At 42.1% G+C, this 136,589-nt stretch overlaps 2 protein-coding genes across 8 annotated transcripts; one reads left to right on the top strand and one right to left on the bottom strand.

The window, feature by feature from the left end:
* The first annotated feature begins 25,330 nt into the window (after window positions 1-25,330).
* Window positions 25,331-113,517, top strand: MCUB (mitochondrial calcium uniporter dominant negative subunit beta). Of its 6 annotated transcripts, none has more exons than XM_050946751.1 (9): window positions 25,331-25,402; window positions 96,861-96,936; window positions 97,404-97,574; window positions 98,820-98,873; window positions 105,838-105,942; window positions 106,426-106,586; window positions 108,480-108,683; window positions 109,993-110,109; window positions 113,265-113,517. In XM_050946751.1, exons 1-9 carry the CDS (start codon window positions 25,346-25,348, stop codon window positions 113,340-113,342), a joined length of 1,023 nt encoding a protein of 340 aa, XP_050802708.1. In that variant the 5' UTR covers window positions 25,331-25,345; the 3' UTR covers window positions 113,343-113,517. The 6 variants fall into 6 exon arrangements, with proteins under 6 accessions (XP_050802708.1, XP_050802707.1, XP_050802709.1 ...); XM_050946750.1 differs by lacking the exon at window positions 25,331-25,402 and adding an exon at window positions 26,421-26,608; XM_050946756.1 differs by lacking the exon at window positions 25,331-25,402 and adding an exon at window positions 26,937-26,980.
* Window positions 113,518-114,821: 1,304 nt separating this feature from the next.
* CASP6 (caspase 6) lies at window positions 114,822-136,254 on the bottom strand. 2 transcript variants are annotated; one of them, XM_050946762.1, is made up of 8 exons: window positions 136,125-136,254; window positions 129,094-129,132; window positions 127,832-127,874; window positions 124,105-124,251; window positions 120,598-120,674; window positions 119,934-120,109; window positions 117,375-117,534; window positions 114,822-115,997 (listed from the first exon to the last, which is right to left on the bottom strand). In XM_050946762.1, exons 1-8 carry the CDS (start codon window positions 136,162-136,164, stop codon window positions 115,759-115,761), a joined length of 921 nt encoding a protein of 306 aa, XP_050802719.1. In that variant the 5' UTR covers window positions 136,165-136,254; the 3' UTR covers window positions 114,822-115,758. The 2 variants fall into 2 exon arrangements, with proteins under 2 accessions (XP_050802719.1, XP_050802721.1); XM_050946764.1 differs by lacking the exon at window positions 127,832-127,874 and having other exon boundaries at window positions 136,125-136,174.
* Between the last annotated feature and the right edge of the window lie 335 nt (window positions 136,255-136,589).

Here is a 136,589-nt window from a genome sequence, read left to right as displayed (position 1 = left end):
TGCTACTGGCTTCTTTATAACCTCATTTCTGCTAATAAATGTGACTAAATGGCTGGGTTTGTGAACACAGATTAAGCTCCGAAGTTAAAATCTGGTATTGGTGGTCAGGTGAAGGGGGAGGAACTGTGTTTGGCCATCTGCTGCAATTGCTGATTTAGACTTGGTCAGTCATATGACCCAGTCTGAACTTTTGTCACTTGTTTGCTTTAATTAAACATGTGTGTGTTCAGGTAATTGAACTAGGAAGTGCTAAATAATTAAATGGTGGTAATGTTAGCACATTTTCTTTTAAAACAGTCCAGAAAATCATTTTTTAAAAGCATTCAAGAAGTTGAATATTAATGACCCTACCCCCCGGAAAGATGGACTCAAATTGAATCTGTACCTACTGTACAGTATTCAGTTGAAACATTTAATAGCTAGATATTGCAACTGTTTTATGATTAATTCCTGAAAGCATGTTATCCTGACTGTTTGGACCATATCACGGTTTTGGAGATACCTTATTTAAATTTGTGTATCTTTCCCTAATTAAAGATACTCAAGTACACCAAGGATAGCACATAAGTAAATCTGTGTTATTCATCTTTATGGTCAGTTACTAAGGGCTTGTACACGCTACCACTTACGTTGGTATAACTTTTGTCACTCAGGAGCGTGAACAAGCCACCCCCCGTGACTGACATACAGTACAGCAACCTAAGCGCTGGTATGGACAGCGCTGTGTAACTCTCCTACTGACATAGCTTCACCTCTCGAGGAGGTGGTTTTATTATGCTGACAGGAGAGCTCTCTCTCATCACAATAGAGCATCTTCACCAGCTGCATAGGTGCAGCTGCGTTGCTGTAGCACTTCTGGTGTAGACTAAGCCTAAATGTCTGCAGAAATACAGGCTAGTGTCCCTAAATCAAGACAACACGATGCAAGTAACTACATATATTTTGTTCTATTTACACTACACATTTTGAATTAAGGGTAAGAGCTACTGAAGAATAAGACAGGTGAAAAGATGTCAAAAGGGGATATTAGCATAATCTTAACAGTTCTTCAGAATATACAGACTTTTAACTTGACATTGAATATCCAGGAACATTCAAAACAATGATTATGGTGACCCAGTGTGTAAAACTGCTACTTAAAGCTTTATTCTTCTATGTATTTTGTATATAAAAAATTGTTATGAAAAATACATGAGAACTATTTGATTTATTTAGTAAAAGCAATTTACAGTATAGAAAAGCTGGTAGTTTTTGGCTCCTTTTATATGACAATAGGTTAATATCAGATGTCTCTCTTCCAACTACCATAAAGGAATTAGGTGCAACCCATAAGATATGTGCTCCCACCAAGAAGTGTGTGCAACCATCTTGAAGAAGCATGAAGACCCTCTCATCAGTAGCATTCTAAGGTGGGGGATGTGCTTTTATGATTAACTTTAAAAATTAACAAAGGTTTTTGGCCACATTAAATCTGCATATGAAGCAAGGATCGTTGTTTTCAAAAAAAAAGAAAAAAAAGTGTGCCATAGAAACAAAAATAGAAGACATCCAGCCTCCTAGCCATTGAAAGTAGCTGACTCCAGAAACTCTTAGAATGCTGAAAGACAGTAGAAAGCAGATGGTTCAAGGCACTAGTATTAAGATGACTTCTTAATCGGTTATTTGAATTCAGCCAAGGTGCATAGTAATGGAAGCTGTCAGGTGGCTGTTCTGGTAGTTTTGTCCAGTGGTCCATCTAGCCCAGTATCCTGTCTTCTGACCATGTTTTGTGCCACTTGCTTCAGAGGGAGTGAACAGAAGTGGGCAATTTGAGTGATCCATCCCGTCGTCCAGTCCCAGCTTCTAGTAGTCAGAGGTTTAGGGACACCCAGAGCATGGGGTTGCGTCCCTGACCATCTTGGCTAATAGCCTTTGATGGGCTTATCTTCCATAAACTTACCTAATTTTTTTTTAATCCAGTTATACTTTTTGTCTTCACAACACCTTCTGGTAAAGAGTTCTGTAGATTGACTGCATTGTGTGAAGAACTACTTCCTTATGTTTTAAATTTGTCTATTAATTTAATTGGGTGACCCCTGCTTCATGTGCTATCTGAAGGAAAAATAACACTTCTTTTATCCACACCATTCGTGATTTATAGACCTTTATCATATCCCCCCTTAGTTGTCTCTTTTCCAAGCTGAACAGTCCCAATCTTTTTAATCTCTCCTCGAATAGAAGCTGTTCCATATCCCTAATCATTTTTGTTGCCCTTCTCTGTGCTTTTTTCAATTCTAATATGTCTTTTTTGAGATGGACAAAGGTGGGTGAGGTAATATCTTCTATTGAACCCACTTCTAATGGTGAGAGAGAAAAGCTTTCAAGCTACACAGAGCTCTTCAAGTCTGGGAAAGGAACTCCCAGCATCACGCAAAATGGAAGGTGGAATAGATTGTGTAGCATAAGTAGCACATATTATTAAGGGACTATTCAAGATAGAGTAGCCCATTAACATTTCTGTAATCAAAGGACAAAAAGAGGGGGGTTAGTGGGTTACAGATTGTTGTAATAAGCTATAAATCCAGTGTCTCCAGTCCACAATTTTTAGTGGCTAGCGGAGTAATGATTTTTAGCTCTCAGACTCATCTTTAGAAAGTGTTGTGCAGGTTTCCTTTGAGGATGGATAGGTCAGCTATCAATAAGGTGTCCAGAACTGCACACACAATTCAAGATGTGGGTGTACAATAGATTTATATAGTGGCATGATATTTTCTGGTTTACTATCTAACCCTTTCCTAATGGTTCCTAACATTGTTAGCTTTTTTGTTAATGGCTGCTGCACATTGGTTGTTTTCAGAGAACTATCCACAGTGGCTCCAAGATCTTTTTGAGTGCTAACAGGTAATAAATATATTGTATGTATAGTTGAGATTGTTTTCCAGTGTGCATTACTTTGCATTTATCAACATTGAATTTCATCTGCCGTTTTGTTGCCCAGTCACCCAGTTTTGTGAGATCCCTTTGTGACTCTTCACAGTCTGCTTTGGACTTAACTATCTTGTGTAAGTTTGTATCATCTGCAAATTTTGCCACCTCACTGTTTACCCCCTTTTCCAGATCATGTATGGATATGTTGAAGAGTCCTGGTCCCAATACAGGTCCTGGGGGCACCCAGCTATTTACCTCTCTCCACTGTGAAAACTGACCATTTATTCCTATCCTTTGTTTCCTGTCTTTTAACCAGTTGCTCTTCAATGAGGGCCTTCTGTCTTATCACAACTCCGAACTTCACTTAAGAGCCTTTGGTGAGGGACCTTGTTAAAGGCTTTCTAAGGTCCAAGTACACCACATCCACTCAATCACCTTCATCTACATGCTTGTTGACTCTCTCAAAGAATTCTGATTGATTAGTGAGGCATGATTTCCCTTTAAGAAAGCTGTGTTGACTCTTCCCCAACATATAATGTTCTCTGTGTGCCTGTTGATTCTGTTCTTTACTGTAGTTTCAACTAATTTTCCCTGTACTGAAATTAGTTTTACCAGTCTGTAATTGCCAGAATTGCCTCTGGAGCCTTTTTAAAAAATCGGTGTTACATTAAGCTATCCTCCAGTCATGTGATACAAAGACTGATTTAAGAGATAAATTAAACCGCAGTTAGTAGTTCATCTTTGAGTTCTTTCAGAACTCATCGGTGAGTACCATCTGATCCTGGTGACTTACTACTTTTTAACAATTTGTTCCAAAACATTCTCTATTGACATCTCAATCTGAGGTTCCTCAGATTTGTCACCTAAAAAGAATGGCTCAGGTATGGAAATCTCCTGTGCATCCTCTGCAGTGTACACCAATGCAAAGAATTCAGTTTGCTCCTCTGCAACAGCCTTGTCTTCCTTGAGTAATCCTTTAGAACCTTGATCGTCCAGTGACCCCACTGACTGTTTGGAAGACTTCCTGCTTCTAATATACTTCTAAAAAACAAATTCTGTTAGTTTGTGTGTCTTGCCTAATTCTACTTTTATACTTGGCTTGCCAGAGCTTATGCTTCTTTCTATTTTCCTCAGTAGAATTTGACTTCCAATTTTTTAAGTGTGCCTTTTTGTCTCTAACCACCTGTTTTACTCTGTTTAATGGCATTTTTTGGTCCTCTTACTGGGTTTTTTTTTGTGGAGAGAGGGAGGGGATAATACCGATAATCTGAGCCTTTTATTATGGTGCTTTTAAAACGTTTCCATGCAGCCTGCAGGCATTTCACTCTTGTGACTGTTCCTTTCAGTTCCTGTTTAGCTTCATTTTCTGTAGTTCCCCTTTTTTAATTTAAATGTTACTATGGTATGCTTCTTTGGTATTTTCCCTGCTACCAGGATGTCAAATGTTAATTATATTATGGGTGCTATTACCGAGTGGTTCAGCTATAATGACCTCTTGGACCAGATCCTGTGCACCATTTAGGACTAAATCAAGAATTGCCTCTCCCCTTGTGGATTCCAGGACTAACTGCTCCTGGAAGCAGACATTAATGGTGACTAGAAGCTTTATCTCTGCATCCCATCCTGAAGTGACAATTTCCAGTCAATATGGGGATAGTTGAATGCCCCCATTATTATTAGGCCTTCTTTTTTGTAGCATCTCTAGTCTCCCTGAGCATTTCAGTCATCGTCACCATCCTGGTCACGTGATCGATCATATATTTGTACTATTATACTCATTCAATCATGAAATTTCTATCCATAGGGATTCTGTGGAACAGTTTGATTCATTTAGGATTGTTACTGTATTTGGTTATGTGCCTTCTTTCACATATAATGCCACTCCCCCACCAGTGCGACCTGCTCTGTCATTCCTATATATTATGTACCTTGTTATTACCGTGTCCCATTGATTGTCATTGTTCCAAGTTTTTGATGCATATTATTTGACTAGCCTAATTTAATACCAGGCAGTCAAGTTCACACATATTAGTATTTAGACACCTTGTGTTTGTATACAAGCACTTATAAAATTTGTCAATATTTTGTTGTCTGCCTTCATGTGATGTAATTTGTATGGGACTCTGCTTCATTTGACTGGTTTTGTTCTATTCTGTATTTTATCAACTTTCGTTATCTCCCCTTAATTAGGATATAGAGTATCCCCTTTAATAAATCTTCCCCTAAAGGATGTCTCTCCGAACTGTGTGCTCCTCTGCACCTGTTGACTTTCCCCTAATCCTTAGTTTAAAAACTTCTCTACAGCCTTTTTAATTTTACATTCCAGCAATCTTGTTCTGTTTTGGTCTAGATGGAGCCCATCCTTCCTGTATAAGCTCCTTCTTTCCCAAAAGGTTCCCAGTTCCCAATAAACCTAAATCCCTTTTCCTCACACCATCATCTCATTGATGCATTGAGCACATGCAATTCTGCCTGTGTAACTGGCCCTGCACTTGTAACTGGAAGCATTTCAGAGCATGCTACCAATGGAGGTCCTGGACAGCTATCTCTTGCCCAGCAGCCTACCTATCCCTGTGTCATTGATACTTACATGAACCATGACCACAGCTCCTCCCCAGTGCTGCACATAAGTCTGTCTAGATGTCTCGAGGTCCACAGCTTTGCACCCAGCAGGCAATTCATCATCAGTTCTGCTGGTCCTCACAAACCCAAATATCTATTTCTAATAATCGAATCCCCCATTACTATTACCTGTCTCTTTCTAATAACTGGGTACCTAATACCCAGGGAGATATCCTCAGTGCAAGAGGATATCATGACATCATCTGGAAGGAGAATCCCAACTAGGGGATTATTTTCCTTCACTCCAGCTTGATGTTCTCCTTCCCCCAAGACTTTCATCCTCCTCAACAGCATAGAAACTGTCAGACTGGGAGTTGGGACTACTTTACTGTGTCCCAGAAAGTCTCATCTGTTTACCTCCCTGTCTCCTTTAGGTGCTCCAGTTCACCAACTCTAATCTCAAGAACGCTTACTCTGTGCAAGCCATGACTTGCTTGCACTGAATGCGCACATCACTTGCCCGTGAGGCAGTGCAATGAACTGGATAGCACACAGTCTGCTCCTGGACTTCTGTCTGTATTATTTTTACTATTGTAGGGATCTCACAATAGAGATACCATTACTAATAGCCCTAGCAGAAGAACCTGAGAGTTAAATGGGCCTGGGTACTGAACTCCACACACAATTTTGTATATCATCCCTCCAGATTAGTTGTCATTTACGTTAGCAGGACAAAGCATCCTGTGGCACCTTATAGACTAACAGACGTTTTGGAGCATGAGCTTTCATGGGTGAACACCCACTTCGTCAGATGCATGTGATGCATCTGACGAAGTGGGTATTCACCCATGAAAGCTCATGCTCCAAAACGTCTGTTAGTCTATAAGGTGCCACAGGATTCTTTGCTGCTTTTACAGATCCAGACTAACACGGCTACCCCTCTGATAGTTAGCAGGACAGTTTTTGATGCCGGGTGTTGTGAGTTCCTAGTGTGCATTAGTCTGGTACCATCTACAAATAGTAAACTAAATAAAAGTACAAAACTCTGGAAAGTAATGAAAATTGTTTTTTTCCTCAATGTGGTCAGCTGTCAGCATTCACTTTTCCTCGTCAGACACCAATGGCACCATACTTTCTGGGCATACTGTGTTGAATATGTGCAAGCAACCTTCTAGCTAGGTGCATATAAAGAAAAGCATAATATTTTGCTTTGTGGCAGGAAGCAGTTGTGGCAAAGTTGAGAATATTTACACCAGATAAATGATTTAGGAAAAACATTTGGCTGCAGCACTATGTTTGGGTTACAGATCAGGTTACCCTACATGGTGTGGCTGAAACCCAGTTAAAATAGGACCTCTGTCTGAATGGAGACATTCTTTGGGGTACTACGGTACTGCAAAAGAGATTAGTTAAAATTGTGAGGCTGCTGCATTCAGAAGACTGGCATACAGTTCAGACAGATCATTTAGGGTTGGAGTTTAAATTGTAGGATGAAAGTGATCTGTCTTTCAGCTGCAAAGCAGTACAGAGATACAAATACTTCTGTGGAGTGTGCTCAGTATTTTTTCTTTGAGAGAACTTTTAATATTTTATTACAAGATTTTTTTATTCAGGAATGCTTTTTACGAAGGAGAAAAACATCCACCTTTCCAGATAAAGGGAGTCATAGACTTGAATAGAAGGACAACCAGACTTACGGAACAATGTGTATTGAAGCTGCTGTTTAGGACTCTGAAGGAGATAGAGAAACAAAAAAGTGATAACGAGGGTGACTCCTTACTACCAGTTTGAAATACATTGTGTTGCTGTGCTGGATGGAACTAGTGTCTTTCAGCTGAGGAATGAATAACAGCCATGTCTTCATTTAGTAAGGGAGTGTCTTCATGGCCACTGGCAAAGCAGTAATTAAAGGGGGCAGAGTTAGAAGAAATAGTTTTTAGTAAAAACCTACAAGATCTGCTAATCTGCAGTAGCTCCATCCAGTATAAATAATTGCTCTTTTTTGGCAACTGAACAGTAACATATTTGGAGGTGGAGTAAAAATGTTCATTTGCAGCAAAAGGAGATGGGAAAGAATTCAGGTTTAATTGCCAATAACTTCTTTTTTTCTGAAGCAGAGGCCTGTTGCTGCAGCAGCTCCATTGTAGCACAGGAAGGAAAGTTCATTTTTATAAATTGAACTTTTTGCCTCATAGCAAAGGAACCATGTACCTGCCACTAAGGGAATATGTGAGCATAGCCTGCAGGAATGAATCATTGTTAACAGTGGTGGTAAATTCATTATATGGTATGTCTGTTTCAACAAAATTATAAAGCAAGTCTGTATTGTAGTTCCATTTTCTCCACTCCTTTGTCTATTATGTGCTCAGTTAACTGAAATTTTCTTATTCTAGAATAAAAATGACTGTTGAATACCTCTTTTTGAGGGCAGTGGCAAAAACAAAGACTTCTGATTTTTTATAAAAATCTGCCCTTCCTTCCTTTTCAATTGTCAAGTTCCAGTTTCTCCGTGAAGTGTTTCTCTAAGTTGCATTTCATTAATGATGCACCAAGTTTGGGTGCATCCAGGCTTATCTCACCACACACACCTGCTTTTCCCTAGTTCTATAATGCCCTTCAGTACTGCTTTTAGAATAGCTGCATTGTACTTGTAGTTTAGGTACTTACCTTCTGATAATACAATGGCTCCACAAAGCATTGAGACGTATTAGAATATGTTTTAATGTTGCTGTAAATATTAAAACGATATTCTTGTTCTATGCTTACTGTTTGCTGGCCACAGTATATAGAAAGGGAGGCTACATGTTCTCTTGTTTGTGATATTTTCTGTGTATTCCTTTCATTTGCACTTCGTTTTAAGTGTATTTTGAAGCTGAAATCTGAAAGATTTTTAAAACACAGATTTGCATTCAATATTGCCTCCTCCAAAATGTAACTAATCCATGCACAAACAGCTTAGAAAACAGAGAAAGAACTCTACTCCTGCAGGAGGCTAGCACAACCATAATGTAATTATATGGTTGAAGTAAAGGAAACTGAAGTTAAGAAAGAAAAGAGTGGTATGGAATAGGCAAAACAAAGGTTAAGTATACATGAGAAAGAAAACACATCCTTCCTTCTCTATATTTTTGACTCAGTATTTTAGAAAAAAAATCATTGCTTTTATTAGACGTCCAAGAAAAGTCTCTTATAAGTTCATTTTAGAGGGCTGTGTCTACTCTCGTATAGTAACTAGAGATATATTTCCAATGTCTAGTATCTTCTTAGCAATGAATAAACCTGAGCATTTTAAATCTCCCTTTGAGTTGTGTGGGAGGGGCTCAATACACAAGGTAATATTGCCAGGTTACCTTTTAAAAATGAGGTGTTTAAGCAAATATAGTTTCCCAATATGCTTTCACCTGTGCACAGTCCCAAAACATGCATATGTTCCTGTAGATTTCAAGCACTGCCAGGAATAATTTGTGTCCTTCAGACTCAACTGATAAAGACATTTGTGGGCTCCAGTCAAATTTTGTTCAGAATTTTAAAATATTAATTGAAGGTTGTCGTCCTTTACAGTTTTCTAGTTGGAGGAACAGATAATACTGCAAACTCTTTTCTTTATAGCACAGTATGTGGTATCTTAATCTTGCTCATAACAATATTGTATTATGAGCAGTTGTGTCAAGGTCCGATTATCAGACTTCTGAGGTAAGATACTGAATGTGTTTTTGAAGGATTATTTTTAAATCCAATTTGACATTGGATTCTTTGAGATGTTAGAAATGAGCTCACTAATCCTAGCAAACAGCTTTAATTGCATCTGGTCCTCTCTTCTGCATACAGATTGTTTTTATTTTGCAGCTGCTGAAAAAAAAACCAAAATTTGTTACAGGCATAAATCAAATGTTTAGTATCCTTTAGCTCTTCCAATAGTTCTAGAACAATTTTTCACTATTTTTCTTTTTGTAATTTCAGATTTTCAGATGTAAACTTTTATGTGGATCATTTTTGTGAAGCTTATTCCAAATTTCCAGAGTATGAGAGAGTACTGGATTTTGTGGAGCAGATGATTATCTCAAACTAGTGTAAATACATCAGTTTAAGCAGAGTTGCTTCTTATTTACGGAAGCATAAATGAGATCGGAATTAGTTCCTTCATTTTCAAGTCAATGTTAGAGTATATTTTGTCTAAGTGCCATTCACCTTTATTCAATTAGGCAGCAATTCTGCAAACACTTAAGTATGAGCTTCATTTCACTAGCCTGAATAATTCTGTTTGAAATCAATGGGATAATTCATGCTAATAAAGTTAAGTATGTGCGTGTTGCAGGACAGGAGCTTTAATAGTTATTCCATCTACATCTAGGACACAAGATCCTGCCTTATTTGGTGGATTCTTCAACTCTGTGGTAGATAAAATTATATCCTCTTTCAATATGTCAGTTGGCAATTTGTAACCCCTATTTTGTAAACAAAGGGGAAAATTTAAGTTTCATATAAAAACAAGGGATAATTTGGGATACAGTAGACTTTTTAATTGTTTGATTTATGCAACATCTGGAGCAGGAAGTGAAGGGGTGGAGTATTGCTAATTTCAATATTATTTACATATATCCCTGAGACTGAGATTAAGTGGATCCTAGTGGCAGAGTATCTCCCTTTATATCTTGTATGACTATACCAAAAATTTGCTTGATCACAATTTTCAGAATTCAACTTGATCCATAAATACATTTTTTTAATTAAATTTGATTTCCAGGTGTTAAATAATGTAGGCGGTAGTTTGAAATAGGAAAGAACAATTTATCATATATCCTAAGCACATATCAAGAGTTACTTGAATGAAAAATGTACTGCTTTGTTTAATATATGAAGCAACCAGTTTTGCTGGTTTAAAAATGTATTTTCAAGCTTTCACATAGTACTTCCCTATCTACCACTAATTCCTCAAAGGAGGAACACAGATTACTTACATATATTATTTACCTGTTTTTCATAACTAAAGCAAAAAGTAACCAATGTATATTTCAATTTCAGCATCACACCAGTGGAATCCCTGAATAGACAGAGGTTATGTCACAACCTGTTTTAGCTCAAATAGGTTAAATCTCAATTGATACATATGGCTTTTGTGATAAAAGCATATAAAGATCAAACTGCTTAGAACAAAAATGTCCAGCCATAATTTTAGGTTATTAAATCTCTACTTGCACCCATCTTTGGCAGTCCCTATAATTTTGAAGAATAGATAGATGCCCAGTATCTCTTTTTGCCTTTCTAATTGTACTTGCACTGTTTCGTTGGTGGAGAAGAATCTGGATAATGTGGTCAGGAATATTAGGATTACCTGAAAATTTAAATAAACCTTTTGGACTGTTTAAGCATATTTTTGATACTTTTTACAATGTATTGATGATTTTCCCTATCCTACATATATTTAAAAAAAACCCTCAGATTCACTGTGGCTAGGGAGTTCTCACATATGATTAGTGATGTGTAAACTCCACAAACAGCATGAACATCCAGATAACAAAGCTGTAGGTGCTTCTCAAACTCAGAAATCTTGAAAGGCTTTGGTTCCATTTTTCACCTCCAGGTCCTTTTTACCCCTTTCTCCCCTTGGATAATTAATAGCAATGGCCAACATTTCTGGATGCCTCTTTGTTAGTTGTGTCACCGAATACTTGAGTACTCTGGGACCTTTAAGGATATGGATGTAGGAGTGGGAAGAATGTCTCCCGACTGCTCAGAAACTAAGCAATGTTTATTTTACCCTTTTAAAATATCTGTTCCACGTTTTATCTTGAGTTCACATTGCTTCGTTTGCAGATTAATGTACTGCCCTAGTTTATCATGTTAGGTGACCACTGTCCTACAGACACCACTGCATACAAAACTTGAATTGCATATTTAAGCTAATCATTCTCCCATTCAAATAAATGTGATAGAAGAATTCAAGAGAGCAGGAAGTGTATGCAATTACAGCAGGGGATTGAATGTCTCGATTCCATTTCTTCCTCTGGCATTGAGTTGATATGTGAGAATTGAGAAGTCATCTAATCGCTCTGGTTTAACTTTACAACAGTAGAATGTCTCCTTACCGAAGAGATGGAGTCACCCAAACATCAAAAGAACTGCTGTAGTACCACACTGGTGAACAAGAACCCAAATACAGTTTCCTTTAGGCGTTCCAGCCCTTGGCTCCTATCTAGGCAAAAAGGTCTAATACGGTGAGAGATTTCTCGAAAACCCAAATCACCATATGTGAGGTTCTACTAATCCCAAAGAATCAGACACTTTCTCCCATGTCACTGTGTGTCTCGGATCTTAGACAAACACACACTGTCAGCCAATCCTTAGTAAATTAACTAAAGATTTATTAATAAAAGAAGAGAGTTATTGAATGGTTACAAGATTATATACATTACAAATGCTTGCTAGGTCCCTCTATCAGATTTGTAGCAGTGATGGATGAGTCTGCTGACTTACAAAAGTCTCTGAATCATCCCAAAAGGTTAGAATTCAAATGCAGCTTAGATGTAAAGTCTGTTGGAGTCTTTCCATGCTTTTCCAAATAACTACTTGGAAGATCTCAGTCCCACAGCTTAAACTTTCCCTGTTTAAAGATTACAGACTAGAGATGCAGGATCAGGCCTGATGTTTCACTTTTATAGCTGGAGCAGGCCCTCAAGTGTTTTGAGTACAGCATGATTCTTCTTTGAGCACACACTAACCCACCACTTGGGTTTGAAGTTAACATTCAATTTCCTATCCATACACAGGAAATCTAGTTACACTTATTTGCATAAGGCAATTAGGCATAACAGATAAGCTGAAGACAATATAGATAATAGTTTCCTACAGAATCTCACCTCTTTGATCTTAAGGTTAACTGAACACAATTAAGACATGAAATGGATTTAGCATCTAAAAGCTAATTTGGTTACACTGGTAAACTTCTAACAGCATACAGGTAATCACAGACAAATACACTTAGTAACTATTCTTTGATTCTTATCAATACAAAGTGAATTGCTAGCTTACTTAACGTTTCCTTGATACCCATACATACCTGGATTGTCTTGATTACAATTGCAACGCCTCTTGTTAAGTTGTTCTGGTCATCCACAAGTTACCGGGTTTACCAGCACCACAGTAATATTTAGCAGAAGAGAGAGATGGCCAGTGTGGAGAGGATCTGGCATGGACATGATTAACCCTTTTTATAGAGCAATAATTTACAGTATGATAGATGACAATTTCATTCTGCTCTACAGATGGTGGGAAAAGCATAATAAAAATTCACCTGTCTTCATTTTGCCTCAAAATTTTGTTGAAAAACCTCATTGAAAAATAAAATTTTGAAAAATGTTGGTAGCTCTAATAACTTATTTTTAAATTAATTTTCTGCAGCCATGTAAAGAACACTGAACCTCAGTGAGGACTATCTTCATGACAAGTTGAAAACACACTTCCTTTTGGAGCCCTACAAGCTTTAATCTTCCACTGAAGAACATGTACTAAAATAAATATTGTCAAAGCAAGCAAAGCAAAGCCAAGTCTTCAAATATAGTGGAACAAAATGTGTATTAAACAGCTATTTTTGATGCATTCTATTGCCTGTATACCTTGTCTATATAGTGAGTATTTAAGGCCTGATCCTGCCATCACTATCAGGTGTCATGGTTACTACTGACTCTTCACAAATGTAAGCACTGTATCCACTAGTACGTTTGCCATATGACTTTGACGGGCCTATTTTCAATGCATAAAGTTAAGCATGTTCATAAAGGTAATGTTTTTGGAAAGTTTAAGTGCCCTTAAATAGATTTGGAATGAAAGTCTGAACTGTCATAACTGTAGCATCTCCAACACACAGTTACGATAGATTGGCTCTATGTGAGGAACATCTATGATTGTGTGAGGCACAGAGAAAAATAACAGCACTGAATATGGATTCTTCAGGTTCCATTTTCAGACCACACCCAAATCACCCAATAGTATTGCAGGACCATATGAATTGCCAATCTGGATTTAAACCCTAGGTCCATCTAGCCCAGTGATCTGTCTCTGACAGTGGCCTGTACCAGATACTTCAGAGAAAGGTATAGTAGTCACTTAAACCCTGAAGCATGAGCTTTCATAGCACTTCCACAATGTTTGTTGTTAATTATAACAATTCTGGATATACTTGTTATCCAAATAAATGTCCAATCCCTTACTGAACCCTGCTAAATTCTTGATTTTAATGATTTCCTGTGGTAATGATTTCCACATTATAGTTGTATGCTGTATGCAAAAGAATTGGGTTTTGTTGGTTTTCAATTTCATTGAATGCCCCCTTCTTCTTTTGTATGATGCAGGAAGGGCAGGAGTTCCCAATCTACCCTCTCTAAACAGTTCATTATTTGATATTTTTATCATGTCCCCTCTTTTCATCACGTTTCTAAGATGATCGTCCAAATTTTTCAGTTTCTCTTCAGATGTGTTTTCAATACGTTTGATCATTTTCATCACCTTTGAGCCTCCTCTAGTTCTGCAATGTCCTTTTTCAGATGGGATACCAGTATTTCACACGGGATTTCAGATGAGGTCATGCCACTGATTTCTATAAAGATGTTACCTCTGTATTATTTGCCAGTCTATTCCTTATGCATTCTAACATATGAATATTTTGTTTGCTTGGTTGACCACAGCTGCATATCTAATAGGGGTCTTCACTGAGCTGTCTACAGTGATACCCCAATGCCTTTGAGTATATCTTTGCAGGGAGAAAGTGTTTGAACATGAGTGTTTTCCCGGTGGAGCTGGTAACTATCCTAGCAAAACAAACTGCTAAAAGCCATTTACAGAAGTTGTTCTTGTCCTTGTTGAGACAAATGGTTAAGAACCTCAAGACTTGCCATGAGAAATAACCCAAAGTTAGATGTAGCTCTTGAACTGTTTGCCCCTAAGGAACAGAAAGGGAAAAAAAACAGCAGAAGGGTGACTTGGTGTTATCAAACATACTTTGTGCCAGTTGCAGACCATGCTGTCTGCCAAAGATAAGCCTACTTTACTGATGCCTCTCAATAACAGAAATTCGCCAAGATTTTCACAGTGGCTTTCTTCCTTCCTTTCACAAATATTGTGCAAAATACAACACACAGTTTTAGTCTTAGGCATGTTCTTTTTCCTACAGGTTACAACCTATTCCACAAACATTTTACTGTTCTTTAAAATTGCTGGATATACAACACCCCTGTCGTGTAGATATGGCTACAAGTACAATAAAACAAAACATGCTTGCTAATGCCTAAAACTTAACTTTGGCAGGTTACAATCTTTATCTAAGGAGGTTTCTCACCTATAGTAATTTCCAGCTACTATTTGTTTTCAAGTCAAGATGTTCCACTCTGCATGAGCTCATAGGGTTCTGCTCCCCCTTTGTCCCCTAACTGATAGATGCCAAAATGGCTTTCCATTTCACCTTATATTTTCCAAAGTGTATCTGTTTTAAGAGCCAGGAAGGCTTCCTGGGCGGGCAGGCTCCATCCCCATTTGTGATGGTTAAGTGGTCTTTCTCCCTCTTACTCTGCTTGTTTATCTTGATGGCTTTGTTTACCTTCCATGCAGATGTACTTTTCATTGTCCTCTGAGATATTACCTAATTCAGTTTACATTGGAGACACAGGAAAACAAGCACACTAGCATTCCTTTGTCTAGGACAGTTTGGGATTATGCATTGTTTTCAAAACGCCTTTTAAGAATGTATTTCGAGCAGACACCTATAATTCTTTATACACTGCCTGTACATATATCAGACAATATTAATGACCAGCACGTTACCAGTTTGCATATGATACCTTACATCACACCTTTTAGCTCTTAAGTGCAGATTATGACAACAGTGGGGCTATGCGTGCATCAGGCCTGATGTGAGGGAGTGTATGGTGGGGAGTGCCCTCTGCCAGTTGGCAGTCAGCGACTCCTTAGGTCATAATCATTGTACTATTGGGCATAATAATCACACTACAGCGGGGAAAAGGTGGGAAAGAAAGAAAGAAAGAAAGCAGCTCCCATCTCTGGGATGGAATCTTTGTGTTGCCGAGTCAGTGGCAATCTGGCATTGCATAGTGCCCAATTAAAAGATTTGATGGGCTGTTGATTTTAACATCCTGCCAATAGCTGCAAGAGAAGGAGAGGGGGATGTGCCCGCATGAGGTGGTGATGCTTTTCTACACAAGTGCTTCCAGGTCAGCATTCACCCTAAGAAAACAGTTGGCCGGGTGATAAGGACTTGTTTTCATTTTTAGTTTGGATGGAGCTGAATAGCTGCTCTTTTCAAGTGCCACTTCTTCCTTTCTGGTGATCTCTTCATTTACTGAAAATGTATTGTGGCAGATCCACCCAACTGGAGCCCACACCTGCCATATATCAACCTTTTCCTGAACTACATCCTCAAACAAACCCCGAAAGAAATTGCCCTGCTGTTAATCTAACAATGTCATTTAGCCCCTCCTCCTTGCCAGTGCTCCCTTCTCTTCCCCCCACACGGAGGTGGACTGTTCAGGGTGACAATAGCAGGGGGAGAGGGGCTCTGAAAGTCAGGAAGGGGTCTCCTGAGGCACGCACAACTTGTGCCTCGACGAGGATGCTGAGAAATATGCAGACCCTGGCCGGTGAGTGCTGGGTGCGGGCAGGGCAGGGCTGGCCTCTGCAGGCAGGCTGCGCAGCCTCTGCCCCGAGGGCTCCTACAGCCTGCTCCCCCAGTTCTCAGCATTTCTTAAATGCAGCTATAGACCTAGGTGGTGACTGAGGGAGGAGGAGAAGTATTGTTGGGGATGCACTTGGTATAACCCAGGTAATTTGGGAGAATGGAAGGCCATGAGAGCCAATGATGTCCTCTTGTTCTGAGCCATAGTGTACCAGCTCCTCCATTTTGAGTTTTATTCCTCCATGTTTGACCTCAGGTTGCCCTTGTTGGGAGGGGCCACTCCTACTCTCTCAGTTGCTGGGCAGATTTAACCTTTGGGCGGGAAACTGAACTGTTACTAGGCGGACTTAGCCTTGGGTGGGGACAGTGTGAGTGACAGATACTGTTGTAATGTGTATCAGTTTTGGTTCCAGTATAAATAGTTACCTAAGCTGTTTGTTTCGTGCACTTGATCTGAGTCCTGCGTGGCTCTAGGCATCTTATTTGAGCTCAAATAAAGTTTGGTTACTTCTCCACCCTGGTGTGTTTAATTGGTTGCGAAGCACACTGGGCAACGGACCCAACCGTTGCCACCCTCGGGCACTTTGTGCCGGCAACAGTTTTTGGCACCCAACGTGGGGCTCGAGGCAAAATTGTGCCTTTCTCGGACTCCTCCGGCGGCCGGCGGTCGCAGCCGACACCCAGCGTGCACCGGTGAGTTTACTGGGGGCCTTGACAGAGACGTGTCAGACCGACCTCAGAGGACACAACAGTGCAACGCGATCGTACAGTGGAGAAGTAGAGAGGGAGTAATGGTAGATTGGTTCCCTTATGGAAGGTAGACATCAGTAGAGAACCGGTCCTTCCAGGTTGTGGGGTGTACAGCGAGATAGAGCTGGTCCCCCTTGGACAAGGTAAGACCAGTCTGGTTAATTCCTGATTCTTTTACCTTCTGGTGTCCTAGGCTATCTGGAGTGGTTGCCCGAGGCTGGGGACGCCCAGTCGTCGTAATTCCCATTAGACGATAGAGCGTCATATAATGGGTCAAGAGCATGGTATGGGGCGGCAGGAATGGTGTACGCAGCTAGAATGCATTCTAAGGTATTAGAAGGTTTTTGGGTCAGACCCACTCAGGAAACAGCAATTAAAAAGGTACTGTACAGTTGACTGGCCTCAATATCGGCTAGAGGATCAGGAGAGGTGGCCACCAGAAGGATCACTTAAGTATAACACAATCCTTCAGTTGCTTTTATTTTGTGAGAAAACTGGCAAGTGGATGGAACATATGTATGCGCAGTTGTTTATTTGCTGAGAAGCAGGTCGGATATACTGCTTGTTTGTAATTTGTTGCATGATTGTGATTTGGATCCAACTGGATCATCGGCTGAGGTTTCCGCGGTTACTGAGAAACCCCTTCAAAACTTTAATGTCAGAACCGGTGTCCTTTTCGGCTACTGCACCCCCACCATCTTATGAGTTGATGCGGAATAGGAATATGTCGGTTACTGCGGCTACGGGCCTGTATCCCCTTATTACTGAGACCGCGATTGCCCGACAGGGAGCTGAGAGGCAACAAGCCACTACCATGCAACTCTACACTCATGTACCCTTTAACCCTGTGGACTTGGCTGCATTTAAAGCACAAGCTGGGGAGTTTTCTACGAACCACAGTCATTTCATTTCAGTCTTTGAAGGATGTTTGGCTAGTCATAAACCGGATTGGGATGACTGTAATATCCTACTGAGAACTTTGTTATCGGAGGTTGAACGCAATCAGGTGGTGTCAAAGGCTAGGGAGGAGGCACAGCGTAGGCATGAGAGGGATCCACGACATGTCCCCAATCCTGAGGAAGCGGTCCCTAGGGGAGACCCTCATTGGAACCCTAATAACCCTTTGGATTATACTTGTTTGACTGTTTATAAGGAATTACTCCTATATGGTCTCCAACATTCTGCGGTTAGGCATAACAATTGGGCCAAGCCTTATGAGGTATTACAGGAGCCAAAGGAGAGCCTGGTTGCCTTTTTACAGCGTATTCAGGATACCATCAGGCAAAATACTAATGCAAATCCTGATGACCAGGCTACCGAAGCAATAATAAAAGGCATTTTCACCAGCCGTGCAGCCCCTGACATTAAAAGAAAGCTGCAGAAAAAGGAGGACTTAATGGGTATGTCTATGGCTCAAATCTTGGAGATTGCAAATGAGGCATATACTCTAAGTGATGGAGAAAAGGCGAAAAGGCAGGTCAAATTGATGGTTGCAGCAGTGCAGGCAAATACTGAGGAAAGGCCACAAGGAGGGAGAAGAGGTCAAGGTATGAGAGGCCATGGGCAAGGGCGTCCAGGCCTACAGAAGAGGCGCTTAGGCCGAAACCAATGTGCCTTATGTCGCAAGGAGGGACATTGGAAGAGCGAGTGTCCCACCAGGAGACCCATCCCTTTGATGGAAATGGAGGATAAGGACTAGGGGTGTCAGAGGAGATGGACTACCCCACCCTTGGAACCCCGAGTAAAAATGCGGGTGGGAAAGCTGGAGATGGACTTATTGGTAGACTCAGGAGCAGCGAGGACAGCTGTCAACCAACCCCTCAAGCTGCCTGTTGACGTAATAGGCGCCACTGGGAAGGGAACAAAGTGCTCGGTGTATGCCCCTGCTGAATGTGCCTTGGGAGATAGAAATATTTCTCATCGATTGGTCTACCTCCCTGATTGTCAAACCCCTTTACTGGGATGAGATTTGCTTTGCCGGTTGGGAGCCACTATGCACTTCACCCCAAATGAAATAACCCTCACCCTGCCTCCTGAGAATGCTTGGATGATGACCCTTAAGCTTGAACCTCCAGCTATGCAAGCCCCTGAGTGGAGGCAATGGATAGATCAAGTATACCCACTGGTATGGGCATTGGGGATCCCAGGGAAGGCTATCCATGTAAGTCCTGTTACTGTCCAACTCCTGCCAGGAAAAAGCCCCATGTGAATTCGGCAATACCCGATCAATAGGGAAGCAAAAAGGCGGCTACAGGATATTATAGATAAGTTTTTGAAGTACGGTATACTCAGAGAATGCCAGTCAGCCTGGAACATTCTCATTCTGCCAGTAAAGAAGCCCAATGGTACATATCGGTTGGTACAGGACTTAAGAGCAGTCAATGAGTGTGTCAAGACTTTATACCCTCTTGTTCCTAACCCCTATACTTTGTTGGCCTCTATAGGAACGCAATATACCCATTTCTCGGTCCTTGATTTAAAAGATGCCTTTTTCACCATTCCTGTTGACACCTCCTCCCAAGAAATCTTTTCATTTGAGTGAGAGGGTAGTAACAGAGTAAAGAAGCAGTTTTGCTGGACAGTTTTGCCAAAAGGGTTTAAAAATTCACCCACCCTTTTCGGCCAAGCCCTGGCCAATGATCTAGAGGAGTGGAGTAATAAAGAAGTCCTCCTTCTTCTTCAATATGTAGATGATCTGTTAATTTCTGCCATAGGAGTAACCCAGTGTCTCAAAGCTACTGTGAGCCTTCTAAATTTTGTTGGACTCCGAGGGTACTGGGTAGCTCAGAGTAAAGCTCAAATAGCACTCCCAGAGGTTCGATACCTAGGTTTCCATATAAGACAAAGGGAGAGGCAGCTCTCAAATGAGAGGAAAGAAGCCATCTGTCAGATTCCTCCACCGACCAACCGCAAGCAGCTTAGAGCATTCCTTGGTATGGCGGGTTTTTGTAGAATATGGATCCCAGAATTCAGACTGTGGGCTAAGCCACTATATGAAGGTCTTAAGGGTACAGAGCAAGATCCTTTCCACTGGTCTGCAGAGAAGGACAAGGCATTCAAAGTCTTAAAGAGAAAGTTAATGGAGGCTCCGGCCCTGGGCCTACCAGATCTCCTTAAGCCTTTTCAGCTTTATGTACATGAACGAAAGGGAGTAGCTTTAGGGGTATTGACCCAACTATTTGGCACCTGGAAGCATCCTGTAGCTTATTTCTCTAAGCAACTTGACCAGGTAGCAAAAGGATGGCCAGCATGTCTACGAGCAGTAGCAGCAACAGCCATAATGCTCGAAGAGGCTGAGAAGTTAACTCTAGGGGGAATGGTGCAGGTATATACTCCTCACATGGTGCAGGCCCTTTTAGATACCAAAGGAGGCCTCTGGCTTACTCAAGCTAGGGTAGCTCGGTACCAAGCCAAGCTCCTGGAAAATCCTGAAGTCACCATACAGACCTGCTCTTCCCTTAACCCAGCCACCCTTCTACCTGGAACATAAGAACAGGAACATGATTGTCTTGAAACTATAGATGCTCAGTATTCCAGCCATCTTGATCTTAAAGACCAGCCCATCCAGAATGCGGATTGTGAACGGTATACAGATGGAAGTAGCACAGTTGTTAATGGACAAAGGAGGGCAGGATACGAGGTTGTAACCCTTCATGATACCGTGGAGGCAGATTCATTGCCCACTGGAACATCAGCCCAACTTGCAGAATTGGTAGCTCTGACCCGTGCACTCGAGCTGTCACAAGGAAAACGAATCAACATTTTCACTGACTCCAAATATGCTTTTGGAGTGTTGCATGCTCATGCAGGATTGTGGAAACAGAGGGGGATGCTAACAGCTCAGGGCTCCCAAGTTAAACATGGCCCTCAGATTCTCCAACCCTTGGCTGCAGTACAACTTCCCTCAGAGGTGGCTGTAATACACTGCAAGGCTCATCAAAAGGAAGACCAAGATGTGGCAAAAGGGAACACTCGAGCAGATAGAGAAGCCAAACGAGCTGCCACCTTAGAGCCGCCGCAACTATGGAAGTCTCCATGCAAACCTTCATCCCAGCAGTAGAAGACCTCCCAACCCCTCAGTATACGCAGGAAGAACACAGGTTAGCTAATAATCTGGACTTGAAGCAGAAAGATGGATGGTTTTACACCACTAATAACAAGGTGCTCCTTCCAAAGTCCCTCACCTGGCAGGTGTTAAAAACCCTGTACCAATCCACTCATGCAGGAAGAGAGGCTTTAGTCCAGTTAGCAGAAAAGTATTTCCTAGCCAATGGACTTCGACCTTTGGTATCCCAAATACAAGCAGATTGTCTGGTGTGCCAGAACAACCACCCTAGATCTGGACGTCAAGAACAACCAGCCACCTTGCCACCCACCCCAGGTCCAGGCTTGGTGTGGCAAGTAGACTTTACCGAACTGCCCCGTACCCAAGGATTCTGGTACCTGCTTGTCTTAGTGGACCATTTTTCGGGATGGCCAGAGGCATTTCCATGTTGCAACTGTACTGCCAAGACGGTAGCCCTCAAGTTTGTTAAGCAAATTATTCCTCGCTTTGGATTACCCCAGTGGATGGAATCAGACAATGGGCCCCATTTTGTTTCACAAGTTGTCCAGCATGTGGCTACCGCCCTCTGCATCTCCTGGAAACTCCACACCCCATGGCGACCCCAAGCCAGTGGAGTTGTGGAACGAGCAAACCAAACTCTCAAGAGACATCTTTCAAAAATCTGCCAAGAAGCCAGCTTAAAGTGGACTGAGGCACTACCTCTCTCTTTGCTTCGTCTTCGTGCTCTTCCTCGGGGTAGGCTAGAGTTGTCCCTTTGAAATTTTGTTTGGGCGACCATGGCCAATGAATGGAATACCAGTACTGGCAGGAGAGTGGGTGGTAGGGGTGTGACGTTACTGAATGCGGTTCTGGCGGGACCCAACTGAGAGTGCCAATTCAGGACCAATTGCTCAAACAGGGCAGTCACAGCCCAAGGCTGGGGTTTTTCCACCTCTAAGGCAAACCAAACCAGCCAGACAAAAAGGACTTTGGTTTTACCCCACTGGCTAACCACAAGTCACACAAGCAATTTCCTTAGACACTCCAGTCTCCCAGTATCACCACCAGTGCCACTCGTCCTGGGGATGAATGGTTATGAAAACCAACGCCCCAGTAAAAGAAAAAGGTTCTCTCGATCCCAAAGGACCAAGCCCCAGACCCAGGTCAATATGCACATCAGATCTTACCCACAAATCACGCTGTTGCCAATCCTTTAGAATCTAAAATCTAAAGGTTTATTCATAAAAGGAAAAAGATAGAGATGAGAGCTAGAATTGGTTAAATGGAATCAATTACATACAGTAATGGCAAAGTTCTTAGTTCAGGCTTGTAGCAGTGATGGAGCAAACTGCAGGTTCAAATCAAGTCTCTAGAGAACATCCCCAGCTGGGATGGGTCATTCAGTCCTTTGTGCAGAGCTTCTGTTTGTAGCAAAGTCCCTCCAGAAGCAGGATTGAAGACAAGATGGAGATGAGGCATCAGCCTTATATAGGCACTTCCAGGTGTAAGAACACTTCTTTGTTCTTACTGTGGAAAATTACAGCAAAATGGAGTTTGGAGTCACATGGGCAAGTCCCTGCATACTTTGCTGAGTCACAAGGCGTATCTGCCTTCTCTCAATGGGTCAATTGTGTAGCTGATGGTCCTTAATGGGCCATCAAGCAGGCTAAGCAGAGCTAACACCCACTTGTCTGGGATCTTTCCCAGTAACACAGCACAAGTTTGAAACATAGACAGTATACAGCCAATATTCATAACTTCAACTACAAAATGATACAGACATACAGACAGCCTAATCATAATCAGTAACTCTTAACTTGGTCTTAGACACCTTATATGACCCCCTTTACATAAGATCTGGTGCCACTACAGGACCTTGGTTGTAACCCATGTTCTATATGGTCCCAGTTTATATCAATAACGTCACAAGGGGATAAAATGTTATCTCAGTATCTGTGCTCGTTGTCTGCTGTTCTTCTCTCTCTTCACAGGTTCACTAAGGATTCGCAACCCCTCCTGCTAGACGTGCCTGTCCATTCCCTACAGCCTGGCGACTCGGTCCTCGTTCGCACCTGGAAGGACGAACCCCTACAAGAACGGTAGAAGGGACCACATACTGTCCTGCTGATATCCCATACGGCAGCTAAGGTTGAGGGACATAAGAACTGGATACACCACTCCCGGCTCAAGACAGTGAAGGATTCCCCGTCATTGGATCAGTGGACTGTCCAGCCTACTGGTAATTCGGACAATACTGACCTTGGACTTAGATTGCTGTTTAAACGACACAGAGGTCGGAAAGAGGATAGTGCACCTATCTGAAGTGTGGTAAATTGCACTAATTTTACTGGTTGTATCTTTGAATTCTAAGTCCACAGTATTTCGTTCCCTACCCTTCACCTTAGGGAAACGCCATGAGTTCAAGCCCTCAGTATGTTTTGGTATTATTTTCCCTTGGTAGGGCATTTTTCATGCTTTTGGTTACGGTTTCCCTGATTAGAGCCCAGATGCATGCTGGTTGGGGTCCTAACACTCCTGATTTAGCAACCAACACCTTTGAGGCTCTAAAAGTTTCCTTTGCCTGAGAGTTTAATCTATCCAACTGCTGGATATGTTCTCAAATCCCTTATCATGCGGCAGGGTTGCCCTGGAGAGCCATTCCACAGAATTGGTCTGACTTTTGTCAGCGCTGGCTTGCTATCTATGAAGCAGGTTCACCTCTCTCCCTGTTTTGAGTATCTATCCCTGGAATCGCCCCAGGATGGCCAATCCTATTCCAAAATTGCACCCAAGAACAACAGTATGCTTTAAGTAATGTTTCTTGGTATCCTTTTGGTAATACTTCATATTTTCCACAGCCTATTAGGTTGCATTTTGTTCCTTCAGGGCTCCTCTGTTATCAGCAAGCTGCAACAGCAAATCACACCTGGTTTGCTGGTAACAGTACCTGTCAATTTTATCTGTCTCCTAAAGCTAATGTCTCCATTCCCCTTCTTGATAGTTCAGGTCATGACACTGGTGAAGGTCTTCAGTATTTTCGACCTTATACTGCCCTCTCTGACCTTGCTGGCCTAAATGGTATGGCAGCTACAGGTCAGAGAGGTCATTTTATATTTGCGGTAGATCTGCCTATAAGTGGCTACCCCATCGCTGGTACGGAAGCTGCTACCTAGGTTTCCTTGCACCTCCCCTTCGTGTCTCAGACCAACCTCCACCTGGTCGCCCCAGACAGCGTAGATCTCTGCGAGCTACCCCAGAGCCCATTAAAGAAGGAGACAGGCTAGGTATGATCCTCCTTCCAGCCTATGGGGTAGGACGAATGGCCCAACTCTACTGCAGACTCTCAGTATTCTTAACCCGGTTTGCTAATGAGACCTTGGCCATAGAAGAAAGCCTCAGCTCTGAACTCTGCCAACGTAGACTTTTAGCTCTGCAGAATCGACAGGCTCTAGACTATGTCTTAGCCTCTCAAGGTGGAGTTTGTGCCCTTATTGGGAATGAATGTTGTACCTATGTCCCAGACAACTCAGCGGACATTAATAAGCACACACTATCTGCCGAACAACCTTTTAGTCAGTGGAAGGCTCAAGAACAAGCTCCTTCTCTTTTTGACTCTCTCTTTGATTGGTTACCTAACCTTGGTGGAGTAGGTTCAGAATTGATTTGCTTTTTGGTAATAGGGGTAGTGTTATGCTTACTTGTTCTACTGTTACTTACCTGTTGTAAGGTTATCATGGGAAAGATTTGTTCTACAACCTCTGTCACACCTATGCTGATGGCTGGCCACCCTCAGCATTCCCCAGACCCAGATTTAAACCAAGCGCTGTCATCATATTATGAGAAGACTCAAGCAGGAGCTTTTTGAGTATTCTCAAAGGAGGGATTGTTGGGGACGCACTTGGTATAACCCAGGTAATTTGGGAGAATGGAAGGCCATGAAAGCCAATGAAGTCCTCTTGTTCTGAGCCATAGTGTACCAGCTCCTCCATTTTGAGTTTTACTCCTCCATGTTTGACCTCAGGTTGCCCTTGTTGGGAGGGGCCACTCCTACTCTCTCAGTTGCTGGGCAGATTTAACCTTTGGGCGGGAAACTGAACAGTTACTAGGCAGACTTAGCCTTGGGTGGGGACAGTGTGAGTGACAGATACCGTTGTAATGTGCATCAGTTTTGGTTCCAGTATAAATGGTTACCTAAGTTGTTTGTTTTGCGCGCTTGATCTGAGTCCTGCGTGGCTCCAGGTGTCTTATTTGAGCTCAAATAAAGTTTGGTTACTTCTCCACCCTGGTGTGTTTAATTGGTTGTGAAGCACACAAGGCAACGGACCCAACCGTTGCCATCCTCGGGCACTTTGTGCTGGCAACAGTATCAGCCCCTCTCTCTCCCTTCCTCTTACTCAGGGATGCGCCACCCTGCACTGTGTCTGGAGACAGTTGGGGCACAATGCTCAAGGAGCAAAGTGAGTTCTCGACCTATTGGGGGGGGGGAGCCCAATGGGGCCTGGCTCAAGCTTCCACCCTAGGGTTGTTGGGCAGTGGGCTCAGGTGGTGGGACTCTGGAGCTGCACAGACCAGGCCTCCAGCCATGGGGTATTGTGCACCAACACTCCGACTCCAGCCATGATTTTTTCAGGTACTGACCCCCAGCTCCGGCCATGCAACCTCAGCCTGCGGCCAGGCCCACGGGGCTTCAGGCTCCAACTCCTGGCCACATGGCAGCAGGCTCCAATCTCTGGCTCTCACCGTGTGGTGCCAACTCCTGGCCACAGATTCCAACCCCCAGGTGCTGGCCCCCCCAACCCCAGCCTTGGGTGCTGACCCGGGCTCCAGCGGGTGCTGGCCCTGGGCACTGAGTCACGGCCCCTGGGTGTGCAGCTCCTGCCCCAGGGCTCTGGCTGCTGGCACTGACACCCAGCCACACAGCTGCTGACCCCTGGCTCTGGTCACAGGACTCACTACCCACCCCCATCGCTCTTGGTCCCCACTACCTCCCCTAGCCCGTTGATTCCCCCTACTCCCCAAGCAGCACCACTCCAGGGCTTAATTTGTCCTGGGGCTTGCTGCAAAATGTTATATTAATAAAAATGCAAATATTGCTTTTCACAGCATTATTTTTATTATTGATTCTGCAACCCCCCCAGCTCCATACCTAACTGACAGGGATGTGGATGTGGATAAGGACATTTTTATTTATTTTTCCTAAAGTTAATCAAGAATTTTAGGAAAAAACTGTCAGTGCGGCCACCAGCCAGTTAGTAACCGCACTCGGAGGCCACCAAAACACATGTTGGGAGACCCCCTTTAGGCTGCCTGTGCGGAGGGAGAGTTTTGCACCGGGACTCGATCCCGGGGGCCGCCCGCGGCCGCTCCCCTTGCCCCACCTCTCCCGCCGCTCAGGGACTTGCTTTTTGTCGGCCGAACGAAAACCCGGGATCCGGAGGCACCGCCCTCGCCTTTAACTCGCCGCTCCTTCAGCGGCTGGAGCCGCCGAGTCTCCGCGGCGGGGCCGAGCTACGGGACGCTGCCGGGTGCAGCCGCCGCGCCTCATGAGCCTGCCCTAGGGCGGCGGGCGGAGGATGCTGCCGCGGGCAGGGCAGCTGCTCCGGAGCGCCAGGGGGACATGGCAGCAGCCTGGGGGACATGGTCGCTCCCTGCCGGCTCCCCAGGTGAGGCGCGGCGCGGCGCGGGGAAAGTTTGCAGGGGGCAACTGCAGCGCTCGGGCGGCGCCTCCCTCCCCTGCCCGCTGCCGCCTCCGGCCGGCCGGGCTCCCCCGGCTCTTCGTGCCGCTCGCAGCGCTGCTGGGCCGGGGCAGGGCGCGCGGGAGCAGCACTTTGGGGGGAGCGGAGCGTACGGGGCGGGGCTGTGATCCCCTGCACCCCCCGGCGCGGACACCAGCCCCCGGACACACGGGGGGCAGAAAGTTCCCCGCCGCCAGCTCCAGATGCAGCCCCGGAGCTTGGGGAGGGAGTTCAGCTCCGGTTTGTGTGGGGCGCTGCTGGGGCTGCGGGCGGGGAGAGGCCAGCGCAACACATGGGGCTGTAAGTGACTCATCGAGCGGAGAGCATCTGCTTTTAACGTGAACCCGGCGCGGGGCGGCGCACCTGGAGCAAAGGCATTTGGCAGCATCCCTTGCTTTGCTAAGGGGAAGGCCGCCTTCCTGGGAGCGCGCTGCTTTTGGTTGGAGGGGAACTCGAACAGGATCAAGCGAAGGGGATTGTGCTCCGAGTCTGCCAGAGGAGGAAATCTGTCTTGTTTTAAAAGCTCAAGTCAGGAACCTGCCCATCAGCGCTGTTTTCATAATTTTTCCACTTCCTCCAGCGTTGTTGACCTGCTCCCTGATAGGTTGATGATGAATCATCAGGGCAAACTGTATGAGTAACAGTTGATTTAGCACAACTGTGTTATATGTCTGTTGATAAATATCTTTGGAGAGAGGGGTGTGGTAAGGAGAATGCTGAAGAAGGGGAAAGTCTGAACTTAAACAAGAAATCCTGTAATTCCAGTTTTATAAATCAGTAAATGCCAAGAAATCTTAAGGTTAAAATGACCTGACCATGGTTCTTAAAAGGATATTGGCAGGTTTAGCATTTTAAGGTGGTGTTTTTTTGTTATTGTAATTATTAGTAACAACCCAGTAGATTACTGAAACTGAAGTTTATTACCATCATATTTAATTCTCACCATTTATGTTTACTATTTCAGCCTAAAGCTAGCGTGGACAATAAAACTACATTGTGGAAATTGCAGTCACTTTTTCAGTTTCTGTTCATAATCCTTACCAATTTCTGGCTCAAACTCCAAGATAATTCAGAAATAACTGCACTTTCAGCGCTGCAGGGGGAGCGTTAATAATATTGTAAAATCTTGAAGGTATTTCTCAATATTGGGCTTTAAAATATTTTTTTCCTTTTTTTACACAAAAAATATACAAGTCAGCCATGCTGACAATGCAGCTTTAACTCAAATATTGTCTTTTGTATTTTCTGTATTCAAATTAGACTTGTATTGTTTTGAAGATGGACTGAGAACTACTAAAAGATTGAGCAGGGTGACCTGGTAGGTCAGGCTGCAGCATTCAAACCTAGACTATTTATCGATGCAAGGATCCTGCTGTGAGGATCTGACTGCAGCATCTGGAATGTCAGCATTCCCGCCCTGCTTGCTTTGTCTTGGGAAGCAGGCTATTTCTCTGTGATGTGCAGGTTGAAAGAGGAGCTTTTTGGATCAGTAGTGATGAGGCAGGGGGCACCTGTTTATAGGGATAAGGGAATAGTATTGGGGAAACTAATAAACAGAAGCATATAACTTGCTAGTTATTTACCTTTTTATGTTTTGCTTTTGTGTTCTTTGTCTACTACTGTTTACATTGCCTATTTAGGCTGTCAGTAGTTCTTTGGCGTAGGGGCCATCTCATGCAAGTGTTATACAGTACCTAGTATAGTAAGCTTTGTCTTCACTGGGGCATCTAGGAGCTGCTGTAATATAAACACTAATGGTAGCAGTGCAGTGTGGGAGATCAGGTTTGGGGCTGCTGCTTTCTGGGTGAGGACAGTTGCGAAGGTATCACCGACAGCCCCAAGTGACTATATGGATATCTGAGTGCTGCTGACAGGCTTTGAAGGAAGTCCAGCTCTTCATCAGGGAACTGATGGCTGTAGTAGAATGAGGCTTTGAGGTTAGGAAGTTTAATGGAGACAAGGGAGAGAGAGAAGGGAGCCTTTGAACCCTACGATGAACACACAAGGCCATTGATGGATCCAGATTTATGAAGGTATCTGTATTGTGGATTTCATTTTTCTTCTATTTGAGGTGAACTAGTAGCTAGGAAATGCCATGTCCAGTTACATGATGTGATTGATGACTGCTCCTGATTTCCCTGCCTTAAGGTAGTAGCATTCTAGGTTTCCCCCTTTTCTTTCTCTTCTACTCTTAAAGCTGTTGGGGAAATCCATGTAGGTTGCCCTTTTGAGGGCTGTGGTGCCCCATTGCCTTATTCTCAAAGGGCATTAAACTTGTAAAAATTAGTTAATTAAATCCCCGCCCCTCCCAAAAAAGTACAGTGTTTAGGTACCAAACCTATTCCTGAGTCCGCCTGTCAATTTATGTGCATTCAAGTGGTTAAATGGCTTTTCTTTGTCATGTATGGGAAAACCCCCACAAAAACCGTTGAAACAGATTATCTCAACAGGGAAACAGTGAAATGGTCTATGCACAAAGTTAAATGCACTGAATGCATAAACAAACTGAAGGCTAGCAATTTGTAGTTCATAGTTACTGTTACTTTCACTTCTACTAACCTTAAACATTACCTGTAAAATGAGTAAATTAAAAAAAATCACTCTTCTCAGTATTTTGTTAGTATCCCATTAAGAAATCTTTTTTAAAAACCCAGACCACTGTCTGTGCAAAAAGGGTCAAAAATGCTATTTTTAAAAGAAAGGTCTGTTGAAATATACAGTTCTGTGGACAGCATGTCCCGAGGTAACTATGCAGGGCTGTCTAGAGGGGAGGAAGGGGCAAGTGGGACAATTTGCCTCTGAGCCCTGGCCCAGCAGCGGTCCGGGACTTTGGTGGCATTTCAGCGGCGGGGGAGCCCTTCAGTCACTCTGGGTCTTTGGTGGCATTTCGGTGGCAGGGGGCCCTTCAGCGCTGCTGAAGACGCAGAGCGACTGAAGGGCGCCCCACTGCCAAAATGCCACCGAAGACCCGGACTGCTGCCAGGTGAGTACAAGCGCCACAGCTCCCTCGCTTTGCCCCAGGCCCCCTGAATCCTCTGGGTGGCCCTGTAACTATGTGACTGTGTATTAATAATCTGGAAAAAGGAGGCAAATGTAGTTGACAAGTTCCACTGTCAGGATGTTTTTAAATTTTGACTATTAAAGAGTCCATCCAATTCTTTTAAAAAAAGTTTGCTCTGATGAAGCGTAGCAAAATGTTGGCACTAAACTCTCAACCTATTCAAGGACAAAATGTGTGACTGGGACACATGACAGACACAAATTCATAGAGGAAGTGTAAAAATTGTGTTTGGTTCATTTATTTAACATATGCAAAGTTTCCCTTAACTGAATTTTCCTGATGCAGTGTTCATAAAGTCAGTTGAAAGCAACGAACAGAGTGGACACTGGCTTTGGGTGGAATATCAATTAAACTGGGACTAAAATGGATGACACTCCGTAATGAGGTACAGGAAAGCAGTATGGTCTGTGGCCATGTCTTTACTTGGAAGGAAGGTGTATTTTGCTAATGTATGCTGGTGGAGTTAAACCCTGGGAAGGAGCTTTTCCTTTTTCCTTTTCCTTCCCAGGGTTTACTCTAACTGTCTAACACACATTAAAAGTACAACTTGCTTCGTCTATGTTTTGAAAATCTAGTGTTGTTAGAGCAACACATAACTCCAACACATACTAAAGAAGTGGAATTAAAGACTAGGCTGCTTGCTGTGCTTAAACTCTATTAGCTTAGCCCATGTTAAAGGCAGTGCAGCCAGGATTTTATCTCATGAGTTCAGTGACAGATGTTGTCATTAGGTTATAATTTAAAGATGATTTTTTTTAATTAAACAGACATTTCCATGGCTTTTTTGGAAGCCAAAACACTGTAGCACTGTGAACCTGGAAGTGATTATAACAAAAGTGAAATTGACTTCCCTAACTGCATAATTATTGAAAAATAAACAGGGCGTACAAGTAACAAGCCAACAGTCTTTACGATTTTCCCTCTCAAAATCTAAAATATTATCATCAAGGAAGGTAAATGTGTTACAGCATTTGTTTGATAGTTTAGTATTAAATCACAAGTTGTGGGTCTGCAGCACAGTTCATTCAGCTGAAGCATTTGTTTCCATGACAATCATGTATGCCTCTTGTAGTAATTGACAGGGTACTTGTATTGAAAAATTGTCCCAACAAATCAACCTGAGCAATTTTGATTGGTAAAAGTGGCTGAAGGCTCACTCAATTTAACACAAAGAAAATTTCCCTAAGGCCAGGTGTATGTTAGGGAATTAGGCAGGTATAACTATGTCACTCAGGGGTGTGAAAAATCCACACTCTCCTGAATAACACAGTTATACCGACCTAACCCCTTTTGACCTAGCTACCGCCTCTTGCTGAGGTGCAGTACTGTGAGTGTAGACAAGCCCTGAGTGTTGTCCCAGGGAAATGCTTTCCTGATTAAGTGATTTGGACTGTAATTATTTTTTAACTAACTTTTTGAGTTACCATTTCTCTATCTGTGGTGTTATATCCGTGGGATGCCATTGTCCTGTGTATTTTTTATTTATTTATTTATTTTTTTAAAGTATTTGGATCCTGGCTCTAGAGAGGCAGGATTATCCAGTGGTTATGGCACTTGCCCAGTGCTTAGGAGGACAGAGTTCAAGTCTCTGCTCTGCCACAAACTTTGTATTACTTTGGGCAAATCTCTTAGTCTTTCTGTGCCTTAATTTCCCTATATGTAAGATGATATGACAGTACTTCCTACTTCACAGAAGGGTTGGGCAGATACATATATTATTTGGGGCACTCAGATACTATGGTGATGGGGCCATATAATTATTTAAGATAGCTAGAATTTGTAAATAAGCAGTGTGACTTTTTGGTTAACAAATTAGCCAGATGATTTGGCACCAAATGAACCACAGTGTTATGCCTAAAAGGACAACTGGATATAGTTTGTTTGGAAAAGCAGGGAATCATGTCTATTGTTTTTCTCAGAAAGCAGTGTCTCTAATTGTCAGCATTCCAACTGAGTGGTTTTCTGACAAAATGAACTAATCTGCTGATGTTGCTGTTCACAGGAATCCAGTTTTGAGTAATTACTAAGCCTTCTGACTAATGCTTATAGAAAAAGCTGCTTCATTTTGTATTATTGAATCTCCTATGTCTCTTGTATGCTCGCACCTCTCTTCCCTTCCCCCCTACCCCCTGGAGAACTGTTTGCTTTTATAAAGAGGAGGTTTTGCAAACTATGAAGCATTTATTTCATGGTGCATTTTTCTGGCAGGCTATATAAAGTAAAGCTTGTGACCCACAAAACACTGTTGTAGTAACATTTATGAAAGTCTTAGTGTTTTTTTAAATTATGGTTATTTTACAGAGACAAGGTGGGTGAGGTAATATCTTTTATTTGACCAACTTCTGTGAGTGAGAGAGACAAGCTTTTGAGCCACACAGAGCTTTCATTATTATTATTATTATTATTAGATTATTTTACGGACAGTCAAACCTAAAATTTGCCAATGCTTTCATTTCCCCATGATTATTAAATCTTGTTCTTAGTTCTCTGACACAAATGCATTGCTTGCACTCTTTTCTTGAAATAAAAAGTTTCCCTTAGCAAAATCCCAGTGGAGGGTAGATCTATAAACACAGAAGTCAACCTAAAACACTTGATTTTTCTATATGTTATTATTGGTGTTCATACATAGCACTGAGCCAGAAAATATTTCTAGGGTTACCAACCTTCCAGGATTGGCCTGGAGTCTCCAGGAATTAAAGATAAATTTTTAATTAAAGATTATGTCGTGATGAAATCTCCAGGAATACATCCAGCCAAAATTGGCAACCCTATGGTACTAACATAAGCCTGAGTTTGCAAACTGTCCCAGTTTACAAATTATCCCAGGCCATGTCTACATCTAAAGTTTTGCAGCGCTGGTTGTTACAGCTGTATTAGTACAGCTGTATAGGGCCAGCGCTGCAGAGTGGCCACACTTACAGCAACCAGCGCTGCAAGTGGTGTTAGATGTGGCCACACTGCAGCGCTGTTGGGCGGCTTCAAGGGGGGTTCCGGGAACGCGAGAGCAAACCGGGAAAGGAGACCAGCTTCGCCGCGGTTTGCTCTCTCGTTCCCGGAGCCACCCAGCAAACCGCAGGGAAGGAGACCTGCTTGCTCTGGGCTCTGGGAACGAGAGAGCAAACCGGGAAAGGAGACCCGCTTCGCCGCGGTTTGCTCTCTCGTTCCCGGAGCCCCGAGCAAGCAGGTCTCCTTCCCTGCGGTTTGCTGGGTGGCTCCGGGAACGAGAGAGCAAACCGCGGCGAAGCGGGTCTCCTTTCCCGGTTTGCTCTCTCGTTCCCGGAGCCCAGAGCAAGCAGGACTCCTTCCCTGCGGTTTGCTGGGTGGCTCCGGGAACGAGAGAGCAAACCGCGGCGAAGCGGGTCTCCTTTCCCGGTTTGCTCTCTCGTTCCCGGAGCCCAGAGCAAGCAGGACTCCTTCCCTGCGGTTTGCTGGGTGGCTCCGGGAACGAGAGAGCAAACCGCGGCGAAGCGGGTCTCCTTTCCCGGTTTGCTCTCGCGTTCCCGGAGCCACCCAGCAAACCGCAGGGAAGGAGACCTGCTTGCTCTGGGCTCTGGGAACGAGAGAGCAAACCGGGAAAGGAGACCCGCTTCGCCGCGGTTTGCTCTCTCGTTCCCGGAGCCCCGAGCAAGCAGGTCTCCTTCCCTGCGGTTTGCTGGGTGGCTCCGGGAACGAGAGAGCAAACCGCGGCGAAGCGGGTCTCCTTTCCCGGTTTGCTCTCTCGTTCCCGGAGCCCAGAGCAAGCAGGACTCCTTCCCTGCGGTTTGCTGGGTGGCTCCGGGAACGCGAGAGCAAACCGCGGCGAAGCGGGTCTCCTTTCCCGGTTTGCTCTCGCGTTCCCGGAGCCACCCAGCAAACCGCAGGGAAGGAGTCCTGCTTGCTCTGGGCTCCGGGAACGAGAGAGCAAACCGGGAAAGGAGACCCGCTTCGCCGCGGTTTGCTCTCGCGTTCCCGGAGCCACCCAGCAAACCGCCGGGAAGGAGACCTGCTTGCTCGGGGCTCCGGGAACGAGAGAGCAAACCGGGAAAGGAGACCCGCTTCGCCGCGGTTTGCTCTCGCGTTCCCGGAGCCACCCAGCAAACCGCAGGGAAGGAGTCCTGCTTGCTCTGGGCTCCGGGAACGAGAGAGCAAACCGGGAAAGGAGACCCGCTTCGCCGCGGTTTGCTCTCTCGTTCCCGGAGCCACCCAGCAAACCGCAGGGAAGGAGACCTGCTTGCTCTGGGCTCCGGGAACGAGAGAGCAAACCGGGAAAGGAGACCAGCTTGATTACCAGAGGCTTCCTCCTTCCACGGAGGTCAAGAAAAGCGCTGGTAAGTGTCTACATTGGATTACCAGCGCTGGATCACCAGCGCTGGATCCTCTACACCCGAGACAAAACGGGAGTACGGCCAGCGCTGCAAACAGGGAGTTGCAGCGCTGGTGGTGCCCTGCAGATGTGTACACCTTCAAAGTTGCAGCGCTGTAACTCCCTCACCAGCGCTGCAACTTTCTGATGTAGACAAGCCCCCAGTCTTTTTAACCATGAATGCTGAATCTCTGTAAGCCTGGGATTTGTTGCTTCTTCCAGCCATTTGCAGACAACTAAACTATGGGCCATCTGTACTGGGGATGTTCTTACTGTTGCAGAAACACAGTTGTGGATATACTACATCAGTACAAAATAGGGATTGCATTCATGTGGCTTTTCTTGGTTTGAAGCAAGGGTAAGCTGTGCACATCCTGATTTAAAAACTCAGCTCAAAATCACCCATGCTGGTTTCAAATCAGGGGAAGCCACTTGAGTACAATCCCCATTTTGCACAGGTGCAATACATCCACCCTGGAAGTCTGCAGTCAGGAAGCTACATTGGTACAAATATCTCAGGTATAGACAGGGCCTTATTTTGTAACTGGTAACAGCAAGAATGTGGATAAGGAGGGAAATACCATAATCTAGACTAGTGGTTCTCAAACTTTTGTACTGGTGACCCCTTTCACATAGCAGGCCTCTGAGTGCAACCCCTTCCCCCCCCAAAAAAAAATTAAAAGCACATGAACACCATTATTAATGTTGGAGGAAAAGTAGGGTTTAGGGTGGAGGCTGACAGCTCGTGACCCCCCTCCAAGTAATAACCTGGTGACCCCTTGAGGGGTCCTGACCCCCAGTTTGAGAACTCCTGAACTAGACTCTGTAAGTATCAAGTTGGCTTTCAGTAGGATAAGAGTTGCAAAAGTAGAAATTTTAAAAATTTGAGTGTGTTCATATTTTGTTAATTCAAACTGTTTCCTTTTTTGGTAAAGGTTTATTAAAAAGTGGTCTTATGTTTGAGGAACAACTATTTACGCACACTGAAAATGTGATTTCCTGTGAGCCAACAGTGAAATATACAGTCCCCAGGAAATTTCTGCAGTGTGAAAATGGACAAAACAAAGTTGCAGACATTTTTGTGAAAGAATATTTCAGTTCCATTTTATGTTCTGAGAGGCCTAGGCAGGTAACCCTGTTGCTGAGGGGAGAGTCTTGCTGGTTGCAAATTGCACCTGGTTGGAAAATCTTTGTTTTGTTTATCTGCAGGCAGCAGGAAAAAATGTTTTGCTTCTCAGTTGTCAATAATATTCACATCCTGTTTAAAAAAACATCTCAAAGTCACCCATGCTGTGATGCCTGCAGCTAATAAGCTGTTGACCAGTTCCACAGAGTGAATTTTCCAATCCTTCCCTCTTCTTCTTGCCAGCTGTCTCAAATTACTGTAATGCTTCCAGTGTTCTGAATACCACATTTTAAAATTCAGTTGTGTATCAGCTCCTGAGCAAACACCCCAAATGTGTAAAAATATCCAAAGGGCTATTTGAAATTTAGTCAGTCTTGTTTTCTTTCCCCTTCTCCCTGTGCTTCACTGTCAAGTTTTATAGTGGATTCTGTCAAAGCAACATCCCCAGAACAGTGCATGCAGCAACCTGAAAGAAATGAATCATCACTTAGTCTCTGCCTTGCAGTTGAATATTCTAAATAAACTGCAGCTTTGTACAGTTTAACCCTCTCTTATGCCTCTGTTTCTAAACATCAGGCCAAATCCTCAGCCCCCCCTGCTCATGCCACTTTGAACCATGGGACTATGGGGAATTCCCTGACTGAGAGGGAGTCTGTATAATCACTCTATGTGGCCTATTGGCATAGGAGGTTTATTGGTGGTGGGAAGGGTCTGTGGGTAGAGTGTTTATATGCTGCAGTGAACTCCAGCCAGTTAAATGACCCTAGGGGTAGAATAGTTTCAGGGCTGCTCTAACTTTATGATGTTTTATGCCAGGGGCTGAACTGGTCACCAACACGCTTGGAGGTCAGGGAATCCTTTATGGCTTAAAGCCCCACCCATTCAGGTTTGGAATGATTGTCGTTTTGTCAGATCCAACAATTGGGAAGAATAGATAGTCTTCCAATATTGGGAGACTAAATAAATATTAGTCTATAAAATTACTTCTCTACACACACACCTCGTTCTAGACACGAGAGGATAAAAACCCAATAAAACACACACAACCCCAATAAAGTGTGTATTTATGGAGAATGTATGCACTTGTCATGACTTTTTAGCAAATAAATGTTCACAGATGCTTTTAAAAAAAGCCATTGTGCATTCTTCACTCTTGTTTCAGGGAACATGCCTGCCTCAGCTGGTTCATTTTGTTGGCCTTCAATGTTGCACCTATGCCAATATATCATAATGGAATTGGGACTGGATGTTCTCCATTATTTTAGCTGGCAGTTGGGATATGGCTACGTTCTTTGAGATAAACATTTGCTCACTGGAAAGACACCTGTTGTACAGGGCAGTTAAAACTCACTGTCTCTTCTATATATATTTACATCCGCAACTCCTCACTGTCTCCACTCTGAGTGTAGATTCTGGAATCAAAACCAGTGAGTTGCAAGGAAGTATTCTTGTGCGTATGCATGTAGTTAACTGCAAAATACCATATTCTATCCCTGTTCACATTTTAAGAGTTTTGTAATAGCCAGCTTTATTCAACGTTTGAGGCTGACATCTGCTGTAGATAGAAACAGAATTGTTTAAAAGAAGTTGACATTTCTTAGAACATAAAATGTATAGACGTGTAGGACTGGAAGGGACCTAATTGCAGGAAACGGATTAATTTGGGAATGTAAAACAAATCTCTGCTTCCAGAGAAGATTAGAATCATTGTGATCACACATTGTGTCACTAAAAAAGTATACATATTTAAAGACATCTCTTTATCTGTTAGTAAGATCTTGTATTATTAAAACTTTTTAAAAATCTTTCCTTATCACGTAGGCTGTTTAATTTTTGCATTTTGGTGGTTTATACTGAATGAAAAGTGAAACTGAACATTCCATTTGTGTAATTAGTTTATTCACCTTCTGTTTATGAAACGTTTAAATTAAAACTAACTGTTGACTTATACACACAAAAAAAGACCAAACACCTTATGGAAAAATTTTCACAAAACAAAATTGAGCAGGGGATTGGAAACAAATTCCTCTTGGCTTTGAATTCCAAACCTGATTCCTTCTAGGACCTTGAACAAGGCATTTCTCTCTCTTTCTCTATCTGTAACCTGAGGATGATACTTAACCTACTTTACAGGGCAGTGAGAATCATTCAGTAAAATGTCATGAGTGCTTTGAAGGCTTACCACAAAGCACAGTATAATTGTTTAAGTGACTTATACAAAATAATTGCTTGGTTTAAGAACTCTTCTGGGCTGCACCTTTCCGCCTTTTTGTGCACTTTCAATTTTTCTTTAACCTTCAAACATTTGATCCAGAATGATGTTTTTCTGTGAGTTTACTGATTCTCTTTGTGTTCAAGACCATGTAATCAAATCTTCCAAGACAACAACCAGTCTGCAGTGATAGCACTGCTGCCATGATCCCAGGGAACAATGAACAGTACACCTCCCCTCAGTAATAAGCCCCTGCTGTGACATTGGCTAAGTTCTGAGGCAGGATTCCTTATATTAATTCCTCCTCCTGACTAGTTTCTCTTTTCTCTTGTTGGCTGTTTGGTAATGATGAGGGAACATGTTTCCCTATTCTCTAGGTGGCTATGCTTGGTGTCTCAATATTGAACAAGAATCTGGTGGTCACCTTGCCGTGGGAGGGCTGGGAGACCTTTGATAAATTCGCCATTGCCCATCTCCCTGGCCACCAACTTATTCCCTGCAGCCAAGCCTGTCTGGAAAGCAGGGCTGGCTTTAGGAAGTGCAGGGCCCAATTCAAACAGTTTCGACGGGGCCCTGGCGGGGATGACTTAAAAAAAAACAACATGTAAAAAACACATGGGGCTTGTATTCACCGGGCGGTGCTCTGAGTCTTTGGTGGCACTTCGATGGTGGGTCCTTCACTCGCTCCAGTTCTTCAGCAGCACTGAAGGACCTGCTGCTGAAGTGTCGCCGAAGACCCAGAGTAAGCAAAGGACCGGCCGCTGAAGTACTGTCGAAGACCCAGAGAGAGTGAAGGACCGGCCGCTGAAGTACTGTCGAAGACCCGGAGAGAGTGAAGGACCCGCCGCTGAAGACCCAAAGCGCTGCCAGGTGAGTAAAAATTAAAAAGGCACCTCTAGCCAGGGGAGGGATTCTCACTGGGCGCGGGGCCCGATTCGGGGGAATTGGTGGAATAGGTCAAAAGCCGGCCCTGCTGGAAAGCGCAATGAGCATTAAACCTGGTCATTAGTTGTATGCTTGAGGTGGGAGATGGACAGACCTGGGAGCTCTCACTCCCTTCCCCCTCCATCCCCACCCCGGTCATCCAATGGTTCTACTGAATTGTCAGCGATAGACTTGCATCCTCAAGGGGTCCTTTGAGAGCCGAATTGCCTCAACTGAGACTTTATTTTTATTACAGGATAGTAACAGAGGATCTTAAAAAACAATCTTTTATGTGGACTATGGCTTGGACTACTGATTGTCGAAAGCCACATAGCAATTTACCAATGCACACCCCTTTGTGTTTTTATATTGTAGTGGATTCATGATACGTAATTTGTAGCTTCACTGTTGTGAGGAGAGATGGCTTAAAATGGAACACTTGATCTGAATCCCTGCTGCATTTTGGGAAAGTTCAGATCCAGGCTGCAGGGGTCAGGCCCATCTATAGTGAAATAAATGTCTCTTGTTAGGATGACTTTATTCGCCATAACTGTGTATGTAAAGAAGGGAGTGAAAGTTAAGACTGAAAATTAGTTGGCCGCCTACCTGCTAAACATGGTAACCTTTGTAGATTGCAAAGTAATTCTCTTTAATCCAGGAAGGACTGGCAGCAGAACTATGGAATCTCATACCTAGTGAGCAAGGAACAAGAGTGCTCTGGTGACAGTTACGAATAAATGGGTAAACAAACAACCCCGGTGCTGTGTACAATGATTAGGAGGTTCTGTCTTCACTGTTGTTTCTGAGAGAGCATTTAACATTATTTTGTCTGCTAGATGATTCTTTTATCTGCTTATGCTATTCATTGAATTTCTCTGCTACTCTATAGGCTTGTTTGGGATGCTGAAACAAAAAGCCTCTACACTGCAAACAAAATACATTTTAAAAGACGCATTTATCATGGATAAGCACAGAGTATACGTCTTTAAAAAGATAAAACAATTTGAGTACCCTAGACAGTGATAAGATGTCAATTGCAATTTGTTTTTACTAAGAATAAACAATGCAAATGCAGTTACCTGTCCTTACATTCACTATCAAGTTTTTTTTAAACTAGAATTATTTGACAACCTTCACATTGTAATCTGGTGCTGAAGAAATGCAAATTGGTTCCCTGCAAGAAATGTTTCTTACTTCACCTGCAAAACAGGTAACAATTCCAATCCATGAATATCTCCTCATTGCTGGAGGAAGATGTGATGGGGACCCATGAGGCTGCTTTATGATGAGCCTCATGAGGTATCTTTAAATGGAAGTCCTGAATGTTTGTCACAGCGGAGGGGAAACCTTATTGTTTCCTTCTTGAACGTTAAATTAATTACATCACAGAAAAATCATTTTAGCCAGAGATACTCACTTCATCATGAAAGGATGATTACAATTTCCTGTCTGTGTAGTACAGGTATCCATTCTGACTAGAATGCCCGTGTACTGCTTGCAAAATGTACGTATAGTTGGTTTTTCTTCCTCCAGGACATGTTTATTTGTTTCTTCTTCATAGTTCATATGAAATATTCAGTTTGATATGTTGTGTTTAATTTTTTTGAACCAGTCTCCTTCCTGCCCGAGGTAATAGATTGCAGTGTTGGCGCTACTGGAGAATCTGACCATGCTTCATTATGTTTAGTCATGAGGGAGAAGGGACATTTTGTAGGATACTTGGATCCACCATCTTTAAAATTTTATTGAAAGAGCAGGAATCCCATGCCTTCTGTAAATTAATTTTTATATTGTGGAAATGCAGAGAGGCCAACCAGGTGCTAGCTGCTGTACAAATATAGCAAGTGACAGTCCCTTCCCCAGAGACCAAAGTTAGAACTATAGTAATGTTTTGGTGATGATTAATGATGCCTCAAACTTACATTGTAAGTAGGCTTTGTCATAAACAGATAGCTAAGGGTTAATGTCTCTTTCATCTGGAAAGAAGTAACCTGAAACACCTGACCAGAGGACCAATCAGGAAACAAGACTTTTTCAAATCTGGGTGGAGGGAAGATTGTGTCTGAGTTCTTTGTCGTCTGCCTGTACGCTCTCTTGGCTATGAGAGGATTTCTATCTCCTGCCTTTCTAATCTTCTGTTTCCCAGTTGTAAGTACAAAAGATCAGATAGTGATTTATATGTGTTTTTTTTTTTTTGTATTTACATGTGTGTAGTTGCTGGAATGTGTTAAATTGTATTCTTTTTGAATAAGGCTGTTTATTCATATTTCTTTTAAGCAATTGACCCTGTATTTGTCACCTTGATACAGAGAGACCATTTTTATGTATTTTTCTTTCTTTTTACATAAAGCTTTCTTTTTAAGACCTGTTGGAGTTTTTCTTTAGTGGGGAACTCCAGGGAATTGAGTCTGTGCTCACCAGGGAATTTGTGGGAGGAAGAAGTCAGGGGGAAATCTGTGTGTGTTAGATTTACTAGCCTGACTTTGCATTCCCTCTGGGTGAAGAGGGAAGTACTTCTGTTTCCAGGACTGGAAATAGAGAGGGTGAAATCCCTCTGTTTAGATTCACGGAGCTTGCTTCTGTGTATCTCTCCAGGAACACCTGAAGGGGGGAAGGGAAAAGGTTTATTTCCCTTTGTTGTGAGACTCAAGGGATTTGGGTCTTGGGGTCCCCAGGGAAGGTTTTTGGGGGGACCAGAGTGCCCCAAAACACTCTAATTTTTTGGGTGGTGGCAGCTTTACCAGGTCCAAGCTGGTAACTAAGCTTGGAGGTTTTCATGCTAACCCCCATATTTTGGACGCTAAGGTCCAAATCTGGGAATAGGTTATGACAGGCTTTAAGGAAAGTATTTCTTAAAGTAATTTTGATTTGGATGATGTGTTTCTAAGCTTTTTTTTTTTGAATTTTTATCAGCTTAAATTTTCACAGTTGTTAGAAATGGAGGGGATCTGACAATTGTAAGAAAGTAGACATTGAAATTCAAAAGGGCTATATAACCATTTAAGCACACATTGTCAACATCACATGTCAAAATATGCAATGTAAATATCCTCAGATTAAACTCTAATAGGTTCTCAAGCAGCATTTTTCTTACTTTGCCTGTCTGTCTGTAAATTTCAGTTGATAGAAATACTTTTAATCGGTTTGTGTGTATGCAGTGAAATTGAAGTTTACCGACATCTACCGATTACAATTTAATCCTTCCAAACCTAATTATAAGCTTCCCTCAGAGCTGTAATTAAGGTGCAGAGGATTCAGTCCTTTTAATGAAATAGTGCATGTTTGATGCTGAATGGGAATTCTGATGGCACTAAGACTACAGTTAAAGTGGTTGCTTTTAGTGGAGTAATCTTGGAGCAGAATGTATTGGATCTTGCTCTAGGTTGGGGTTTGCAACTGAAATTACTTACAACAAATGAGGATGGATTAAAACTGTCTAAAAGTCTTTGAAGAGATGGTAAACCAACAGCATAACTACAGGGAAGTGCAGTACCATCTTAAAATATAATCTAAGCACATAGTAGTCCCAGTCTTGCACTGGCTGTAGAGAAAATCTGAAGTCTGCTTTTGCATAAATACTAGCACATTTATATAAATGCCATTAAAAGAGATACATGTGTCATGAAAATGCTGTTTTGAAATCAGTATATCATAATCTCTTGCAGCAAGTAAATTAAAGTCCATTTATTTTTGTCTGAATACTGGTGACATAATAGCAGAATTTTCAGAAACCTTCTTGATCCGTTGCTAACTCTGAAAACTAAGCAGCTGACCTCCCATCACCATCCTTCCAACGGTATAGCTTTCTTGAGCTTATTTCCATTTCTGTGACCAAAGTATATAAATTTGTGCCTTTTGATTTTCAAGAGTGTCAGTGTCTCTCCAATAATATTCCTAGCTGTTCTAGACTTGATTTTACAAGTAGGGAGGAACTCCTTGAGAGTTTGAAAGTAGAAGGCAGCTTGGGTGACAGTGATCATGAAATCCTAGAGTTCACAATTCTAAGGAAGGGTAGAAGGGAGTACAGCAAAATAGAGACAATGGATTTCAGGAAGGTGGATTTTGGTAAGCTTAGAAAGCTGACAGGTAAAGTCTGTCAAAGTTAGACTCAGGACTCAGAGTTTGTCAGACCACTCTGTTTTATTAGCACAGCACTCTGCTAATAACACCCAGATAATGTAAGCACCATGCAAGGCACAAACTATCTTATTTATAGAGATAAAAGGGCAAGCGCTTAACAAGATAACAAAGGAAGCAGAATTTGATAAGTTTACTTGGGCTAGGCATGCATATCTTATTTCCTTACTAACTATTACCGATCCTCTGTTAATGTTTCGCCATTAGCACCCTTGTTTATGCCTAATGTTTCTTTTTCTGGCACTTGTATTTCAGCATTTCTTATTTCTGCTTAAAGGTACATACAACATTTCTTTAATTCATTCTTATTTTTACAATTTAATTCATTCTACTTTCACAAGTCCCATGGGAATCAAAACTGAGGGGAAAAACACCTGAGGAGAGTTAGCAGTTTTTCAAAGGGACACTATTAAGGGCCCAAAAGCAAGCTATTCCGCTGGATAGGAAAAATAGAAAATGTGGCAAAAGTCCACCTTGGCTTAACCATGAGATCTTGCATGATCTAAAAAATAAAAAGGAGCCATAAAAATGGAAACTTGGACAGATTACAAAAGATGAGTATAGGCAAACAACACAGGAATGCAGGGGCAAGATTAGAAAGGCAAAGGCACAAAATGAACTCAAACAAGCTACAGGAATAAAGGGAAACAAGAAGACTTATTATCAATACATTAGAAGCAAGAGGAAGAGAAGGACAGGGTAGGCCCACTGCTCAGTGAGGAGTGAGAAACAGTAACAGGAAACTTGGAAATGGCATAGATGCTTAATGACTTCTTTGTTTCGGTCTTCACCGAGAAGTCTGAAGCAATGCCTAACATAATGCATGCTAATAGGAAGGGGAGGGGATAGGTTTAGAAGATAAAATAAAAAAGGAAGTTAAAAATCACTTAGAAAAGTTAGATGCCTGCACGGCACCAGGGCCTGATGAAATGCATCCTAGAATACTCAAGGAGCTAACAGAGGCGGTATCTGAGCCTCTGGCTATTATCTTTGAACAATCACGGGAGATGGGAGAGATTCCAGAAGACTGGAAAGGGGCAAATATAGTGCCCATCTATAAAAAGGGAAATAAAAACAACCTAGGAAACTACAGACCTGTTAGTTTAACTTCTGTGCTAGGGAAGATAATGGAGCAAGTAATTAAGGAAATCATCTGCAAACACTTGGAAGGTGGTAAGGTGATAGGGACTAGACAGCATGAATTTGTAAAGAACAGATCATGTCAAACCAATCTGATAGCTTTCTTTGATAGGATAACAAGCCTTGTGGATAAGGGAGAAATGGTGGATGTGGTATACCTAGACTTTAGTGAGGCATTTGATACAGTCTCGCATGATATTCTTATCAGTAAAGTAGGCATATACAACTTAGATGGGACTACTATAAGGTGGGTGCATAACTGGCTGGATACCCGTACTCGGAGAGTAGTTATTAATGATTCCCAATCCTGCTGGAAAGGTATAACAAGTCGGGTTCCGCAGAGGTCTGTCTGTTTTGGGACTGGATCTGTTCAATTTCTTCATCAATGACTTAGATACTGGCAAAGAACATACGCCTATTAATTTTGCAGATGATACCAAACTGGGAGGGATTGCAACTGCTTTGGAGGATGGGGTCATAATTCAAAATGATCTGGACAAATTGGAGAAATGATCTGAGGTAAGCAGGATGAAGTTTAACAAAGACAAATGCAAAGTGCTCCACTTAGGAAGGAACAATCAGTTTCACATATACAGAATGGGAGGAGACTGTCTAGGAAGGAGTATGGCAGAAAAGGATCTAGGGGTTATAGTGGACCACAAACTAAATATGAGTCAACAGTGTGATGCTGTTGCAAAAAAAGCAAACATGATTCTGGGATGCATTAACAGGTATGTTGTGAGCAAGACATGAGAAGTCATCCTTCCGCTCTACTCTGCGCTGGTTAGCCTCAGCTGGAGTATTGTATCCAGTTCTGGGCACCGCATTTCAGGAAAGATGTGGAGAAATTGGAGAGGGTCCAGAGAAGAGCAACAAGAATGATTAAAGGTCTTGAGAACATGACCTACGAAGGAAGGCTGAAAGAATTGGGTTTGTTTAGTTTGGAAAAGACAAGACTGAGAGGGGACATGATAGCATTTTTCAGATATCTAAAAGGGTGTCATAAGGAGGAGGGAGAAAACTTGCTCACCTGGCCTCTAAGGATAGAACAGGAAGCAATGGGCTTAAACTGCAGCAAGGGAGGTTTAGGTTGGACATTAGGAAAAAGTTCCTAACTGTCAGGATGGTTAAACACTGGAATAAATTGCCTAGGGAGGTTGTGGAATTTCCATCTCTGGCGATATTTAAGAGTAGTTTAGATAAATGTTTATCTGGGATGGTCTAGACAGTATTTGGTCCTGTCATGAGGGCAGGGGACTGGACTCGATGACCTCTCGAGGTCCTTTCCAGTCCTAGAATCCATGAATCTATAAGCATCCATTGTCTTTTCTTTCCAGGAGTTACGCAAGAGTCTTTGCCAGCACCTGATCTCAAAGGCTTCAATTTTCTTACAACATTAGTTTCCCAGGATTTACGTCCATTAGTCACTGTAAGGAAAAAAAATTAAGCTTTTCACCAGCTGAACTATTTGACATTTTGAGATGCCACAGGTTTCTGAGGAGTAGCTGTGTTAGTCTGAATCAGTAAAAACAACAAAGAGTCCTTGTGGCATCTTAGAGACTAACAAATTTATTTGGGCATAAGCTTTCGTGGGATATAACCCACTTCATCAGATGCATGGAGTGGAAAATACAGTAAGCAGGTCTAAATATATGACACACAAAAAGATGGGAGTTGCCTTACCAAGTGGGGTTCAGTGCTAATGAGGCCAATTCAGTTAAGGTGGATGTGGCCCATTCCCAACAGTTGACAAGAAGGTGTGAATATCAACAGAGGGAAAATTATTTTTTTGTAGTGACCCAGCCACTCCCAGTCTTTATTCAGGCCTAATTTGATGGTGTCAAGTTTGCAAATTAATTCCAGTTCTGCAGTTTCTCACTGAAGTCTGTTTTTGAAGTTTTTTTTTTGTTGAAGAATGGCGGCTTGTAAGTCTGTTATTGGGTGTCCAGGGAGATTAAAGTGCTCTCCTACTGGTTTTTGAACGTTACAGTTCTTAATGTCTGATTATGTCCATTTATTCTTTTGCATAGAGACTGTCCAATGTACGTGGCGGAGAGGCATTGCTGGCACAATTTTTCCACACTTCCGTAAGGGAGGCCTTTGCTGAGTGAGCCTTCCCTGAGTCAGTAATCTTCTGAGTTCTTCAGGCAGCCTCCATGGTTGGATATATATGATCCCAGTTAATTAATCTACTGCCACTACAGTTTGACTGTTAATTGTGATGTCTGCTTGCATCCTGTTGTTGTTTATCATGTCAGTATACGCACATTTCATTTTTGCCACATTCAAGAATAGTTCCTATTCCTCATTAACTATTTTTACAGACTCCAACATTTGTTTCATTTGCATCGATAGTTGCAGCAAAGACTGTAGTATCATCAGTATGTCTGAAGTTGTTTAAGAAGTGTCCAGCAATGGAAATCCCACCTTCTGTTTTATCAGCACCTTCCAGGGCTTGTCTCGTAATTGTGCCTACGTATTGGAAATGTTGGTGACAGAAAGCATCCTTGTCTCACACCCTGCCCAATAAAAAAACACTCACTGTTGCCAGCTGCTGTTTGCACTATTATTTGTTGTTGACAGTAGAGACTTGCAATTAGTTCAGTGAGATGCTTTGGAATCCTCGTGTCTGCCAGTATCCTCCAGAGATGGTTATGTGAGAAGGTATCAATTGCTTTGGAGTAGTCAGTGACCCACACAATTAGTGGGTGTTTGTACTCCCTGCATTTTTCAACGATTTGTGATTTGATCACATGTGCCTCATCCTTCTCTGAAATCAGCTTATTGTGACGGTAGTTCTGTTTCTATCATTCACTTCATGCAATCCTGAATTATGTAGAGCAGCACTTCACTTATGTGCAATATTAGGGAGATGGTATGATAGTTAGTGCATTCAGTTTTTATCTCCTACCTAGAGCAGATAGTTTCCTTTCATCTAGTTGTCTGGCCAGTTTCTAGTCATCCATACATTCTTGCACATTTTCCACATGAGATAAATACTGCAGTCACCAAATGCTCCTAGCAGTTCTGCTGGTATGTTATTTACCCCTTGTGTGTTATGAAAATGAAGCCTGGGAAGTCACACCACTTGCAGGATTGATGGCTCTGGCTCCCTACTCTCTTCTGTCATCCTGTATTGCAACAATGATAGGATAAATATTATATGAAACCTTGAAGAATTAGAATTATTGGCTTCACTGTTGAAATACAGTCATGCATGAGGCTAGTATTTCTGAATTGATTGAGCACTTGTACTAGTAGTTTGGGTGACCATCCAAGTAGATTTTTATTGTTGTTACACAAAGAAAATAATTGAATCATAGTGGTACTGTTGACCCAGGACCCTTTTCTAATCAGAACGATTTCTCAGCCAGTACAGAAGCTTTCAAAGCTAAGGCAATTTCCTGTAATGCAGATGATAATGTCTTGTAAACTTTGGGATAGTCCCTATTTTAATTCACAGCCAAGGCTTTTAATTCTGCTGAGAGATGTAAAGCAATTTTTCTGTTATTCAAGTGATGAAATTCTCTCCTATACATGTAGTTATATTATTTTTACCATTCCCATTTTGGGATTGACAGAATAATATCCAGCAGGATAAGAAACAGTACTTTGCACAAAGCATGCAGATCTAAACACTGAACAAAGACCTCTTTACTCTGTTTGGGGTCTTACATTGTGTACTACACTTGAATGTTCTGTAATGTCAAACGTTGGCTTTCATAATACATGTTCAAGTAGGGCAGTGTCAAGAGTCTCTTCTGAATGTTTTGGATGAATTACAGATGCCCTTTTAAATGATCACATAATCCGAATATGTGAAATTTCAGGTTGGGCCCTGCAGTGCACCTGCAAATGAATTGCTAACTTAATCAAGCATGTAGCAGAGATGGAATACATTATTTAAAACCTCTCTACATAGTCCAGGCCATAAAATTGATGTATCTTTTTCAGAGCCTGATCCTTCCTTAGAACAGTAACCCCAGACTTCTCTTGATGTCTGTGAAATTTAATGCATGTTTCCTATCCTAGCTTAGACCCTGATATGATTTTAATGTGGGGAGACATTCTCAATATTGCCAGCCATCAGCATTAAAATGTCATGAGTCAGACCTCAAAAATCTTGTGTCTGAATCATGAGATTAAAAAAAAAAATTGTGACTACCATTTATTTTCCTTCTGGATTTTGAGTGGTTAAGGTTCATATTTTCAAGCTTTGGTCTGCAACCACAAGGGCTAGAAATTGCATTTTTAAAATGGAAGCTCATCACAGGGGCTAGGAACTTTTTTTGTTGTTGTTTTTATGGAAGCTCTGATTGTTATGTAGTCACATGACTCCAGGAGTTGGGGCTTTAAGACAATATCTTGAGACTCATGATAAAATTATGAGAGTTGGCAACCTTGCAAATATCCTTGAAGTTCTGAGAGAAGCCAGCAGTGGCTGACTGGATCCTGGTCTGTATGCTCTGCTACCACAGCAGGCCAATCTGCCTTGCAAATTTGTGACAAAATAGGAGATTTTAATATTCCAAGGCAGAAATATCCCTAATAAAAATATTCTGAGAAATGCTGGGAATGAACAACCAGGGAACCTGCAAATATCCTTAAACTTGCTTCCAGCTTTAATAAATAATCTAGATTCAGGGTCAGGGGGCGGGTCTTCTCTGCTTCTTATTGTTTCTCTTGTAGTCAGGCTTAGTTAGGATTGAATGGCAGTCACTATGTATCAGTTGGCAGCTGGTTTCGGAGAGGACCCTTGCTATGGAGAATATTTTTTGAGAACATAGTTCAGCTCCACTGATTTCAGAGGATTTGCACCAGCCCCATGAATTTGGCCTATAGTCTGTGTCATGGAGATGCTTCAGTACCGTTTCAGTTCAGTGCTTACCAATATGATACAGCTGGAAACTCCAAGGAATGACAAAGGTTACCTCTGTTGTGCCATCTACTTGACTTGTCTCAAAATGGGATTAAGTTTTTTGCAGTTCTTTGGAGTCTGTTTCTAAATGCTCTCCTGTCTGCCTGACTGTGTCTTTAAGGAATGTTACTCTTCAGGGCATCATATCTTTGAGAGATACTCAGAGTGTGGATCCCCTTAAAGAGGATGCAGTCAAACAATGTTACAGGATTTATTAAAATTATGCAAGATAGAAAACATGTTGGAGGCAGGAGAGACTTAGGAGGATGTAGAATATAATCAAACTATCTTACCTAAGACAAACTTGCCTAAGAAGATATTGCACATGCAATTGGAAAATTTTGCTGCAGAGAGTAAGTTAATAAAACTTTAAGTATTAAGTAATAACATTTATTTACACATTCTCAAAGATCCTAGTGTGCTTCCCATCTGGGGAGCTAACAGATGGGTTTCCCCATGTGTGAGAGTGAAAACGTGTAGTTCTCTGTGTCCTCAGATTTTATCTTATGCCCTACTCCTCACCCTATCCACTTCCTTTTGAAGACTAAAGGCTGGCTGCACCTGTACAGCCATCCTGATGGATTCATCTTACCTTTGTACATTTCTATGAGAACCTTTAACAGCCCCCTCCAGTGGGGGGGAATTTACATCACTGACAGAGCTGCTTCAGAAGAATCTAATATCCAAGCTGAGGAAATTCTCTCTCTTTGGTTCACATACATGATGCTTCATGATGGATTCAACCCTTTATAACTGAAGAACTCTTCAGGCCCCATCTTCTCAGTCAAAGCCTATGTGTGTTATTATTGAATACCTCCCCACAGCAGGGAAGCTTGTCAATAGCTCCAAAAACATTATCTGGAAAAGTTAAACGTGGAGCATATAAGAGGCATACATCCATAACGTTTTGATTAAAATTCAGTCTGTTTCATTCTCATAGAATAAACATGGAAGAATAGAGAACTGAAAGAACTAGAGAGAGTGTAAAAGAACTATATGCCCATAAATCAGCTGAGACAAAGCATCTTCAACCGTTTTTGTTAAAGCCTCACTGACTGGCATACTGAAACATCATGTAGCAGCAGAAATGTGTTGGTAAGAGACAGACTGATAACTCGCCCTTTATTGGCCTCTCGAACGCATACAAGGTCATGTGGCTATGTCGTCCCTGGTTCTCTAGAAGTTGCTGCTTTCAAATCTATTAGGTTTGTAATAAATCAGTATTGAAATGTGCCTATAATCTCCGGCACTCCAAAAATTACTTGCTTGAGTGATCAGGATGCTGGTTATAAGATACTTCAGCTTCTCCAAAGTGCTCTTTCTCAGAAAGATTTGTTTTATAGTATGGGAGAAACTTACAAGAATCACGTTCTCAAATACTTAGGAAAAGGTTCATATAAATGTCAGTGTATTGCTTCTTCACAAGAAAACAGCTGACGGGTAGAGCCTGAAAAAGCATGGTGGGGCAAAACTTCTGTATTTGCCCCACATATGTAGAGTGTTGCCAGCTTCAGATATTCAAACTTCATGAGCTGGGCCCCCAAAATCATGAGACTGGCTTAAACAAAAAAAACCACCTCAATTTTTGTTTTTAAATATTGGGGTACTTCGTATTTGTCCGGTTTTGGAGCCTTTAAGATGTTCTCAAGTCATATTTTCAAGCTTGTCTCTGCAACCATGAAGGCTAGAAATATTTTTTTTAAATGAAAGCTGAGATTCTCATTAATCTCTTGTCTGCAAGAGGAGTGTGTGTGTGTGTGTGAGAGAGACAGATTTACACCATGGCAAGCTCCAATGATGTGAGCCAGGCAAACTCCTTAAACATGCAGGAAAAGTCATCTGCATTAATATTGAGTCAGTTGTTTTTAATTCACCCAGGTTCCTCCACCCTATCAGGAAATCCTTTCTGGGAAAGAGGGGTTTGAGAGGTAGCAGCGTTACTGCCCCTGCAAACACTATGCTGTCATGGGGGATGGGAGCCAGTGGGCTTATGTGGTAAAAAGCCCATAATTGGGCTTATGTGGTAAAAAGAACAAGTACTTGTGGCACCTTTTTGCTGATACAGACTAACACGACTACCCCTCTGAAACTGGCTTATGTAGTGTTCACCTTGGCTTCCAGTAGATCATCTGAGATTCATAGTTCTGAGCGCCTGAGTCTCCTTCTCATTCTGGCTGGGGAAATAACCTGTGAACACCAAAACTGTCCCATCTGTGTAGACACGTGCAATTAAAAATGCAGCTAATGGGATTATGTTTTAGAATGAACAATTAATCACGTATGAGGCTGCAGGAAAAGAAGGCTGCACTGCTAGGATTTAATTTTCATAATCTTTAAAAATACTATGTAGACTGTTGCTCCTTTTTTATATGCATGTCAGGTCACTATTAAGGACCTGGTATGATGTTCCAGTTTGGAGTAGAAATTGATGATGGCGTCTGGTATTTTCTTTAATGCAGTCTTGCTTATTTCCAAGGAATGTACAAAGTCTTGCTTCTCCGAATGCAGGAGAAACCAAGGACAACAGGAATAGTTTCTCAGTTTATAGGTGCAAGCTTCTTTCAGCCAATACCCTTGTCCCAGAAACTCTCCAGGCCTCTCGAAGAGTCACACTGTGCTTACGGGTTGCTGATTGGCTTTCTAATTGTGCCTCAGGGTATGTCTTCACTAGCAACATTAAAGCACTGCCGCCATAGCGCTTTAACATGGCTGTATAGTCGCGTCACCCACTTCCATGAGAGGAGTAGCTACTAGTGCACTGTCTACACAGCCACTTTACAGTGCTGAAACTTGCAGTGCTCAGGGGAGTGTTTTTTCACAACCCGAGCAAGAAAGTTGCAGTGCTGTAAAGTGGCAGTGTGGACAAGGCTTCAGTCTGTTTCTTGTCTGCCCCCATTATACCCCAGCTAGTCTTATTTCTGTACCCCCCCTACACCAGTCAGAACAATGCCCAGTGGATGCCTTGTTTTACGTGTGTCACCTTAGCTGTCTCTTACAATTAGAAGTGAAGGAAGGATGCATTCACACATCAGTTTCAACTAGGTTTTAACTCAACTCATAATATGGACATTCATATTCAACCTGTGTATCTTTTTTTTTATTATTTTGCACTTCTGAGAATGAACTAATTCCAACATGATTAGAAATGGAAAAGGCTCAAGACTGTTTAATACTGTGTGTGTGTGTGTGTGTGTGTGTGTGTGTGTGTGTTCCCCATCTGCCCTACATATATTGATGGTAGCTGGAGAAAGCAAATTGTTGCAAAGATTTCTGTATAAATCGTCTTGAGCCTCTTACAATTCTAGCCATTCCCCATCTACACCAGTGTGCATACATATTTAAATCCATACCAATCAAAAGTGAAAGTAGACAAAATATTTTTGTTTTTGGAGTCACGTTGGTACTCGTTGCATGGAGGATATAGTAGAAGTGAGCAGGGGTGGCTCTAGACATTTCGCCGCCCCAAGCACGGCGGCATGCTGCGAAGGGCGCTCTGCCGGTCATCGGTCCCGCAGCTCTGGTGGACCTCCCGCAGGCACGCCTGCAGAGGGTCCGCTGGTCCTGCGGCTCTACCAAAGCTGGGGACCAGCGGACCCTCCGCAGGCATAGTGCCGAAGGCTGCCTGCCTGCCGCCCTCCCGGCGACCGGCAGAGCGCCCCCTGCAGCATGCTGCCCCAAGCATGCGCTTGGCGTGCTGGGGCCTAGAGCCACCCCTGTAAGTGAGAGACTTAGGTTTGGTCTACTTGCAAAGCTGTCCCAGTTAGGAGTGTGACTTTTTACACCCCTAATCTACATAGCTATGCTGGCAAAAGACCTATCGTAGATGCAGTTATACTGGCAAAAAAATGTTCTTTTACTGGTATAGCTTATTTTGTTGAGGGAACTGGTATAAGCTATGTTGGCAAAAGCACTTTTTTGCCTGTTTACTGTCAGTGGAGATGCAGCTTATACTGGGCAAACCGTTCTAGTGTAGACAAGGCCTTAATATGGCTATATTTGAAAGCATTTGAAATTGTTATAATTTGCAGTACTTGCTAGTTATTCTCAATTATCTATAATGAATTGAAAACTAACAAAATGTGAACAAATTACAAACTAATAAAGAGAGCTGGGAGAAATTTTTCACTGGAAAAAGAAAAATAGATTTGAGTCTACTGAAACATTGTCCGAATTTGTGTTGAATTTGCCAAATTGTTTCAGTTGAGGGGATGGGGAAACAAAACACACAAATATGAAAAAAATTGGAACAGTTTGCTTTTGATTTTTTTCAAAAGGTTTTGGGCTTTTATGCAAAACTTTCAATTTACTTCAGTTTTATTTAAATAATCAAAACTTTTAGCCCCTTCCCCCCCAAAATAGTGTTCACCTAAAACCAATTTTCCTCCCTGTATTTTTCAGAACCACCCACAAACCAAACAAGTCATTCACACAGCTCCACCAACTAGATCTGCCCAGTGGTGTCTTAAACCCATTGGGTAGGTCTACACTACAACCCTACATCGACGCAGCTGCACTGCAGTAGTGCATCTGGTGAAGCTGCACTATGCCGACGGGAGAGACATCTCTTGTTGGCATAATTGCTCCATGTCATCGAGAAGCAGGAGCTATGTCGGGGAAGAGCATCTCCTGACAACAAAGCACCGGCTTGAACAGAACAAAACTTGCGCCACTTGGGGAGGGGCTTTTTCACACCCCTGAGTGACGTAGTAAGTTATATCGACTTGGGCTGTAGTGTAGACTCGCACAATGTAAAAGGGACGTAGGAGTTAGACAAAGGAAAGTGAAAGTTGATTTTCCCCACCAAAATCGGACACAATAAAAGCCTGTTTCCTCATAATCCTGGTAAGAAAGTGCCTTGAGACTAACTCCTATGTTTTTAGTGGAAGACAGACTTTAAATGGATGGCATAATATTGAGAGCTGCTGCTTGCTGTGTGTATAATTTAGGAGGGATTGAATTCCTGACATTTTTCTAATGCTGCTGTTATTGAGATAGAGCTACTGAAATAAGTTTCATTCTCAATTCTTGTTAGAAACCATTTCCTTTTTTCTCTCCTGAAAGCAGTATAATTATACTCTATTACTGCGTCTCACACAAGTAGAAATGAAAGCACTTTGTCAGACCTTTGCAATGACACATTGGAAAAGGAAATTATAACCTCACAGATGGTGCAGTACTAGCTTCAGATTGGCATCTTTGATATGATGTCCTTGAAGTATCTTAATGTGCGCTAAATAGATATGACTTTTTTTTCCCAGCAACTTCATGTACCAGTAGATGTCCATGGATTTAGGCATACAGTATGCATACAGTATATATAACACAGTATTAGACTCTTAATACCATAGAGGCAACCAGGGTGGATTTGATTTAAATCACTAGTCAGGAAGACTCAATTTAATTATGGATTTCTACATAAAAGGGTGTTCTTGTTGGTTGTTATAACCTTAATACATATTCTTCCCAACTCAGAGATAGATGTAGGTTTCATTTTTGGAAGGTACACGCAATACATTTTTTAAGTGATTTATACTGAAAACTTTTCAGTTTAGTTTCACAGCTATATCAGAAAATGAATGATTGTTTCGGTTATTTCATTTACAAAAGGTAATTGAAGCAGGCTAATCATTAATATTTGGAGAATTTTCTTGCCATGCTGTATTAGGAGGGAGAACATCACCAGACAGACATTTAAATTGTTTTATTTAACTAAAACAACAACGTTATGTATTCTGGATTTTTTCTTCAACATATAATATTTTAACAAAACAAGCATATGAATTTCTGAATTTAGTTAAATAGTCAAGTTTTTTTAAATCAGGTGTTTTGTTTAAATTATTTAACTAAAATAGTTAAACGAAATATTAGGCAATTTAATTTTTTTTTTTATGTCAGCCAGGTCAACATGAGAAACTTCAGCAGCTAACTTAGTCGCCTTTACCTTTATTTTCCTGTTCGTTTATAATCTGGAAAAGGAAAAACAAGCTTTCCTGCTTTTTCAGGTCCCAAACAATTTCTCAATTTGGAATGGATTAGTCCAAAAGAAGAAACTATTTTTTCTACACCAGCAGAAGAAGCTACTGCTGTTAAAAGTGATATTATCACTTCAACAGTCTCTGAATCCAAGTGCTTAAGTGAATTCCACCAGTCAGGGCCGGCTTTAGGCTGATTCGCCCGATTCCTGGGAAGAGGGCCCCGTGCCTAAGAGGGCCCCACGCTTTAGGCGCCTTGTCATAAACAGATAGCTAAGGGTTAATGTCTCTTTCACCTGGAAAGGAGTAACCTGAAACACCTGACCAGAGGACCAATCAGGAAACAAGACTTTTTCAAATCTGGGTGGAGGGAAGTTTTGGGTGTGAGTTCTTTGTTCTTTGTCTTGTGTCTGACCCTCTTGGCTCTGAGAGTGATCTTTCTGTCTCCTGCCTTTCTAATCTTCTGTTTCCCAGTTGTAAGTACAAAGAGATAAGACAGTAGGTTTACATTGTTAGTTTTTGTATTTACATGTGTGTAGTTGCTGGAGTGTTTTGAATTGTATTCTTTTTGAATAAGGCTGTTTATTCATATTTCTTTTTTAAGCAATTGACCCTGTGTTTGTCACCTTAATACAGAGAGACCATTTTTATGTCCTTCTCTTTCTTTTTATATAAAGCTTTCTTTTTAAGACCTGTTGGAGTTTTTCTTTAGTGGGGACTCCAGGGAATTGGGTCTGCATCTCACCAGGGAATTGGTGGAAGGAGGAAGTCAGGGGGAAAATCTCTTTGTGTTAGATTTACTAAACCTGACTTTGCATACCCTCTGGGTGAAGGGGGGGAGGGATTAGACCTCTCGGTACTTCTGTTTCCAGGACTGGAAATAGGGAGGGTGGAGTCCCTCTGTTTAGATTCACGGAGCTTGCTTCTGTGTATCTCTCCAGGAACCCAGGGAGGGAACACCTGGAAGGGAGAAGGGGGGGGAAAAGGTTTATTCCCCTTTGTTGTAAGACTCAAGGAATTTGGGTCTTGGGGTCCCAAGGGAAGGTTGTTGGGGGGACCAGAGTGCCCCAAAACACTCTAATTTTTTGAGTGGTGGCAGCTTTACCAGGTCCAGGCTGGTAACTAAGGTTGGAGGTTTTCATGCTAACACCCATATTTTGGACGCTAAGGTCCAAATCTGGGAAAAATGTTATGACACGCCTTTTAAATTTTTTTACTTACCCCAGCTGCGGTCTGCTCCGGGGTCTTCCATGGTCCTGCTTCCTTGACCAAAGCGCCAGCGGGAGCGCAGCTGCCCCACAGCCCCGCTTTCCCAGCTGGAGCTCTGGCCGGAGCCCCGCGGCCCCGGCTGGAGTTCTGGCTGGAGCCCCGCTGCCCCGGCTGGAGCTCCGGGCCCTTTAAATAGCCCCCAGAGCCCTGGGGTAGCGGGGGGCTCTGGGGGCTATTTAAAGGGCCAGGGCTCCAGCTGCCTCTACCACCCTGGTCCTTTAAATAGCCACCGGAGCCCCGCTGCCTCTATGCATTCCCTAGGGCTCCTGCGGCTATTTAAAAGGTCCGGGGCGGGGTAGAATCAGGGGAGCCCTGGTCCTTTTAAATATCCCCCAGAGCCCTGGGATAGTGGGGGGCATGGAGGCTATTTAAAGGGCCAGGGCTCCAGCTGCCTCTGCTGCTCCCCCTGCCCTGCCTGCACCAGCCCCGCCCCCCTTGCCCTGTCTGCAAGCCAGCTCTGCACCCCTTGCCCACAGCCAGCCCCTGCCTTGTCTCCAGCCAACCCCTGCCACACACCCCTGCCCGCACCAGCCCTGCACGCCCTGCCCTGTCTCCAGCCAACCCCTTGTGCACCCCCCTGCCTGAAGCCAGCCAGTCCCATACTCCTGTCTCCAGCCTTGCCAACCCCTGCTGCACCCCCCGTGGCCCTGCCTGAAGCCAGCCCGTCCCACACTCCCCTGTCTCCAGCCAGCCCCGCGCCCCTTGCCCTGCCTGCAGCCAGACCTTACCTCCAGTCACCCCCTGCCCTGCCTCGAACCAGCCCCATGTCCACTACTGCCCTGCAGTTCCCAGGCCAGTAACCTGCACACCTGCTTCAATGAGGGGGGCAGGAAGCAGCGGGGACCCACACGTGCACATCCCCAGGGAGTGGCGGGGCCCCACACATGTGAAACGGCTCTCATTAATAACCAATCAGCAGCATATATGATGCAATGTACATAATATACAATTTTATTATTTATATAGTTATGGAAAGTAAATAATACATGGAAGAAATGGAAGGCTTTTTTTACGCTTTTTTCTTTTTAAGTCATCCCTGCCAGGGCCCTGCCGAAAGTGTTCAAATTGGGCCCCGCACTTCCTAAAGCCGGCCCTGCCACCAGTTCACTGATTTGACTTTCTTTAAAACATCATCAGCAAACATATATTTCTTGAATGGTTTATTCCCAAACTGGGTCTCTTTTACGGCCTGCTGCCATTATAGGTTTTCCCTTCTAGTGAGAGAATGCTATGGTAGATCTCAAATCAATGAAGGCTACACTCAAAAAGACATCAAGACTTCTGGAATATGCTGCTCAAACAATTTAACTCTTGTTTCTGCTGCCTGTCCTTCCCTTCTCACATTTATCTCCAGACTACTTCTCCTTGTCCAGATCTATTTCGCCCCCGACGATCTTCTATTAAGTGAACTTTTTGAAACTCTGCACTTCTGGAGAGAGATAAGAGATTGACTCCTTGTATGCAAATTTGCAGAGGGACAAAAGGGTTGAGGTGTGTTATTTCTCACCTATATGATTTATTTATTTATTTTTATTTTAAAACATTTTTGCTGTCAACAAGCATGTTAACTCTGGAGACACAAATCCACAGTTTGAGAACTGCAAAACTAAGCATCTCTGATTGTGTCTTCTAGACTGAGCACTGAGTCCCATTGAGTAGGTAAAAGATTAACCTAAATAGTCTATACAGAAGCCCCTAGGACTCCATAAGATTAGATCCCTAATCCATGAATTATTTGAACTCATGTACAAAACTTTTCTTAAACATTACATGAATATATTGTTTCATACTATAGAATTAGAATTTATAATCTCTGTCCCATGATGAGATATCTTTGACCTATAACGTATCTTAATTAAAATACTTTTTGAGGAGAAAATCTATCTAAAGATAGTTTATCCAAAAAAATCTGATTATTTAAAAAAAAAAAAAAAGGTTTTTTTTTATTTAAATAATTTGATTTTTATCCAACCTAGAGGCAACAGTTCTTTTGGCACATTTTAAAGAATTGATAACCAAATAAAAGATATTGGTGATTCAAATTTGGCTCAAAATTTTAGATTTTCTTGGTACAAAGATTTTACAGACCTTAAATCCCTTGGATTGTCATTGCATTCTAGCTGTTTACCCAGCAATGCAGAGTGAGTCTTTGGGTATGTCAGGTGTGATCTGCTTGAGCTACCTTTAATCTAGTTATCTTGGGTACCAGTATCCGCAGCAGCATAGACTTCAGAGCGTGCTACCTTCCTGAATTAGTATCCAGGGTCCAAGGCAGGCCTGTACAGGGCATGCTGAATCCTGTGCTGCCACAGCTACACTGTTATTGTTACTCACATGAGCTAGATTAAAGCTGTTGTGAGTATGCCTACGGCATGCCGCAGTCACTCCCAAGCTTGCAGTGTAGACATAGCTTGTGTGTCAGTGCAGGTTCTGATATTGGAGGTTGGTTGTTTTTAAATTAAGAATGCAGCCTTGTACTTTTGTATTATTGAAATAAAGCCTTTCAGAACTTCACAGTATCTTGATTCAGCTGTCATATCCATGGGTGAATTGGGGGCGAGAGGGGTGCTGCCCTGAACACTAACTGGAGAAGCTTGCTTGAGAGACAGAAGCTGCTTCTCACACCCTCTCCAAAGAACTCTGACCCAAACTGTGTTCTGTCTATGCGCCAACCTGGCCTAGTAGCTGATTTGATTTGTTGTTGGGAGGGGCTTTGATGCTGTGGAAAACATTGACTAACTATCTATACAATCTAATAATGTTTAATGCTAAACCAGTGTTGAGTTATCAGAGCCACACAAAGGTACAGAAAATTGCATTTCTTTCTTGTTCATTGCTGACACTGTTTAAACTAAATCTAATAAAGTAACCATTGTACTTGAACTGAACCCTGACATCTGTAGTGTTCAGAATTCTGCAGGGCTTGGTTAGTGCTTGGTCTGCAGATTACTTTCAAACCAAATTGTATTTGTCTTCAATAATGATGTGTGAACTTTTCTGGACTGATTCTGTTCAGCTTTCTGAAGGGCATCCACCCAGCCATGCTTCAGAAGATGATTCTCTGCAACATCAAGTAATAGATAATCAGATTTGCTCCTATGCAGAGAGACGCATCTTTGTTTTGAAAAGTCTGAGGTTTCCTTCCCTTCCCTGCTCTTTGAGAAGGATTATTAAAAATAAACAGTAGCTCCTCCTCCACTACAAATATGAAAAGTCGTCCGTTCAGTTCCATTTCCCAGCAAAGCACAAGATTCTCTAATTTGTGAAGCTGAGACTCATAAAGAGGAAGTATAGAACAAATCTGAGTGATTCCTTGTATGAACAAACTACGGCAGTGACTGAAATTGACTTCCAGCTAGTCCATTTGTCATAAACCATTAGTAGTGATATCTAGTCATAGGAGTAAAGGAGGAGAAAATAGTAATGTCACACAATATTTGTCACCTATCTCATTGTGAGCTAAAAGACCTAATGTAGTAGGAAATGGCAGCAGTGGAAGGTCGAAATATTATGCCAAAACTCTATTAAATTAAGGAATTAATTTAATTAATTAAGCAGTGCAGATAATAAGCTTTTCAGGGCTGTAATGGAATACTTTGGGGAAATGACTAAAATAGCTCCCCAAGCTGCAAAAGAAACACCGTGCATTGAGAGACTGGAAAATGAACATTAGTTCTCTTAAAAATTAGAGTTGTTTTTTGTAAACAGAGGGCTTGAGAAGGGTGCGGGGTTGGCAGCTTTGGAGAATGAAGTCCTCTCTTTACCTACAGAACAGGGAAGTGACAGACCAAGCTCCCTTAACAGTACAACCAATGTGCTGCAAGCCTGACCTGTAGAGACGTTTGTGTGATGAGGAGGGGGCACAAAGTAGCTAACATATTTACCTAACATCGTCTTTCAGTTTGCTTGTTTGTATGTTGCTTGTCTCTTTTCCATCCAGTCCATTTTATATTATACATGCTTCTTAGGGCAAACACAGTCTTCCTTATGTGTTTGTGCAGTGCCCAGTGCAAGGGGATCCTGCTCCTCTTGTGTGGTGCTACACATAACACAGGATGAAGTGGTCATAAAATGGTGGAACATGGTAATTCCAGGTATGTGTATTGGCATTGGCAAAACATGCTGACATTGGACAAAGGAGAGTGATCTGTTCACTGACTACTCAATAAGGGTTAAGTTCTCCATTCCCTACTAAAACAATGAAACAGATATTGAGAGAAGAGAACTTTATAACACCTGAAAGATAACAGAACCATGAAAGAGACCAGTTCGGGGGTGTGTGTGTGTGTGTGTGTGTGTATATATGTATATATAAAAATCTTGTCTGCTAAATTTCGTAGTAATATTATGTCATCGGTATTACAGTAGGGCCTGGAGCTCAGTTGGGGTCCCATTGTGCTAGATGCTGTACAGGCATACTCAGTTGCTTGCTTCTTCTCTCCCCCATAGAAATAAAAAATTAGTGAGTGAAGGGAAAATGATAGATCTTGGGATTTTAGTGGGCTTTTTAATATAGCAAAATCCTATTCTTAGTGGGAGATGACGCCTGGAAAGCAGTAATGCTGAAAGGCTTAGTGATGAGAAAATGTAGCCATGAAGGTACAATGTGATAGGGTGGCAGAAAAGACTGGTGTCATTCTTGGGCTGTGTGAACAAAGGCATTGCTTCGAGGGACAAGGAAGTAATAGTCCCTCTCTGGTGTGATAGTACCAGAAATATTGCATTTGGTTCTAGGAACCTTGCCATAAAGATATTGATAAGAAGAACAGTACAGATGATTAGAGGCTGGAGGTATTAATTTATTAGGAAAGATTTAATTCTTAAACATTCATAGCTTGGCTAAGTAAAGAGTAAGGGAGGGCATAAATTACAGATATTTGAAAAGTGTAAACAGGGATGGAGAGGGATTATTAAAGGGCATATAATCAGGAATAATAGGATGAAATTAGGAGTTGGAAAGTTCAGCTTGATTATCGTGGGGCTGAGTGTGTTTGAGATGTAATGAACTGTGAAATAGTCCCTTGAAGGAAGAGAGGGGATGCCTGTCCATGTTTATCATATCATAAAACTAAACTGGACAAAACATATAATAGGAAAAAATCCTGCACTGGCAGGAAGATGGAGTAGATATGTAATCCATTTACCATTCTGTGATTGACAAAAGTCTAGGTGACTCAGGACTGGTGTTAGGGGCAAGCAACGCAAACAGCTGCCAGGGGCCTCATACTTCTTACAGTCATGAGCTGACTCAGCAAACACACAGGCCTTCTCTGTCTCCTCCTTCCTATTCTTCTATCATCAAATTAGAGGGAGAGGAGATTCTCCACCCAACTTCCCTTCCCTTTTCTTCTGTCAGCTGGACTGCAGCTAGAGGAGAAAAGTCATCCCCAGATCTCTGCCCTAGCAGTGAGTGATCATTACATTTCTCCTTCCCCTTCAGCACCCTGGGACCCTACAAATTATATTACTGGCCCAGAGGTTACTACTTATTACTATTGTAATCAGCAAGCATGATGAAATCATATATGTTAAAGGGCCATGCCTGGCTGAGAGGCATCTACAGGCAGAGTTGGGAGGCCTATGACTGGTATAAATGTTGTTCTCTAGCTGTTACTTCCATTCCCTTGTAGACATTTTCTGTACCTAGCAAACGGGTTTCAGATTATATACAAAGATAAATAGTTTAATCAAATTAAACTATTCAATGGATCTCTGCATTTGATCCTTTCACTCTTAATTTCATACAAAATAGAATCCAAGTGTGACAGAGAAATTTAAGCATCAAAGTTAATTAAACCCACACATTATATTGACAGGTTTCAGAGTGGTAGCCATGTTAGTCTGTATCATCAAAAATAACGAGGAGTCCTTATGGCACCTTAGAGACTTAACACATTTATTTGGGCATAAGATTTTGTGGGCCACAAGGACACATTATATTGTTATCCCTTTTTGACTTGAGTGGTTTTTGGGGTCTAATCAGTTGCTTCCATTAGGAGAAATTGATAATGGAATCATTTTTGATGCAATCCTATTTACAAAGAATGTACAAAGTCTTTTTTTCCTGGACACAAGAGGAGTCAAACAGGAGATTTGTTTCTTTGCTCTCAGTTCCAAGCCTCTTTCAGCTAGCACACTGCCCCAAAGCGCTCTCTTAGGACGCAGCTATGCTGCAGAGCCTATGTAGGCAGGCTGTGCCAGCATAGCACCCTATTGTAGATGCAGCCTATGTCCATCAGAGGAGTACTACTCACATAGTAACACCACCTCCCTGAATGAGGCTAGCAATGCTGACAGAAGCATTCTGCTGTCATTCTGCACCTGAGATTTATTGGCATAGCTGTGTCAGCTGGGGGAGTGACTTTTTTCATGGTCCTAGCTGACCTAGTTATGCCAGCAAAACTTTGTAGTGTAGACTAAGCTTTAGCCTTTTTCTCAGGGTCATCGTACGAGGGCTTGTGCAGCTGTGTCTGGGGATTCTTTGCTCCTTCTCTGTAATCTGCTGTACATGTGTTGGCTGCTTCTCTTACACACAGACATGCACAGCTCCACCAGTCCATGCCCCAGCCTCTTTGTAGTATATCATTCTCCAGGGAAACCCCTTGGGCCATACCTGGGATTTTACTCCAGCCTTGCTGTCTGCCTGTGTTTTCAGTGGTGGCTCCTAATGTTTCAGTAATGTGGCTCCATAAATGAGTTTGGTTGTTTTTTACATTTATCCTGAATGAAGGGTAAAGGTTACACCCACTAGCTTCAATGCAGTTTTTGCCAACCCACCCCCCCCAAAGCATAACAGCATGGGCTTCCTCAAATAACTCTGTTTCTTCTAAACAGCCATTGCATCCAGTTCTTAACAGAGGGGTATAACATTACTTCTGTGATTTATGTAATGTATTTCTTAGGACTACTTCCGTGCCAGAGTTCATACAGATTGAGATTTGCAATTAAAGATGTAAAATGAACACTGTGTATTGAGAGATACACAGTGAGCCGGACTAGACTTCTGGCTTGTAAGAACTTGCTTCTAGATTTCTAACAGGTATGAAATCATTTACTAATTGCCACAAAATTGATTTTTCACAAAACTGCTACCCAGCCACCCCCAACTCATTGGACGAGGCAAAAAATGTTTCTTTTAAGTAGCTCCAGTCTGTTCTGAATATGCTGCATGGTGAAAAGTGTAAGATTAAAACATTAAGATTTTAAAATTTAAAAATAGGTGACTGACATTTTGTTAAATTAATTCAGTGGGTTGGAATGGAATATTTATCCCACTCACTGGGAGCAATTTTGCCTGCTAGGCTGAAACATAGGATGGTAAAATGAGGGAACACAAACTGCTGCTCAGCTCATACAAGAGGAAGGGTTGTCCAATGGTTAATAGTCTGGCTCTTGGGAGATGTGGGTTCGGTTTCCTGGTACTTCACAAGTTTCCTGAGTGATGTTCGGCTAGTCACTTAATCTCTGTCTCAGTTCTCAGTCTCCCTACTTCTCCAAGTGGCGTGGGGATTAAAGATTGTGAGATGCTCAGATATCACAGTAGTGGGGGCCACTTAACTACCTTAGATAGATATGCTTTAAGAAGTCAAACATCCCCCCACATTCTCTTACAAAGTCCACTAAAAATCTTTTGGAAGGTTCATTACTTTGTTGGCAAATGCTAGGTTCAGAATATGTTATGTACTAGAATAAGATGCTGTTTTAATACAATACTTGTGAATCCAGCTAAAGATGATAACATACTGGAAAGAATTAAAATGTAAGTTCTACTACAGTTTAATTTTTAGGAGCTTCAGAAACTGAAGTGTTAGTTACAACTACCATGCAGGATAAAGTTGTCACAGCACAGTTGAACTGCAAAGAACACAAGGCCAGGGGTGCTGTGCAAATGTTCTAGAGCTCCCCATACGGGTACTCTGATTCCAGTTTTGGTCTATGTAGGCCATAGGGGGCTGAAAATGCAGTCCAGAGTTGGTGTCATAAGGGGTGGCAATATCCCCTTTTCTCTCTTCCACTACTGGTGGAAAAGAGCCCTTGTGGCAGCTCCACGCCCCTCGGGGCTCACATTAGGTAGTGCTCCTTCAGTTGGTTATTATGCCTGCAACGCGGTACAAAGGGGCTGCACCACCGTGGAGGTCATCAGAATCCAGTCATTGTATAAAGGACTTCTGATGCCTTTGCCAATTTAATTGTTCAGTTAGTTCTTACTCCATCCCAAACCCAAGGAGGCTGTACAAAAACATGTTTTGATGTAATATTAATGTTTCCAGTGGAGCTGACTCATGTAAATGGTACGCTTTTAAAATGTGACATTAATGCGGTTTGTGAAGTAAGGACTTCATTGATTTACTTACTGCAATATAAATCTGACTTTTTGAACCTTTACTCTATAAAATGTGTGTGATCACATACTGCAGTCTAGTTACATGGTAATACATCCTTCACTTCCTCTAAACTGGTAAATGCTGATGGTAGCTGGTATTTATTGTAAGTGGCAAATGTCACATTTTAAGTCCATTTCAGAATGATGCTATCAAAACACCCCCTCTGACAATGATAAAGGAATAAATATATAGACAATGGCATGCAGCTTTAGGGCTTAAACATTCCCCTACAGAAATTGCAGCACCCTTAGCATTTTGTATCAGTTCACATAAAAAGCATAACTAGAATTTCTGTTTCTCATTTGTATATGTGGGCATTTACAAACTGCAAAAAGCTATCGTTGTATGGTGGTTATTAGTAGAATCTTGGCTTTCCCCCTCTCTTCTCTTCCTCTTCTTCCCCCCCCCCTGCAAAAAAAAATAGGAATAGGAAACAGATGACTGAAAAGATATTTTTAAAAATGGTTCCAAAATTTATGGCATTTTGCCTGATGACAGTATAGCATCAAAACCCCGTGCAAGCCACATTCTCTTGGAGACTACAACTTGGCATATGAAAGCTTTCAAATGAGACTGTGTTGTGCTAACAGTGTAAGCCATAAATAGAAACTCCACTGCTTTAGTCAGTCATTTCCTGCATGTGGTCTCCTTAATGGGTGGAGATTTCATGGAGCAGAGAACATAATGGAAAGGGAGCTATCTTAATCCTCAGCCACAGTTTAAACATAGGGAACAGTATGAAAGGACTTTCCTCAGTGCTTTTTAAGAGAAAAAATGGGAATAAGACATGAAATAGTCTCAGTTTCTGATCCAAATGTGTGAAAAACTTTAAATGTTATGAAGGAAAACGGTTGTTTATTATTTTAAATCTGTATTGTTGTTGTAGTATATTGTCCTTTCTCTTTTCCTTCAAAGGGACAGAAGGAAGGACCCCTGACCTGGCCTCCAGAAGCAGGGAGAGAATGCTACCAGTGTTGCTGGGGCTGTTTAACAGCTGGGGTCTTTTCCCTTCATATTGCTGTGGTCCTAGCTAACTCCAATGTGCATCCCTCACTTTCATTTTCTGTATGGTTCTGGGCTAAATTTGTAAAGAAAAGAAAAGCAAAGGACAGAGAGGCCTCAGCATGGGTGGTGGGTATCATAGGCTGGGAGAGGCTGAGCCTTCCCAAACATCCAGGTGTGGCCTTGCCCATTCTCCTCCACAGCCCCCACTCCTGCTTCTCGCTCTGCGAGTCTGCGCCGCTTCCCATGTGGCTGGGGCTGAGGCTACGCCTCCTGGTGTTCCAGGCTGGGGCGAGGGGAGGAGAGCGCTGGGGCTGTCCTGCCAGGGCCAGCTCTAACTTTTTTGCTGCCCCAAGTAAAAAAGAAGAGCGCTGCTCCGCCATACCGCTGAACCCCCCCTCAGCGTCGCGCCACTGAAACCCCCACCCCCCTGAGCACCACACCGCCCAAAGCCCCCCTCCGAGTACTGCCTGAAACCCCGCCGCCCTGAGCGCTGCGCATGCCCCCACCCGCCTCCCAGTGCCACGCTGCCCAAAGCCTGCACCACCGAAACAAAAACAAAAAACCCTCCAGCGCTGCCCCGAGGAACCAAACAAACAAACAAAAAACCCAAGCGCCGCCCCACCTCAAGGTGCCGCCCCAAGCACGTGCTTGGTCGGCTGATGCCTGAAGCTGGCCCTGTGCCCTGCCCATCCTCCCAGTGCTCCAGGGCTGGAGGTGCTCTGGGGCAGGGGACGCTAGCCTGGGGCAGGGACCCATGGCCATGATGGAGGGCCCTGGGCTCTGGCGGGAGGGGGGAGACGAAAGGAGAAGGGCCTAGATCAGAAGGGGAGGGGCTGGGAGCTAGCGTCCCGAGCCAGTGGTTCACGCGCTGCCCAAGGGAGCTATATGCATCCTTTTTCCTTCTGCTCTACTGCAGAGTGTTTCTGATGTGAGTGGAGCAGATTTAGAGTAAAGCAGTAGAGAAGGCATCCAAAACCCTGAACTTTCTGCAATGAAGAAAACCTTCAAAACTGTTGTTTTCCTCCTTTATGCACTCTGAGAAAAGCTTCCAGGCCATTGAAAACTGTCTGTTTTCTTTTCTCAATGAAGTGACATGCCTGATAAATAGAAATGTATGCCACATTGGAACATTTAAAATTCTGCATCTAGTTTACTGACTTTTCTTCCTGTCATGAACTTATGTTGTTGCGTATTTGTTACTACACTAACTGTGGTGGGTTGCAGCCAGGGAAGTGTTGTGATACATGCTAGGTCTTCGTTTTTACACAGCTGTTCAGTGTGCTGATGAGAGATCAAGTAACTAAAAAAACCAAACAATCATTAGAATATCGCTGTCCTTTCAGCAGATGCTGAAGATTATCTCAGTGATGTTTTATTGCCGCTGAGGATACAATCAAAATGGTGTTATGCCAATGTGTACCAGCTCAGAATCTGGCCCTATGTGTACAACAGTTACAATATGAGTTTAAACAATAAATGTAATTTATAGGACAAAATTTACTCCCCCACCCCAATAAAAAAAAAAAAGCTACGTGGTTGAATACTTTTCAGAGAAAGGATAACAGTGTAGGAAAAGAGATGACCCAGATACAGGGAAGGGAATTTCAGAACATCTTGCATGTTGGAGAAAAAAAGCTACACTTCATCACTAACAAAATATGAGCCTCTAGGTTCAGCTGGTCAAAAACAAGCCCCCAAACTGCAGCTAGGATTACCACTGCATAACAGAGACACTGCAATGGAAAACTGTTTAAATTTAATAGGAAAGCAATCAAGGAATAAAAAATAGTCAAAGAGCTGGCCTGGTAGTGATATGAGGGATTCAAGTTCAGGACTCAAGCTCTCTCCTTGACCAGCAAATAGTGGAAATACCGTTTGGGTGGAGCACATTCAGAAGCTTAAGAGAGGCAGTCCATTGTGTTTCTCTTGGCTGACCCTCACTTGCCAGCATAAGAGTCATTTTGGCCTGGAAGGAGTTGCATCTAGTCCAGTCTGGCAAAAACTTACTTAAAGCTGAGCATCTGCATAAGTCTTTACAAGAGTGGGACGCTATTTAGCTATGAAGATGGGATGGCCTGGTATGGGGCTTAGGAGGATGAACCAGAGGGACTTCTATGATCATAGAAGTTTAGGACAGGAAAGGACCTCAATAGGTCATCTAGTCCAGTCTCCTGAACTCAAGGCAGGACTAATTATTTTATTTCAGTTTAAGGAAAACAAGGAAGAAAGAACAAATATGAAGTTTCCATGAGAGAATGAACATCATGGCCCACTCTGTTATAGTCTGCATCTACACTCAGTCGAGGTGCTACCTACCTCACAGTTGCCTCTGCAGCAGCAGTCAGGGAGACCTTTCTACTTTATCACACTCTTCCTCCCTATACAACCCCCAAAAAGAAAAATGTAGATAAAAAAACACTCCTTCCCTGCAAGGAGTTTAGGAAATCATACCGGAAGGGTGAGAGGATAGAGGAAATAGCACAAGTAGCACCTCACAATAGGAGTGGTGGGATCTGGATGACTTTCAATTTGCCCTAGGTTTTGTTCACTGGCTGTATGCTGGTTATTCATTTCAGTTCCTCCCTTTTGCACTTTCACTGGGCTAAATGTAAAACTCAATGGCTAACAATACATCTTTTTCTACTTTATCAGTGAGACAGTGTTTTGACATTGCCTGCCTTTACTAGTCGTACTGATTCGCTTAGTCCCCTGAAGACAGTAAATGGGTAAATTTCTTACAAATCTTTGACTCTTGCATTTATTTCAGTATGCCCTGCTGTTACTTTTATGACATTAATCACAGAACAGAGATGAGCAGGGACTTCGCCTTCAGCTGAATTCCTTTTGTTGAATGATGCTAGAGAGAGCTATTGCTGATTACTTGGAAATTGCCCATCTCTGCAGCCAGTTTATTTTCAAAACAGCAGAAAAAGGAATTCAGCTGCTCATTGGTTGGGTTGACAAAGGCTGAGATGTCTAGCTGAGATGTGATTTTTATTTATTTATTTATTTATTTATTTTTGTGAGAAACTATGCAATCATATATATATATATTTAATGGAGAACAGTAGTATGGAATAGCAGAAGGAATATTTCTCCTTTTCCCTCAATCCTTAGTGAGCTGTTCTGTTTAAAAATGCACACACAAAAAGGCAAATCAAACAAAAAAACTCACTTTAAAACTTATTCTTCTCTTTTTAGTTTACATTTGACTATCGGCAGAGTCTTCAAATTTGATGTATGAAAGATGCTGCATAGAAACATGCATATTAATCCATTTAAATTCAAAGTTGGAAAATCACAAGGTTAGAAGGAACCTGATTGATTTCCCCAGGTATTAGTCTTCATCCTCTCTGAATTTATTCATGTCCAGTCTATGGATTTAAAGACAGATTAACTGTTAGATCACAAAAAGTAATTATAAATGGAGAATTGCATCCAGTTGTGGTGTTTCTAGTAAGGTCCTGCAGAGATCTGTTCTTGGCCCAATGCGATTCAATATTTTCATCAATGATCTTGAAGAAAATATTAAATGATTACCAGTAAAAATTGCAGAAGACTCAAAATTAGTAGAGTGATAAATAATGATTAGGCAGGTCAATTATACAGAGTGAACTAGGTCGCTTGATACTGCTGCTAATAATAATATCCAGCTCTGATCTGTTTTTCATCAGTAAATCTCAAAGTTCTTTGCAAAGGAGGTCATTAGTATTAGCTCCATGTTATGTGGATGGGAAAACTGAGGCACAAAGAGATGACCTTCCCAGAGTCACCCAGCGAGCTAGTAGCAGAGCTGGGAATAGAACCCAAGTTTTCTGCGTGCCAGTCCAGTAATCTCTCAAGATGGGCTTGCTTTAGCAAAATGCATTTTAATACAGCCAAATGCAAGGTCATATGGATAGGAGCGAAAAATGTAGGTCACACTTACAAGCTAGGGACTGACTGGGTTTACAGGGTAAATTACCAGTTGAATGTAAACTCCTAGTGTGATGCTGTAAACAGAAGGAGAAAAGCAAACCATGGATATCCAATTGGGGAAAAATTACATAGGGAGTATTAAGTAGGAATAGTACCTCTGTATAGGCACTAGTCAGACTGTGGCTATGTCTACACTTGCAGAGTTTTTGTGCTGTCAGTTTCACCGGTGACAAGGAACCAGTAAAAGAAAAGCTCTGGTTTGTGTTCTCACTTACTTCCACAGGAGTCAGATCGTGTTTACATTTGCAGCGCTCTTCATTTTGAGGATAAGACTTTTGGGAAGTGGGGGGTGATCACAGGCATCCTGGGTCCCTGCACAGCCTCCTTGCCTCAAACAGTGATCAGCTCCAGTAGCTCAGCATTGCTCCAAGCAGGGGATGTTTGCTCCATGGAGCAGCCATTGTCATCTAGCCAGATAAGCGAGCATTTGCCAAGAATACAGGAAGGGAAGTTTCAAAGTTCCTGGGGCTTTGCAGAGGGAGGGGCGAATGCCTGTTTACTTGGCGTCAGAGCAACAGAGCTGCTGGCCAGAGTGGTCAGGTAGGAACTGTGGGATATCCTCCAGAGGCTAAAAGCGGTGTAAATGGAAATAATGTGTCTTCACTTGGAAATCACTGCAAAAGTATCACCGGTAAAACTATAAGCCTCTCATGGCGGTGGTTTTCTGTTTGCGATGAAACTTCTGAGTTTCACCACTAAAAACCATTGGCAAGCGTAGACACTCCCATGGCTGTTGTGACAAAAAAGGGACTTTTTGCGCCTTAAATGGCAAGTGTAGAGATGCCCTGTTACTCAAATAGTTTGAATAAGTTCTGCTGTGCTTTACATTTAGAAAAGGATGCTAAAAAATGGAAAGGGTTCAGAAAAGAACTACAAGAATGAAACGAGGTCTGGAAAACCTGCCCTTTAGTGATAAACATAAGATGTTTGATCTACTTAACTTTCTCTTAGATAAACTAAGAGGTGACTTGATCATGCTTTTTAAGTCCCTACATGGGGAAGAGATTTCAGGTAGTAAATGGCTCTTTAATCTAGCAGACAAAGGCATCGTGAGATCCAGTGGTTGCAAGCTGAAGCTAAATAAAATTGGACTAGAAATAAGATGATGCGCATTTTTAAGTGACAATGTAAGAATTAGTGCCGTTTACATTGGGATGTGGTAGATTCTCCAACTTGAAGTCTTTAAATCAAGACTGGTTGTCTTTTTAAAAAGATGTTTTAGCTCAAACTGAGGTTGTGGACTTAATGGAGAAATTACTGGGTGAGGTTCTTTGGCCTGTGCGATGCAGGAGATCAGTCTAGATCAGCAGTTCTCAAACTGTGGGTTGCAACCCCAAAGTGGGTCATGACCCCATTTTAATGGGGTTGCCAGGGCTGATGTTAGACTTGCTGACTGAAACTGAAGCCCAAGGTGCACCCCATCCCCCCCCACCCAGGTCTGGGGCTTCAGCTTTGCCCCCCACCCCCCGAAAGTGGTCGGGCTTGGCTGGGCTCAGGCTTAAATTTCCATCCTCCTGGGATTGTGTAGTAATTTTTGTTGTCAAAAAGGGGTTGCGATGCAATGAAGTTTGAGAACCCTTGATCTAGATTATCACAATGATCCCTTCTGGTCTTAAAATCTAAACTATTTCTGAAGTGATTTGTTGATCTGTATCTTGTAATGCACTGGTGCAAGACAGTGGAAAAACTGAACTGACAGATTAGTAAATAAGCTTTAAGGTGACAGACTAAATATTGTGATAAATAGCTGACTAGTTCTCATTCATGTGTACAACTTGAGCAATTGTATATTCCACTCTTCTATCTAGCCTACTTTTCACATTTAGTCTATGTCTAAATGGAAGTTGCCTGTCGCTGTGGTGTATAAAAATTCATCAAAACATTTTAGGGGTGAATAAAGTAAGAGAATTTAACTAATAGTTTTATTTTACATGATAATTAGCACTGACAAAACTTCCATAGGGAAATCAGATGTGTTAAAACCCTATTGAAAATACCACATTGTTTACTGGCATAGAAGGCCTCACCCCAGAAATATTGGTCCCAACGTATACCTCTGGAAATGTGCCATGTGTTGATCATGCTTGCTTCCTAGTGCTAATTAGTGGGGAACTGTTCTGTGGATGAACTGAAATTTAATGTAGGCAATCCTTTGTTTTTTATTAAGGGATGGAGGAAATGGCACTAAATGCCAATATTTCTTTTATATGTTCTACACACTCAGATGCCCACTACCTGGTGGAGGAGATAGCGAAAGAGATGACTTTTATTGTGAATTTGAGGGGAGACTGATCCCTAAGGAAATTTTTGTGTTAAAATGTGGTCTATACAATGTATTTTATTTTTTTTAAACTTCTTGTTTGAACTGACTACACTTTAGTGCATAGCCTGCTTTTGTTTTTAATGTTTCGCACAGCATTGTGCACACTGCCAGGTATGAACATATTTTATTTCACTCAATCACTGTAACTGGCAATTTTGGATTAAAAGGGACTATAGTGGGAGTGGCTATTGAGACTGAGATCTCTCCCTCAGTATCACACTGATGTACAAATTCTAATAAAAGGAATCTGGGTTATTAAATATTTGAGCTTTTATTAATTATCCATGGCAACAAGGGATTGTTAGCAAAAGCCCAACCTTGTTGTGGTTATATCCCGATAGGAGATGATGGCAGTAATGAACTGTTGTTTCTCCCTAATAAGTGGAAAAGATTGTATAGAAAATGGAAAAGGTTATCTTGACTTCTGCAGTACCAACACGTGGAATCTTAATGTTACAGCTCATTTACTTCTGGGAGGATAACGGTGCTTGAAAATAGTTTTCCTGTGTTTTGGAAATGTGTGTTTAAATTGCGCTCGTTACTTCTAGTTACAGGGCATGTTGTAATTTTGAAGTGTTTGTCTGTATATGTATTTAAAAGGATGCTGTCAGTTTTAGTCGCTTTCTTTTAAAGACGTTATCTGTGTAAAACTTGCTTCACAATACTTTTGTTTTGCATTTTGCCTAGCCTGGGCTGTAAGTTCACATTTATCAGTTTTATCTCACTTCTAGTCAGGGTCAGACTCTGGTACTCGGGCACAGTGTTCACTGGTTTGAGTTTCCAATGCCACAAGTGAGTTTAAAATTTCTCCCCACACCTAAAAAAATCTTATTGATACGAAATAGAAAAAATATTTTGAGACACCCTTTTCTTTCAAATAATTTTTAAAGAAAATGCAACCTCAGATTTTCATCTAACTTCCTTTAATTATTTGCATATGATAAAAATCTATTTTATATTTCAGTCTCAATTGTTTTTCAAATTGATCTCACTGCAAATTCTGTCTTTGGTCTGCAGCCTTCTTGGGTTTATCTGTAGATTTAAGCTTTGGCCTCTTCTGTGCAATGTGTGGAAAAGAGCTTTTTTTTTTTTTCTTTTTCTTTTTTTTTTGTCAATATAACAAGTTTAATCTGCATGCAGATGCCCAGTTAATTAATACAGGTAGTAAGGTGGAACAAAGCTCTATGGTAATAATTTTTCAAGTGTCTATTTTTATAATTTGCCAGGCTTTTAAAGAATTGAGCTATTGGTTGAGTTTGACTGCTGATTTATGGGCCTCTAATACAAAGCTGCTGAGAGAGAGAGTTTTGGATGTGTTTTTCAAGGCATCATTCATATTCAGCCAGCATCGTTATCTTATTTTCCCTGTGAGATGTGCATTGTGGGTAATATAGAATGATCTTACAATTAAGTTAATTACAATGATAGTTAATGCTCTTGGAAACCAAGGTGAAATAACCTTCCTGTATCAAGATGTTTTTACAGGGAATTGAGTGCTTGTGAACAGAGTGACACATCTAGAGATGTAGCATGGCACACTCTCTGTAATGCAAGTTAGTGAGCAGAGTAACTAGTGGAAACAGCAATTGGAAAAGCGCTTGTGGAGGCAGGGAGAAGCTGGGACGTAAGTTTGTATATGAGCAGTTCAGTAAAGCAGTCGTTTGACTAGCCTTTGTCTAAACTTGGTATATTGTATAACATCTAGAGATAATGCACTTGTACCGCTCCATGCGTGGTCCTGGTTGTGAGCTGGAGGGATTGTTTCTGATGGTGAGAGGGTGATTGATGTTTTATGCTTATTCCATCTTCTGGGTTTAGATACCAAGGTAACAAGAGCTTGATAAATAACTGCCAGTAAGTCTGATTCTTTGCTGAGTGCGCCAGTTCTGATTGTGGTTTTAGTGAGATGGACTCCCGCATACTATGAACTAGATTCAGAAATTTGTGTGTGTGAGGTTTTTTTCTTTTTATAGGAGCCTTAAAATGAAGGAGGCAGTGTAGCTTTTATTTTACCATTAGAGCTTTGTTTCAATGCACTAGTTATTACAAATTGTCCCTAATCCTAGTGTCTGTGGGCAGATAGCTATCAAATGAGTTGGTTTCCCATGTGGCTGATGCGGAGCATTGAATGTCTAGTTATGTATAAATATGATTTAAAGAAAAATACCGTATCCCCTAACAAAGGGTAGTGTTTCCAGAAAGGGCCATTCTTTGAATATGTGCATTGTTTATATTTATTATTGTTTCTCCTTATCCTTTCTGGCTTTGTCATGATGTAATAGAGGCCACACCTCTCTGTTCATAGAGGAAAGAGACTCATCAACGTTCAAGTTAATATGTCTTTCAGAGTGCACCTACTATATTATAAAGGTCTCATCTCCAGGTACTGGCATGTGGCATTCTGAATCCCAATTGGTTTCAAGTCCATTGCAGGATGTTTCTATGGCAAAATGTTTCCTGAATTAACACACACATATTCAGACCCCTAAAGGGTTCTCCCCCTACCCCCCCGGAGGTTATATTGTATATATTCACAATTCGTATTTCTCAAGAAATTTGCCCAGCAACAAGAAGCCTGGAGGAAATTCCTGCTACCGAGGGGAACAGGCTTCTGAGTGAGGTAATCCCAACATGGACATTGAGTGAAATGCAGAGATGACCTAAGTTGTGGGCTGACTAACGAACCCCAAGAGCAGTCGGGCTTGAGGGAGAAGGCTTCAATTTGACTTCATGATGTCTAATTATTCAGTTTTTGTGGTTAATAAAGTCAACACCCCCAAAAGAGGTTGAGTTTTGACCCTACACAGGAAGAACCGACTAAGTTTTAGAGCATGCAAGGCAAGTCCCACTGTTAACAGGAGGTGCTTCAGTGCATCATCAAGTTGAGTAGAACCCATAGATTAAAACAGAAATACTGTTTTCCCCTCCACCTGCTTCGTTTTCTACATGCCGCATCTTTAAAAGCCGTGCACCCACTAGTCAGCTCCATTGGACTGCTCTCCAGCTTGGGTGACTCAGCCTTGCTGACCAGAAATGCTGTGTGGGTGTTTGGTGCCATCCCCCGGCCCCAGTTTTTTGTTTTATATTTTAGATTGTACCTCTGGAGTGGGGATGCAGACAACGTTTTTTTGCCCTGGGTGACAAGACACCTTGGGCTGGCCCTGATCAGTGGATCCAGTTGGTCTGTTACTACTGCAAGATAGCCTGTTACAAACCATTGTTGAGAAGCATGTGTTAAAGTAAAAAAAACAAAACAAATCATTGTAAACATGTAGGCATATGTGGCCCTCCTTTGCTGTCAGTCTCCGAGGGAGACCACACCTCTTGGCTGCCATGCCCCTGGAATAAGTCTCTTAGAAAAGGGGGAAGTTAGCAGTCTTGGTGCTCGATCCCTCTGGCAGGGTCGAGCTGTGAGTGGTCCAGGGCCCAAGTCCTCAAACAGGGCAGGGTACCAATAGTTTAAAACCCAGCCTCAGGCAATATAGAGCCAGGTACAGGCTGGGAACCCAGACCCTCAGACAGGGCAGGGTACCAGCAGTGTAGGGCTCCAGCCCTCAGGCAAGGGGCAAGCACCCAACACAGTCTAGGAGGATCAAGCAGATGGCAGACTCCCACAGGCCTGGTGGCTGAAGGTGGGGTGGCTGCTACCTCGCAGGTGGAGTGGCAGGGGGTAAGGGGACACAGGCCTACCCATCTCCACTGCATCTCAGCCTATGGCCCTAACAGTGGAAGAATGGTCTGCTACTGGGTCAGTGGGGATCCAGCCACAACACGCTGAACTGGATTCCAGCAGCAACCCCACTGGACCGTAGTCCTCGTTGTGTACTTGGATCTCTGGGTTGTCCTCCATCTCCCCTGGGTACACTGCAGGCAATAATCCCAGATGCTCCTCAACATCAGGCATGTCTGGTAGCTCAGGCAGTTTGGATGAATCCTTGGGGCAGTAGAAATCCTCAGCGGGTGAAAGCATCTGCCTCCCTCAGTGGTTTCCCCTCAACTGAGCTATGGGATCTGTTCCTGTCCTGTCCTTTCTGCTTCCAGCGTGGAGGGCGTGGCTTTTTTGGTTCCACCCACCAGGGGGTCATCTGGCCCTCCCTCACTGTCCATCTCTGAGAGAGGCCACACCTCTCTGCTGCAATCATTTTAAGCAAAAGCTATGCTCTTGAAAAGGTCACTAATGATTAGTCTGTCACCCCCTCTTTCTATGTGACAAGAGTTAGCAGGGCTTGGAGTATCTCCCTGTGGGCCAACTTACCTTGTGAAAGTTGGATCACTTGGGAACTCTATAATGCAACAGTGAACAAATATTTATAACAATTAAGCATCCATCTTACTGATATGATGATGATACAGATGCAGATATTTTAGAGTCCTTTTTTAGGGGAAGGAATTGTTGTCAGTGACTGCTGTTGGTATGAGCTGTCTAAGTACCCATTCGACGTTCAGGGAAGAATCACTAAAAGGGAAAAAGTAATATCTTTAAGAGCTGAAGGTCACCATAAGTTCAATTCCACATTCATAAATCTAGTTGTTCTTAGCTTTTGATTTTCTAGGAGTAGTTATTGACTTGCTAGTAAATGGATTGATGTAACAAAAAAATGTAGTGGTCATCTGTATTAGCCTACTTTAAGGGTCTAGTTCTGTACCAGGGTGAAATCAGAACCAATGAGAGGCTGTGTCGCCCCTGCCCTGCAACCTGCGGTGCCTAGCAATACCTTACTGTTGTAGCTCCCAACCTGGACTGCTCGCAAACAGCTTTCTGACATGCAAGCCGCACCCTGAGTGTCTGTGTAACTGCAACCTGCCATCCACATTTGGGTCCTGGATTTTGGAGACTAGATGACTGGGAATTTTAACGGTGACCTTGGTGAGCTTTAGTGTGTGCATTCTGTGATCTGGTTTGATTACTAGTTACTCAATATGCAGAGTGGCAAATGCTTTTTGGTTTAAGTAGAGTAACGTTTCAAAGATGGGTTTCCTAAAATACTGGTATGTGAGGAGTGCGGGGCATTGCCCAAGAGCTATCTTCACATCAGCCTTTGATGTAAGTATCCTAACTGAATTAATTGAGGGAAAGGAAATAGAACAGCTCTTATCTGGCTAGAGTTCAAAGGGCTGGGGTGGTGGTGGTGGTAATAATAAAAGTGAGACACTAACATTCCACTTATTCATTCATCCCAAGTAGGGCAAAGAGGGTGCACAGCAATGAGAGTGTTGCATTGTCCAGGGCATAGAAACATGAGAAATGTTTGGATCTATTTGTATTAGTTTTCACTATCTCTTCTTGTGGTAATAGTCTTTAGAATAAGACTTAGGAAACCTTCATGAAATCCTTAGTATTTCAGTTGTGTGTGTATTTCCTGATGTTGTAAGGGTTAAACTTCTGTTTTATTATATCTATTTTTAAAAAGCCTGAATGAACAGACGCAAGTGAATGATTGTCTGTGTATGTACCATGGTGAGTATTTATTGTTCCAGTTTCCAGAGACCATTTTAGTCTATACATTCTATATTTTGCTGAACTTCTGAAGGGGTGTGAGGGAGAGAGTTGTATGTCATGCCTATTATGGGCTTTGGATCAACTTGTCCAGCTGAAGGGGAACTGCATGTGGAGGGAATTGGAACTCGCAGACTCTGTTCTGAGCGAATGTTTGGGAAGCTCTAAAAGCCCTGTGCAGACTGGACGCTACAGGGAATAACCTGGGATAAAGAAGGGTTTTACAACAGGCACCTTCCATCCCTAAAGAATCCCTGAGAGCTTCACAAATTCAATGGAATATATACACACTAGGTAGGAATAGCTTCACCCACCGCTGATGCCCTTGGCTCTGGAGTAGAATGAAGCAGTTGTCTGTTAGTGCACAGAAACAGTTTAGGAGCGAAAATGAAGATGGACACAGTGCATATTAGGAAAATAATTGAAAGTAAAAGGGCTGACTTGTACATTTAGAAGCATGGGGTACAACTAACCATGCAGTGAAGGACCCCAGGAGGATTTCTGGCCTAGTCAAACAAAATGACTCTAGGTGCCCCACAAATGCAGGTATGCACCTGCTTTATTGGGAGGTCTTCCACCTTTGAAAGGGTGTGCTTTGGAAGGTTGTGGCCTTGCCCTCAGTCCATTCCCCAACCCTCTTTGTGTAGCTAGTATGGGCAGAGGTGTTAGTAGGGAGCAGCATATGAATTCACAGTGCCTTCAGCTAACACAGGAATTTTCCCCCCAGAATTTCTCTTTAAGTCAGAAATTGTATCTGCTGGATCTCTAAGATGGATACAGAACATCGTGTTTGGGGGCAGAACAATCAGTGATTTTACCACCACCTCCAGGGTGGGTAGAGAAACTATCTAGAAGCAGACCTTTTTTTTGGCAATCCGAGCATATTAACAAAGAGGTGTTGTGGTTTTTTTTGTTTGTTTGTTTTTACTTCTGCCATGCTGTAAAAAAGTGTTTTTGCCATCCATTAATTAGTACCATGACTATTCTTCACAAAAAGGCATATATATGCACTTGAAGTTTGAGTTATAGTGATCAGCTGCGCTGAATCAAAAAGTCATATGCCTTATGTGAATCTCTGCTTTTTTGGTTAAAGTCTCTTAAATTGCCTTTGCTAAGAGCTGATTCATATTCTGCCACAATTTTTTAATTTCTGATACAAAAGTAATAAACTGCTTCAGTATCACCTGATCTCAGTTCTTCCATAATTTTAACTTCTTGAATACTGTATGTCCCTGGAAGCAGTGTAAATTCCTATCTGAGGCTTGGAAATTATAACCCATCATAACTCTGCCTAGCTGAGTACTTTGCTTTTTCTCTCATTAATATTCCATGTAAGGGAATGCCTTTGCTTCTGATTTGCATAAGCTCATGGGCAGATACTGCTTTAACTCTTAGATGCTCTTTTAAAGCTTTTGTGTTTCAGTGTTCTAGTCTCCTTTTCTTCTGCCAGTTGCAGTGTCTGCCTGGAAATGTTAATGTCCCTTGTAATATCAGAAAGATTTTACCCATTCTCTAGCCTTTTGGTGTCCTTTTAATTACTTATCTGATTTATCCAGGGGTTTGTCTTGACTTGGAGAAGTAGTTGAGGTTAGTTTGAGTTCAGCTTTTGTGTTAGTTAAGCTTAATCTCCACTCAGCCCTTCCCCAGCATAGATGCAGGGTAACTCCTTTAACTGGGCAAGTTCTAGCCTATTCTCTAGCTAGGAAAAAGGCTGAGTTTGTCAGGCTTAGCTGGCACATTAGCTAAGCCTGACCGAAATGGATCCAGTTTTCCTAGTCAAGTATTTATACCAGGCCCATTGCCATATCATCTGCATCAGTTACCAGTTTGCATTTTGTTTGCAAAGATGCAATACTATTTTTAAAAAGTAACCTATGCATTCTGCCTTCCTCTAATATCTGCAGTCTACGTAAACTGGAAACATGGAATAGCTACCAAGCACCACATCTCCCAGGAATAAGCAAAGTGTCTGGATACTTGAATATCTAGGATAGTGGTGTATGGGTAGTGAGAATGCACTGTGTGTGCCGTCGGTGCACTGTGTGTAGCATTTTGCATTAGGGGACATGATGTTAAGCTTAGGGTCATGGTATTTGTGAAGAAAGTGTCAGATATGGTTGTTCTAAGAACCCTAGTATTTAATCACCTGAATTGCATTCATAATGGTATAGTAACACAGGGTTTTTTATATTTTAATTATCTGGGAGCGGGGGGAGTTGAGTGTTTTTTAGGAAGACAAACTGTTAAAATGTAACTCATTCAATGAATGAATATTTGTTGAACCTAAATATGGTGGTGTCTATTTTCCTGTGTGCTTACTAGGCCGGTTTGTGTTCTATATTGCTTTCAGTGGAGCAAATCACGATTTGAACTCTTTTGTATCTGAGAGCAGAATTTGGTCCACTGTTTCCAGATCTGTGCAGCTCTGTGTGTTTTCAGTGATTACTTTGAAAATATCAATGTGTAACTTTTTTGTTCCAAACAATTGTTAACTCTTTTTTTCCCCCCAAGCCTTTTTGTTCAAACTTGACATGACCCGTGCAGTCCTCTTTGAGGAATATATATCACTACTGTTTGAACTTTAAAAATATAGTTATCATTTCCAGCTAGAGTAATAAATAACCTTATTGATTTAGCAACCAATAGTGAAGACATAAAGAGTAAACAACCCAATAACTCGGGGGGACTGGGGAGGGGGAGAGAATCACTTAATATAATCCACAGATAATTCTGGGTTTTATATTTAAACAACATAGCGAGTACTCCTGAAAACTAGTTTAAAAAATTACAGCGTAGGGAAGCATCAGATGCATTCATCTTAGTATTTTGCAAAATACCACAGCATATTAAAACATCCTACAGTAAAAGAGGAAAGATAGATACTGTCTAAGCTTATCTTCTAAATCACCTAGAACCCATCACTCTGCCTTCCATTCACATGATTCACATGTGGTTCAGTGGAAGCTTTAAATTAATCAAAATGAGAAAAGAAACTTCTTTTCCACAGCCAATCTAAGTTGTGCAGGAAACTGTGTGCACGTTGTTCAATCAATTTATTAAAAATTGAGATGTCAATTAAATCAGCAGTTACTTTCACTGAATCTGATTAGTTCTAGCTATATGAAGAAAATGTAAACTTCTTTTTACTTAAACATGATAAATTTCCCTTATTTGTCTATATTTCAGGCACTACTGTCTATTCTAGGCCCCTTTGACATAACTTCAAAAAAACCCAATCCTATTAAAACAGGAGCTATTGCACCAACAAAACAGTTTCTCCCAACAATTCTCCCTTTTCCAAGTAAATAGATGGGCCTTGGAGTATGTCTGGAAGATCATTAGATTTGAGCTACTTCAGATCAAGGGGAGACGAGATTAAATTGTCTAGAATATTTATAAGCCCCGAAAATAGAGGCTTAGAATGAAGCTGCCTTCTGAAGTGTAATGTTACTGTTGCTGTTGTAATGCCTATAAACCTGACTTGTTGCAGCTGTTTTCCACAGAGTATAGTGAAGCAAGAGGCTCTTAAACCTGTTGATTATTTTTGGGTTTGCTGTTGCTTCTGTGCCCTCATCTCTCAAAGCAGTTCTGTTCTCTCTTCGAGTGATGGTCCCTGTTGTATTCCACTGAGGCATATGTGCCATGCAGCTGGAGCCAATGCTTTTGAAAGTAGTAGTGTTCAGCGGTCTGCGCATGTGCCCTGTGCCACCTCATGGTCTTGCGTGAGGTGAGAGAGGGTATGGCAGACCACCGGAGGCTCTAGTTTTCTATCACGGTCACATGACTCAAGTTGGAGCTTCTACTCCTATCATCCTTGTGATGCACTTTTCAAAGCTTTCCTTAGTGCTGTTTGTAGCTTAGATATTTTTTGGGGGGAGGGGTTGCATTTTCTTTTTGTTCTCTTCCTTTTGTACCTGATTTAGGACTTGGGATGCCACTTCAACGGTGTTTCCTGACAAACTTCCCACACATCCCCACCTCCAGTACCTGGGCCTGGGTAGTGGATTATGCCAAAGATGCTGTGCTTCCTGCCCTCACTCATTTTCCATCAGCTATGAGCATCAGCACTGTTTGTACTGCTTGGGGCAAGCCCACATCGCGTCCAGGTGCAGTATCTGCCTCTCCTTTCCTGCCTGTGCTCAGGAGAACCACACTCTCCATCTCAGGAAACACCTTATGGAGGCTGCCAGGGGTCCAGCATCAGATCCTGGGCAGGGAATCCCCCTGTACATTGGCCTGAACAGGCAAAGAATGTCCTCTGGCTACAGAACCTCCATCAGGCTCTGCCAGTACGATTGCTAAGGATCCCACACTAGGGCTTAGCCATGAACCAAGGAAGCATGTGCATAAGCATGGCAGTAAGTCTTCCTCCAAGTCTAAGAAGGTCTCAGCACTCTCTACTACTTCTAACTATGAAGGAACTACACGTTTCAAGTCTCACTAGACCAAGAAATGGCTGCACTGATCGCTGGACCTATTAATACCAACTACGGACCAGCAACTCCGCCAGCATCTTGGGAACCATCGGTATCTGGACAGCTGCAGTTCCCAATATTGACTCCTCCAGCAGAATAGATACCACTGACTCCTCAGAAGTGCCTTGGGTGCCCATGAGTTATTTGCACTCGAGGGACTATGGTCTCCACAACCCCTGATCTGATCACCAAGTCAAAGGGACCCTTCTCCCGCTGTTCCTGCCACCTCCTGTTCCTGCTGTTCTGATGGCACCGCCATTTGGTGAGGTTTCTGACTCCTGTGATTCTGACGATACAGATGTCCAGTGTGGTCCACTGCTCCCATTCCAGATTCACAACTACCGGAAGGTTCCAACAGCACCGTGGCAGTTCCCCACCTTGCCTTATTGGCCAACTTGGTATCAGGCACTGTTGTCACAGGCTATGCAACAGCAGGGTCAGCCGGGCTGGCCATACTGGAGTGGCCCCAATATTTACTTTCCAAACAAACCCACTCAGTTCGTGAAGACTCCGTCACTTCACAACCCTCATCAGGTAGGCATTCCAACATAGTTCTTGATGACTCAGAAATTGGCCCAATGGATCTGGAGAGGAATCCTTCATCTTGTCCAGATGCAGCCACCTCTTCAATCACCTCCTCCCACCAGATGACTGTCGCCAGTTCGAGGATTTGCTGTGGAGAATAGCCAATACCCTAGACCAGTAGCTCTCAACCTTTCCAGAGTACTGTACCCCTTTCAGGAGTCTGATTTGTCTTGCTTATCCCAAATGTCATCCCACTTAAAAATGAGTTGCTTACAAAATCAGACATAAAAATACTAAAGTGTCACAGCACAGTATTACTGAAAAATTTCATACTTGCTTTTTTTAAACTATATAATTATAAAATAAATGAATTGGAATGTAAGTGCAATATAGTGCATGATTCTGTGATGCACACTTCATTCAGAGCAGCAATCTTCTGTTCCACAATCTCCTCACAACATCCTCCCACATATGTACTGCTTGTTAATCACCCACAGTGGAATGCTTTAGGGGCCATCGCTCAAAGAAGAAAACGAGGTTACTTACCTGTAACTGAAGGTTCTCTGAGATTTGTGGTCTCGATATGCATTCCAATCCCACCCTCGTCCTCTGCTGCAGAGTCAACAGCCCTGTGGTAAAGAGAGAATTTTGTTCCAAAGCATGTGCTGAGTTTGTGTCTTACTTCCAATCAAACTTTCTTTAAAATTTTCTGCCCCTCTTTTTTTCCTCTGTCAGCCAACAAACATTTGCTGCTTCGGCTTTTTGTGGCTTCCTTCCAGCACTGTTTGGATCCTTTTTCTAATAAACAGCTAAGATCTGTATATTATCCAAGTTCAAAAAAGTATTAGCCACTTCTGTGACGCTCAAGAACATCCACAGTAACATTTATAAGAGTTTTAAATCTTGGTGTTTCAGGGCATAAGCTAACCACTAACTTTCATCATAGGTAGGTTATTCTGTAACTTTCCATTGTAAGAGTTGCTGAACCTTACATCCGTTTACTGGTACTGGTCATTGTCAGAGACTGGGTATTGGACTAGATTGATCATTGACCTGATCCAGTGTGGCAGGCCCTGTGTCCTACATCACTTGTTAAAGGGACAAAAAGAAGATTGTGTTTTCTTCTTTGGAAAGGCTTCTGCATGCAGCTGGCCTAATGGTGGACCTTATTAAAAAACACAACAGTAGAGGAGTACTAGTCACTCGGGAAATGACAGTTGTGTGGTGTTCATTAAATTCCAGATTTAAAGTACTTCTATGAGACATGTTATGCCTTGAAATGCAGATACACTAGGGAAAAGAGAGAAGCATCTTTAGAAACCAGACATTCTGATTTCTTTGCTTCTGTAATTTACCTTGGGGACCACATCAGATGATGGTGGTTTTTGCCTCCCATGCCCTTGGTGCTGTGTCCCTTGAGAGATGCATCACAGAATCTGTCCCTCATGTTTTACTTGTCAGTTCACTCTGTGTAAGTGTGCAGGTAGAATGTTACAATTTTACACTTTATCTTGTGTTTCCCACTGGGATTACTTCCCTTCCTTACTGTAAATTAAAGGTGGGATCTGAAGAGCAATGAAGCAGGAAGGGTGGGATGACCAGATGAGACATGAAATATTGGAACAAGGGAGAGGGGTTGCCGGCAGAGGAGCAAAAAAATACAACCAAGAGTCGCCAGAGCATAGGAAAAATTGGTGGGGGCTGAGCACCCACTAACAGCTCCCTGACCCCCTACCCACAGCAGCTCACCTTCGCTCTGCCTCCACCTCCCCTGAGCTGGCTGCCGCATCCTGCTTCTCCCTGCTCCCTCCAACAGTTGCGCCACTATACAGCTGATTAGCATAAGCCTGGGAGGGAGGGGTGAGGAGGAGGAATGCGATATGCTTGGAGAAGAGGCGGGGCCAAGGCGAGGATTTGGAGAGGGATCAAATAGGGCAGTGAGGGGGCAGGGCCAGGGCAGGGATTTGGGGAGGGATCAAATAGGGCAGTGAAGGGGCAGGGATTTGGAGGGGGATCCAATGCGGGGAGGGGTGGAGTTAAGGTGAGGGGGCATGAGCCCCTTCTGCCTGTGCTTCAGAGGGCAAAATATCAGGACAATTTGCATCCCGACTGAACATCGGTTGGGACATGGGACAAAAAAGTAAATATTGGGACAGTCCCGATAAAATTGGGACATCTGGTCAAGGAATGATGGGAGTCCACAGCAGCTGACAGTTTGTAAAGCTGGGCTTGATAAGAGTGAAATGGAAGCTTGCACAACTGTTGGTGGATCTGCAGCAAACAATTCTGTGTGGCCAAGAAGTATTGTATTTTTGGTGTGCATAGTAGTGTTTGTACATGCAGAATGCTAATGATAAAGCAGAAGTTCAACTGTTGTGAAATGCATTTTATTAGATAACAATTAAAATTCATGGCCCTTTTAGTGTCATGGGGTTACAGTAAATTAATTTTTGATGCCTTATTAAATGAGAGAGAGAATGAGGAAGAGAAGATTATGGTCCTGGTACATTAGGATGCTGGGATTACTTGTGTTTACATAGGCACATGCCTAACAATTATCTTATTGAATTATGGTTTAAATAAAGTTGACATGCAGTATGTATCTGATAGAAGATGAAGATGTTTGTTTGGGCTGAGGGTGAGGGGTGGATGTGGCTTTGTAGAAGAGAAAAATAAGTTGCTCCAAGTGCACCTCAGTAATGAATGACTGATGCCATCATATGGTTTTTGTGGTCACGGGGAGATTATCTTCAGATGATTTGTGACTGCAGCAGGAGATGAAAAGCTGCATGATAACTGTCACTGGAGAGAGTGGCTCCACTAGTGATAATTCTAACCACTACTTTAGTTCCTGACACTCCTGCACTTTCCAGTGCCTGGTCTACCCTCTGTGGCAGTGCATGTTTTCTCTGACAGATTAAGACAACCCCTCCTCCTGACAGGATGGGTTTTTGCCCATGTTTTTCTCTTTTGGTGCTTTTATTCCTTGATTGTCTCTTCTATCAGTTCTGTTGCCCTTCAGTGTTAAACTCTTCTTCACTGTCTGTACATTACCTCTCCTTGTTCACCATTCCTTCTCGTCTTTACGTGCTTCCTACCACCAAACAGAAACCCAAAGCAGAATCCTATAAGGTGCTTCAGGCATCCATCTGTCCACTCTTCATCATGTGTCTGGAGTGTCAGTGACTTGTCCCGCTGTCCATGTGCAACAAATAAAAACACTCCAGGTTGTGGTTCCTTCTCCCTCAACATAGATCAGACACACTGGGAGCATTGACCTTCCTGTATGACCCATTGACATGAGGACCCTGAAGGAAGCGATTCTGAAGCAGAGTAAAAAAAGTGTTCAACCAAAACCTACATTTGTTTCCAAGATCCATGTTTCCATGGAGAAGGACCCCTGCATCTGGGATAAAAGTTCTTTTAGCACATTCTAACTGGGCCAGCCCCTTAAGATAATGCACTGATATAATAGATTCTACACGTCACTTATCAAAACTTGTAGTAAAATGTTCTGGAAACATGAAGTTTGGAAAAATATAGAAGTGTAAATGATAGAGCTCTGCAAAGAACTTTTTTTTGCTGGCCATTGAAAAAAAATAAAACAGTGTCATGGGGAGGGGGGGAGGGAGCAGTCGGTCCAAAATGCAAAGTTTTGAAACAATTTTAATGAACCAAAACGTATAAAATTCATTTTGAGTTGAATAAAATTTGAACGTTTTGTTCCATTTTTGAGGGATATTTAAAAAAACTTTTTGAATTTTTTTAATACAATTTAAATAACTAAACAAAATGTCACTTAGTTGAAAAATCAATTTGATTTGCTACTCAATTGTTTTACTACCTTCTAGAATATGCCTCAGATATCTGAGAAGCTCTTCAGAAGAAAAATGAGTGAGTTAGGTAGAATGTCAGTAAAGCAACAAACATTGCATGAACAGGTTAAGCTGATGGTTTGCACTCATTTTTCTTTTCTGTTAACTTATCTCTGCTGAAATACATATAAAGGCAAAAATTATGGCTTTACTTTAGCAGGCGGTCTGAAGAACTTCACTATTGCTAGAGATGAGATGAATTATTTTTTTAATAGAGATGGAGCCAATTAACATGTCTTATGCCAAGCTCTTTCCCAACCTTTTGCAGAGGGAGGAGCACCCAGGCTGATTATCTGATAGGACATGCTCTAAGCCTGTTTCTAAGAACAGTCTCTTTTCATTAGTTTTACAGTCAAAGATTGCAACAGCTTTTCTCTGGTCAAGGTCCTTGTCCATAGAAGCAGACCTCAAGAACAGAGATCTGCTCTGTGGAACAACTTGAACACTTCCTGTCTGTTACAACAAATTTATTTTTTGACTGAAAATCCTGTTCAAAGACAGATGGTGCAGTTCTCAGATGTAGACTTTACCTCCTGATTAGAAGCAAATATATTTTCTTCAATAATCCTTTCTTGTCACTGTCTGACTCATCCTGATTTCAGCCTCCCTCTGGATCACAGCCCCAGCCCTGTGAATAAAATAGATTGTAAAGGTTCTATAGGGTCTTTGTAGTTTGAGTTCCTAGATCCCTTTTGTTACTTTGTAACCTTGATTTACACCTGCAAAAAGAGGTTACAAAAACTGTAGCCCTTCAATAAATTGAGATTGAACCTTAGATCTGTACAGTACAGTTGAATCCTCATCGTACTATTCAGAACAGCACGATAAAATATTCCATTTGGGAGAAGATACAGTAGAACCTCAGAGTTACGAACACCAGAGTTACAAAACACTGGTCAATCACACATCTCCTTTGGAACCAGAAGTACACAATCAGGCAGCAGCACAGACCAAAACAAAAAAACAAGGGCAAATACAATACAGTACTGTGTTTAACGTAAACTACTAAAAAAAAAAAAGTTTCAAAGCTGTAGTAAGTCTATGTTCAGTTGTAAACTTTTTAAAGAACCATAAAGTTTTGTTGAGAGTTATTAACATTTCAGAGTTACAAACAACCTCCATTCCTGAGGCATTCATAACTTTGAGGTTTTACTGTATTTGCTTACTAGTTCCTATTGTGATGCAGAAACTGTTGTTGAGAAAGGTAAGAGAATTTATCAGCAATTACTTCCTTAGGAAGGAGAAAAGGGCTGTTTCTGAGGGTACGTCTTCACTACCGGCCGTATTGGCGGGTAGCAATCGATTTCTCGGGGATCGATATATCGTGTCTCATCTAGACGCGATATATAGATCTCCGAACGCGCTCCTGTTGACTCCAGAACTCCACCAACGCGAACGGCGGTTGCGGAGTCGACAGGGGGAGCCGCGGATGTTGATCCCACGCCGTGAGAACGGTAAGTAACTCGATCTAAGTTACTTCGACTTCAGCTACGTTATTCACGTAGCTGAAGTTGCGTATCTTAGATCAATCCGCTCCCCTAGTGTAGACCAGCCCTGACACTTGGAGCACTGGGCATTTATCTTCTCTGGGGTGAAACTGTAATTGTATACAACAGTATTATTTCAGAGAGTGAATGATCTTTTTAAAAAAAAAAAAAAGAATTAATTGTCCTAGCTGATAAATTGCTCAAATTTACCAGCCTCCTGAACAAGAATTGTAATTTGTATAAAAAATGTCTTGTTCCATGGTGACTTAAATCAATTCTAGGAACTGCAGAGAACACAATGAAAATTCTGGTCAATAAATGCAGGAAGAAATTATTGAAATGTTAATATAGGAGTTGCCGTGCAAACCAGGGAGGCATTTCCATAGCTCAAATGAACAGTTATATAAAATGATTGTTAGGGTGGTCATTGGGGCTCATAATATCTTGCTCCCTTATACATATGTTTTCTTACTAACAAAAAACTAACATTAGAAAAAATAAAATCGGTCTAGTGAACAACTTTTAAATTGTAAACTCCACTTGTACTTGTTATAAACTTTGTCTGAAAGACTGATCCATTTTGGGATAAGGTATCTAGATCAGTACTGATTTTGGATGTGCAACCTCTTATTTTATTTTTATTTTTTTCTGGAGTACAGGCTAGGTCACAAATCACAGCTATTGGTTCTTCAGTCTTGTCATTCCACATGAATTGCTTTCCAGATTTGTTTCTCTTAGAGGAGAAAATTGCAATTAATAACCCATGCACACACACGTCTCCCCAGTCTTACTCCCAATAATGTGTCACTGTGCGTTGGGGATGCTAAAACTTGTCAGTAAAATATTGAGAACTTACTCATAAATAGCTGGCTGTATTTATGTTAATCTCACTTTATATTTTTACATATTAATATTTTAAACCTACAAGAAGCATTGTTATACTTAGCTAATCCAATGTTAAGAAGTATAGAAACCTCTCACATAGCGTGCCTGTTGTTTGCTGGGATAGATAAATTGCTAGGAAAGTCTGTAATCAGTTGACTTCAGTCCTAGTGAATTAACTTCACTGGGCTGTTAGCAATCGAGCACTGAGGCAATGTATCTTTATAGTGGAGGAAAACTGCAGAACTTTCTCATGCACTTCATCCCATTGAGGTGAGGATGGCTCCTTCTTCCATAGAACAGGCTATGGGCTGCCAGTGAATCCCACAGACCCTCTGGAATCCAGGAGAATCCTGGGTTGATCTGGAAGAAGCCTGGGCCTTCCATGCAAAATCCACGTGGAACTGCTCTGGCTTTGGGGCCCTAGCATGAACCTTCCCCACTCTCAGCCCTGATGTGGCTATCTTTAAAGGGGAGCTCTGCAACACCAAGGAGCCAGCAGAAAATATAACAACTCTGGCTGATGTTGCTGCTTCTTAGCCATCACTGTGGGGCCAACATGGTGGGCAGGGAATGGGATGTGTGTGCTCCCAATGAACATGGACCGCTGCATGCCTGCTCTGGACCCAACCCCTGACTCAGCAGACCAAACGGCACTACAGAGGCAGGTGACTCTTCTTCCCTCCTCTCTTCCTCTACAGGCTGGATGAGATTCATACGCAGAGATTCATGCTGGGGACACAACTTGGTGCTGAGTGATTACAGTTTGAAGGACAGGACATGTAACTTACCTTTCAATTGTCCAGTCCCTCATTTCTCAAATAGTTTTTCTAGGTTTTCTTCCTCCTTGCTTCTCAAGCCGACATTTTAAGAGAATTGAACTGTCATTAAATGAGAAGCGGGGGTAACAATTCGGAGCACCTGAGATATTGTAGTAATAGGGGCGCACCTGCTCATATGAAGAAGGAAGCGCTCTAATGCTACGTTACTGTCGAAAGGCTCACAGCAAGATGTATTTTAAATGGAGTGCTTTTTCCTGCAACGTAATTAAAATGCTTCTAAAATGCTTACGTTTAGCAATACATTGTGTTGTACTGAAAGAGGAAAGTAGAATAATAAATTATCATTGCCTTTGGCAAGGAGAGGAATGTGAATAAAGGCTGCCTAGCATGTACAGTGTATACTATAGCCATGTGTTGGGGCAGTTAATTTCTCTAAAGGTTGCACATTTGACTCTCAGAATTATTGATAAAATCCCATATCTGAGGAATACATTATGCTATTGACACTCTCTGGATCAGGAAAATATATATTGAGTAGAGCTGATTGAAAAATTTACGATGGAGCATTTTTCTGTCAAAAAATGCAGTTTCATAGGAAAGAAACATTTATTTGGAATATATGGACTCCCACAACATTTTCAGCGGGAAAAAGGGCAAAGTGAATTATTTCAACTTTCTCATTCATTCTGACGTTTCGTTTCATTTCATTTCATTTTGACTCCTCATTGAAATTAAATATCATATATAGACATATTAAATTTAATGTTTTAATATATAAAAGTCTAAACAGAATGACTCTAAATGATGTTGAAACAAAGTTTGACTTTATGGAAATGACACATTTATCTAACTGAAACAAGTGGAAATATTTTATTTTGATCATGTGAGTAGTGGCACATCAAAACTCTTTTTTTGGACTTTTTGTTAAATAGGAAATTTCAAACTTCAGCTTTACATTAAAAAAAAACACAGTCGAATCTTAATGTCAGAATTTCCTGTGGAATGGAAATCCTGGTTCCTGGGCAGCTCTAATATTGAGTGTGTATTGTTTTAGGGAGATCGTCTTAATGAGGGATGACTTCAGCTTACCTGCATGTAAACTGGTCAAATATAAATCTGGAGACCAGGTTTGGAGAAGCAATTTCTAAACAGCTTAAACAGCTGATTCTTGGAACAGCTAATTCTGAAGCGCACCGGAGGACAGGCTCCTCTCTCCGTAGCACTAAGTAACACAAAGGAGCTGGCTCAAGTAAATAGTGGCTCAACTATAATTAAGGAATCTTGACCACATTAGAAGTAAACTCAATGTTCTCAGAGGAGGAACTGTACCCAAAACTATTGCATTAACATCAAATGGAGCTTTACAATAAATAAATTAGAAAACTTATCAAAGATGTTTTACAGTCAAGAACAAGGCAATTAAAACCCAGGCTGGAGGCTGTTTACGGACACCATCACTGAGTTACAGAAGGCACTGAGACTCCTAAATGAAAAAGAAAGTAAGATGGTAAGTCAAAACCGGTATTCTTAAATAGCCAGGCATCAAGTGGTAATTTTAGACAATCAGATATCTTTTAGTAAATGGAAATTCAGCCCAAGTGAAGTCAACAGAAATGAATGTAAACTATGACAGGTACAATGTAACATGAAACTAGGGGATTAATCTGGAGAATAATGAACCTAAAATGTTGTTAACCCATAAATTATTTAAGGATATTGGAAGTAGGAAGTCTATAGGAAATTCAGTGGGTCTGTTGGGCCACTAGGTGGGTAAAGGGGACTAACTGAGGAAGATAATATCAGAAAATGTAGAGAAACTAAATTATTTCTTTGCATCAGTCTTCATCAAAGCGGATACTGGAGAGAGACTTACCAAAGGCCACCCTTTTCAGGTAATAAAGATGAGAAACTGTCAGATTGAGGTGTGAAAAGAGGAGGTCTAGAAGAAGTTGATACATTAATTAGCAACACGTAGCCAGGTCCAAACCGCAAACACCCAAAAGTTCTGAAGGAACTTAATGAAGTGGCTGGACTGCTAACAAAAATGTGCTGTCTTTTATTAATATCAGCTATTCTCCTGAACGGTAGCAAAAGTGGTCTCTGTTGTTCACTATTTAATAATAAAACATTAAGGGTGATCTTGGGAACTGCTCCATCTGTCAGCCTGTGGTTTTAGTACCAGACTTACTGACTAAAACCAATAAGTAAAGAGAGTTATAAACACCTAGATGGACATGATATAATAGGGACAAGCCTGCATGGTTTCCAGAAAGGCAAATGTATTAATCTATTAGAATATTTTAATTAGAATTATTTGACTATGTCAGCAAAATAATTGGTTGACATCTGTTTAGACCTTTTTCTGATTCTCACTGTGAGAGCTCATCCACTGAGCCTGAATTGTGGAAGGCAGTGGTCCCCAACCTTTTTGTGGCCAGTAGCACATTCATGTTTTCAGAAGAGTGTGGCGGGTGCCAACAATTACTTACATGCAGGGCCGGCTCCAGGCACCAGTGGAGCAAGCACGTGCCTGGGGCAGCACATGCTATGGGGCAGCATTCCAGCCATTCTGCAGAGTCAGAGTGGTTTTTTGTGTTTGGCTCCAGTTCTGGGCAATGCAGAGAGAAGCTGGGAGGACAGAGAACACAGGTGCCTGCAGCCCCGGAGTACTCTATCCCCAGCAGGTGTGGGGCCCCAGCTTTTCTCCTCTGCTGGGCACTAGGTGAGCCCCACACCTGCTGGGGACAGAGAACACCAGCGCCCACAGCCCTGGAGTTCTCTGTCGTGGGGCCGCGGCTTCTCTCCGGCTTAAGCTGTGGCCCCACCCCTGCCAGGGACCGAGAACACTGGCGCCCGCTGTCTGCAGCCTTGGAGAAGCTGGAGAGAAGCCGTGGCCCTGTGCCTGCCAGGGACAGAGAACACCGGCGCCCGCAGCCTGCAGCCCCGGAGTTCTCTCCCTGGCAGACACGGGGCCACGGCTTCTCTCCCCTGCTGGGGACTAGGCAGGTACACACAAATGCTTGGCGGGCGCCATGGCGGGAACCACTGGTGTAAGGGATCTGCTTGTAATATGGCTGGCCACTATGTCCATAACTCTTGCAATGTGTAACATAGCTGGGTCAATTAACATTGTTCCATAATTGGATTCACAAGTTTTTGACTGATTACAGAACATAGTTAGGATCACATTGCAAGAGTCTTGTAACTGGGTCCCCTAATTCGCTTGTGTTTGTGCTTTAGGCAAAATGGTTTTGTTTACCCTAAAAACAGAAGACATGATACTTGATTAAGCCAAAAGAAGCTTATGATAGAACGTAACATGTTTCACTTTTGTTACTGTCTGGCAATCAAACTTAGGATGCAGTAAATCCCTAACATGCTTAGGGTTACCTCTTCCAAGGAGTTAATCTTTATCGCTGAAGCAGCATGTGAAATAAAGTTGTAGGGTTTTTGACACACTCACATATTTTGAGCCTTCTCTTGTTTTTTCTACAATGTGTGATGCTTTCATGGCTCTTTAAAAACAGTGACAAATGAATTGCAAGGAGTTTGAAAAGATATTCACTTTTATTGTACCAGTGTGACCTTTCCGAACTGCAGTCACTGTAGCCCAGTGCTTTATGCTGGAAGGGATAGGTTAATGGCTAGAGACTCGTACTTGAAGTCACATCTGGAACCCCAGATTTAAATCCTGAGCAGAGCAAGGATATTAACTCACCCCTTTGTTTTTGCCATGCAGAGAAACTGGACTTTGCACAGAAACAATCACTTGGCTTGATTTGAATTGTGTTCCTTTGTTGATGTACCTATGTCTTTCTGTACTGCAGCTATGTACACTGTGCAGATGACTAATGATTAGTTTGCATTTACAAATAAATCTTTCTTGATCAATCTGCTCCATAACTGTCTTGTGGAGTAACTATCATCACTGTCTACTGGTTGTTTTCCCTCCCAGGGTTATCTATTATGTTTTTGTACATTAAACAGCATTGTGCATAAACAGAGACAGTTGCTTAACTAATATTCCCACTCCTTCTGAATCTAGTTGCATTGCTACATATTGTTTATTAGAACATGGTTTTCAGCATCAGCAGCAATCCTTTGTCATATGTTTTATATTCTGATCAAATATGACTTATTCACAAGGGTAGTCACAAAACAACCCCTATGGCAAATCTTCTAGTGACCTCTTTCCATTGAGTAGATACCAGTTATAACTACTCACTGTTTACTCCTTTTCAGCTATTTTCTCATTTAACAAACCATTTTATCACCTAAAGCATGACTTCACTCTTAGTCAATAACCTCTCCTGCAATCTAAAGCTAATAAAGCCACTTGAATTACCTCCGTTTATTTTTCTTTCTCTCTGTGTAAATATTATCCATGTTTGATTATAAACAGGTTGTTTTTCAGGAGGGAAATAAAAAAATATAATCAAAGGGTTTGTTTCTTTGTTTTGAACTAGGGAGAAGCACAGGAATAAATCTTTGCAGAAAGAGAAACCATATAAAATATGTATTGTGAGGCTACTCCTTTTGTTTCACTCAAACATTACTTCATTAACAGATCCAAATTATATCCATTTTATCTTATTGACAGAATTGCATTTAAATCTTTATAAATACAGTATACAAAGATTTTTTCCAGTGGATTACCAACAATACACACAGTTGTCTAAAGAATACACCCATATGTTCTATAGAACTCATTCCAACTAAGCCATCTATAAAGTGAGTGAGTATTTTCCAACTGATTATTATTGAGTAGGTTGTCCACTGTCTGAACATGTTGATGCCAAAAATCTTTAACAAAAGAAATAAAGCTGCACCTTAATGCAAACAGTGTGGTACAATGTCCAGGACAAGGTGAACCATAGGTAATTTGTTAATGAGCAGAAGTAATTGCTCATCATATATCAACACAAAGAGGCATGTCTTAAGTAGCTCCCCGGGAGACATTCCTGATGCATTGTGATTATTATATACTAGATTACTGAGGACATATTAGTCTGTTTATTTTGTCTTGCTTAGAAAAGCTTTTCTGAAAAACTGGGATATGAATTGCTTAATTTTTTTTCTACTATCATGCCACATGATGCATGTGTGGTGCATATCTTCTGCTGGATGGAGCCAGAACTGCTTAGCTGTGTCATAGGTCCTTATTTGCTAATAGAGAGTCGTCTTTTCTTTTGCTCAAATGGAAGGAGTTTGTGCTTTTGGAACAGGGAGAGACAATTTCAGTCCATGTTATTGCTATGAAGTTCTAAACTGTAATGCAGCAATCATGGACTGGCAAGCAGCCACCAATTTTTTTTTAAACAATAATTTAAGATATTTCTGTATTTAATGTATGGTTCCTGCCCACTGTCTAGACTCATTTGTCACAAGCAACTGAGAATTTTCTAACCTGAAAACCTCTCACTTTTTAAAACCCTGAAAATCCCGGTTTGCAGGAGGGCAGATACAAAAAACAAAACTCATTTCCAAACCCTGCGAACCACCACCCACAAATGAAACACACAACACATAGTATGGATACACTCTTTATAAATCTATTCTTTTTGCTAACCTAAAGGGTGCTTATTATCCAAAAATGGAAAGCTCACAATTCAGTTAAATACAAGAACATAATAATCAAGTCCCCAGTCTACTACCTGCGCGGTGGATCCCTTATTCTTTTGTAAATCCCCTTTGATGTGTTTCATAAAGGGTTTAACTTGCAGGTACTGAAAGCAGAAATATATCTGCCTCAGCAAAGCGTGTTGCAAGCCTTCCGGGGGATATTCCTTTTACCTGGTTAACTGACCCCAAACTATGCAGTTTCCTCCTTCCTTGTCAAGTTTCAACCTTTACTTAGTCCAGATCCACACTGTTTTTTGTAACTTTCAATTATGGGCGCAAGGGTTCCCCCCTCCCCCCCCAAACAGCTATAGTTATACTGACCCAATCTATAATGTAATTGTAGTGGTACTTGCATAAAGGTGACTATAGCTTAGCTATTCCCATATGAGAAGGGAAAAGCTATGCCAGTATTAAGAACCTTTACAATATACCAATCTAACTGGATCCATCCTAGGGGAGGAGTTATGCTACTTCGACTATACCGATAAAGTTAAAGCACTTTTTGTGTGTAGACAAGCCTTGAGTGAGGCATGTTAGTTATTTACCTGTATTTCAGGGGGTAGACATTTTTAGTGACATTGTTCAGGTTAAAACACCTGCTGTGATTACTCTGTGTGTTCATTCCAAAAGGTAACTATGATCAGGGTCCTATTGGGGAGCCAGCTGTTGGCACTCCATTAGGGTGAACTGCAAAGCATGGGGCAGACAATCCCCCAAAAGCTGCTGGATGATCCAATACTTAGATTTACCAAGCCAGTATAAAACAGCGTCTTTATTACCTTACTGGGTACTCAGAAGTCCAAACAACACAGTTCCCTTAAAGTGAACCAGCCTCAGGCCTCCAGCCAAGTATCCCTGTCAAATATGATTAAAATTTTTGTAAATCTTATTTCATCATATAAAAGAAAAGGTTCTACCAATCCCAAAGGATAGGAAAAGTTTGCCCACCCCTGATTTAAATCCTAGGATGTTCTTTTGATCTCTGAATTACAGAATACAACATAGACAGGCTTTACTCATATATATGTAAACAGGGCCATCCCTAGAGAGTCTGGTGCCCTATGCAGCCCCCCCGGGGCGGGGGCCTGCGCCCAAGGGCTTTGGGAGGCTGGAGCAGCCAGTACAGGAAGGCAGCAGGGGTCAGGCCCGCGAGAAGTGGACCAACCCAGCCCCAGCCTGCTCCACTCTGCTCCCCTCTTCCCCCAAGCCTGGGAGCCAGGGGAACCGACCCTCAGCACTCACCAGCGGTGTGGCTGGGAGCCGGCGTAGTGTAGTAGGCTGGGGCCAGGTTGATCCACTTCCCGCTGCCCAGTGAGTGTAGGGCGGGCCCAACTCCGACCCCTGCTGCAATCCCCCGGCACCCATAGCTCAGGGAACAGGGTTTTGGGGAAGGAGGAGTGGAGTGGGGGTGGAGCAGAGCAGGAGTGGGAAGAGGCGGGGCAGGGCGGAGCAGGAACGGGGGCTGAGGGGAAGTGGTAGGGATGACCCTGTATGTAAATACAGAAGAACACCACCATTACCTCCCCACATGTCTTTTGAGGGTATTTTGCAAGATGTTTAACCCTTTCTGGCCATGCGTCACAGTAACACAATGGGGCTTTTTACATATTGGTAGGTCTCTTTCAATGGGGTATACGGTGATGAAGATATCAAGTTGTTGCACTAGCAGTGCACTGTAGTTACAAACAGTAATTGTGTTTGAAATCCGCTATAAAATTATGAAATACACTGAGTAACCTTGGACCATTTAGTGATTTACTTATTTAGAGTATAATCCTTTTTTCAAATGTACCCAGTATGCTGTTTTTCATTCAACACAGGCAAATGCTGTTATAAAAGATAAGTTGCATGACTTACTCCAAGCAGTTGTGTGCATAGTGAGTGGTGATATTCTCTCCTACAAGCCATGACAGTGTAGAAACATTTCAAGTTATTTACAGTGTGCTGCCTAATGCAAAAAGAAGTGCTACTCTATTTCTGAGCAGTGCTTTCATCTTAAGATATTAGTAGCATACTGGTTGAAAGATTAAGAGTATCTGTAAACTGTTGCCTATAGCCTAACTGCACTTTGTTTAGGACAAATAGGAATGGTCCTGCCCAGCAAGCAGAGTCTCTAAAGCCTTTTGTACTTGAGATGATTTTTCATATTTTCAGTAGATCACCGTATTGGGCTGGAGACTGCCTCTCACCAAGGAAACATTCTGTCCCAACCCTTTCCTAAAGCCAAAATCTCTGTTGCAGATGCTGCGTCTGAAGCAAACTGGAAATCTGAAGCACCATAAAGCAGCATGCTATAGCACACTGGTGCTATCTGATGGTAAGTTTTTTCTCTTTTCAAATCAACCGAACTTCCAATTCCAGCCTTCTGAAAATGACATGTTTAGAAACATCGAATGTGTGTGACTTCAGTTGCATAGCTGCAGGTATCTCTCATTCAGCCACGAGGAGAGGTTACCGCACAGAACTGGGAGTCAGGAGATTGGGTTTTTATTCCTGTCAATGACTTCTTGAGTGACTTTGAGCAATTCACTTACCCTTTTGGAGCTTGTTGCCCCAGGATTAAAATAGGAAGGAGACTTGCTTCATAGTCATGTGGTTGGTCTTAATTATCGTGATAATGAACAGTGTTCCAAAAGTTAAAGTATGAAGCATTATGTTGTAGTTAAGTACAGTACATTGAACAAATGCAGAAGTACTATGTGTATTTCTCTATTAAAATCTCTGTTTTTAAAAGCAAATGTGAATTTAAAACATTACAATATGGCTTCATTTCTTTTTTTTCAGAAGTAACTGTCAGTTACAGATATGGACTTCCTGTGGTAACCCTTATGTTACCCTCAAGAAAAGAGCGCTGTCAGTTTACCATCAAGCCAATGTTAACAAGGGTGGGGACCTTCCTGCAGGATATACAGAAAGAAGATAAAGGAATTGAGAGGGCAGAAGTCTTTACAACAGGTATCTGCAAACTCTGCTGCCTGTTTTAAAATAACCTGAACTTGTCCTTTCTTAAACAAGGTTTAAAGAGTTATTGCCTTGGGCAGTATTCTTTTTCTCGGTCATTGATCAAATTCTATAGAACTAAAGAGGATGGGTGGTTCTTAATTGTTAGTACTCCGTAAGAGCATCATAAATTAATGATGTTTCATGGGTTAATATCAGTATCTCCCTAGAGAAGCCTGATTAAAAATACAGAAGTTGGACCTGTCAATTTAACCTTTTTATGATCTGGTACTTTTCTTTGATACAGACTTCAAAAAGCTCACCTTTTTTTACAGGGATTTTTAATGCTTCTGGCTTTCCCAATATGTCTCCTACCACTAGTCTTACAGGCCCCTGCACCGGGTTGGGAGAGAGTCTCTCTCTGTGTGACTAGTTGTTGTGTCTGTCAGTGTTTCTGTGAGTATGATGTAAAGGCTGGGAGACAACTTGAGAATAACAATAGGCGAGGCTTTCTTTAGCTGGAGGCATAGCTTTTCTTTTCATGGTAAGAAATCTGTCTTGTGGTGTTCTGCAATCAAAACCAAGTGAGTTCCATTATTCTGGCAATAAAATCCACTGTGGAACAAAGATCTCAATTCTTATAATTCCCTGAATGAAGAAATTCCTAAGGACTTGCTCAAAGATGAGTATGTGACCCTTAAATAAGCAATTTGAGATTAACCCATAGGCTTGTTGTGTGAGACTTTTTGAGTGGGTTAGTTACTTTGTTTTACAAACTTAAAACCCCTTAATGAAGAAAATATTGCCATTGGCCTGCTGCTTTTGTTTCCTTCAACCCCATACATGCTTTCCCTTGATGGCCTCTCATACTTCCATTGTTTGTTACTCCAAAATCTTCCTCTTCACCACAATCTCTTCTACCTATCCTGTCTCCTTCTGTCTGTCAGCATCTCTTTCTGGATAGCCCAGATCACAGTGGGGAAAATTGAGGCTCTTGTATTACTTTCTCTCTTAACAATTTCACTACAATTCCTGTTTCGTAGGCTCACAGCCTCAGTGTCGTATTTGACCCTCTTTTCTTCTTCCCCCTATGTCCAATTTGTTGCAAAATCCTCTTTATTCTTCCTGTATGTTTCTAAGGCTATGTCTATACAACCCGCCAGATCAGCAGGCAGCAATCGATCCAGCGGGGGTCGATTTATTGCGTCTACTCTAGACGCAATAAATCGAGCGCTCTCCCGTTGACTCCTGTACTCCCAGGTGGACTCGACGGGGGAGCATTAGCAGTTGACTCACTACAGGGAAAACACCATAGTAAGTAGATCTAAGTACATTGATTTCAGCTACGTATGTTGTCATAAACAGATAGCTAAGGGTTAACGTCTCTTTCACCTGGAAAGAAGTATCTGAAACACCTGACCAGAGGACCAATCAGGAAACCGGACTTTTTCAAATCTGGGTGGAGGGTTTTTTGTGTGTGAGTCTTTTGTTCTTGGTCTTCTGCCTGCACTCTCTCGGCTATGAGGGGATTTCTGTTTCCTGCTTTCTAATCTTCTGTTTCCAAGTTGTGAGTACAGAGATCATAAAAACAATAGGGGTTATTGTTTTTTTCTTTTGTATTTACATGTCTGTAGTTGCTGGAGTGCTTTAAATTGTATTCTTTTTAAATAAGGCTGTTTATTCAATATTCTTTTAAGCAAATGACCCTGTATTTGTCACCTTAATACAGAGAGACCATTTTTATGTACCTTTTCTTTCTTTTTATATAAAGCTTTCTTTTTAAGACCTGTTGGAGTTTTTCTTTAGTGGGGAACTCCAGGGAATTGAGTCTACAGCTCACCAGGGAATTGGTGGGAGGAAGAAGTCAGGGGGAAATCTGTGTGTGTTAGATTTACTAGCCTGACTTTGCATTCCCTCTGGGTACAGAGGGAAGTGCTTGTGTTTCCAGGACTGGAAATAGAGAGAGTGAACTCCCTCTGTTTAAATTCACGGAGTTTGCTTCTGTGTATCTCTCCAGGAACACCTGGAGGGGGGAAGGGAAAAGGTTTATTTCCCTTTGTTGTAAGACTCAAGGGATTTGGGTCTTGGGGTCCCCAGGGAAGGTTTTTGGGGGGACCAGAGTGCCCAAAAACTCTCTAATTTTTTGGGTGGTGGCAGCTTTACCAGGTCCAAGCTGGTAACTAAGCTTGGAGGTTTTCATGCTAACCCCCATATTTTGGACGCTAAGGTCCAAATCTGGGACTAGGTTATGACATATGTAACTTAGATTGATCTCCCCCACTAGTGTAGACCAGGCCTAAAAGATTTCCTCTTTGATTTCTCCCTCCCCAAGCCCTTGTCCTGTGGCTTAATCGTCTTTTGCCCCAGATTGATGCAAACTGGACTGTTGTGACCACCTTGATTCCCGCCTCACACCCCTACAATCAATTCAAAATGTTGCTGCCAAAACTATCTTCCTTACCCAGGGCCAGCGCTACCATTTAGGCAGTCTAGGCAATCGCTTAGGGCGCCAGGATTATCGAGGGGGCGGCATTTTGCCGGGGGGGGGGGCGGCAGGAGGCTCCGGTTGACCTGCTGCAGGCGTGCCTGCAGATGGTCGGCTGCTCGTGTGGCTCCACCGGAGCCACGGACCAACGGACCCTCCGCAGGAATGCCTGCAGCAGCTCCACCGGAGCTGCGGGATCAGCACGGGGGGCAGCAAAATGGCTGTGCGCCTAGGGCGCGAGAAACCCTGGCGCCGGTCCTGTCCTTACTAGCCACTTTGGCCAGGTCATGTCGCTCTTTGAATTCCTTCATTGCCTACTCTTGACCTTTCCAGTGGGTTGAAACGTCTCACCTTCACCTTTGCCCAACACTGTGCTTTCTCACAACTCTGTTATCACCTCGTCTTACATATTTCTCTCTTTTTTTCAGCCCAGGCCCTCCTGCCTTAAACCATTCCCTATCTTTGCGCCTTCTTCCATGCTGGCCTTCGCACCAGGAAGTTCTACAACTCCTTCTCTTGCTGTGTTCCAAGCTGCTTCTGTCAGATACCTCTTTAAAACACACTTCTTCTATTGAAGCCGATCAACTGCAGTTCTCTAGTCTCAGAAACATAAAGGGTGCAGTGACCACAACTCTCCCTCAATTGTCTCTTACCACCATGGCAATGAGGCAAAACCTGGCAATTGTCCAACATGATGGTTCTTAGCTTTGACCAAACCTTCCCAAAAATCTTCTACAAACATTCATAACTCTTCTGATTCTTCAACATACGACTGCCGTGATCTATATTGACCTGTCTAGACTGAGTATTGATGGTTAAACTGTCCCCTACCCCAGCCCCTTCCTCGTACAGACCCCCTCTACAGGCTACTTAACATAGTGGACTCACCCTGTGGCTTCAAGCCCTGTATGTCCCGTGATGGTCTCATTCCTCTGAAAGATGGACACAAATGTCTCTTCTGTTTAGGAGAGTCATGTATGCTGAGTGGGTTTTTGGGCACCTGTCATTCTCCACAAGAATGTGTAAGTCACAGGACATAAGGCTGAAGCTCCATCTTCTGGAGCAGCCTATGAATGTCTCATGAGACGCTGAGGAGACAAGCTCTAGAGTGCTATTAACAGGCAAGCCAGCCTTATACAGCAGCCTGTCTAATAAACAAGCGATTCCAAAGACAGGCGCACAGAAGAGGGTGGTAATAAAGGACTGGGCATGGAAGTAGACCCCAACATTACTGGCACCAAGGCGGCCCTAAAAACTCAGTACTGATCGGGGGCACTCTAAGCAAAACTCATTGTCCTGAAGATAGCCCACATAAATCCTTTAGAAACAAAATCACCATGCCCCACAGAATATTGAGCTACTGATAAAGAGTGACAGATTCTTCCAGGCACCTGACTCTGGTGTCGATGCCTACTCTGGATGATCCGCCCCCAGGACAACCTGAACCATCACTTGGATGCTTTTGAAAATGTTGCTATGTATCTTTATTTCTCTACCAATGTTTTAATTTAACAAAACATACATCCTGGTAACAGAGACTGCTAAACACAAAACCACTGGATAAGTTATTAGAATGTCTTCTGCAGTTTTTGGACTATGCTGTCGTCCAGACTAGGGGAGGAAAATCGATCTTAGATACGCAACTTCAGCTATGTGAATAACGTAGCTGAAGTCGAATTTCTAAGATCGAGTTACTCACCCGTCCAGACGGCGCGGGATCGATATCCGCGGCTCTCTGTGTCGATTCCGGAACTCCGTTCGGGTTGATGGAGTTCCGGAATCGATGTAAGCGCGCTCGGGGATCGATACATCGCGTCCAGACTAGACGCGATATATCGATCCCCGAGCAATCGATTTTAACCCGCCGATACAGCGGGTTAGTCTGGACGTGGGCTATGAATGAGACATTTTTTTTTCACATCTATATAATACAAAACCAGGCAGACTTTCTAATGGAAAGTATACCTTTGGGCTGAAATTTTGTGTCTATGAGCCAGAGGTGATGTTTTTAAGCAGGGAACTATTTTTTTAATAATCTGTTCAAAATAGAAGTTAATAATGAAGGTGCCTTTTCAACCAGAACTACCCTGTCACTACTGTGGTGTGCTCATACTGTAATCTCTGAAGTAGTATATTACCATTTACAAACTTTTACAGTTATAAGCAGGAACTTAGATTTTCCTTTTTGTAATTGATTTTCATCCCTTAGAACAGGGGTTGGCAACCTTTCAGAAGTGGTGTGCCGCGTCTTCATTTATTCACTCTAATTTTAAGGTTTCGCATGTCAGTAATATATCTTAACCTTTTTAGAAATTCTCTTTCTATAAGTCTAAAATATATAACTAAACTATTGTTGTATGTAAAGTAAATAAGGTTTCAAAATGTTTAAGAAGCTTCATTTAAAATGAAATTAAAATGTAGAGCCCCCCCCGGACCGATGGCCAGGATCCAGGCGGTGTGACTGCCACTAAAAATCAGCTTGCATGCCACCTTCAGCACGAGTGCCATAGCTTGCCTATCCCTGTCTTAGAACATTTTTTATCCTCTGAATCCATAAAGCGTGTAGATTGATTTATTGAAGGCAATGGTCTGTCTATATGAGCATGTGGATAAAATATAGGCATTGCAAAAGTTATATTCTGTAACACTTTCTTATCCTCTGCAAGCAAGAAAACGAACTGCTACCCTCAGAACTGTCTGGACTAGGACATATGTGAGTTTTTACAATAGATTATGCTGAAATGTGGGGCTAGCTCCCATCTTTGCAAACAACTAAGTCAGGGCACAATCTTGCGGAAAGTGCATCTGTGAGCACAGCTACCCCATTAAAAAGTTTTATTGATGTTAGTGAAGTCTACATGGAGTATTTACACTTACAAGTGTAACTGTCTGCTGAATCCAATTCCTATGTATTAAGCTGAGAAAGTTTAATGTTAACCAACCATTCTTCGCTTCAGTTCGAGCTTCACAGTTACTGTGTTGATGTAGTGCACAATGCTCTTTCAATAAGAAATTGCAAGGCCACATATTTTGCAGATGTCCCTACCAATTCTAGAGGAAATATGGCTAACTTCACCGAGGATGGAAACATCTCATCTGATAAAGTATCTGGCTTGAATTTATTTAACAGCTGTGACATAGTTAATCTTCTCTGCCGCACACCTTCAAATACCAAGTAATTGTAACAATGAAGAATAACTTTTTATATTTTCTTTATCAGGAAATTAATATTATACTGACAAGTGTTAGCCAAACACTATGGATTATTACATTTTAAAATGTGACACATATATTTATTTAAAAAATAACAAGAAACGAATATCCCAGGAGGTTTTGATTTAAATGCAGATATTTCTCCTGTTTTTGCTAGTAGAGAAAATGGACGTAGAAAGATCTAACCTAACACTATTAGAAAAAGATAAGATAACCTGAAGTGGCTTGTTTACTTTACTTAACTTTTTCTGTGGATCTCATTCTAGCACTGTATAAATTTAGACAAATAAAAACTTTTTGTTGACATCTCTGCACCTGCAGTATGATAAATGGGAAGAAAAATTACCTTGTACAGAAAATTGAGATGTTTTTCAGGCTTCCAATGCTCTTCCGTTTTTCCTCCAGTTAGCAAAGCATTAGACGGGTTAATATAGCTCAATATTGCATGAAATATGAAAAAGAAATCCCGTCTGGCGCTTTCAAACAAGTGCTCCTTTTTGAAGTATGGTTGTCTTAAATGTCATTTTAATGAGACTGCTGAAGCTCATTTACATGTAAATTAGTAAGGTGACATTTGTAAAATGTTGAAAAACTGAGTGGATGTGCACAGTTTAAATTTTTTGGATGAAAGTGATGGTGCTCCAAGTTTGTCACCCTACCCACACAGAGTGAGTAGGGAGAGCCAGCTGGTGTGTCAGCTTCTTGAGTTCATTAATAGAAATCTCAGCAGATACTGCCAAATGGGTCCAGACAGCAGCGTGCCAATGAGAAAGTGAAGTTGTGGAATTATCTACAATGTGCTTCTACAGCAGGCACTTGGAGACAGATGGAAAGTCTGGGACTGTAGCATGGCAGGATAAAACCTCTAATATGCTCAGTCAGGAATCATACTTGTATCTTCCCACTCGTATAGCACCTCTCAGCCAAGAGTCTCAAAATTATTAATAGGAAATTGGAGGTAAGATCAAACAGCTAGTCAGTGGCAGAGATAGAACCAGAGCCCAGATTTCCTGTTTCTCTGAACTCTTCTACATCTCCTGGGCAGTCTGTCTATTTCAGGTGCTTAGGCCCCAGTTCAGCAAAGTACTTCAGTGTGTCCTTAAAACCATTGGGAGTGGACTTAAGCTTGTGATTACGTATTTTCCTAAATTTGGGATCATTAGTACAAGAAGCAAACTGAAGTCAGCAGTTTGCACCATAGATTTATGGAAGCAAATGGGATTGAGGTGGAAAGGAACAACAAAACAGTCCTCACTCCAGTGATTATTATATATGCCATTCATTTATCAATATTTTCAGTGCTTCGCTGTTTTAGAGAAGTCCTCTGTCTGCACCTGTCTTGCAGTCCTTCCTATGCTGTTATCTGTTTTGTTCCCTTGTCTGCAATCTTCAATAGTTGTTCAGATTCATGTGAACTGTTAATCTTTTTACCCTTATTTTTCATTGTTGGTGGGCCAATAAGTACTTCCACAAGTCTATGTACAAAAGGATGAGAATGAGTTTGAACTCTCTTCTACAGAGGCCCGTGCATGGTCTCCTTTCTGCCTCCTTACCTCCCTTAATAAGACTATTCCATATACACACCCCTAGCTCCCAACCAAAGCTAAAGCCTGCTTTAAAAATGTATTAAAAGTGTAAGCACTAAATTTTCCCATCTGCACTGACTGATTAGGAAAATCTGGAGAACAAGAATGCCACAATTCTCTATGCTCAGCTAGAAGAACTCATCCAGGGAAAGGAAATCTGTAACTGAGTGAGGTGTGTTTAGTTTACAACAAATCTTCAGGGTTCAACCAAAATTGTGTGTGTGAATGAGGACTGAAAATATAGGACTTCTATAGCCATGCTGAAGAGGCCGTCAACTTAATAGTAAAAAGTTGGCATGGAAAGGAGTTACATCTTCATCTTTCTTCCTTCAGTGATTAATACTCTGGTTTCAAACAATAAATCCCAACTAAAGAGAAATGGAGCCACAGTAGTGATACTGTAATTAAGGTTGTAAATAACTTTTGCATCATAATCCTTGAGTTCTTGTGTGAAATTTCTAAGGTCTTACAGTCTTATATTGTAGTATCCTCCATCCAAAACATTAATGTTTGCAATGTTAGCCTCTCAATGCTTCTGAGAGCTTAACAGAATCATCTCCAACTAAGAAAAAACAGAGACAGACAGAGAAACTTTGACTTAGCTGGGTCCCTCAATAAGTTTGGTGGAGCTAGATCCCCTGAGGCAGAGCCCCATATTGTAACCGCAAGACCATTCTTTGTCTAGAAAGTGAATCTGATCTAACTAGTTTAATTTTCCAGACTAAACAAAATGCAAAAAGAAATGGTTAAAAGTAAACAAGACTTGGTGTTCAGTAAAATGGAGAATTTTAAGGTCTTGACAAAAGTTAAGAGAATCTTTACATATAGCTTTATCTTTACAATCTCTGTCCGTGAAACTGAAATAAAAGGGAGGCTGCTGGCAATAGTGAGTTATGCCAAATAGTTCAAATGAAATGCAAGCACATGCAACTGCAGGTTTTTCTTTATTAAAGTAAATTTTGTGTTAGGGATTTAAGCCTGTTTTCTCCTGCAGATGGTAGCAAGATCCCTACTACAGCATTGATGGAAATTTTGTTGATGAATGACTTCAAACTTGTAATCAACAACACAACTTATAGTGTACAAGTCCCTGTAAAAGGTAAGAACCACAGCTGTGTTAAAGTTTTCATAAATCTGATTATCCAGTTACATCTGTTCCAAGGCATATTTTTGTCTATTTTTTTTAAAAAGGGCCATGGCAGTCCCCACAAAAAATAAGTCTGGCTTCATCTCCCCTTTGAGCGTCAGTTTGTGGCCTCATATAAACACTCTTAAAACAATGACTGTTTTTTTCTTATAGGAGCATTGCTTGATACATCTTACCAGTCATGACAACCACGTTTGCAGTCTTGTAACCATGTTGGTCCCAGTATATTAGAGAGACATGGTGAGAGAGCTAATATCTTTTATTGGACCAACTTCTGTTGGTGAGAGACAAGCTTTCGAGGATACACAGAGGTCTTCTTGAGGTCACTGTGTAAGATCGACCACTTGTCTCTTTTACCAACAGAAGTTGGTCCAATAAAAAGATACTACCTCACCCATCTTGTCTCTCTTATGACAACCATGGTCTTTTTTTCAGAGAAGTGGAGTAGAGAGCATGCTACTGAAGCAGAGGATATCAAATCCTTGGTTCACAGACTGTTCATCGCCCTTCATTTAGAAGACCACCAGTTAAGGAGAGAGAGAGAACTGCTTCAGAAACTGGATCACCTAAGGGAACAGCTCGTACCCCTTGAGCAGGTTGGGAAGGATTTTTTTTTTTAAATATTAAAAACAAATTTCTCTTAATGAATTTCCGTGATGTGACAGCTCCAGTATGAATGAATGGGCCACACCTTCCTTATTTGTCAGACAGGTAGGTGATGGCCAGTCCATATGCAGGATTACTTTCAACCCAATTCCTCCTTCTCATGTTTCGTGGAGTATCCTATTGAGAATTTCTAGAATTGAAGAAAAATTATGGGGAGCTGGCACTACCCTGAACTGCCTGGTTACTTTGTCTGAACCTGGTTGGGTGTCCGGAGTGATATTGGGATATCACAAAAAAATAAATTAGTGAGTTAAAAAAGTGTTTGTTTTTCTGTGATGATGCTATCATCAGGTCAGCCAGTTGGATCTGACTAATGATGACCATAACTTAGGAAAGGGGCAAACATGGCGAATCTAAGACAGGCTAAGCTAAAGTGACATGAAGTGATGAATAAGGAGGAGGAGACCAGTAAGAGTCTGATGGGATGTGAACAGACCTCACGTTGAAGGCAGCAATCTCAGAGCTGGTATGAAAGCGCCTCTCTGAAAAATCAGGAAGCGTCAAGTGATGCATGCAAATCCAGTTGGTAGAGTACCCAAGTTGTAGATGGAGGGCCAGATAGAAGCCTAGCAGAGCTCATACTCTGTACTCCATGCAGGGAGTGAACTCAAGGCCTTTCTGGGCAGGGAAGGCCTGCAAGAGATACTCCTGGGGGAATTCTGCGCATGCACAGAATACATGTATCCCACAGAATTTTATTTTGTTCTGCAGAAAATACATTCTGCCTTTGAAATGCTGCAGTTCTGCCTTTTGCCCACCAGAGGCCACTGTGGTGCCAGAAAAGCCAACAGCATGAATGCAGTGGCCTATTCTGGTGCCACAGCAGCCTCTGGTGGGCAAAAGATGGAACTGCAGCACTTCTGGGGCAGAATGTATTTTCTGTGGGGGAAAAAAATTCTGTGTGCACGCAGTGGCACAGAATTCCCCCAGGAGTAGAAGTTGATCATAGCACCTGGCCCGTGGAGCCAGGTTAGGTTGTGGGGGTAGGGAGGGTGTCACAGTCTGGAGAGACAAGACTGGGTTGTGGACTCAGGAGCTAGTGGGGTGACAGCACTGAGCCAGGGGTTAAATGGGAGTGGGGTGCATGGGAACAAGGAAGGGAGGCTGCAGGGACCCATTGGGATGGGAGGGTGCAGGGACAGGGGCAGATGTGCCTGATTGAATGGCAGAGGCTTAGGAACAGCCAGGGTCTGCATGGGGGAGGCTCCCCAACTCCCTAACAATCCTGTCCCTCTTTCCCCCTCCCCTACTGCCCCCCCAACCCTCTGTTCAATACTACTTCTACCCACACTCAGCAACGCTCCAGGTTCACTCCAGGCTCCTTCCCTCTCCCTCAGATCCTCTGTTACTCCTGACACTCACAAGCCTTTGCACTGCTTCTGATAGATGCAGGAAATACAGTTCTGCATTGTAATTTAAATGAATTACTCAAAGTTCTGTATTAATATGCTCCATAAGGAATCTATTTGTCAAAAAAAAAATGACTAGAATCTTTTTTTTTTGTCTGCATTGTTATAGACATACTTGCCAACAGATATTTTGAAATAAATTACCAAAATAACGTAAACTGGCATGATTATATTGTGTTGTTTTGACAGATAAAATATGCAGAATTTTAAAATATGTGCAGAATTTTTATTTTTTTGACATGGAATTTTTAATTTTTTGGCGCAGAATTTCCCCAAGAGTAAAGTGAATAGGAGTCTTGAATGCTGGCTCTGATCCACGCGGAAAGTACATAGTGGTATATGTTCTCTCCCTTGTGTCAGAGGAATGTATGACATTAATATCTGCATGTTGAATGAATAATGTTTTTGTCCTAGATGAAAGCCAAAATTGCAACAAGTGCAGATGCAAAGACCAATAGGCTCCTATGGACTGGCTTAGCACTACTGTCCACTCAAGGTGGAGCCCTGGCCTGGCTCACGTGGTGGGTCTATTCATGGGATATAATGGAGCCAGTGACCTATTTTATCACTTATGGGAGTGCCCTGGCATTCTATGCTTACTTTGTACTCACTAAACAGGTAAGTCCCATTATATAAACATGTCTGAAGTCATCTTACGCTAATTTCCATAATAAATTACCCTATGTATTTAAACATCAAAAGCTTGTGTGTGTGTTCTGTACAACTGCACTCAGGCTGGAACTTTGTTATTAATGTAGCTCAGGGACAAACTGCTCATCTGAGCTGCACTTAAAAATCTTGATAGCAATTAGTGACCAGGGGGATGCCATCTGATGCTGAAAATGAAAACTATTCTCTTTCATTCAATTCTTTGTATGTGGCCTGGATGGTAACTGTATCTCCTACGTCTCTACACAGAAAGTGCAGGTACTAAAGCAGGGCTGGTCAAGGAATGCAACCTAGCAGTGGGCCAAGAAGGCAAACCCATCAGTTGCTTTTTCTGTTTGATGGAGTTCATATGTCAGTTGATGCAGGAGGCCAGGCGGTTGGCAAATGTTTCAGCTGTTTTTCCTGGAATAGCTTTACTTTATTTCCTTGAGTACGATGCAGATTTTTCTTAAGTAGCCTATCTTCCTTTCTTGCTCTTGGATGTGCAAAGGAGAAGTCACGAGTTGGAATCAGGCATGTTTAGAGGACAGGGAAGGAGGGTTCCAGAACAGCAAAACCCCAGAACTTGGACAAAGTGCAGAATGTGGAAATGGCCATCAATTCCTGTACAATATAAAGGAACTAACATTGTTGCCCATTAAATGTTTGGGATCCTACAACGTACTATAAAGCACATAGTTGGACAGTAACTTGTCTTCCTTTTCATGCTGCATATTCAATAATGCACTCCTCTGTTTTTGTTTTGTTTGGTATGGACATAGTTGGTGAATATCCAGTACTTGCACATGTGGAACCTATAGTAAATATGAAACATCAGATGGGGAAGGATGCTGGGTTTTGGAGCTCAGCTAGTTTGTTGAGAGCTGGGTTTGTGAGTTAGTTCTGCTCCTCTTGCTTTCTGCTGACTTTCAGGAGGGTTGAGGTAGTTCTGGGATAAACTGATAAATACTAATGGCCTGATTTTCAGATGCTGCCATTGTCTGGGATTTTCAAAGGAGCCTTAGGGAGTCAAGAGCCCAACTTCCTTAGTCTCCTCTGACAATCTCACCTATCAACTCCAGTCGGAGCTGTGAGTGCTCAGCCATTCTGAAAATAAGGTCATTTATTTGTCATAGTTTAGATTTCCTCTGGGAAAAATAGGGTTGTTTTTTGTGTATGTTAGTTTGATTTATCTCCATCTGTACAAATGTCTTTGCACTCCTAACCCTCTGCCTGCCCAGAAAACCCAAACATTTGTGTCCTTTTTTCTATCTGTCAGGATTATGTTTACCCAGATGTTAAAGACAGGCAATTTCTCCACTACTTCTACCGAAAATCCAGAAGCCAACATTTTGATGTGGAACAGTATAACAAGCTAAAAGAGGCACTGGCTGAGGTATTTTAATAAGTCTCTTGGTGTAAGTGAATGGTGCAGTGGTCTCACCATTTAAGACTTTTCAATAAATCATGAGCTAATTGGAAAGTAGCTTTTAGATTGATGCATTTTCATTTTGTATGCTAAAAAATGTGCATATGTACCAGATTACCTGGAGTTTCTTTAAAAGCTGGAAGGAAGGAATTAAGAATGGAAATAAGCAGCACTGCTTAGGCAGCCTGTGGAGGCTGGGGGAGAGGGTGAAAACAAGTCACTCACTTGTGTTGCTCAACAGTGATAAGCTGGTTTCTCTCCAGCCTCCATCTTCCTCAGGGTACGTCTACACTACGGGATTATTCCGATTTCACATAAACTGGTTTTATAAAACAGATTGTATAAAGTCAAGTGCACGTGACCACACTAAGCACATTAATTCGGCGGTGTGTGTCCATGGTCCGAGGCTAGTGTCGATTTCCGGAGCGTTGCACTGTGGGTAGCTATTCCGTAGCTATCCCATAGTTCCCGCAGTCTCCCCTGCGCCTTAGAATTCTGGGTTGAGAGCCCAGTGGCTGATGGGGCAAAAATCATTGTCGCAGGTGGTTCTGGGTAAATGTCGTCAGTCATTCCTTCCTTCCGGGAAAGCAACGGCAGACAATCATTTCGCGCCCTTTTTCCCTGGATCGCCCTGGCAGACGCCATAGCACGGCAACCATGGAGCCCGTTCAGCTTTTTTTTTTTTTTTTTTTACAGTCACCGTATGTGTACTGGATGCCGCGGACAGAGGCGATACTCCAGCGCTACACAGCAGCATTCATTTGCTTTTGCATGATAGCAGAGATGGTTATCAGTTGTTCTGTACCATCTGCTGCCGGTGTAAATTGGCAATGAGATGATAGTTATCTGTCCTTCTGTGCTGTCTGCTGCTATCATGGGTGCCCCTGGCTGAGATCGGCCGGGGGCGCAAAGGCAAAACTGGGAATGACTCCCCGAGTCAATCCCTCCTTTATGGTTTCTAAAAATAGAGTCAGTCCTGCCTAGAATATGGGGCAAGTGTACTAGAGAACGAGTGTATCAGAGAGCACAGCTGGTCTGTGTCAGATCCCACAGAAATGATGAGCTACATGCCATTCACGGGGGGGTGCCTCTGCAACAACTCCACCCGTTGCTTCCCTCCTCCCCCAACCTTCCTGGGCTACCGTGGCAGTGTCCCCCCCCCCATTTGTGTCATGAAGTTATAAAGAATGCAGGAATAAGAAACAGTGACTTGTTAGTGAGATAAAATGAGGAAGAGGCAGCCTCCTGGTGCTATGACAGTCCAGGCAGGACATTAAGCGGTGTAGGGGAGAGGAGCCCAGCATCCCGCTGCTATGATAGTCCAGGCAGGACAGAATCTTTTCTTTACACAGGTAAGGGAGGGGACTGATGGATCTCAGCCCCCAGTTGCTATGATGAGGACGGTTACCAGCCGTTCTGTACCATCTACTGGGAATGACCGAGAATCATTCCTATTTTCACCCAGGCGCCCCCGGCCAGCCTCACCTGAAGCCAGCCAGGAGCACTCCCGGGTTGATAATAAGGATGGTTACCAGTCCTACTGCACTGTCTGCCTCCGGGCAGGGGAGAGGAGTGGATACTGCTCTTCACTGCTGCAGCATCGCGTCTACCACCAGCATTCAGTAGACATAGGGTGACATTGAAAGAAGTCAAGAAACGATTTCTTTCCCTTTTCTTTCACTGGCCGGGGGGGGAGTAAATTGACGAGCTATTCCCTGAACAACGCCGGACAATGTGTTTAAACCTACAGACATTGGGAGCTCAGCCAAGAATGCAAATACTTTTCGGAGACTGCTGGGGACTGTGGGATAGCTGGAGTCCTCAGTACTCCCTCCCTCCCTCCATGAACGTCCATTTGAGTCTCTGGCTTCCCATTATGCTTGTCACGCAGCACTGTGTAGCCTGGAGATTTTTTTTTCAAACACTTTGGCATTTCGTCTTCTGTAACGGAGCTTTGATAGAACAGATTTGTTTCCCCATACAGCGCTCAGATTCAGTATCTCCCATACAGTCCATGCTGGAGCTCTTTTTTGGATTTGGGACTGCATTGCCATCCGTGCTGATCAGAGCTCCACGCTGGGCAAACAGGAAATGAAAATCAAAATTTCGCAGGGCTTTTCCTGTTTACCTGGCCACTGCATCCGAGTTCAGATTGCTGTCCAGAGCGGTCACAGTGGTGCACTGTGGGATACCACCCGGAGGCCAATACCGTCGATTTGTGGCCACACTAACCCTAATCCGATATGGTAATACCGATTTTAGCGCTACTCCTCTTGTCGGGGAGGAGTACAGAAATCGGTTTAAAGAGCCCTTTATATCGATATAAAGGGCCTCGTAGTGTGGACGGGTACAGCGTTAAATCGGTTTAACGCTGCTAAAATCGGTTTAAACGCGTAGTGTAGACCAAGCCATAGTAGCAGTGATATGGAACTGGGAAAAATCTTCACTGCTCCATGAGAAATAGAGAGAGTTCCCCGGTCCACAATAAATAAAAAGGACCCTGATTTATAGCCAATTAAAGTAAATGGAAATTCTCCCTTAACTTTATTGGGTTTTTGATCAAGAACTCTTAGTGAATGGATGGAGTTACAATTTTTAAAAAATAATTGTGTAGGATTCAAACTAGTTCCTTTTATCAAGACTGGGGCTTTAAAATATTTTCACTATCTGACACTAGTCTGGAGTGTGAATTTTGCAATTTATGCTAGAGAATGTAAAATAATTCAGTTCTGCTGTTGTAGGAAATGGGCTTTATAAATTTTCCTAGGCTTTGCACTGAAGGTGACCGTGTACTATGCATGGGGTCCTACATTCAGTTCCCTGAAGGAGGATGTTTGTGCATCTGTATGACCGCAGTTCCCGTTGGTCAGTCTGTTTGGCTGACAGATTAACTCACTGAGGGCAGGAATTGTTTTTTGATGGTAATGATATGACCAGGAGGCTGCACTTGTGATTATTGTGGGAAATCTGTGTTATAAGGTTAGGGTCCTCTCAGAAGCAAAACACCTGGCTACAGGGAAAGAATATCGAGAGTATGAAAGGAAGGTACAAATTAAGGGTGACTGAAAGGGATAAATATGGACACAGAACATCTTCCATTTAATTCTCTCTTGTGTTTACAGGTTGAAGAGTCCCTGAGACGCCTGCATCAGCCCCTACATCTGCAACTTCCAATACAGGAAATTAATGACAAAGACTAATTTTATTTTCATAACTGTCATTTGCAAAACCTATTCCAGTATTAAGTTTCTATGTTGCAAACTGAATATTTTTGACCACTATAGTTCTGAACATTACTAGAAATGTTGATTAAAATTATTATATCATTAGATTTTTAAAAAAATAATTCCTGAAATAAAGAAGTCTTTCAAAATATGCATTCAGATCTTGTAATAAATTGATGTGGGCATAAAAGTCAGTGGTGTTCTAATGTACTGCAGCATTTTACTATTTTACTATGGGACTATTAACAGCAGAGGAATAGCTCAAAAAATGGATGTGTCATGGAAAGATTTCTGGTATTTATGGTCAAATGTATTTTTATACTTTAACAGGTCTCCTGTCTAAAGTTCCAATTCAGGAAAGTCCGTGTTTAATATTATGCATGTGTATAAGTGCTTTCCTGAACAGAGATGAACTTTAAATCATGTGGTTAAGTAATCCTGAATCAGAGCCAAAAAGATGGTCCTCATTTTGTGATACTAACTCTATTTATATACTTCTGCAGCATCTTCCAGCCAGAATCTCTTGCCACTTATAAAAGTCAGTAAGTATTATCCACATTTTACAGATGGGGAAACTAAACCGTATAGACGTTAAATGAGTTGCTTAAGGCCCCAAATTGAGGGAATCCCTGACCCAGGATTAAGGAAACCATTTCTTGGATCTCTCTCCATGGCTCTAACTTCTGGCAGTGGTGCGGTCTTAACTGACAAAATCAGAGCACAGAAACCTTGAACCACAGACTAAGATCCTCTGCATTATTTGATTTTAAGTTACACAGCAAGAATTAATTTTTAGAACGATACCTATTAGAATGAATATACAGAGTTAGTTTACATCTAATAACAAATTTGGGGGGGAGTGACTGGCTTAGTTTCATTTTAGAGAAATACATTTGTTCGATGCTTTGATCGTTTATCCTAATCAAGTTGTATGCAATTTATATACTGAATGAATAAAATTAACGATAAAACTAGTCAATCTTAGGTCAGTATATACTATACATTAAGTCTCAGGCATCTATATAATATGGTACCTCAAATCTAAAACAACAAACAATTTCGGACACCAAGTCTGTCACCAGTAGTTTTTCTTAATTCAGGCTGTATTGTGTATTAATTTTTACAGCATCACATGTATGCTCATCTTCAGGGGGCTGAAGAACATATTTGTACATAGCTCTTCTGACTAGTACTAGTATAAACTCAGGGAGCTATTACAGTAATAGATTAAAGTTTGGCATGCAGTGTTCAGGGTACTATAAATTTAAATACACATTTTATTTAAAGATGTTATTTTCCCATATTCAAAGATTGTGGGAAAATATTTGACCAAGCAATGAAGACTTCCAAATTTCTAAGAGGTATTTAAAATAATGCAGAATAAATTTGTCAATCTGAGTTTCCTATTCTTGATGAAGTAAAAGGCAGAAAGAATAGTGTTTTGGGGGTGGGTGGTTTTCTTTGTTTGTTGTTTTGTTTTTTCTTTTGATTGATGGTAGGTCTCTTGGATTGTGAACTGACTATAATTATTGTGTAAATCAGAGAGAGAATCAATGGAACCCCATACTGTCATTTTTCTAACTACAGCAGTTCTTTAAAGTTCAGTGAAGAGACGGTATTGATCTAGTAAGGAAGAGCCCAAGCACAGCAGTGCTTCATTGATGTTCAGTTCCTCCGCTAAAATTGAAGGCAAAATATCACACAGGCTTGGAGTCTAGTGAAACATACATTGCACATTTTAATGTGTTGTAGGTGTTAAATATTTAAGATACAGAAAAATTACAAATATACCTTAGTTGCACTCCTCATAAATTAATGTCAGTGCAAAAAAAAAGCTTTTATACTCTAATGCAGTTTTAAAAATTTGTGAAAAAAGTTAGAAAATGCTAGAATGCAGTTAGAAAATAGACACAATGTCATTCAAGTGCAAGTCAGAACATTTTTAAAAATTGGTTAAAAAGTGCTTGCTTTCTTTGACTTGCATGACCCTCATTACCATGGGATCTGAGCACCTTGCAATTTTTATTACACAGAAATCAGTGTTACAATTATTTCTCCCAAAAGTCCCTGAGATTGCTGTTGCTGCAATGCTGATTTATTATAACAAAGCAGTAATTTCTAATATAGAAAGGTGGTTTTTTTAAGTATTTACATTATGGCTCCTGAAATTTGATCCCAGCATTTTCGAAAATAGGCCTGTTGAGGAAATGCATGATGTGATGTGAATAACTGTGCAGTTCTCTAGCTCCATCGAAAATCATGGTATAAACTACTGAACAAGAGAACAACTCCTTCACTCAGTGATCTTCTAGACTACAAGATTAAGTGATGAAGATATTTTTCATTTTTGGAGTGAATCTGAATAAGATGCCATTCTCACAGATGGGCAAATCTACTTTGATTTTTGAGGGAAGTGTAATTTTTTAGTCAGCATTGAGGCAAAACAAGGAATCTGCTTCTTTCCTATTGCATTAATGTCTCTGCACATATCCACTCTGCGATGAGATACTTTCCTGTTAACTAGAGTGAGAAGTTCTGTGAATTCCAAGGAAGAACCATACTTTCTTATCATCTCACACAAGTCTTGAATATACCAGGTGCCATTTAGAGTTTCACGATGAGAATAGTAACCTATTGGGAAATAAGAGCATAGGACTCCATTTAACCTTAACTGAAGAGTAGAAGCCACAGTTAATAACTTTCAATATCACAATTTATTTCTTGCCAGTCATGTTCATGGACTGCAGATAAGTTTTAGATATACGTCTCTGCACTGTTTATGCTATCTTGGGTACTCAGATGTTAGAGATAAAAACAGTACGTTGGCAAATTTGCATGAGCAGATTTAACCTGGGATTAATAAGAACAGCCACACTGTGTCAGACAAATGGTAGATCTAGCCCAGTATCTTGTCTTCCAATAGCGGCCACTGCCAGATGCTTCACAGAGAATGAACAGAACATGGCAAGTGAGTGATCAAGTGATCCACTCCCAGCTTCTGGCAGTTAAAGGCTCAGGACACCCAGAGCATGGGGTTGCATCCCTGATAATCTTAACTAATAGCCACTGATGGATCTACTCTCCATGAATTTATTTAATTCTTTTTTGAATATACTATAGTTTTGGCCTTTACACACACACCCCCCCTCCCCGGCAACGAGTTCCACAGGTTGACTGTGTGTTGTGTGAAGTAGTATTTCCTTTTGTTTGTTTTAAACCTGTTGCCTCTTAATTTCATCAGGTGAGCCCGATGGTTCTTGTGTTATGTGAAGAGATAAACAATACTTTTTCTCCATACAATTCATGATTTTATAGACCTCTATCATAGCCCCCCCTTTTTGTCTCTCTTTCAAGTTGAAAAGTGCCAGTCTTTTTAAACTCACCTCATAATTTATAATGGGTGCAACTCCATTTCTGTCAATGGAGTTGCATATTAGTGATTAATTTTGCCCTTTGACTTTATACAATATTTTGCAAAAAGATTTTGTATTAATATTTTTATACCTTTCCAACATCAGGTAATGTTAAGTTGAATGCAATATTGATTCAGTAGCAAAAACTGTTCTGTAAATTCACCCACTGTTGAATTACAGGAGAGTCTTCAGGATTGGGAATGAGATGGTTTGGGGAGGGCACCCATCTGCGTTAGGAGGTTTAAGAAATCACATCCAAATGACATGATACTAGAAGTGAAGAAGAATATTTCCTTTTGACAGGTAGCTCACTGATAGGGATGTGATCAGTATACTTTGAGTTCAAAGTCATTTAAACATTGCAAGTTAGATGGCATATTTTCATTTATTCTCAAGCCTTTACACCATGCGGGGCAGACAACACCACTAATGCAGACATGCAAAGTGGTGAGTTTAAGAAACTTGAATTCTTGTTTTGATTGTGTGATGAAGAAACTCTGCAAGCCTACTATATTTAGTGAAACAGCAGTGATACAGCTGCAAAACTCCTGCAGGAGTTAGATGCTAGAAACTTAAGTGCAAAATAACAACATACCTTCTGCAACTGAGTAGCACATTAGAAAGTCTGCACCAGCAGGTAAAGTATATATAGCCGCAGCATCCACTTCAGTTTCATTGACACTGGACTTGTCTACAATACTGTCCACTGCATCCTGAACAATGACTGGGTCGTCATGTTTATCACCTCGACATGCCTAGCAGGAGAAAAAGCTGAATCCTTTCATCTGCCAAGTACAGTTAGCCATCACAGAACAAAAAGTGCTTCCTGTTTGTTTAGATGTTCTTCATTTATGTGACTAAGTTCAGAAAGAACTACCTTTTGTCCTGCTCGTACATCCCCAGGGCTTTCAGTGGTAAAGAAAGCCGTTTAATAGCGATGGGCACCATACTGACCTATTCTCCACTTTTGGAAGGAGAAGAGGGTAGTAGCCTTACAGATCAGTTCAGGGAGGGTGTTCTGTGTAAGCAGCAGCTTGAAAAGAAGTGTGGGAATACCCTTGTGAGAGAAGCAGGTGCATGAGGCTGGCATTGTCAGTGAAGCAGAGTGGGGGACTCAATAAGATGCAAGTTTCCTCACGGCCGCCTCCAACACTTCAAGGGGTTCAGCACTACCTTCTACTAATGTCTTGGTTTGCACTGAAAATGAACTTACAGCAAGGGTGGAATTGATTTTAGGTCATGGCTCTAGTTTTTGTTTTATGGGTGAGTCTACATTAGTAGGAGCCTCTAAAAAATTAGTTTTCCTGTTGAGATACTGAACTTCTCCCCCGCTTGCTGCTCTTACTTCCATAAAATCCAAAGTGGATTTACTCTTAGTATAAGATACTGAACAGCAGGTTTAATTCTGCCAGGACTCTGTGTCTGAAGGAGGTTTCACTCTAGAGGAGAGGCGCTATAAACGGGCTGGAGCTTTAAATTGCAGCCAGGTCTCCACAGGATTGCTGCAAATGGAGGCCACTCATTTCCTGAAGGCCCTGGCCACTGTCACTCATCTTGAGTTATGCAGCCAATCTGAGACCCCACTGGAGCAAGAATTCCTTTGCTAAAAGGCCAGGAAAGGCCAACATAGTGCAGGACTAATCGAGCTCCAAATACAGGCTTGATTTTATTTTTTTTTAAACATAAAAATGTTAAGCATAGGTCATGCAGTACAAACTCCCAACAGCATCAGGCCAAGGGACTTCAATCTTGACTAGGAGGGAACCACCTGATGAGGCAAGGATATAGTTCATGGAATTTGCCCATTCAGTCTTTAGCCTTCCTAAGTCTGGCATCTAGGTACTAGCTGTGGTCACCTAAAAATCTGAGCTAAGGTCACCAACTCTTCCCCCAAAAAATGACTGGACAATTGTTGGCCATCTATCCTACGCAGTCTTGATTTGAGCTGGCTTTCATGTATCAGTATAATTTTACCATTGTGACTCACTGGCAGCTTCATTACACGATTATTACCTGTGTTAGTTAGCGCAGCAAAAAATTCAATTTAACTGATTCTCAAATGCTTTTGTACACTGGCTAAGATTTTCCAACCCAGGCTACATAACTGTAACACAAAGACCACTTGATGCCAACTGCCAGAGGGCACAGAGAGACAGAGATCCCCTGGGTTCACTTTAAGAGGTCACGTAGAGTCTCTGATTTAAAGCTGTGTCACACTGGATGTCAATCATTGCAAGATGTTATATATATATATAATGTATATTATAATGCTGAAAAATATATATTTTAGGCCTTGTAGCTAAAGGCAGCATGGTTTGAAACAAGTGCCTCCTCTCTGGAGAAGTTTTTCTCCTTAGTGGACCATTGTGTGTTTTACAATAGAAGTCTATTAGAAAATTGAGTTAAATGCTAATGAAGAGCTTGAAGAGAATTCAGAAGAGGTGACGATCAAAGTTCTTGTCTGGTATATCTGGGGGCGCAGAGAGAGACTCAAGCATCCTTCAATGCATGAAGACAAGCTACAGTCTTGATCTTATGGAAGCGGGATTTCAGTCAGCTTGGTTGAAATATGCTGGGGAAAGGCACTGGGTTAAGCTATCATGCAGAAGATCAGGAAATAATCTCGTTAGTTAAGTTTAGGCTCTACAAAGCGTGTTATGACTTTTTTATATGTAACCATGTGTTTCCTATAGTCTTAATTTCTATTATTTGAATCTCTATTCTTTGATGATAAACTTATTCTTGTTTTCACTTTAAACATATTTAACTGCTTTGTGTTAAGCAGAGTGGTGATCCTAGTTGACTTGAATAAGCTGCTTTGGGAGTAGCGAAATTGAGTAGCATGCAGTGGAACGGGCTGAGCACTCCAGAGGGATGCTCAGAGGACTATGGAGTTGGTATGTGCCTATTTTTAACCTGCAGCGAGAGAGAGAGAGGTATGTCTATAGAGGCCTGAGAGGTAGTACGTGTGTTGCCAGAGGCTGGTGGAGACAAGCTGATCCACAGACAAGACTTCCTCTCACTAGTAGCACGCTGCCTCTTGGAAGTGTCATAATAACCACCGCCTTTTCCACATGAGAAGAAGTTATCCCAAAAAACTGTCCTCTGTACCACTGGGGAAAAAAGTTCACTAATTCAAGAACAGAGATCTTACCTGTATTATAAATATTTTAGGCTTTCCTACTAGACTCGGGCATTTGTCTCCTTTGAACATGTTTGTCACTGTCTGAACTTTTATTTTAGCATCATAGGCATAAACGTGATTATCTTCACCATGGCTCAGGAACACACACACAAAGCAGTCAGCATCACTGTGGTTGTCCATTGACACTAAAATAGTGGAACTGTGTTTAGATGATTATGCAATCTTAGAGTATTTATTAAACACCCCACCATTAGTCCACTCAGAACCACATTTAGCCATTTAATCTCAAATCAGTCCTATTTGAAATACGTTGAGCCAGCGTCTCAGCTGCTGTAAATCAGCATAGCTCTGCTGAAGTCTGAAACTATACTGATCCATACAAGCAGAGGATCCAGTCTACTGGAAGTTAGAGAGGTGCTTAGTAAACACTACTTCTGTTGGTCATAGATGCATCTTGGGAATTCCAACACTTGCAATGCAATACAAATGAAGTTTCTACTGATATAAAAATTTATTTTCTGTTCCTTAGTCTTCTTATGTTATGGGATTTCATCATAGAAGAGAAACAATCCAGGTTACAGTGAACTTGTCTTAACAATGACGGAGAAATACAATCTTATCTAGAACTGCTCCTGCAAGCAGGCTAAGACATACCTACTACATGATCTCCTACCTTCATAAATGTTCCGCATAACCTCTTCTGCTTTAAGGTCATCAAAGCATCTGACTTCAAATCCAAGCTCTGTCAAACTATCATTAAAAACACACATTTTAATAAGTATCCTTTGTGAGTTATGCTAAAAATGCCAGAGCTTTTGTTACTCCCTTTGGAATAGACATAAATCCGACTGGTGTGAAGGGCTTCAGACTATGCTTGCTTGGAAACTAACCCCAATAAACATCACATTATCTGCACTTTGGACTTCTGGTCATTTGCTGCATGTAATGGTACCCAAACCTGATACCCAGGAGTGTCTTAAAGATGCATAGAACAAAAAAAAAAAGTAGTTTTATAAAGTCAACGTGTTCTTATGAAATAGGAATTCTGTTAAGAGCAACAAAAAACACAAATAATTGAGGTACTCCCCCCAAGGAGCTGTCTGAAAACCAACCAATATGTGAAATAAAGTAGAAAATCCATTTTTGCCAAAATGCAATTTCATTTTCAGTCAACTATGAGCCAAAATGATAATTTTGGACTTTTTTTTTGGAAGGGTTATAATACTATCAAATAAAAAATTGAATATAAACAATATAAAAACTTAATCATGTCCTGAAATACGCTGATGCTGGGCTATGCCACTTCACTGTATTACGCTTTTGATTAGGTTACATGCAGCCACTTCCCTTGTGAGCTCTGTGCTAATCTACTACACTTGTAACTGGTTACTTTATAGACATCAGGTCAATGCCAGCCTAGCCTGGGTCCTTTACCCATTTTTACTCATTTCCTCAACACCGTGATGTGCTGCTGTTGCATAGTTCCATAGGCTAAAACAAAAATCACTGTGGAACTGCACTTCTTGTGAATGGAACAGTGGGTTTGCTATCCCTTCTTCAGAGGGGCACGTGTTTCTAATTACTACATCTAATATTGTATGCAGTGTCGCTATAGCTGTGTCAGTCCCAGGATATTAGAGGGATGATACGGTAATATTTTTTTATTGGACCAACTTCTATTTAGTGGGAGAGACAAGCTTTCAAGCCACACAGAGCTCTTCTTCAGTCAAGCCACACAGAGCTTTTCTTCAAGTCTGGGGATGATCTGAAGAAAAGCTCTGTGTGGCTTGAAAGCTTGTCTCTCTCACTAAATAGAAGTTGGTCCAATAAAAAATATTACACCTTATGACGTTGCACTCCGTAATGCTTTATAGAAATATGCTTATGAGTGTAAATATGACATAACTGAGATGTATTTTATGCTAGATAGGCCATGTAACATATCTCCGCAAAGGTTATGATCTACTGAATATATTCATCCTATTTGTGTGCATGTGTCATTTTTGTATTCGAAGTTCTGAATACTGGCTATATAGTTGTTTGATTTTAAGTAGCCTCAGTGAAGCATTTGATCAGCTTCTTAAGAAAAGACTATTCTCTGTAACTGCCCAATCAAGAAACACTTGAGCTGACAATGCACTTTGAAAGATGCCAATCCACATCTGAGCTTTCCTGGGAAAGTGGCATCGGCCTTTAAAGAACTGAGTCATGCATGGACATGTGACTAGCTCATGTGACTGCAAAACTCCATCTTGTGGAGGGGATTTTACACAGGAAAGGAGAGGGGTTTCCACCGACAAGAGAAAAGACTATATAATTCCCTGGGAAACCCCTTCAAAGGACAGTAACTACAGGGGTGTGAGTGATTGCTGGACCCAGACTAGAAGGAGGTTAGTCTGCCAAAGAAGCTTAGACTATGAGACTTAGACTTGTGTGTTTTATTTTATTTTGTTTGGTAATTTACGTTGCTCTGTCTGTTATTACTTAGAAACACTTAAATCCTACTTTTCATATTTAATAAAATTATTTTTTACGTATTAATTAACCCAGAGCAAGTAATTAATTCCTGGGTGAGCAAACAGCTGGGCATCTCTCTCTCTCTCTCTCTCTCTCTGTTACAGAGGGCAAACAATTTATGAGTTTACCCTGTATAAGCTTTATACAAAGTAAAACTGATTTATTTGGGGTTTGGGCCCCACTGGGTGCTGGAGCCAGGAGCACTTCTTAAGCTGTTTTCAGTTAAACCTGCAGCTTGTGGGGGACGTGGTTCAGACCTGGATCTGTGTTTATAGCAAGCAAGCGTGTCCGGCACAACCAGGCAGGGTTCTGAAGTCCCAAGCTGCCAGGGAAAACAGGCTCAGAGGTAGTCCCAGCACATCAAGTGGCAGTCCAAAGGGGGTTTCTGTGATCAAACCCGTCACACACCTCACCTACTATGTCTCTCTATATCTAATATTGTCAGTGTTGGCAGAGTCTGAAATTTGTTGGCAGTCCACAGTGGAAGACAACTAGTGCTAGGAGACATGGGTGTTTTCTATAAGTCACATATCCCTTCCTCTTTGCATATCTAAATAGTTGTAAAATAGCATGTGGTTAAGCTTAGACTATACTGGCTCCTTGAGTTAGCTACATCAACATACGGATGTACAGCACAATTGTTCCTAGAGCTTCATTTGGCTGCAGAGCTGCCCTGCTTCCCTAAAGCTGCTTTTTGGTAACTACCAGTTTCCTATTTTGCATCTGCTAGCAGCTAGAACTGTGTGCACTTGCTAGGTGAATAGGAATAAAGGCTTCTTAACTTCCTTAACTTTTCAGTCAGTTTTTGAAATTGTATCATAGAGCACATCTGCTTACCCTAAACCCTGTCCTTGAAATACTCTGTTATTGGACAGCATAAGTTATTAAACAGATTTATTTGAACTTCACATCACTTACTCAAACTGGTTACTGGTTTAGTGAATCACAAGAAGTGCAAGATGTGAATCAACAAAAGTCAATTTATCTCCTACCATAAGCTGCACAATTTTAAGACTCATATTTAGAACTTCTATCTCAACAGTAGACATTTGCATCCAGCCATCACTGGATGGCTGATTAGAGATAGAAGATAAACTAATGTTGCCAAACAATATTAAATGGGCACAATCTGCTTGAAATCTAATCAATTACAAAAAGTGAATTGAAAGTAATTTCAGGTACTATACCTTCTCCCTGGCACTTCCTACCAGTTTGTGATGTTACAATCAAGTTTACCTTTTTTCTACATTAACCTATAGAAATGTGTTCCATTTTTCCCCCTCATGATAATGAGACAGAAAAATACATTGTCTGCTTAGTCACACAATACTAAAAAGCCTTTAAAAATTAAGATCACCACTTAGTCTTCCTCGCCCTGATGGCTGCCTATACCTCAATAGTCTATTTGCATAGGGCCTGATCTTGTCCCTACTGAAATCAGTGGGAGCTCTGCCTATTATTTCAAAGGGAGCAGAAGCAGGTATTTAACTCTTTTTATCATGGGGCACTGTGCAAAATCTTTCAGTCACAATTATGTCAATGAAATCAGTTATTTTAGAGCTGCTTAGATAACTTCCATGACAAATCACTTTGAATTGCATATTTTTATTTTAACTTATCTAAAAATAGTATCCTTCTGTAAAGCAGCCCAATATCATCTTACCTGCGTTTCAGATTGTCTCTGTCTGCAAGTGTGCCCCGTCTATCTGGCAGTGTTAAGTGCCAGTAAAACTGCTCATGGTTGAAGATTAAAGCAACCCCTCTTCGCCTGTGGTTCATTTTGTATTGTGCTGCTGGATCAAATGGTTGGCTGTTACAAAGACAGAACATGCCTTTCAATTAACAAATAAATAATTATTAGTTCTCCTACATATGTTCAGCGGACAAGATTTTCAAGAGTGACTAGAGAGGCTGGGTACCCAAATCCCTAGTCACATTTGAAATCTGGGGCACATTAAATGAGTCATTCAAAAATATCATTAAAGAACTGGCTGCAGTAGATAAAGGCCAGTAAATTCTGAGTTTAAAAAGATGTATCTGTAACATTCATTGTTTGCTTGGATTATCTATTGAATTCCAGGACAGAAGACTCCAAATGCAATAACTAGGTACATTATGATAAATTAAAGTGGAGTCGGAACTCAGTACTGATTCTCCAGGTTTCACAGTTTAGCCAGACTTCTTATTTTAAAAGTCATAGTGCAGACACCTTTTCATAATGTAAGTGTGCACTAACTGTTTACTGAATCATATGCAACATGAACATGGCAGTTTAAGTAGTCACATAACTTTCCCGAAGACAACATTGCGATGTTAGATTCTTATGCTGGTGGGACAGAGAGATTTTCATCCATGCTTATGCAAGTAATCCAAATAACTCAAGCAAGAAGAAATCAAAATGTACTTAATACCAGTGACTCAGTTACAAGTCTGTCCTATTCAGCATTTCTGCTCTTAGCATCACCATGCTCAGTACTCAAAAATCAAGAATGGGGAAACAGGCAGAGAAAGATAGGGCATTTTTCTTCTCCTTAATTATTCAACCTCCACCAATAGGAAAACTATGTCGGGTATAACCTGCTATAGCCTCCAAATCACTTGAGCAGCGACACTGTGGACTTCTAAATAATAAATTTCCACAATAGGCCACAGTTTAAAATAAAATGGATACAAGCCATAAATATTTGGTGCATACAACATATCTGAATCTACTGAAAAAAGAAATTATCTTATGGACTTAAACAGTAATCCTTGTCTAACTTGAGATGCATACTAAAAAGCACCCACTAGGAAGTATATGCAGTATTTTAAATAGCTTCTTCCACGAAATCGGAACAAAAGTAAACATTCCACCTGAGAAGACCTGAAACCAAATACTTACCTGTCAAAAATAGCTAGCATGACTAGAGCCAGTTGTAGGGCAGTGTGACCCAATCTGGGCTATCACACTTGGCACCCTAGGACTGACCATGTCATGTTTTCAATAAACAAAGGCATAGCTGGAGGCTGCTTCTCAGTCGCTATTCCCTATATTGCTGCCTCTATGTGCCAGAAGGAGCAACTTTTATCTCACACTTTGCCCCCACCATTTGTATTATATGGATTTGTAATATGTCATATATTGTATGTGCATATGTCTAAGTAGCCCATAATATAGATATGCTAATTGTTCTGATAAGCAGAACAAACTTGCAATGAAATTCTGTGGACTGTTCTAAATATATAACCAGGGCCATTTGGGTCCTGGATATTATCTAGCAGGAAGAAAGATGATGAGGAGAAAAGTTAATTGATGGGCTAATAGTTGGAGAATGGGTGTTGAATGAAGTCTGTGAAATTGGCTGGTATGAGGACATATGCAATTCTTGCATGTCATCTCAATATCTGTAGAACTGGTTCTGGGCATAGTTTCCCCTGTATTTCTTCCTTATTAATCACATACACACTGCCTCCATAAAGTTATATCTGGAATGTACCTTTTACTTTAATCCTTTTAAAATATAAATAGTGCATTAATTTTTTTTTAATAGAGTAACCTAATTTCAAATGAGCGCTCAGATCCCAAAGAATTGTGTTGTGGTGACATCCATGCAGTTTCATGCCGGTTGTCTCTCCTATCCCTATTATTCTTGACATGCATCACCTGTTTCTCATGGGCGGGGGGCAGAGCCACCACAAGGAACAAAGAGACGCTCCCAAAACAGGTAATAGGGGAAGTGGCAGCAATGAGGGTGTGTGTGTGTGTGTGTGTGTGTGTGTGTGTGTGTGTGTGTGTGTGTGTGTGTGTGTTCACACACATGAATATTAAGAGCTGGATGAAATTTTTCAGCTGAAACTTTTTTCGCTGAAAAAATGCAGATTTGGACTGACCAAAATATTTTGGCAAATTAATGCTGACTTTGTGAACTGCTTTAGTTGAAAAAAATGTAGAAACCTAGAAATGGTTCGTTTTGACATTTACAAAATGTTTTGATTTTTCAGCTAGATTCAGAAGGGATATTAAGAGCCTAACTCCAACATTTAGGCACCATTCACAACTGACGAGGAGCTAGTCCTTTAAGCCAGGGCATTCATCTGGGATGTGGGAGCCGAGGATTGAATGCCCCCAGCTTTTGAGCAGGGACTTGACCACAAGTCTCCCCACTCCCAAGAGAGTGCCCTCAGCAGCTGGCTATTGAATATTCTGAAGCAGGTTCCCTCAGTCACTCTTCTTGAAGCTGTTCCACTTCGCTTAAATATTTTTTGGGCTAGAGAGAGGTGGTGAATGCCCTAACTACCAGATTAGAAGAGTCATTATCATTCTCTCTGTCCCAGTGACTAAACCTATTTATACAAAGCGGAAGGGCTTCAATAGGAGAGCTTGAGAGAAACCCCCACCAGAATATTCCATATCTCAGAAGTAAGAGCACTCTTCTGAGAGGTGGGAGATTCCTGTTTAAATTTTTTCTCCCCCACCCTCTCAAGGCAGAGAGGGTGGAATTAAAACTGGGTCTCTCACATCCTGGACAAGTGCTCTAACCGGCCACTGGGCTGAATGTTGTAAGAGTGGCAGCACCACCTCCTTATCCTCCAGCTGGATTTTAAGTGGGGCTGGATCTGGTCGGCATGCTCTGACTATTTCTACTACATTGACCCTACCAGCAAGAGAGTTAGGGGAATGACTATCTTCCCCTGGTTGGAGGATTATGCTGGGATTTAGGCATCTGGATGCCTAGAGTAAGGCAGCAGTGGGCATACTCAGAAACAGAAACTTGCTGCACCAACAGACCTTTACAGCAAAAGTTAGGCACCAAGTGAATTTAGGCGCCTATAGGGTTAGGCAGTAGCAGAGCATGGGGGTTGTGGATCACAACAGCACCTCAATCAGGAACTTGGGCACTTAAATCCCTTTGTGGATCTGGGCCCTAAACACACCCCTTTCTTCTGCATTTCACTCCTGCCTATCTTAGGTAGCTCCCTAATCAGCTTGCTGGCTCCAGTGAATCCCATTCTGAGGACTCTAACTCTCCCCATGCATTGTGTGGGAAACCCAAGTACCTAACTTGGGACCATGAATTCCACTCAATAGCAGGTTGCCAAGGAGGTTAGTGTTGCAATGCCTAAGTCCCCTTCATTAATCTAGCCCTTCCTACTGTTTGTATATGTTCACTGTCCAGCACTATGGAACTCTGATCCTTACTAAGGCCTCTGGATGGTGCCATAATAAAATAGTAATTAACACTACTACTTCATTGATACGTAGGAGTTTGATACACATGTTCTGTAATGTTAGGGGGCTTTCTTGGGTACTCAGCTTCGGCTCTTAGCAAAGATTTAAAAAAACCAAGTCATAAATGGGTTTCACATCGCTATCTTTCTTTAGTTGTTCTGATTAAAACGAAGGCGTTTACCTTCTCTCAAGGGCATCTGTTTCTGTGACATTTTGGTCTCCACCTATAATAAAAAGAGAGCCAAAGGATGTTTGAATTACTAACCCAGTTATTAAAAGAAAATTTGATATCTTAGGAAGTGGGAGATTTTCAAATTTAAACTTTGTCACATTGCAACACCCCAGAATGCCATTCCAGCACTTTTTTTGGTGGGGTTCCATTACTATCACATATGAGTGACAGTTCTGGAAATGCATTCCAGTACTTCTTTTTTTAAGGACTCATATGTTGAGCACAGGCAACCATTTGTAAAGTACACTTGCTAACATAAACAAGGCAGTTCATACACAGGCCAGATAATTAGGCATGAAATCACTTTATTTGCATTAATGCTCATTGGGGTGAACAATCTTATGGCTTTAGTTTTGGAGGCCATTCTTAAACATGAGAGGGGTAGCTGTGTTAGTCTGGATCTGTAAAAGCAGCGAAGAGTCCTGTGGCACCTTGTAGACTAACAGACGTATCGCAGCATGAGCTTTCGTGGGTGAATACCCACTTCATCGGATGCATTCATATTCACCCACGAAAGCTCATGCTCCAATACGTCTGTTAGTCAATAAGGTGCCATAGGACTCTTTGCTATTCTTAAACATGTGACCCCAAAAGACCAGATATTTAAAATTGCAAAAATGCAAATGCATAAATTGTATATCTGCAATCATGGACACTGCATATGCAACTGACAAGCTATCCATCTGGTTATTTTAACACACATCCTCTGTAATTTCATGCAAAAACTGTGCACGCTTTTGAACACACTATTTAATTTCTAGCACATAGTAGCACTTCTTTTAAATACATGATCTAATCAGCCTGAAAATAAGCATTTCTTTGAGGTTAGCTGTGTCACGCAACAATTTAGTAAGTGATGTCGGTATAAGGACATCCAACTAACAGAAAAATTCTAAAACATTCAAACAACTCACACCCTTTCTTCAGCTAAAATGCATAAAATATGTACATAAGCTGTGTTAATACACCCAAAACTCCCACTGAAATTAATAACACTATTGATTGTACAAGGAATACAGAGCTGGACCTAGTGTTCTAAAGAGGTTAAAGATAAAGCTGTCAACTATGTCCTGTTCTCATCTTCTCCCACCTCTATGTTAGTGTCTCCATCGATCTGAAGATATCTCACAATCCATATTACCAAAAGTGTGACAGCCCACAATACTCTTTTTAACCTAGCAATTTTATGGACGTAATACACTTTACTGTACCTTTGGTATTGGCAGGGCCACTATCCACCTGGATTTGCCCTGCAATTGAAAACACCACAACAATGTCACTGTCATAACATACAATGTATCAGCTGCAAAAAAGAAAATATGAGCACATTTTTATACTACACAACTCACGCCTTTTCATAATTTGTTTCTGTAATAGTACCCTTCTGTAAAGCAGCCAAATATCATCTGACCTGTGTTTCAGATACTCTCTGTCTGCAGGACGGACCATGTTTGTTAACTTTTGTGATTATTTTTTGCCCTTTGCTGCCCCATTAATACCCTACTATTGAAATCAAGTCACAAAGGCCTTGTCTACATTAGCATTTCTTCTATTATTGACCTAGCACAGGTATATATCCACTGGTGACACCAATGGTGGAAATGCTAGTGTAGACCAGTTGCCAGTGTTTTTACCATCATGTTGTCTAACTGTCAAGGTTAGCTAGAACAGTGTAGGAAACACCTGTAGCCTGTCTACACTAGCAAGTCCACTGTGGCTACCATCAGAAGAACTGCAGCACGGGTGCTAAATTAATGATGGGAGAAGTGCTGAGAAGTATTAACGTAGACACAGCTGAACTTAGCCATAATGACACAGTTCAGAATCCTCAACAAAAGAACTATTACAGAGAGCATGTGTGTATGAGAGACACAATAGTTTTTGCCTGCAAACCTGGAGTTAAGGCTGATAAAGTAGCACTTCAGCCAAAGTACACTCAACCCTTAAAAACATTATTGTTTCCCTTAAAAACTACCTTTCCTTAGCTTGGAAGCTCCAAGTTAAGTTTCCACTTAATTGCCAACCTCTCCCAAAAAACATACCTAAGGTCTCTGTGATCAGGATATTGGGCCTATCTCAGTGTTGACAAGGAAAAGTTAACCTTCCTCTTTAGGAAGGGCCACTGCTACATGTGCTTAATGATGGGATATGCAGGGAAGTGCAAGCTGTGGGGAATTAATGAATTCCTCATTATCCCAGAAAAGGATAAGAAAGAATCAGGCAGGTGGGCTTGAGACAAATAAGCTTCAAGGGAGAACAGCTAGACAAAGGAATTGTCTCCTGGTGAACTATGCTGAAGTAAGCTATGTTGTGTGTTGAGTTTTATCTGACTGAGGTAAGACCCTTTGTTTGCTGGGTCTCAGGCAAAAGAAAACTAAAGAGGACTTCTTGCTTGCTCTTAATTTAATTTCCCTTTAATCAGTTTCTAGTCACTTTTACTCTGAGTTTCACATACTCAATCAGAAAAACTCTACAGTATTTGGATTGCAAACACTGCTAGAAAATGTTCATTTGTATTTTTGTGTTCAAGTTTCTAACTTTTTAATTAATGAAAATGTTCTGTTGGTCATAAGTCTTGTAAAGATGGGATTTTTCAAAGGAATATCAGGGAAGTGGAGGGGTACCCAACTTCCTTGGAATTCAGTAGGATCTGGGAACCTAAATTTCCATTGGCTCCTTTGAAAATCTCATACTAAAAGTTTCTTTTTTACAATATCTAAAATTTGGAACAAATGAAGTGACAACATTCCTTTCAAAGCTCACTGTTATTCAAATCTGTGTATTCCTTATTGGTTAACTCTAAGTGAATCCTTGGACACTAAAAACATAACAATGATTGCAATCACATGGTAATGGTGTATTTACTAAGGCCTAGATTGTTTTCTCTTATGGGAATTGCTGGTGCTACCAAATTGCTTGAAGTCCTAGTCGCACCTAAGACCTGGTGGCATTCTCAAACAATCTCCTAAAGGGGACCAAGCCACTAGATATTCTCAGAACATGCCTTCTAGTTAGGGCCCTGCACAAAAGATAGCCAGGGACAAGCAGTGGTGGGATGTTTCTAGGTCAGTCTATCCCATATCCCAGTGGTTAGGGCACTCATCTGGGATGTGGGAAGATCCTGTCTGCAAATCAAGCAGGGAATTTAAAGCAGGAACTCAGGCCTCCTATATCACCAGGCCACAGAAACAGAGTGACTCTACAGCCTACTGCTTAGGGCATCACCTGGGAAGTGGGAGAATCAGGTTCAAGGTCCTGCTCCAAAAATATTTAAGGTGTAACAGCTCCAAAGGAAAGATTAGGAGAGGAACACCCACTATCCAGGTGGCAAGGTACTCACCTGGGTTCAAGTACCTGTGCCACATCAAACAGAGGATGGATTGGGTTTCCCACATCCCAGGTGAGTGCCCTAACCACAGGTGTACTGTGTAGTTTAACAAGCACGTACTTGTGGATGTATTTTGTGCAGGGCCTGAACCAGTATGCATGTTCTGAGAACATCAACTGGATCAGTCCTCACTGGAAAGATGGGAGTGGGGGGAAATGGTTACTTTGAGAATCTCACTGGGGCTTAAGAATAAGAAAAAAGAAAAACAGATGACTGGCTTGAAGGGAACAACCTGAGATGCTATACTTAATGATTCCTAACATGTGGGTGGTGACTGTTCAAGGGTATGAGTTGAATGCCAGAGGTTGTCTATTGCATCACAAGCTAGCTGTATTCATCTGAAGCAGATTCACTAACAATGGGGCCCTCCTCTAACACCAGGAATGCCTTTTCCCTCTTTCCTATGAGTATAGGCACAGGCATAAGTCAATGTGTCAGGAGCTGACTGAGAAGAAATCTGAGCCATTAGCAATTATCTTTGAAAAGTCATGGAAGACAGAAGACATTCCATAAGACTGGAAAAGGGTAAATATAGTGCCCATCTATAAAAAGGGAAATAAGGGCAACCCGGGGAATTACAGACCAGTCAGCTTAACTTCTGTACCTGGAGAATGGAGCAAATAATTAAGCAATCAATTTGCAAACACCTAGAAGATAATAAGGTGATAAATAACAGTCAACATGGATTATCAAGAACAAATTGTGTCAAACCACCCTGTTAGCTTTCTTTGACAGGGTAACAAGCCTTGCGGATAGGGGGAAGTGGTAGATGTGATATATCTTGACTTTAGTAAGACTTTTGATACTGTCTCTCATGACCTTCTCATAAACAAATACAACCTAGATGGAGCTATTATAAGGTGGGTGCATAACTGGTTGGAAAATCGTTCCCAGAGAGTAATCAGTGGTTCACAGTCATGCTGGAAGGGCATAATGAGTGGGGTTATGCAGGGATCGGATCTGGGTCTGGTTCTGTTATATCTTCATCTTCTGTAATATCTTCATCAATGATTAAGATAATGGCATACAGAGTACACTTATAAAGTTTGCGGACGATACCAAGCTGTGAGGGGCTGCAAGTGCTTTGGAGGATAGGATCAAAATAATCTGGACAAACTCGAGAAATGGTCTGAAGTAAAGAGGATGAAATTCAATAAAAATAAATGCAAAGTACTCAACTTAGGAAGGAAAAATCAGTTGCACACATACAAAATGGGAAATGACTGCCTAGGAAGGAGGACTGCAGAAAGGGATCTGGGATCATAGTGGATCACAAGCTAAATATGATTCAACAGTGTAACGCTGTTGCAAAAAAAGCAAACATCATTCTGGGATGTATTAACAGGAGTAGTGTAAGCAAGACACACGAAGTAATTCTTCTGCTCTACTACACTCTGATTAGGCCTCAACTTGAGTATTGTGTCCAGTTCTGGGTGACATATTTCAAGAAAGATATGAACAAATTGGAGAAAGTCCAGAGAAGAGCAACAAAAATGATTAAAGGTCTAGAAACATGACCTATGAGGGAAGACTGAAAAAAATGGATTTGTTTAGTCTGGAGAAGAGAAGACTGAGAGAGGACACGATAACTGTTTTCAAGTACATAAAACATTGTTACAAGGAAGAGGGAGAAAAATTGTTGTTCTTAACCTGTGAGGATAGGACAAGAAGCAATGGGCTTAAATTGCAGCAAGGGCCATTTAGGATGGACATTAGGAAAAAGTTCCTAACTAGAATAAATTGCCTAGGGAGGTTGTAGAATCTCCATCACTGGGGATTTGAAAGAACAGGTTGGATAAACACCTGTCAGGGATAGTTTAGATAATACTTAATCCTGCCTTGAGTGCAGGGGACTGGACTAGATGATCTCTCGAGGTTCCTTCCAGTTCTATGATTCTATTAAATCTTTGTAGCCTTATGGCAGGGTTTGGTTCAGTGGTAGGCAACCTATGCTGCATTCGGCACGTGTGCCATACGAGCTGATTTTCAGTGGCCTTCACAGTGCCTGGGTCCTGGCCACCAGCCTGGGGGGCTCTGCATTTTAATTTAATTTTAAATGAAGCTTCTTAAACATTTAAAAAACCTTATTTACTTTACATACAACTATAGTTTTGTTACATATTATAGACTTATAGAAAGAGACCTTCTAAAAACGTTAAAATGTATGATTGGCACGCAAAACCTTAAATTAGAGTGAATAAATGAAGACTCGGCACAGCACTTCTGAAAGGTTGCTGACCCCTGGCTTGGTTGCTAGAGCACACAGCCAGCTGTGTATCTGCACGAAATGTACCTGCAAGGGCAAGAAGCAGATTGTGTGCGCAGAGGGCAATGTATCAGACAGCACTGGTGCAAATTTCAAAGTGCAAGCTACACTCTCCTTAATCTCATTCTGAATCAACTGCAGTGCCAATGATGCCCTTTAGCCTGTGCTAGAGTATGCCACAGCATGCACGGAGGACTAAGCAACCACACCCCACTCCATCCTAACTTTCTTTTAAAAGGAGGGGTGCTCCTAAAATCCATACAATATTAAATAAAAACCCATCATTATTGTGTACCCACTCAGTTAGTTGCAAACTAAGGGCTTGTATACATGGGAAAGTTATTCTGGAATAAGCTAAGGTGTGAATTAAAACCAATATAGTTATACTGGTATCATTCCCCAAGTGAACACTCTTAGGGTATATCTACACTACAGACCTTACAGCAGCACAACTGTACCGCCACAGCCATGACACTGTAAGGTCTCTGGTGGCAGGTGAGAGCTCTCCTGTGGGCATAATTAAACCACTCCCAACCAAGTGGACTGGAGAGCCTCTCCTGCCAACACAGCGCTGTCCACATCAGCACTCTTGCCGGTGAAACTTATGTTGCTCAGAGTGGTGTTTTTTTCACATCCCTTACCAACAAAAGTTTTACCAACAAAAATGATCATATAGACAAATCCTTACTCTGGTACAACAGTGGCTTCTTTGAGTTTAGTATATGTTGCTTGAGAAGGTGGTTAAGATAAACTGGAAAAGAAACCCTTACACTGAAATAAGTTTGTCCACATGGGGTTATACAGCTGTAACTACAATGGCATAACTGGTAAATATTTTGAAGTTTGAAGGGATTTTGTTTGGTTGGGGTTTTTTTGTTGATGGTGGTGGTTATGGGGGTATTTTTTTGTTGTTTTTTACAAACAATCTTTTGTGCAATCTACTACTCAGGCCAGTTCTGAAAACACAGTTGGGGAAGAGGTCTGGGAGCACAGTCATTGCAGAGTTCTATTCCTTTTTAACTGATTTTCGGTTAATACAGATGCATGTGTTAAGAAGTGTTTTACATGCACAGGGTACAATAGGAGGTGCTATACATTTTAAACATGACACCGTTCTTAGAAGAGAAATAAAATAACTTTTAAAAGCACTGTTAAATCACCTTTATCAGTAACTACAGGTGTCACACATTCAGGACCGGCGCTAGGGTTTTGAGTGCCCTAGGCAGACGGCAATTTCGCAGCCCCGCGCACTTGTCCCGCGGCTCCGGTGGAGCTGCCACAGTGGTGTCTGCGGGAGGTCCACTGGAGCCGTGCGAGCAGCCGACCGTCCGCAGGCACCACTGCGGCAGCTCCACGAGAGCTGCCTGCCGCCCCCTCTGGCGGCGTCCTGGTGGCTGCGCCCTGACCCAGGGTCAGTGTACCTCCGCTGCAGCCGGCAGCCCGGGGTTTCCCTGGGCCAGGGGACACCCTGGGCTGCCGGCGCCCTGACCCAGGGGACGCCCTGGACTGTGGGCTGCCGCGGCGGCGCCCTGACCCAGGGAACACCCTGGGCTGCCGGCTGCCACCGGCAGCTCAGACTCCCTCTCTGTCCCAGCAGCAGCGGCTGCTCAACCATTTAAAAAAAAATTGGGGGGCACTTTTTGGTGCCCCCAAATCTCAGCACCCTAGGCAACCGCCTATCCGCCTAAATGGTTGCACCGGCCCTGCATACATTGCAAACCTGCTTACATTTATTTTAAGAAAACACTAGTTTGACGGAGCGTGAATACAGCCCATTCTGTTAGTTTAGTGTGCAATGTATGCGTGGGAACAATTCACCTCTGGCTCCTTCGATCAATATCAATAAGTAGTGGATAGCTGGCATTTTATGCCTCCTGTTTGAAACCCTGCCAAGCAAAGGTGGCAGTTGTTTATGAATCACTGGTTTGCCTGGCACTGCAAGACTAGGTGCAGCATAACCAGTGTTTCATTCGTGCCCGAGCTTGCCCTGGCACCTCTAGGCTCGGCAGTTCATAGTCCCAGCACCTCTCCCTTGCCACATCAGTTATGAAAGTAAAAACAATTTCCTTGAGCCCGGGGCACCGCTTTCCGTACAAATTAAGCGCCGAGTGTAGCGAAGAAGAGCAGATCCCTGCCCTAGGGGCTGCAGCGGCAGGCACAGGAACCCGCGGCAGGGCGGCGGCCGCCTGAAGCTGTTTGTGTTGCTGGGGAGGCAGCAGCCCTGGGGGGAGAGCCGGAGACAAAGGGCGGGCCGGGCTCCCTGCGCTCTCACCTTTCGCTTTCCCTTCTCACGGGCAAGAAGCGGGCGATGGTCGCCCGCCCTGCACGGCCCAGCCTGGCCAGGCCTCCCCCCGCGCCCCAGCAGCCCGAGCCCTGCAGAGAGCCGCCCAGGAGCGGAGCACAGAGGCAGTAAAGGGAGCCCCCCCCCAGGGAACTATGGGGTTTAGGTTCCTTCCCCCAACCCCCTAGAGACAGTGTCTCCCCACCCCCGAGCCCAGGAGGCGCAGGGCAGTCCTGGTCCTCCCGCGGTCCCCGCCCGCCTCTCTGTGCTCCTGGGTGCCGCCCGGAGCCGGGCTCGCCGGCCCTACCCGAGTTGCTGCCGATGCGCCGGTGCTTGGAGCTCGCCATGGCCACAAAGGCTCGACGTGCGCCCCCACCGAAGCCGAACACACGCCGCAGCCTTTCCCAGCTCGTCTTCTTCCTTCGCTGCTTCCTGCACCGCCCGCCCCTAGCCCGCCTCCCTCCTGCAGTGGCCGCCGCCCCTTCCCGCCAGTGCTGCTCGGGCCAGGCTGAGGGGATCCAGGGGGCGCGCCCCAGTCCGGGGTTGTGCGGTCCAGTCAGCTGCCCTCCTCCCGCTGGGGGGTAGAGAACTAGCAATGATCCAACCAGGTCCTAGCCGCAGTAACTGGGCGTTTGGTTTTATATCACTGGACTGAACCAAACCCCAGATCCAACCCGCACCAGCACTGGGGGGGTTCAGGGGGCAGGAGCCAACTGGACAGTTCAGACCTGGCCCCTATATTTTTAATTAGTGTAGTGAACCAAGACCCTGC

The sequence above is a fragment of the Gopherus flavomarginatus genome, chromosome 3 (genome assembly GCF_025201925.1).
Source record: "Gopherus flavomarginatus isolate rGopFla2 chromosome 3, rGopFla2.mat.asm, whole genome shotgun sequence".
NCBI classification, from domain to species: Eukaryota; Metazoa; Chordata; order Testudines; family Testudinidae; genus Gopherus; species Gopherus flavomarginatus.
The sequence above is the reverse complement of the archived record's forward strand: the minus strand, read 5'-3'. Positions and strand labels throughout refer to the sequence as shown.

Bases quoted from the DNA above. Each gene is read 5' to 3' on its own strand.
- MCUB (XM_050946750.1), top strand. From the start codon at position 26,519: ATGCTGCCGCGGGCAGGGCAGCTGCTCCGGAGCGCCAGGGGGACATGG. The intron at 98,874-105,837 runs GTAAGTAGATCT...TTTCTCCTGCAG, and splicing joins ACTACAGGGAAAACACCATA to ATGGTAGCAAGATCCCTACT. The intron at 108,684-109,992 runs GTAAGTCCCATT...TCTATCTGTCAG, and splicing joins ACTTTGTACTCACTAAACAG to GATTATGTTTACCCAGATGT.
- CASP6 (XM_050946762.1), bottom strand. From the start codon at position 136,164: ATGGCGAGCTCCAAGCACCGGCGCATCGGCAGCAACTCGG. The intron at 127,875-129,093 runs GTACAGTAAAGT...TTTTTATTATAG, and splicing joins TGGCCCTGCCAATACCAAAG to GTGGAGACCAAAATGTCACA. The intron at 120,675-124,104 runs GTAAGATGATAT...TTTTAATGATAG, and splicing joins AGAGACAATCTGAAACGCAG to TTTGACAGAGCTTGGATTTG.